General features: G+C 35.3%; 10 protein-coding genes, 1 long non-coding RNA gene and 1 pseudogene across 13 annotated transcripts; 5 read left to right on the top strand and 7 right to left on the bottom strand.

Moving 5' to 3' along the window:
• Positions 1-1090: 1090 nt before the first annotated feature.
• On the top strand, positions 1091-19275 carry LOC136810571 (GPALPP motifs-containing protein 1-like). Its single transcript, XM_067067132.1, has 8 exons — positions 1091-1478; positions 2221-2330; positions 2755-2826; positions 4830-4902; positions 5501-5595; positions 6457-6567; positions 18069-18122; positions 18358-19275. The coding sequence occupies exons 1-8, from the start codon at positions 1136-1138 to the stop codon at positions 18517-18519; spliced, it is 1020 nt and encodes a 339-aa protein (XP_066923233.1). The 5' UTR covers positions 1091-1135; the 3' UTR covers positions 18520-19275.
• Positions 19276-26119: 6844 nt separating this feature from the next.
• Positions 26120-30494, top strand: LOC136810572 (retinol dehydrogenase 8-like). Its single transcript, XM_067067133.1, has 4 exons — positions 26120-27543; positions 27726-27834; positions 28491-28803; positions 29640-30494. The coding sequence occupies exons 1-4, from the start codon at positions 27367-27369 to the stop codon at positions 30058-30060; spliced, it is 1020 nt and encodes a 339-aa protein (XP_066923234.1). The 5' UTR covers positions 26120-27366; the 3' UTR covers positions 30061-30494.
• A 1560-nt stretch (positions 30495-32054) lies between these two features.
• Positions 32055-52081, top strand: LOC136810573 (guanylate cyclase soluble subunit beta-1-like). The gene is made up of 14 exons (XM_067067134.1): positions 32055-32221; positions 34738-34811; positions 35224-35321; positions 36416-36676; positions 36992-37467; positions 38243-38405; positions 38688-38791; positions 39580-39777; positions 46262-46402; positions 47248-47402; positions 48240-48377; positions 49018-49205; positions 49784-49927; positions 50442-52081. Exons 1-14 carry the CDS (start codon positions 32219-32221, stop codon positions 50600-50602), a joined length of 2304 nt encoding a protein of 767 aa, XP_066923235.1. The 5' UTR covers positions 32055-32218; the 3' UTR covers positions 50603-52081.
• Positions 40400-41224, bottom strand: LOC136810574 (uncharacterized). The gene is made up of 2 exons (XR_010847131.1): positions 41152-41224; positions 40400-41017 (listed from the first exon to the last, which is right to left on the bottom strand). It is a non-coding gene; the product is annotated as an uncharacterized lncRNA (long non-coding RNA).
• On the bottom strand, positions 41868-44593 carry LOC136810588 (uncharacterized). Its single transcript, XM_067067148.1, has 6 exons — positions 44033-44593; positions 43617-43881; positions 43235-43472; positions 42802-43107; positions 42129-42674; positions 41868-41986 (listed from the first exon to the last, which is right to left on the bottom strand). The coding sequence occupies exons 1-6, from the start codon at positions 44212-44214 to the stop codon at positions 41868-41870; spliced, it is 1656 nt and encodes a 551-aa protein (XP_066923249.1). The 5' UTR covers positions 44215-44593.
• Positions 52082-54809: 2728 nt separating the features above from the next.
• Positions 54810-60042, bottom strand: LOC136810575 (uncharacterized). The gene is made up of 6 exons (XM_067067135.1): positions 59881-60042; positions 59085-59285; positions 58121-58315; positions 57067-57303; positions 56107-56220; positions 54810-55252 (listed from the first exon to the last, which is right to left on the bottom strand). Exons 1-6 carry the CDS (start codon positions 60020-60022, stop codon positions 54969-54971), a joined length of 1173 nt encoding a protein of 390 aa, XP_066923236.1. The 5' UTR covers positions 60023-60042; the 3' UTR covers positions 54810-54968.
• A 9774-nt stretch (positions 60043-69816) lies between these two features.
• Positions 69817-81645, top strand: LOC136810576 (uncharacterized). Of its 3 annotated transcripts, XM_067067136.1 has the most exons (9): positions 69817-69896; positions 70047-70409; positions 71859-72167; positions 72411-72722; positions 73379-73519; positions 73739-73807; positions 74106-74121; positions 74325-74358; positions 74687-75317. In XM_067067136.1, the coding sequence occupies exons 1-9, from the start codon at positions 69851-69853 to the stop codon at positions 74945-74947; spliced, it is 1551 nt and encodes a 516-aa protein (XP_066923237.1). In that variant the 5' UTR covers positions 69817-69850; the 3' UTR covers positions 74948-75317. The 3 variants fall into 3 exon arrangements, with proteins under 3 accessions (XP_066923237.1, XP_066923238.1, XP_066923239.1); XM_067067137.1 differs by lacking the exons at positions 73379-73519; positions 73739-73807; positions 74106-74121; positions 74325-74358; positions 74687-75317 and adding exons at positions 77570-77713; positions 77876-77909; positions 79067-79115; positions 79393-81645; XM_067067138.1 differs by lacking the exon at positions 73739-73807.
• Positions 81646-85588: 3943 nt separating this feature from the next.
• On the bottom strand, positions 85589-106629 carry LOC136810578 (uncharacterized). The gene is made up of 11 exons (XM_067067139.1): positions 106531-106629; positions 105029-105147; positions 102138-102252; positions 100797-101007; positions 99565-99928; positions 98150-98269; positions 97218-97262; positions 89807-89902; positions 88380-88454; positions 87557-87713; positions 85589-86892 (listed from the first exon to the last, which is right to left on the bottom strand). Exons 1-11 carry the CDS (start codon positions 106574-106576, stop codon positions 85991-85993), a joined length of 2250 nt encoding a protein of 749 aa, XP_066923240.1. The 5' UTR covers positions 106577-106629; the 3' UTR covers positions 85589-85990.
• Positions 92254-97103, top strand: LOC136810579 (excitatory amino acid transporter 3 pseudogene; annotated as a pseudogene).
• Positions 106630-107244: 615 nt separating the features above from the next.
• On the bottom strand, positions 107245-110567 carry LOC136810580 (uncharacterized). The gene is made up of 3 exons (XM_067067140.1): positions 110359-110567; positions 109832-109901; positions 107245-108616 (listed from the first exon to the last, which is right to left on the bottom strand). Exons 1-3 carry the CDS (start codon positions 110551-110553, stop codon positions 107451-107453), a joined length of 1431 nt encoding a protein of 476 aa, XP_066923241.1. The 5' UTR covers positions 110554-110567; the 3' UTR covers positions 107245-107450.
• A 374-nt stretch (positions 110568-110941) lies between these two features.
• On the bottom strand, positions 110942-112609 carry LOC136810581 (uncharacterized protein C9orf85 homolog). The gene has a single exon (XM_067067142.1). The coding sequence runs from the start codon at positions 112597-112599 to the stop codon at positions 112054-112056; it is 546 nt and encodes a 181-aa protein (XP_066923243.1). The 5' UTR covers positions 112600-112609; the 3' UTR covers positions 110942-112053.
• Positions 112610-113354: 745 nt separating this feature from the next.
• Positions 113355-113828, bottom strand: LOC136810583 (uncharacterized). Its single transcript, XM_067067144.1, has one exon. It carries the CDS (start codon positions 113826-113828, stop codon positions 113355-113357), a length of 474 nt encoding a protein of 157 aa, XP_066923245.1.
• Positions 113829-143761: the final 29933 nt, after the last annotated feature.

The raw sequence follows: 143761 nt of genomic DNA on the forward strand, positions 1-143761 counted from the left end.
AAACAGGGGTTTATTTTTGATTGGGATCACAGCTAAGTTCTACCATTTTGTGCAGTCAATCCGCCTGTCCAATCATTTTCTCAATGAGCAAAGAGTCTAGCTTTACGTTAGTGCATGCCGTGGATCATCAGTAGATAGTATTATCGTTTTCCCTTTATTTTCAATTCTGTAACTTTTGCAAAGCTGTCTTCTTGCTGAATAGACAGTCTTTTGTTAGGCGCATATTGTCATGTTGGATTTCGTTAAAAAAACTCCACTTTATGAATATTATATATAATTAGAATTGTGATAACTCCATGTTTCAATATATTTCAGGGAAACTTTAATTGTGTCGCAGTCTACAATATGATCTGTATTAATTTTAGCAGGTATTAAATGTGGCAGATTTGATTAAAATATATTAAAAATAGCCGCTAAAAAATCAGCCCCTAAAACCAACTATGAGAAATTATTTATTATTGGATTTTGCACCTTACAGATTTTCAAAAACTTGGGGGCAGAAAATTGCTCAAAATCAAAATTTTCAAAACCCCATATCTTGAGAACTGCTTGAGATATGAAGCTGAAATTTTTAGGATCTTCCTTTCTCATTAAAGAGATCATTTTGAGCAAAATTTCAGCAAAATCTGAGACATCAATAAATCACACCCTGAAGACTCTTAGAAAAATTTTTTCTACAAAAAGATTCAAGTAAGCTAAATTGAAAAAAGGATTTGTGAAAAAAAATCTGAGTTAGCTAACTCAAAAAGCTTTTTGTGAAAAAAAAATTCGAATTAATTCTAACTCAAAAATCTTTTTTTTGAAAATGAAAACTCAAGTTAGAGTGATTTCATAATTTGTACTTTTATGACATCATAATTCAGCTAACTAAAAAATTACTAACTCAAAGTTTTCTAACTCAAAGATTCTAGGCCTCTCAAAGTACCTAGTAATTTTTGATTAACAAGTGACTGAAATTTCCCCACATGCCAATTTTTTAATTGCCGGCTAAATTTTACAAATTCTGCCATCTGCCAAAACTCACACCAAAATTAATAAACTTATAAGGTACAAGATTATAAGACTATTTGCGGATTTTTATTTTGTATATAGTATTTTTTACAGATACAAAAAATTGAAGATCAAAATATATAAAATGGCTGGTATTGGTCCCCAATTACCTCCTCATCTAATGAAAAAGAATACTGAAAATGTTAAGGATGAAAAATCACAAAAAGAATACGTTGGGCCTGCTTTACCACCATATCTAAAAAAAAGTAAAGAAAGTTCAATAGGGCCGTCCCAACCAAGTTTTGTCAAGAATGATACACAATCTATTGGACCATTGCTTCCACCACATTTAAGAAAAAGTCAAGAAAGTAATGACGACGATGACGATTCTCCTCTTGGACCTGCAAGCTCATCCATGAACGTTCAATCAACATGTGAATCAAAATCCTATGGACCTGCTCTACCCCCTGGTATGGGGAAGAGACCTGGTATGTTGCATATAAGTTTGATAAATTCTGTTATTTTTGTGAAGTCGAAAATTACAATAAAAATTCAAAATTCGTCAAAGCTCTTATTGAAAGATTTTTTTGAAATCTGATTGCTTAGGGCTTGTAATATGTAGGATGCCTTTGGTAGAATGAGCTTCTCATGGAAGGTCAGAAAAGATTAAAAATGAATACTACAGTAGGAATTGGAAAGACTACATAGTGCGGAAAGGGGTCTGATCCACCCCCTTCTTAAATGATCCCCCCTTCTTGGCATCCCCCAACCTTTAAAAATGCCTATCCCCCAAGGGTTTCGGGCTAATTCTTTTATGGTAAAAAGGGAAGGGAAACAGTAAGGAAAAATTAGGTCTGGCAAATATAATACCACTTTTTAGTGAAAATAAAGAACTTCCTTTCATATGCAGACCAAATTTCATAACAGTGCTGGAAAATAATCTACAATATATGTAAGCTCCCCTTCTTAAACGATCCCCCTCCTTGCTATCCCCCCCCTTTTTAGTGAAAATTTCTGATCCCTCCCCATCTTCACTTTTTTGGAAGTTGTAATCCCCCCTTAAGAAAGGGGGGGGGGTCCAAACTATGGTCTCAGACAAAAGTATGATATTTCTAGTAAGCAATTAAGTATTCTTCAACAATTTTTTAAAAAGCTTTTTATTATGGTTTGATAACGTCCAATCTAAATCAAAATGAATGTATATCATTTCGAGTATATTTTTTTTAATAGATGCCAGTTTAAATGCAAACAACAAAAGCGAAATCAGTGAAGATGACGGATATGATGATGAGGATGATGATGAAATAGTTGGTCCTCTTCTCCCATCATTTGCTGAGGAGGTAAGTTGATTATATCGTCTGGATTTTTTTTCACTTTCTGGAAGGTAGCAAACTCCCACATTCAGGATGTCATTTTCATTTACATTCGACATTCTATTTACAAACTAAAGAATATCGTTTATATTGCCAAAAAAGTATGCTTAGTAATAAATTAGGTTTTAGATAAAAACCGTAAAAACATTTGCCAGGCCTCTCAAAAAAGTTTCAATATCCTAATTTCTTTCGAACTGATCACATGCGGTTGCGTGCCACGAAAGATTCTAAGGATTCTAAAGGTTTGCCCTCTACTGTACTATTAGTACAATACTCTCACTAGTAGAACAGAAATACTTAAGTAACTTAAGATTTATACTTTGTCTAGTTCTATTATTCAATCTCCACCAAACTCATTCTAAATATTTCTCTATATTTCATACAACTGCAGGCATCAGCTAAAAGCGTAGCAGAGGAATTCGAAGAACGAGCTTCAGCCATGAGGAACAAGTTGACTGGAAAAGTTAGTTGATGAAATTTTCTACTTTGACATACTGTAGCCATGTACTTATGTACACTCTATTATTTGTTTTACCCTAAGCAGTAGAATTGTTTTATAGCGTTCCGGGACAATGTCTCCGGGCTTTATAAGTGGTACATATACGGAAACTAGAAACTGGGTTTTTATTTTTTTGTATTATAATACATTTTTTTGGCATGCGGCTGTTCTAATGCAAACAAACATTCAATTTCGCAAGAAATTAGACCAAAAAATTCACAGAATGTTAAAAATGAGAATATTTTAAGAACATTCTTAGAACATATTATTAGGCTTGAAATTAAAGTAAAAAAGGTAAGAATACGTGAAGGAAAGTTTTCGTTCTTACTAGTTAAGGAAATATTCGAGTTAAAGAGGTTCGAATTAAAGAGACTCCATTCACCTTAATTCAAAAGGGACCGAAGTCAAGTGAGCCTTAATTCAAAAGGGGCCTAAGTCCTGTGAGCCTTAATTCAAAAGGGACCTAAGTCCATTTTGGTCTTTTTGAGAAAATTTCAATGAAAGCTTTTCCTTGATTCTGAAACCATATATATATATATAAGTTGCTTTTTCAATAAAAAGGCATTTTTTTGGAAAGTAGATATTTTTGTACATAACAGGTGCAACCATGAACATATACAGAGTGGACTTAGGCCTTTTTTGAATTAAACATAAATTTTGAAAAATGTGTGAGGGTTAATTTCTGCCTTTTAAAGTTCAAAACCTGCACATATGACACTCCAAAATTAAGCCACTTACACCTAGATTCAAGATAAAGAGAAAACACAATCTCAGTAAAAAAAAGAAAAACTCAATTAAACTTTTTTTAAGATGCATGGACTTAGGCCCATTTGCAATTCAATTGAACTTATGACTCTTTAAAACTTAACAAACTTATTTTGGTGGACTTAGGCCCTTTTATTGTGAAAAAATGATGGACTTAGGCCCTTTTATTGTGAAAAAATGATGGACTTAGGCCATTTTATTGTGAAAAAATGATGGACTTAGGCCCTTTTATTGTGAAAAAATGATGGACTTAGGCCCTTTATTATGGTGAAAAATGATGACTTAGGCCCTTTTATTGGATGGAAAAATGATGGACTTAGGCCCTTTATTATGGTGAAAAATGAGGACTTAGGTGCCCCTTTTATTGTGAAAAAATGATGGACTTAGGCCCTTTTATTGTAAAAAATGATGGACTTAGGCCCTTTTATTGTGAAAAAATGATGGACTTAGGCCCTTTTATTGTAAAAAAATGATGGCTTAGTAAAAAAAGGGACTTTTATTGTAAAAAAATGATGGACTTAGGCCCTTTATTGTAAAAAAATGATGGACTTAGGCCCTTTTATTGTAAAAAAATGATGGACTTAGGCCCTTTTATTGTAAAAAATGATGGACTTAGGCCCTTTATTGTAAAAAAAATGATGGACTTAGGCCCTTTTATTGTAAAAAATATGGACTTAGGCCCTTTTATTGTAAAAAAATGATGGACTTAGGCCCTTCTATTGTAAAAAATGATGGACTTAGGCCCTTTTATTGTAAAAAAATGATGGACTTAGGCCCTTTTATTGTAAAAAAATGATGGACTTAGGCCCTTTTATTGTAAAAAATGATGGACTTAGGCCCTTTTATTGTAAAAAAATGATGGACTTAGGCCCTTTTATTGTAAAAAAATGATGGACTTAGGCCCTTTATTGTAAAAAAATGATGGACTTAGGCCCTTTTATTGTAAAAAAATGATGGACTTAGGCCCTTTTATTGTAAAAAAATGATGGACTTAGGCCCTTTTTGACTTTAAAAACTACTTGTTATGTACATCAAAAGAGAGCAAATGAGCCAGAAATTGAGAAAAACAGATCTCAAATTTCATAAATTGGACTTAGGCCCCTTTTGAACTGGGGGGGGGGTACCTGGACTTCAGCCCTATTTGAATTAAGGTAGCGCATTGTATTTCCTGAGCATCGTAAACTTTTAATTTTTCTATACAGGCTGAAGGAGATGGACCCGCCCAACGCGAAAACTGGATGTTAGAACTACCTCCTGAATTCAGTAAAAATTTTGGTAAGTCTAAGGTGATATGAATACTCGTTTCAACTTCATTTATAAAGCCTTTTAATATGCCTTTTTGTAAGCTAAAAATAGCCTGGAAATCTTGCCGAATATTTATATATGTATCTTTACTTCTTGTTGAGTTGAACTCTCATTCATCAGAAGAGTGCTTGACCAATCGGAATCGGAAGCATATATATACTATTATCGAATGAAGTTAATGAGTTTTATTTCAAAACTAATAGTTTCACGCCGTGGAGACGATCATCAGTTGAAAAAATCAGTCTCCACGGCGTGAAACTATTAGTTTTGAAATAAAACTCATTAACTTCATTCGAAAATAGTATATAGTATATATGTATCTTTAAAAATGAGCTTTTACTCTAAAACTTTAGGAAGCCTAGTTCCAGTCTACAAGTATTATAAATATCTCAAACTTTGTGGGTTTTTCTTCCATTTTCTCTCAAAAATTTAGTTTTCAGTCACTTAAGAACGTAGTTCCGTCTTCATAGAAATCACTTTATTACTAAACCTTCTAAATCCCTGTTATTTTTAGAGATTGGTGAAAAACAACAAAATAATCTTAGCGTTTTTCCTCTTTTTTTTCAAGGCATGGGGCCACGTACGTTTCGCTCGAAAGCGGTCGATTGCGGTGATCGTTCGGTGTGGACGGATACACCTGCTGATAAAGAAAGGAAACGAATGGTAAGGAGGGCTTATACCAATTAGATTATAACCGAAATCTGTAAAAGTTGAATCTTCAAACTTACCCAGGCGGGAACAAGTGACGCCCTAAAACCTTTATTTCGCCACATTCTGTATGACGGAGAGCGAGCACCTCACTAAAACTGGGATTTCTCATCTCGTTTCTTAGTGAGTTCCACTTTGACGATTTTTGAAAAATAGAAGCCTTTCAAATGTTTTGACGTAAATTCGATTCTTTTGCTATTGCAGGAGCTTCGAAAGTTAAAAGTGACGTCAAAAAATCGAATGTTTAGAGCCCGAAAACCCGGGCTCAAGACATTCGAAAAAGTCGCAAAGTGGAATAGACGTTAATTGCGTAAAAAAAACGCGGGTGACGTCTATACGACGGAATGGATCCAGCGTTTTATCTATGTTTGCGTGGCATCTTCTTCGAATTCTAACTGTAGCCTTTATCCTTTTAGTAAAAATCATGCGATTCACGCAATTTTCGCAAAAATCATGACTTTCTCTTTTTCCAATTGTAAACCATAAGGTCAAAATTCATGACTTTCTCTTTATTGTTGCCATGTTTCTATTCCATGTCCAAGGCATTTGTTTGCATTTTAAAAACAAAATTTGTAATGATTTTAAACTCTTTTTAATGCTCCGATTGGCAAGAACTACTGATGTTATAATTCGTGATATTCACGAACACATATACAAGGAACCACCCAAAAAATACTGGGTACTAGGTGTTTGGCATTAGTTTTGAATTTAAACAATAGACAAGTGGCGAACGCATGGGCTATTTTCGATACTTAAATTTTACGACATAAATATCAGGAATTCTTTCCCTCTCTATTTCAATCTTTTATCTTTTAGGAAAGACAACAAGCTGCGATGGCGGGTGAAAAACGTAAGCAAGAGAAAGCACCAGCGAAAGTTCCTACCAAGGAAGAGTTGGAAATGCAATCTAGAGTGCAACAGTATAACGTAAGTAGACAAAAATAAAGAGAATTCTTTATGATGACGATGGCAATTTTAATCCTATAATAACCGTTTATGAGGACAATAATGCAGAATATTTGTCGATGTCAAAAATTAAATATTGTTCCCGCTTGTGATGATCATTTGTTTGACAGAGTTTAAAATGTAAGGTATTGACCGAATAAATATTAATACAGTTGATAGGAAAGTCTATTTCAAATTAGCTGGCAGTGTTTTTTCAAACCTCAATAACTTTTGATAGAATTTGAATTAGTTAGCGGTTTTGTGCTCGTTAAAAAGATAATCTGGAGTGGAATATTATCAAAAAAGAAAACAATTCAAAAAATGGAAAATCGAAGATGAAAAATGAAGAAGAAGAAAATCAACTTCTTGTAAAATAATGCTATGATCTTCATTTTTGAATCAGAAACTCTTCAATCTTAAAATGTCACAAATGTGAAAAAGATTTAAAAAAATATTCATTCAATCAAAAAATACAGCGTAAAACTTTGCCCTGGTTGACTTCATTTTTGAATCAGAAACTTTTCAATCTTTAAACGTCATAAATGTGAAAAAGATTTAAGAAATATTCATTCAATCAAAAAATACAGCCTAAAACTTTGCCCTGGTTGACTTAATAAAGGGCTCTTTTTTGTTGTTTTTTGATGATTTTTGAAGTCAATCATTGTTAAACTTTGGACTATATCTTTCGATGGAATAAATTTGTTTGAATTTTTTTTTTTCACATTAATGATGTTCTAAGATCAAAGAATCACTCGTGTGAAAATGATACTTACAGCACAATTATTGAAGAAGTTGATTTTCTTCTTCTTCATTTTCAATATTCATTTTCCGATCTTTTTTGATTTTTTTCTTTATGACAATCCTGTTTGTCTTTTCAATGAGCACAAAATCGCTACTTAATTCAAATTTATATCAAAGGTTATTGAGGTTTGAAAAAACACTGCCAGCTAATTTGAAAAAGACTTTCATACTCTAATCCGACAAACAAGAGGCAAATGTCTTGTCGAAATATTGAGCTAGCTGTTGAAGAAAATTATAATCGAAACTTTTTTAAGCATGAATCAGGACAAATTTACAAGAGTTTGTTGAAAAATTAGCTCGCCAGAAGAAACCTTTGATATTTGCCTGTTTTAAGAAAATAAATTTCGAAATACTTATTCGAGCGCAAAAACAAATTGTCATTTACAAAATATTCACCGTAAAGGCCTCTTTTACGCTTATCTGATATTCGGATGATGGGTTGGCGTCCGCCCACGCTAAAGCTCTAAAAGAGCGGGCCAATTTTCTCTCGTAAAGGAATGAGGGTTTGGGTTCAAGCTCCCCACTCAAATCATTGACGCGTTCTGGTGAAATCCCATAATCTAAATATTCCAAATGTTGAAGAATTACCCGACCTTCAGAGCTTTAGGGTGTCGGACGAAAAATTTTGTGCAGAGGATGCAAGATGGTCTTTACACACTAGATATATTTCAAGGAACAACTTCAAATTTCCATCGGGGGCTTATCGAATAATAGAATGTCGAATAGTAGACGATCCTATCGTCTACACAAGATCACTAAAAAAGGGAATAGTTTAGGAGAGGCGTGATAAATTCGGGTGGAGTAAGCAGTGGCGGAGATGTTTACAGTGTAGACGATACCAATTTGGCGCAAAAGCAAAAAAACTGAAAAAAGCCGTGGATTTGCCTTTGCGTATTATTGACGATTCGGTGCGGCCATTTTCAAAACATTCGAAAACGCACAGCATCAACTTTTACTTTTCTACACTGGCTGAAGGATTTTTTTGCATGAAATTCTTTTCTTTATGGGTTTATTTTGTAGCTCAAATTTAGAATGTTAGTTTGCAATTTATTTGCAACAAGTATTTAAATTTTAAGAGCCATGCTTCATATGTTTAACATACTTTTTGTCTTCCGAAACACAAAGACTAACAGGTTTGTTGTTAATATTTTTTACTTCCAACCTTCATTTTTCTTCTTTTTAACTACAGTAATTTAACTCAAAGACACCACACTTGCTGTACATTTAGTATCATTTTACACATTTCCCTTCTGATAAAAACAGCTTTTTACCTTCTTTTCAATACTCCCTATTTTTGTTTTGTTAGAAATTCTACAAGTTACTAATTTTTAACTTTTATATTTTTTATATTTGACATGTTCAGTAGTATAGAAGTATAATTATAGCCACAGGAAATCATTTTGAAGTTTTTAATTTTTGTTTGTCTGGAAGATGGTATCAATTTGAAGGTAGACTATGTGCTTCTGGCAGCTAGAGAAGAGTTTTATTCTGATACAAAAAATCATTACAGGATAGTTTGACAATTGAAGACAATTTGTTTACAATATTTTCCACCATATTCTATATTTAAAGATAATTATATTCTGGCCTTAGGTGGAAGTTGTAGACGTTCATGGTACAGCAAGATGCTGTTATTGCTACCATACAATGCTACTTGAAAGTCTTATCCAAATTCTAGCTGGAAAAAATGATTATTTAAAAAAAGATAAAATATTTTATTTTCTCAGACATATCGTACTACATATTCTACAAATGGCCTTTCAATTGCTTTTAATCAGCTGATTGGAGTAAAAAAACTGAGCTTTTTCAGGGTTTCGAGAAATTAAACCAAAAAATGCTAGAACAAATTCTCACCCTAATTAAAATCCCTGAAGTAATCTCTATAATTGAAAATTTGTTTTTTTTCTGATTTCCTATATAAATTTTAAAAAATAAGGATAAAATTTTAGTTTTAGTTCTGTTTTGCTAACTTCTTTATATAAACATTATACTGTCTGCTGTTGCGAAACCATATTTTATATTAACTTATGTAGCATTAAAATTACCATAAATCCTAGAGCACTCTTCAGATTGACTTCAGATCTGGTGTGTATACTCTCTGTACAGACTGGTAGAAATTTGCAAATAAAAAATGCCCAAAAGATACCCCAATCAAAATCTTGTTTTTTCAGCAAAGGGCGACAACAGTCAGACAGTTTCTTTTTTCAAACAGCCGAATTTCTTGTTAAAAAATTGCTAAAATTGGCATAATTCTGGAATTTTTTTACATGATATAAACATTCCTTTGCCACACAATTCACCAAATTTTGTTTGAGATATTCATTCAATCTGAAGTTATTTATAAAAAAATATATATAAGTCAAAAAATTATATATATGAAATATTTTAATTCCCGCAACCCAAGATTATGCTAAAAAATTTTGTCGCTGAATGTCTTGACCTGTAGTAGAATAGTAAAGGAATAACAATTGCTTCAGAATGTGTAAGTACAATTTTTACATTTTGGGGTAGCAACATGAGTATTTACAGCTTGCATTTGGCAGTACCATTTTTGATTGTTTTGACTGGTTTTATTCTTCATATAACGTACAGAACAATTTTCCAACCACGTTCTACTGGTTCAATTTCACAAATTACACAAAATAACACAGAATAATTTTATAAAAAGGTATATAAGCAGTAGGGAAACTTATTACCAAAACCTTTTTGGTGATTTCACAAAAACATTTTTGGTTAACTCTTGATATGCACCATCATTGTCGTCCACAGCTGATTGGTTGAAAGTGAAGTATTGACTTATTTTACGTCACTTACAACGAATCACCTATTGGGTATATACATGATGTAATGTCAGAAGACCTTGGAATGGCACATATCATGAATTTGCAGTGAATAGGTGCAATTCATGAAAAATTTCAACCTTTCACACCGTGAATTTGCCAAAAAATTATGATGACTTTTAAACGTTTTGTTTTTCATGTACTCGTACATCTGGAATTAACTGAATATAAACTACGTTCTGGTTCAATTAATTGCCCCTACCTAACCTAAGAACACCCTCTTTTTACTTTTCGAGAAAAATCTCAAAGAAGTTTGTCCATGTCCATTGAAGTGGCAATCTGAACACCCAATAAATAAGAAGAATTAGAATTTGTAACACCAGTTCTAAAAGGTTCTATTCCTAGAAACTTGGGAAAATAAAATACTAGATTAGAAACAAACATGAAAAAATATACATGAAGGAAAGTATTTTCAATCAAAAATCAAAAAGTAGTTTGAGGTATAAAGTAGTTGAGAATAGAGTGAGAGCTCGTGCACATAAACCACATAAAAGCACAAGCTGAAAATTTTAAGGAATGGAAAGAATGGAAAACATACCTGATTAAAATGGAATCTTGAGGGGAAAGTCAGTCAGGTTGTTGTTCATATTCAAAAAGATTTTTCCAAAAGCAAATCTTGAGGAATCTAATCCCTACTGACACACTAAAGACTTATATACTGTACACAAAAATTCATGCATAAAAAAGACTAATAAAAGTAGAAATAATTGTTCTCCACCATGAAAATAAATCTCATAAAAACAATCTGAGTGAAATTTCATCAGCCATCTTTCTCAAACGTTAAGCACTGTTTGCACTCAGTTCGAACAAAAAACGCAAACGGAAAATCTCGAAAACCCGCTGACCTCTCTCAGAGGTCAGTCAGGCAAAATCGTTTGAGTGAAGGTGCGCCAAATTGGTATCGTCCGTTTCTTCGAAACTCTCCCGCCGATTTTTTTCCGTATACCGCCATAACGCCATACCGCCATTTTTCCCGCCTTTATTATCACTGTAACGGACGATAACATCGTCTAGTCGAATAGTAGAGCGTTGCTTATTAGAATATTCAAGGAAGTTTGACGGTTTTTTTCAATTATGTAGAATACAATACAATACAATTATGTCGAATTAAAGAGCATTCAAATATATTCAATCTTACTTAAATTAGTTTTGTTATTATCTAGAAATTCTTAGGATTTTCTTAAAGATAGTGGCGAACTTCGTCAAGTGCAAGTCTTTAACTTTTTTTAAATTGAAGATTAACAATATTTTTACACAGAATATTTTTTACAGAACTAAAAGTTTCATGTTGATACAATCGTCGTCAGCTGTTTAAATAAAATTCATTATTTTGTTCGTGAAAATTTCCTTTCTCTGTACCAGAGTGTATCTGACATTTATCGCTTCGTAGTGCACTATGTGCGCATTATCTGTTTGACAAAAAATTCCCGTACGGAGACCTCTTCGATGAAGTAATGTATGATTTATAAATAGCAACACTTCTCTCATCGTCTCTCAACACTCCATCGCAGCGGTCGGTTTGAAAAATCTTAAATGAGAAAAGACAACAGACCCTCTACGGCAATGAATTTTGAAATTAGCTGTAGATACTGGGTCTGTGTACAGACAAGTAATTCCTTTGTAATGCACTTTGATTACTTGATAATTTGTTTTATCAGCCCATGAGAATCTTCGTTCAGGAGGATGGAAGGATGGCCTTTGTAGTTTGACATCGACACGCATTATAAATTTGATGTGTGTGCTTTCATAATTACTTTTATTTTTTAAATTTGTGCTTCTGTTCTTTCATTAGTGTCTTAAAAGAGTGTGTGTAAGCCATTAAAGAAAGGAACGTTAAATTATGCTATTTAAATCATACACGTTTTTTTTATAAGAACAAACTATATAAGAACCTACAGCTTCGATGGTCAAAATGTTAAGAACAAGTTAAGAACATCTAAAGGCTTTGTGGACTCAAAAATACCCGTTTTCTTAGGAAAATGGGTAAAAATTTTCACAAAATGGTGAAAATAAGAAAATTTTTAAGCTTGAAACCCAAAAAATTAAGAACATCCCAATAGGTTTCAAAAGTTTTTGATGTTCTTATAAAAGAAAACGTGTATTTTACTCAATCTTGCGGATAGCCATGGAAGCTTCTTTCAAACTGAAAGACTGGCCTAGCCAAGATCTAATCAAAATTCCACTATGGTTCGGAACGGATTCCCCATCGTGAGGGTATGGTCCAAAGAAATTCATTCTCATGCAATTCTGATGCCACCAAGGTCCTTTCGAAGTTGCGCAATTACCACTCGATCTCTCATCATTGTCAACATCTTTAGTGGTGAAGGGAAAATTATTGTTGTGACACCAATCTTTCTTTATATCCGCATCTCCGCTAACAAATTCTCCACAATGTAAACGATATTTGTTTGCTTCATTTTCGATATAGAATCCCTTGAAAACAGCATTCTTCTTTGTACCTGCGAAAGATGTCCCCTCTAGTTTGAGGAACACTTGGCGACCGCTTGTCATTTGATGTACAATTTCATTTCCAATATAATATTCGGTGTTTGGACTTCCAAAACCTTGTTTATAAGTTTCCCAATTTTTATCGAAGTCTAGTGAGCCATCTCTTCTTTGAAGAATAGTAGTCCAGCTTTCTCCATTACTTAACATCTCGCAGTAAACATGGAGCTTCATTCGGTTATGAAATACAAAGTAAACACCAGATTCGGTTATATCTTGATCTCTCCATGTTTGGCATTCCATATCTTGATGAACTGCACGGGCCAACATCTGGTCTTCTTCTGAGAAAAGGTATTGAGACACTTCGGAGATGATATCATAAAGTGAACATAAGAATCGTGTTGTACTTATCTCTTTATATTGTACGAATTCGCATTCAGTGAATTGTTTGAGACATATACGAAAACAAGCATCTTTTGAATTGACTTCAGAATGATACCAAGGTGTTATTCCTGAGATAGACATGTGTTTACCCATCGATTCGAACTTTAAAAAAGGCATTTGTTGTCCAAAAACACGAAGAATCAATATTGTAAAAATTGTGATTAAGATTTGACGTGCCATGCTTGAGACAATTTTATATCGATTAAAGAAAAATTTTTGTCTTAAGGAGGCCAAGATATTTTCGACAGACTTTTGAATAAAAATCAAAACAAAATTACCGCTGTATTTCAATGAAAAAGAAAAAAGTGGTAAAACCGCTTGAATAAGAATTAAATTTTAATGGAGGAAGATGAATGAAGTTACCAGAAAATACATTGATTAATATTTCTACTAATACTATGGCGGCAGGCAAAACAATATTAATTTAAAATAAAATCAAAACGTACAGCTTTTTTATAAGAACCAGTAAATTTTCCATGTACAAAAATGGAAGAAATATTGATGCCTATCTACTTGGTGCTCAGCAATTAACGGAAGGATTAAGGGTAAGTTGAGCAATCCAGGGAGAAAGAGTTGCACCCTCCTCTACATAAATAGTGGGTCGCCTACGATCGCCTACAGTTGTAGACCTACTTACTAGTTTCCCCCTAATTTGTTTAATTCATATTTTCCCGAGAATTGTTTTTATTGATCTTATATTTTGGTATTTTTGAACGTCATTGTTCTTATGAAATTGTTCTTATCAAGAGTGTGGATTGTTTGCTACTTTAATAGTAATAGTTGTCATAGCGTCGAGGCAAATTTCTTTTCCGTAGACGGGCGGAAATATCTTTAATGGTCGGATATATCATAGCGTAATGGTCGGAAATGTCTTTTGATGGTCGGAAATATCCAAAACTTTGAAAATTTGAAAAATTAATGGTCGGAAATATCCAAAACTCTAAAAATTTGAAAATTTAATGGTGGAATCCAGCGCTTTTAAAAATGCTTCATCAGCAAAAAAATGTAAACAAAGATGGTAGCAAAGGTGGTGTTGTTTGGCCATCCTGTTGTGTGTGCCAGACAAGCTTTTTAGGGAGAGAAAGTGGTATTTACCTTTTTATTCAAACACGGCTCTTTGTTCTTTCTTGTCTTTTTTATATCCTTTCCTCCTCTAGCCCCCACTCTAAGGGTGATTTTTGGCCAAATTATCTCTGCATGCACTGCCAGCTGGATGCACTGTAAGGGTTCGATTTTGGAAGGCAAATTTTCCGCCGAACGTATGGTCGTTTTCAGATCGAGTGCCCCCCCCCCCGGGGTAAGGTCTAGAATGGGAGGGTGTCCAGGTAGGGTTGGGACTAGCTTTAGGGTGATTTGAGAGTAGTGGGGGCTAGAGGGGGAAAGGATATAAAAAAGACAAGAAAGTAAGAAGAGTCGTGTTTGAATAAAAAGGTCAATACCACTTTCTCTCCCTAAAAAGCAGTCTACGTCTTGTGTAAAATCCCGGGGGGGGGGGTACTTAGGCAAATGGAGGGTACGGTATGCGCCGCCCTTAAGGGTACCTTTTTTTGACTCCCAAAGTCCCACTAAGGGTCGAAAAAATAGGAAAATTTCAACTTTTTACCCCCTGAAAAATCAAAATTTGTTCAAAATTGGTCAAATTAGTCCCGCTAAGGGTCGTGAAATTCCCAAAATTTTCCTTTGTTTTCTCCTTTTTAGTCCCACTAAGGGTCCAAAGTTCGAAAGTCGGGCGGCACCCCCCTGTCAGCTCGCAACTCGCAACCCTAGTAACCCCCCCCCCCCCCCCCCGGTTGTAAAATACTTTATAAAGAACTAAGAAAGTAGAACAGTTCTCAGATAGTGTCCCAAAATCTTAAAATAAAAAACTACTCTTGTCTGGCACACACAACAAGTTTTTTGATACTATCTTTGTTTACATTTTTTCGCTGATGAAGCAAATTTTTAGAGTTTTTGATATTTCCCACCATCAAAAGATATTTCCGACCATCAAATGATATTTCCGACCATTAAGCTATGATATTTCCGCCCGTCTACGGAAAATAAATTTGCGGCGTCGAGCCTGAATTTTTTGACCTACCTGGAGGTCCTATAAATTAACCTTTGTTCGTTTGTCCGTCCGTCTGTTACCATTAGTTTTGTCTGATTTTTGGCACAAAGATGCATAATGTCCAAAATGTGACGGAGCCCGATTTTCGAGAAAAACAATTTCCCAGTCGAAAATGCCGGAAATATGCCGGAGAAAACGTTTTTTTTGCATTATTTCGAGATTCATTCTTAGTTTTTTCTGATCTTTTGCGCAAAGAGGCGTATTAGCCATGCTTAAAACAGGGTCGAGTCCGACTTTTTAGAATTTTTTTTTTCCGGCCAAAAATGCCCGAAAAATGCCCGAAATCGCCGATTCAATTTTTGCACCCGGAATTTTCTAAAAATCACCTGAACAGATGTTTTTTTTGCTGGAAAAATGGTTTTTTTTTGTATCTTTCGAGCTGTAGTTTTTCGTGAAATTTTGCACACTGAAGCAAAATGGCAATACCTTAAATGTGATAGAGTCCGATTTTTAAAGAAATTTAATGCGTTATGCATTTTCGCTAACGCTATATTTTCTATGACTGATTGTTTTCATTTTTCTCCTTATTTCAAATCGCTCAGCTTAAATGTTTATAAGAGTGCTCAACCGAATGAGCGTTTCAGATTATCAAGAAAAAAAACAACTACTGCATTTTTTTCAGTACTCTGAGTTTCATGTTTTTACTTTACACAACATCAACATACTCTAGGGGCTGAGTTAGTTCTCGTATGCACATCGGCGTATAGTCATTTTTTCTTTTGATCATGAAAGTATAGTCCTTCAAGAGTTAGTCCTTCAAAAGGGCTAAAAAGGGTTGAAAATCTAAAATCCGCCATTATGGAAATTTGTACCTGATCCAAATAACCCCACACACGTTTTCTGACTCTTCAAGGACTATACTTTCATGATCAAAAGAAAAATGGCTATACGCCGATGCGCATACGAGACCTAACTCAGCCCCTAGAGTAACAGCTGCTCTTATTTAGCCATAGTTTGCACCCCCCCTTTTTAATAGGGGGGGATGCCAACTTTTCTGGGGGCCTTTGTAGGGGGGGTACCAAGATTTGCCAAAAAAACTGGGGGGGATGGGAATGTAGGGGGGGATCAAATAAAAAAGGGGGGGTTGGAAATTTTGGTCAATTTAATCATATACAAATGGTCACAGTCTGTTTTAAAGTAAAAACGCTAGTTTATTGTGAAATTGTTGGCTCGTGAATGTATATACTTTGTACTCTTTGATCATTTTGGTGGTGCATAGAGCAAGTTTCCTTCGAAACGGATTTTCTGTAAAAAAAGGGGGGATAAAATTTCGTTACAGAAGGGGGGGATGGGTATATAGGGGGGGATGAAATAAACCTAGGGGGTTCGGACCCCTCTGCAAACTATGTATTTCTATGTAACTTTCATCATTAGGTAGTTGCAATCAGTATCCAGCTTGTTTGGAATTTTATCCTCCGTTTAGTAGATTTTGAGTTTTAATATATCAAGTCATTACGTTATCAACTTAAATCGACCATTTTACAGTTATTCATTTTCTCGGTAATTGTAAGATGATAGAACTTACAGAAAATTTCCTTGCGTGATAAATTATTTTCGCCCATAAATATAAATCAATGCCTACGTTTACTTTGAAACATTCATTTACCCAATTAATATTTATTTTCAATTCAAAAAATTTTACCACTTTTTTCTGATTTTACTCCAAGAATAATATCTATTTTCCATTCAGACTCCAAAAATAAAATTTACTTTAATTCATGAAAACCTGCCATTCAAGATTTGGTCCGGCCTTCTTGTTGCCGACTCAACATTAAAGGGACATTACAGTAGTAAAATGTAAACATTGCGCAAACCATGTGTCATTAAAGAGAACAATTAAAATCACGTGTCCAAAACAAACTTGTAAAACAATTGAACAATCAAAATTAGCCATATTTGGTTTGATTTTTTATTTTGACATGTGATATTTGTTTTGATTTTGTATCTGCTGCATACAGTTTGTTTACAAATTTCGCAAGTACTGCTATGTCCCTTTAAAAACAAAAATCTTTCTTAATCGATACACGTTTTTTTTATAAGAACATCCAAACTTTTTTTAAATCTTAGAATGTTCTTAACATTTTGACTTTTAAGCCTAAAAATCTTCTTAACATTGTCCTTATTTTCGCTATTTTGTGAGTATTTTTTGTCCACCTTTCTAAGAAATCGGGTGTTTTAGAGCCTGTAAAACCTTAAAATGTTCTTAACTTGTTCTTAATATTTTAGTTTTATGTTCACATATAGTTTATCCTTAAAAAAAAAGTATAAAACTGTCAAGCACAGCGTAGGCGCGTTTGATTGCGCGAAAATAGCCATTTTTGCGAATGTATTTTGCGCTAAAATAAACGACACTTGAAAAGCAATGGCATTAAAGTAGTCTATTTTATTCCAAAGCAATCTGAAGGAACTAATATTAACCAAATTTACCGATCCAATAGATTGTTTTAGACAATTTAACGTCTGGTCTGTAAAATACTAACAAAGCAGGCGACTGAGTTGAAATGTAGAAAATATCAATTTTAAGATTTCAAGGTTGACCTCGACCCCTCCCCTTCCTTAAAATAAAAACAATTGATGAAAAAGGTCAAGGTTGGAGAAAAGGTCTCTGTAGTTTTTCTCACTTTACTCTGATAAGCGTTGAACGGCATTTCTTTATGTTTGACTTTGTTCGTGCTTTTGTTTTAAACTAAGCTTCCTATAAGATCAAATTTGAAGTTATCTGTAGCTATTTTGAGTCTCGTTAACTGTGCTACCTTCTTTAATTATTTACTTGTAGGAAACATTCTCCCCTCAACGCCATAGCTACGCAATGAAGTTATAGCATTATGTCTTCATTGTTCTTTTAGACTGCAACCCGCCCACAAAGCTTACTGGAAATGCACCAAACGAAAAAGAAAAAGGTATAACAATTAATCTATCCAATTTTTTTTCACTAGACCATAGTTTTGGCAAAGGTTGCCAATGGGCGATAACCTTTTTTCAATCCCTGTCCCCAAAGCTGTATGAATGGAAAACTGTATTTGAGAAACTGTTTCATACCCTCGTACGACGAAAATTAGTGCCCTTCGACTAATCATTTTACTTTACTCTAACCTCCGAGTTTTTAACGTTTCATGTTTCAATTTTTTTTTGCAGACTGACGAAGAAGCTGGAGATAAGGTTCGACGACCGTTCGATCGTGAACGTGATTTGAATCTTCGACAAAAAGACCCCAAGGCTACACAAAAATTCATCAAAGATGCTAAAGGTTTTGGCTCTAAATTCTCAACGGGCAGCTACGAGAATAAGTTTTTATGAAGGGTCTTCAGACTAGGGTCGTGCCGGCTGGTTCAATATCAATTCAAAGGTACGCGTTTAATTTCTTGTTGTTAAACGTTAAAAAAAGCAATACATCACAGCTTTTGCCAAGGGCATCTTGGGTGAAGTAAGGATAAAGGCGAATGACATAATCTATACATCAGAAATTTTACAAAATATTTCGAATGTAAAATTCTTTGATATTGAACGAGGAGGTAGGTGCTGGAGAAGAGAATGATTAAGCCTGCTATGATGTCCATACGGCCAACTCAAAAACGTCAACTACCTTCATAATGATAGACTTATTGGGGGAAAAAGCAGTCAGATGATGGGTCTCTCATTAATGACATCTCATCATCAAGGACTGGTACCGTAAAGCACTGGCTTAATTTCGATGGATTGTATACTGTTTGAAAGAACATAAATTTGAACTATGAACGCTTCATATTTTCATGAAAAGAGTTATAATAAAAATGAGGTATAATGAAATAATAAAGCAACGTAGCAACAGAGATTTGCACGCCTCTAAAGCTGTCTTTAAGCAAGAGGGTACGCGATGAAACAGTTAATGGGCCAGGACTTAAAACGATCATTTATTACGGAGTAATTATGGATTTATTGATTTATTTCCCCTGTAAGACCGTATAACACACAGATCTTGTTTGGGTCGATCCAAAAAATAAAGAGCAAAACAACTTTTTAATATGTATTCGATTTGTGTTTTATGATATGAAACATAATACCATTGCGAAGTCATGATGCTGACCTTTTTTGTTGCTTTACCTTTATTCGACCTACCTGGATAGGTCCTACAGATTAACCCTTGTTTGTTAGTTCGTTAGTTACCAGCCCTCCTCGTTATTAATACACTTTTTTGACTGTCGACCGGTCAGGCGCGTTCCACTTAATCATTTAATTATTCCCTAAACTCGATCCAATCTTTTTTCGACACCTTTTTTTATTGTCTATGGGTGCGAAAAAAGGTCTGAGACGGTTTTAGTGTGATAAAGCAGACAAAAAAATGCCCGCGCGACAATTGGCGGCTAAGGTTGAAAAAGTGTATTTATTTAATTTAATTTTTCAATGTGATGAATGTCTTGCTGGTCAAGCATGTTGAGCAGGAACTGAAGGTTATTTTAATGTTTCCTGTAAACAAAACAAGGTAGGTCCACATTTATGGCTACTAATATCATTTTACGATATGTTTGATTGATACTAATTACCTAAAATGTCAGTTGCTCCTTTGTGGTAACACGATACGGTCGAAAGATACAGTCTACTTTGACAATTTTAATGAAAAAAAAAGCTTTGGATCCACAGATGAAAAGAGACGATTTTTTGTTAGAATACCAAGGTGAACTGTTTACCAAAATGAATTTGACAAAACGTAATAATAGAATATACAGTTGTTGTGTAATAAAAGACTGATATTGTTCGATATAAACTGATCAGTCTATCAGTTAGCAGACGTTTGTGTGTACTCTTAGGTGCCAAATAAACGGGGGGGGGGGGGGGGTGGAAACATTTTTCGACCTTTAAAAAACCCTAAAAAGGGTCAGAATAGACTAAATTTAGGATTTTTAGAGTAAAACAAGGAACTTTCCTTTTGGTAGCTGGGAATTTAATAAAACGGGGGGGGGGGTCCTAATAAGGTCCGGGGGGTTGGAAAAAAATCGAAAAAATTTACAAGCGGGGGGGGGGGGCGTTTATTAGGCACCTAAGAGTACGCTAAAAAGAGAGAAATTTATTTTTCCTGATTTGAAGTTTTCTATGAAATAAAAGGTCGAGCCATATGTTGTAATAAATCCGCCAACCAGTCTAATTATTACAGTTTATTCGCTAACTTGTTATTAAGTCCTATCTTATTTGTATTTCAGTCAATCATAGAATATATAACAGAGTGCACTGTTTGACATTTGTTTTGTGTATGCCCACTCAAGCTGACATTTAAAGGTACATGTACATAAAAGAAATATCAGCCTTTTTGCTGAGGAAAACTCGTTTTAATCGTAAAAGCTAATCATAATTCGAGGTATTGCATAATGTATGGTTTTTAGAGTAAGATGATTGATGAAGTTACCTAGGAACATATTGGTCGCTCAAGGTTATTATAGTGAAGTCTCCATAACTCGAACACGTAAAGGGGAACAAAACTTTCGTACGAAAAAAGGAAAATTCGAGTTATGGAGTAAGGCTTGTATGACATTGTTAACTGGAGGGACTAGAGAATTTGTTCGAGTTAGGGAGACATTCGACGTTAGAAGTTCGAGTTAAAGAGGCTCTAATGTATTTCTGTACTTTTACTTTTCAGCCGGATGAGTCTAAAGCAATAAGTATAGATCTCATTTTTTGACCAATAAGTCTAAAGCAATAAAGTAGATCTCATTTTTTGACAAGCTTCTCAATCTTTGTACATAATGGAGTTTTTTACCAAAAAGGATCAGACAACTTGTTCGAGTTAAGGAGACATTTGATTTGTAGAGGATCGAATCGGGTTATGAAGACTGTACTCGGTTTCCGTTTCATTTTTCTTGGTCACATATTAATTAGGGTAGTAGTTTGGGTTGTATTTTGTTTCTCATACAAGCAGAGCAAAAACAACTATAATCAGATGTTCTTGAAAAATATTTTCATATTTTGATGACTAATGTTTTGTTTGGTGAGGACTCTTCTTAGGCAATCGAAACCAAAAATTCACCTAAATGATTCTGTGTTTTTTTCAAGGGCAAGTTTGAATGCATTGTAAAAAGTTTTTCGGTTGGTTTCAAAAATCTGTTGCGTTTAAATGAAGAGTACATTTAGGACACTGCGAGTCCAGAAATTCACCTAAATCGTTCTGTGTTTTTTCAAGGGCAAATTTGCTGGTTTCAGAAATTTAATGCGTTTTAATAAAGAATCCAGTGTAAAAGCTTTTGGTCTTCTATTTTTTTCTCTCATTTTCTAAGAACAATATGGAACAACAGATATTCATGGAAATATGTACGACTCCTAGATTTTAATAGAATCTTCTATCGTTAGAAGTTATTCTTGGTTTTTTAAGAACCACTAAAGATAATTATAATATACTAGCCATGGTAGCCATACTACATACTATACAATGTACTAAAGACTTTTTGGACCTACCTAAGGTAGTCCTTAAATAACCCTTGTCCGTTCGTTCGTCCGTTCGTTCGTCTGTTGCCAGCTTTTCTCAGGATTGGCTCATTAGTTTTTTTCTGATTTTTGGCACAATGATGCAAAATGGCAATGCCCAAAATGTGACGGAGCCCGATTTTGGAAAAAAAAATTTCTCCGGCGAAATGCCGGAAATATGCCGGAAAAACTGGTTTTTTGGCATTTTCTCGAGATTTTATCATTAGTTTTTTCTGATTTTTTGCTCCAAGATGCGTATTAACAATGCCCAAAACATGGCCGAGTCCGATTTTTGAGAAAAAATTTTTTCCGGCTTAAAATGCCGGAAATATGCCGGAAATCGCTGTTTTTGCAGATTTTCATTGGCCTTTTTCCTTAATTGATGTTTTTTCATTCAAAAACATTATTAATAGCAATGCCCCATCAAGCATGTTTTAAATTTTCAATAAATTGATTTTTGAAGCCGGACCTATTTAAAAAAATCGCCGGAACAACCTATTTTTCGCCGGAATCAGTATTTCTTGAATTTCTCGAGCTGTACTTGATATTTTTTATGAATTTTTGCACATTGATGCAAAATGACATACCTAAAATGTACGGAGCCTGATTTTCGAAAACATTTTTTCCGGCCGAAAATGCCGGAAATGCCGGAAAAAACCGTTTTTTTGGCAATTTCGAGATTTCCATAGTTTTTTCTGATTTTTTGCACATAGATGGTTAGCAATGCCCAAAACATGGTGGGTTCGATTTTTGAGAAAAGTTCTATTCTTGCCGAAAATGCCAGAAATATACCGGAAATCGCCGTTTTTTGCAATTTTATTGGACTTTTTCTATTTCATTGTTTTTTCACGCAAAATTTTTGAACATGCCAACCTCAGCTGGTTCAATGTCATAAAACTGATTTTGATGCCGGACTTTCAAAACGCCGAACGCCGGATAAGAAAAGATTTTTCTTTAATTTCCGAGCTGCACTCTATATTTTTCATGAAATTGGCAGACTGATGAAAATGGCAATCCTAAAATGTGACGGAGCCTGATTTTTTGAAGTAAAACAATTTCGGCCAAAATGCCTATAATATGCGTCAAACCTGTTTGTGCATTTTCTCGAGCTTTCATTAATCGTTTTTTCCTTTTTTGCATAAGATTGTCTCAGAATGCCCTAAGTGTGGCCGTTCGGATTTTGAGAATCTTGTCATGCCGGAAGTGGCCGGATAGTGCCGTTTTTGCAGATTGAATGGGCTTTTCCATAATTCTTTGTTTTTTCACTTAAAAAATTAATGATACAAGACACCATCACATGATTCATGTCAACAAAACTTTGCAAATTTGCACGGAACTTTCTATTCGCTTTCCCTAACCCTCCCCCTCCCCCCCCCCCCATCAAATATCAATGATAAAATTTAATGCATTTTCGCTAACTGCTATATTTTCTAAATGATTGTTTTTCTCCTTATTGCTATCTAAGTTTCATCATCAGGTAGGTCCATTCAGCATATTGCTTGTTAATCCTTGTTTTGAAAGCTCTTTTGGGTCTGATGCTTGTATACCGTTGGAAAGATAATTCATAGCACTCTAATTTTTGAGAAAAATAGTTTCAAAAATCACAGATAAATTTTTTAACAAAAAAGTATTGCGTCGAATTTAAAGCCTCTGAAAGCTGGCTCTTGACGTCAAAAAAAAACAAAACAGAAAAAACAGTGATTTTCTTCTCTGCCAACCTTGAGTGCTCAGGTCGAATAATTTATCCATGAAAATAATTTTGCTTGTTCTTTTTAAGCTGATAATTGGATGGATAGATTGATTGATTGAGGAAAGTCGAGCTGATTGATTAAATCCTATTTAAAATAGGAATGACTTCAGTGACATTTTCTTTATAAGAAAATGCATAAAATAATGAAGGTTGTCTAAACACGTTGGTGGTGTGCATTGTCAGTTAGAATATTGTTTTGTTCGCTCCTTGTTTGAAGACTATGGCAAAACATTGTTCGAGGAAAAATTCGGAAATACCAAGTTCCTCACTGGAAGAACGCACCTTATAAGTTTTGGTGCACCTATACCTCGGAAATTCCCCCAAAAAGACAAAAAAATGCTAAAAATTACCTGCACTCGAGGAAAAAATAGCTGTTATAAAACCGTCTGAACTTGCACCTGAAAACCTCAAATTTTGCACCTACACTCGAATTTTTCCGAGTTGTGCACTCGAGATCTCGAGCAAACGTGCCACACTCTGCAACCGTGCCAAACTCTGCAAACTGGGCTTGCACATGCAGAAAGACCTCGAAATAAATCCGAGTTTTTCCTAAGACTAATCAATTTTGGATGATGCGTAAAAATGAAAGGCTTTGTCTAAAGAGTACTGTAATCGTTTCGTATCTACAACGATTTTGCTAAATGGATGTTGAAGATTGTTAAAAGGATAAGTTTAATCGATGAAATGAGCCTTGGTGACCTTCGTAAGAACAACATGTAGAGGAAGCTCTTGTTCAAAATAAAAACGGAGCCTGGGTGTTGTTCTGTTTAAGTAATGTACCTGCTCAGAAACATATTGTGTTACCATTGATGAGCTGTTTGATGTAGTGGTCACAGAGGATAGCTTAAAACTCCTTCAAATTTGGAGCCCATTTTGATTATTTTCTTATAAACCACCAGTAATTATTTAAATCGTTTAAATGGGACATGCGATTATGGAAGCTGAGGGATTTGTTTGTTATGTGCCATAATGTCAAAGACATGTTTTTCATGACAAGTTGAAAAAAGATGAGAGATTTTTTGTGGTTTTGGAATGGCCTGGTTGGCTATCGTAATTACTCTGGGTTTGGTTTTGCGGTCTTTGTCTAGATCAATATTTTTGTACTTTATGGGGCTAAACAATATCTTATCTACAGTTAACCAGAGTGTTAGGCGTGATGTATATCCTCCGTTCAACAAGTTTTCGCTACACCTATACAAACGCCTGATCGCAAACGAATCTTCGTTGAGGCTCGTTTTATCGCACCCAATCAGATTGCCTAGTTATTGCCCTTTTAAACATGAAAAGTCTACTGCAAAGGCGATCATGTCTTTACCGAGTTTGTTTTCAACTAAGCTAATAATAGTATAATACATCTTTAAATACTATTTGCTTAGAACCTATTGGCTACACTTAAATGGAATTGACTTTAAATACAGAGTTAAAGCTGTACAGGAGTGCACGACGAGGCATTTTTTTGTTAAAGTTCTGTCTAGGATACATTTCTCTTCTTTTTGCGTCAATGTTGTATTGGTCTTCTCTTATATTCGTCATACCAACTCGTTAAATAATGTTTTGTCCCTAGCATGGTGTTAATTCAACGATAGTTTTTCTATTAAGATTTTTATTTAGATATGAGATGCATGCGAGTTTGTTTTGAACTGAAAAATTGGTTCTTGCCGTGTTAGTAAATTTGAGATGTTTGTTGACGAGATTTCTGTGTATTTCAAGAGATTTTTTGAAAGGTATGTCTTAATTGCGAGGTTATGTCATCGAGACCAACCCGTTCTCAACTTCAGTTTAGCTAGATTCTGATAGTCTGTCTGTTTGCGCCTGTTCGAAAACTACAATGATTTCTCGAAAATCCTTCTTTCAAAAAACGCGTACCAAAATGTAAAGTACTGATTGTACCAGACTGATGGTCAGTTAATTTCATGTTACTCATTTCTTGTGCAGTATTATGAAATCTTTAAACGTTTTGTCTGGTTTATTAAGCCAAATATTATGACACGTCATTTTGTCTTTCGTGTGTAGGATCAAAAGACTTAATTTGAAGTCGATCAATAAGATGCCTTTCTGTTTGTTATTTCATACAGCTCTTCTATTAAGAAGTCATTTGTGGGTTGTAGTATAATAAGGCTTTTATGACATCTTTAACGAATTTCTACTTCTTACTCTCGACCATGCTAGTCCAGGACCACAGTCTAAGACGAACCGAAGGCTCCTCTTTCGATAGCTGTCTACCTGAAGGTATGGAAGGGCGCGACTCTTTCTTGCTAGATTACTCCATTTACCCTTGATCCTTCTCTTCAATTGCTGAGCATCAAGCAGAGAGACATCAAGTACAATTTTGTACCAAGCTTTTGGTATGACCCGGCCAGGGTTAGAAGCAACGACCTTGCGCACCGTAACTAGATTCTCTATCTTCAAGCTACGGCCGCTTCATGCTAGCTGACGGATAGCCATACAGAATAGCTGAATACCCGGGTTATATACCATGTGTCAATGGGAGATTCTAATAGTGCCAAGTTTTTTGCTCTATGGCAACTTCCCTTAATTAATTCCCTTAATTCAAATAAACAACGTAAGGATGGACATAGACGATGTTATCGTCCGTTACAGTGATAGTAAAGGCAGGAAAATATGGTGGTACACGGAAAAAAAAATCGGCGCGACAGTTTCGAAGACTGGAAAACTCTGTTGACTGTAAACTCTTTTCGGCAAAAAAACCCGCTTGCGAATTTTCTTTGGCTTTGGGCTTTTTTTCTTAGAAAGTGATTTGTCTTAGACTATAGCATAGTCTAGACTGGACATTACTTTTAGACACTGTGTCCCTCAATTATATATACATAGCAACATAAAAACATTCTTACTGAAAAGGGTGTCTACTTAGCAATCTCCCTCGCACTTTACTGCTTTCAACGTATCGTCATTAAGTAAACAAAATTTTGTCGGAATCTTAAGATAACTTGACTTTGCAAATAATTGTAATAAACATTGTAAAAATATGTGGGATATCTGCTTTTCTGTGAGCGCCTACACATTAGAGTACGGTTTAGTTTAATAGTTGGTTTGGAGATCTTTAGAACAAGTATTCTTTTGGTTCAGATGAGACTTTCATAGTTGTTGTCTGTGTTGGTATGAAATCAGATTTTTTGTTGTTTTTTTCTGTCCATACTAAACCCTCTACACTCAACATTGCTTTCATAATCTACACTTCATTTCTTTCGATGGCTTTCATTGTCGCTAGATCTCCTTTACTAGGTTTCTTTGAAGGGTCGAGCTCAGCTAAGTTTACTCAGAGTAGTTAGTTTAAGGCAAAGTATTGTTGATAGATTGGCACAGTACATCGTTGTCATTATGCTTTTTAATAGAAAAAAGCCTTCACCAGTTGCATGTGCAATCGATATATAGTGAGTCTTTTTATAACTCGAACCTCTATAAATAGAATGTCTCCTTAACTTGAACAAATTTTCTCATCTCTTTAGTTAACAGCCTTACAGACTTTACTCTATATCTCGAAACTTCCTTAACTCGGACAAGTCGGTGTCCCCCTTGGTATGTGTCCGAATTTAGACTCCACTGAAAAATCTTACTTTATTCCTCAGCGCTAATATTGACATCAGCAAAAAAATATTTAGTATCGAGTTATGAAAATACTAATGTGATAAACGATACACGCTTTTTTTATTTATAAGAATACACTTTATAAGAATGTCCATGATGAAAATGGCCAAAAAATTAAGAATATGGTAAGAATATCACCATCATGGAATTTAACAACTGAACCTAAGAATGCCGTTTTTAATGCATTTCAACCTGTACATTGCCAATTTCGATCTAACCCTAAGAATGTTGTAAGAATATTTTTGGATGATTTTCGCCAAAAAGTTAAGAATATCCATGATGAAATGAAAAAACACCATTCTTATAAAAAAAAAAAAGCGTGTAACCGATAATAATTGACAGACCGAAGAAGAAGCACAATGTCGGAAAGAACCACCAACACTAAGGTGGTTCTGATAGCCATCGATTCCAGCAATACTTTATTGTTAAAATGTTGTATTGAAATGCTGAAGATGAGTAAATTAGGTGATTATCATTTCCATTTGACTACTGTAAGTCAGGATGAAGAAACGCTGTCAAACCTGGTTGTTTTGAAGGTATGTTCAATTCCCTTAATCACACAACTATGGATTTTATTTCCTTTCTCCATACTCTTGGTGTCTAATAAATTACAAGCCTCCCTGTTTGTTAATTTTTCGTTTGCTTCCCAACTCCCCCGGACCTTGTTAGGACCCCATTCAAACTCTTTTAAATACTAATATTTCTACCATTTTCTTAGGAATTGAACCATCGGTTATTTTTCCATCAAACAGATGTCCGAAGTGACGATTCTGTCCGACAAACCATTCACAATGTCCTACAAATCGAATCCCGTATAGACGTCCTTGGTACTAAGAAATGAAATATTACCTATCCATACCCATCATCTTATATCAATAACTAGGTAGTTCTCTCCCCGAGCACTTACCTATTTAAAGCCTTCCCTTCTTAACTTTTTAAGTTTTAAGCCTAAAAATGTGTTTAACGTGTTGTTATATTCACCATTTTTTGAGTAATTTTGAGCAATTTTCTAAGAAAGCAGTTGTTTTAAGTCCACAAAGCATTGAAATGTACTTACTTGCTCTTATTATTTATGCCTTCGAGCCTTCTGGTTTTAAAGTATGTTCTTCTAAAAAACGTGTGTCATTTTACAATAATGCCCTTTTTGGTTGAGGTCCCTAATTTTTTTAAACTATATATGCTATATTCTTTTCGATAAAATATTGACATAATATTTCACTTCAGGCCCAGTCCCCAGTTCTGACATAGCGTCAGCCCCCCTGCTAGTTGGGGAGGAGTTACACCCTCCAAAAAGCCAAAAAAGGCTAAAGATGTTTCAAAAATGTCATAAACTTTTGGGGGACTTAAAACTCAGGGGGGACCTTATTTTTGCTTGGGACCTAAACCCAGGCTGACGCTATGCCCGATAACCAAAAGATGAATTTGTATACGTATGGTATTATTCACCTAGTGTTTGATTATTCAATATTTTTTTTCATTGCAGTCTGCCACATTGAGAATCGAACGATAGTCGACGCATGCAGTACAAACTCAAATACTGTCAATCACGTATTGGAAGAAAACTTTTATCCAAATTTTCGTTTTATTACAAACATTATCGAACACATGAAATCATCGTCTAAGGGTGGTTTAGAAAATGATGAAAAGGGCGGTAATGATGGCGGGAAAATTATATTGTTGAATTCGTATGCTGGCATGCAAGGGATTTCACACTCGTCAGCTTTTTGTGCAACACGATTCGCATTGAATGGTTTGGTACAGTCTGCTGCTGCTGAAACTCTTTCAAGTAAAATTAGGTAAGAATACAAATATTTTTTATAAGAGCGTTTATATCTATCCGCAGACACGTGTTTCGTCCTTCCCAGGACTCATCAGTGCGGCTTGGGTAAGCGAGAATAGACTGCTGTTGTCACCAGAGTGCTCAAACAGTCGGGAACACTATATGGAAAAGGCAACTATTGCCTTATGGTTAACGGAAATTATTTCCCGAACGGGAAGGTGGAAAACTTCCCGAAATGGCTAGAATTTCCAAATTGGGAAGTTCATCAGTTTCCCGATCGGGAAAGTGGCCTCTGAGAACTCCGGAAATGCCTGTGGAAAGTTAAAAACTTAAAATAAATAATATTCACCAGGTATTTAAAAAATCTACTGGGTAATCGCTTCTTGATTCTACTTTCCCCATTCCCAATTAAAAACTTTCCCTATTTGGAAACTTTTGCTCGATCGGGAAACAAAAATTTGCTTTGTTTACAAAAATTCTATTTCTCGTTCGGGAACGATGAAAAGTGATGAAATTTTCAATCTGGAAACAGTTTCATTTTCGGGTCATTTCATTTTCACCTTCCCGTTAAGGCAATAGTTGCTTTTTTCATGTAGTGGTACCGACTGTCAAAACACTAAGTGTTGAGCTTTGCATAAGAACGTTTTTGCTTTGCTTATCAGTCGTTATTCTGCTTTGTGTACTTTGGGAAAGTTAGAAAAAGAGAAAATAAAAAATGTAACAGGCTTGTTTCGTAGATTCATCAGCCTGATCTAGATACTTCAAAGTATCTTTGTACCAAAAATAGTTTCCTAGCACTTAAGTGTTTTTCTTTCTTTTCCATCTTTATTTTTGCCTTGTTTTTTTTTTCAGGTTTTGCGTATTACAGACTGTATTACAAAAAATGCCTTGTGCTCTTCTATCGACCGAGGCAAATGAAACCGAACCACTATCGAATGAAGATCGAGAGCTTATCCAATCGATTGATGACGATTTAGAAAAACGAAAATTACTCGCAGAATACAGCATATCGGATACATCAAAGTCTTTAAAAACATTATTTACGACGGATTTCCCAGATTTACGACAATTTACGAACAAAGCTATAAAAAGCGAGGCTTACGATAAATTTATTGACCCTAAAGGCATGAAGACATTATCGGAGACAGTGCAATTTTATTTGAACCTTGACTTGGACGAGTTTCGCGAAGAAAGAAAGACAAAAATGAAATTCAATTTATTGAAGAAAACTTCGTCACATTTTAGATGCACCAGTTCAAATATCGTGATTTGATTTTGATTCTGCAAACAGAATCTTTCAGAATTTGAAATACTGAGTAAGCAGAGAACAGAAAAAGGATCCCTTTCATGATTTGAAATATCCCACTCAAGGCGGGTGTCGTTGTTTCAACATTCACATAACGTTCATATCGTCATAAATAACATGAGATGAACGTTGAAACATTGTGTGGCAGCTGGGGTAGAATGGAACTTTTATAAGATGTCAAACCTTATTTTGAAAGAGACTCTTAAATGAAATACGAAATGCAAAGTTGCAACGTTAAGAAGATATCCATTAAACGTCCACATCCTTCTATAAACGTTGAAACAACATAACTAATATTCTTTGTCACAGTTACTTACGAGAAATAAATCATATACGTTATAAATACAGTGAAGTCTCATTCGAATATCTCTTTAACTCGAACAAATCTTATTGTCTCTTCCTTATCTAAACCTTACTCCATAACTCGAAATTTCTTTAGCTCGAACAAATTTATGTTCCCCGTTCAGTGTTCGAGAAATGGAGGCTCTATTAATACCATTTACCTACACAACCTTGGAAATAGATGCTGTTTATTCTCTTCGTCGATCGATGACTTTAAATTACCTTTCCAACGAGATATTATTTGATATTTTACTTTTTTTTCATAAGCAATGCATCAAAATATAAAATGTTTATAATGTGGAACAGACTTTAATATATTGTTGTTCCATTTCTGGTGATATTCTGATAATGTTATTTTTTGTAATAGAAGAAAATGGCTTCTGATTTATTATTCTTCAAAACCCCTCCTGCTAGCCATAATTAATAAGGATTCTTTAAAAAAAAGGCATTCTTTAAATTGAGAATACTTTAGATTGAGAATTCTGAGTAGAAAGAATTCCTTTAGTCTTTGAGTAAAATTTTTTAAGTCTTTTGCTGATTGTTGCCTAAAAAAATCTCTTTTTTAATGTGACATAAAAGAACAATGGATTTAGTTAGTCCTTGGAAGCACCCTATATTATTCTATTCTTTTTTAGGATTTCATAAGGACTTATACGTACTTTAAGAAAGTAATTTGATCTGTTTTCACATCTTGTCTTGTGTGAAAAAATCACGGAATTTTGTTGTTTTTGAGTGGTGTTTTGTTAAATGATGACGAAGAATTAGTCCTTGATGACTTTGACCGATATTTATTAGCACATTTTTTTTGTAAGCAATAAAAGTTGACAATTTTTCTCCCTCAATAATGTTTGAGTTCTTTAGCTTCAGAGGTGCATTTTCTTGAAAGTTTTTGACCATTTTTATTCAAAATATGGTCAGATTAACCCAAATTTTGCACTCTTAGAGTGCACATTGGGAAGCTTGGAAAAGGGACCCTTAAGGGCTGCACGTACGGTGGGTCTTTTACCGAGTGCCGCTCAGGCTCTATGTTTATCTTTGAAAGAGTATGAACTGTATTTTTGTTAAAGGTAAAATTAGACCAATAATGAGCTTAAAAATTGTTCAGTCTTCAAGCGTCAGAGCAGGAAATCACATCAGGGCTAAAGCTTGTAACAATCAAATCAATATCCTTATAAAAAATACACTTTCAGGGTTATTTCTTTCGGATTGATTGACGAATTAAACTTGTATACAAGTTTGACACAGTGCCAATTTTGCGTGCCATGAATTTCTCCCTTTTACTCTTTTTTTGCAGATGATTTTGTTTTGATTGCGTCTACACGTTTTTTTTTTATATAAGGAACACGTTTATAAGGAACTCGATGCTGAAAATGGTCCAAAAAATAAGGAATTGTTTAGGAACTGCTCAGGCTGAGAATAGGAAAACAAGTTTTAAGGAACAGTAAGAGATGGCTATCCAAAATTAGCAGCTATGTAAATAAGGAACTCGATAAGGAACTTTGAGGCTTAAATTCTCTGTAAAAAAATAAGGAACTCCAGGCTCAGAGCAAAGTTAAGGTTCCTTATAAAAAAAAACGTGTATTCTATCTATCTTCAAAAGAAAAACAACAAATTTTTTTTCAAGTGCTAGTTTTTGTATTCTAAAAAAGGTAGCAAGTGACTAGATGTCTAATGCAGATAAAAAAAATTTTCTCGATCGCTGTTGCTATTATAGAGATCAATATTTTTTCACTCTTTCACGCTTTGATACTGAAATTTTAGAGATATTTTTGGATGCTGTAATATGGTAAGATTAGTTTTCTTTATTTTGTCTCGTTACATTCATGTTTGTTTATATACGATTTGTGATCCCTTTAATTTTCACCGAAATCTTGTATTTATGACAAGAATTGTACATTTTGAAGCAGACAAGTTTTTAATTTTGAGACCCTAATTAAAAAAAGGACTTTTCACATTGGGCCCTTCCAGAAAATGTTTTTATACATGGGGCGGAGGATATATTGGATATTTTACCCCGGGGGTAGTGAAAAATCTGCCTTGTTTTAGGAGTAAACTTGCTCTGATTAGGGGTGATTTTGAATATCAACAGATGCTTGTCCGGGGGGGGGGGGGGGGGTGAGATCCGTTATCTGGGGGTCAAAATTTACAATATCCGGGGGGTAAACTTTAAGTGTTATATCCTCTATCCCCCATATCCTTTAGAACCCATTTTTACAACTTTCGGTAGGAGATCATTCCAAAAGTTTGAAGACCTTTATAATGAAGAACAAAATATTATCTCTTATCAACCTCTTTGCCCCGCAGGGGCTTTTGTTGCTTCACGTAGCGGACCTGCTCGCCAGAAAAATATTCATATTCATGTTTCGTCCGATTCTGAGCGGGCCGCGCGCGGTTAAAAAATGTTCGCGCGCGATATCTCTTTTGCTGCTACTTGTATTGATTTCCTAGCTATGCACGGACAGAGAAGGTACTAGCTTCCCGTCTGCACTGCCAGTCCACACAGCTAAAAGCTTTCGCAAACAACAAACAGCGCACAAGATTTTATTTTTGCTTGGTTAATATCTTTTTAACGTATTTGCTCAACTGGATTTACTTGAGGGACATTGTTTGCTACTGAATGAATAACTATCAAACTACTGATATTAGATCAAACCTTATACAATTGTCAGAATGGACGATGGACATCTTCAATGACAGTTTGTTACACACACACACAGACAGAGTGTTATGCGCTGCTCTAACGAAACCCTGCTGATATTATAAAGGCATAGACAAAAGGGAAATTGACCGTTAATTCATATTGTTTACCTATATAGTGATTTCATTTTGAAGGAAATTAAATTGAAATTTTTGGTGCATGGTGGAAAGACAAAACCCAGAGTACCCTATAATTATATGGATATTGCGTGCTCCGAAAGTAATTTTTCAAAGAGTAAGCCTTGCGCCAAAACGTGCCAAAAACTGGTACCAACATCGAGTTTCTTACAAAAGGTTTAGTGAGTGAGACATGCCAATGAAAATATACTATGACTAACATGAACTGATTCATTCTCGTGGACATTTGAAGCACAGTGTTACAGCAAAAAAAAATGGTTGTGCATGGCATGGGAAGCAGCGAGCAGAAAAATGTAAACAGAAGCGGAAAAAAAGCCGAAAATGATGGATTATGGAGTATTTGATGCTATTTTGTGAATAATTCTTTACGCCAATATTGAAGCTTAAGCAAACTTTGAAAATGCTGTTTATGTCACTGTGTCAGAACGTACTTCGATATGTAATGTACGCCGAAGATTTTCAGCCTCATATTATGAACAGACTCGAACACTCTCTCTACTAATACCACCACGACACATTGTACCGTATTGATGTTGAACGCAGGAGTATACTTTGCTCAAATCAAAACTGAACAAACTTTTTGACTTTTTAGAACCAGACGTCCAATAAAATACAAACACAATCTTGTACCTACCTGTGAAGTGAAAAGTTTTTAACCATGTTGACGGTGGTTACAACAGGACACGGTATCTGAAAATTCCCCTGGCAATTTTGAGAGCAACTATCAAATTCATATCTTTAGTAACCATGAAGAAATTTTATTCTAACTGAAAACTTTTTGCAGAAACACGTATAAAGATTGTTAAAGTTTTTCAGATAATTTTCAGTAACCTTTGATACAAATAAATTATATCTACAGTATGCCACCAGTCCAAAGTTACTTACTTTTTAAATTTCAAATCAAATGACTGAAATTATATTCAATTTCATTTTCAAATTCACCTTTTAATCTGCATTATGTATATTCTTTATGAAAGGGAAGCACTTTCAGTTTCACAGTACACATTCTTATGTTTGGGTTTTCAAAAGGGATTTTTATTAGATTTTTATCTGGTGATTGAAGAAAATCAACTTTGATATCATTCTAGTTCTTAATATGTTGCGAAACCTGTAATGGTTTTAATTTAAGTCACTTTGCATCAGAAAGGGTAGATTAAACATGTTTTTTTTGGATTGACACTTTCGTTATGTATGGATCTTACTGAGAAAATTTTAACCGCATCGGCTCGTGCTTCTTAACTTTAAACAGCTCTAGTAACATTGAGCACTTTTTATGAAGACTCATTTCACCAATTTATAGTCTGATTATGATTCCCTTGCTCTCTTCATGACTAAGTTCCTCTGGGCTAATATCTGCTATCGGCGGGGCATTCATAGCGACAGCTACTTGCTAGTTTTAAATTAAGTAGATATACTGCTTTGCAAACTGAAAAATTAATATATATATATATTCTCTTCTTTCCACAGTACGGCTATTTCAATCATGCATTCGAAATGTTTATCACTCATAAATATGGTAAAACGGAATGGGCTATCATCAGGTACCAAAAACTTTTTTAGAATACGGATGTGTTTATAGTGTTCCAAACTCTGCCACCGCCGTCATTTCTTCCTGTCTACCGCTAATACACCTTTTCGACCATAGTGTCACATGGTCAGGTGCGTGCCACTTAATTATTTAATCATCCCCCTAAACTCGATCCAATCCTTTCTTGACACCTTTTTCTATTGTCTATAGAGTAGGACGGTTTTAGGGTTGTAAAGCGGACATAAAGGTTTCCGCACGGTAATTGGCGGCTACGGTCGAAAAGGTGTATTATGGCTGTAAACTCTTTTCTTCTGCTTTTACTATCCCTCTAACGGACGATAGCATTATGTCTTCGTGATAGCCCGAAACTGAAAAATCGCCATTTTGAGTGTCATATGAATTTCTTTTCTTTATATTTCGGACAGGGATATGGCAAGTGTATTTCACGATCATTTTGACGATGAGCTGAATTATGACGAGAATATGATCTATGAAATCATGGATGCTGCTTGTGATCACTTAGGTAAAAAGATAAGAGAGATTTGGGCTGGTTTCTTACCACCAAAGTCTAGTTTTAGCCTAAAGCTTTCTTACGATAGTCTATTTTCTTCTATCTGCCGAGAGTGCTCGATGATATCAGAGCGTTCGAATTAAAAGAAAGAGACTTTGATTTATTATTTAGAACTTTTAAGTTTCGTGCCGCCCGTCAATCATCAGCTAAAATCGATTTTAGCTGAAAGAATTTAGCTGATGATTGTCGTCCATACGGGCGGTACGAAACTTAAAAGTTCTAAATAATAAATCAAAGTCTCTTTCTTTTAATTTGAACAAAACTTTCCTTGTAATTAACTTTTATCAAGAAAAAGCACCTGCAGATAGTCCCATACACAACTCATAAAAAGTTACTTGGAGAAATAAACTCCGTAGACGCTTTTTGTTTCTCAACCGCATAGGTATAAGACCGATCGTATGAACAGTTTTAGAGGTTTGTGTGGTGTGTTTGGAGTATCAAAAGGCTGTCTCTTTTGGGATATTTCAGAGTGACTCTTATTTTGCTTGCGAATTGCAAATTGATGTGGAGTCTGGGGTGGAGTCTCTATCTATTGATTCCAATCTCGTACCCAGAGTCACTTTTTGATTTTACTGATGGACAAAAAACAGCCGTGAGCGCTATCAGAATCATAAAAAAACGAACTAAGGAACTGGGTTTGAGTTTGATGATTTAGATGTGCGATCGTATGATCTTAGAAGCGTTTTACGTGGTCTGTAGAGGTTGTTACAAAAAAAATGATCTAAAGAACTAGATTGGGCTTTTCTAGAAAAAACATTTTACCCCCACTGTTGAGGATATAGATTTTTCGTATCAAACCCCCTGGATATCCTACTTTATTAGTAAAGACCCCCTGGATATCCACTCTTAAAAATATGCTCAACCCCCTAAATACCCTCTCTTAAAAAGATGCTTACCCCTGGAAAAGACATTTTAGCCCCCCTGGATACCCGCTCCCTTATTACTATTTAACCCTAGATATCCGATATCCTCAACAGGAGGAGCACGGACTGTTTCTGGAAAAACCCATTTTTAGTTTGTATGATAATTCTTCTTTTATTTGTAAGATATCGATATACAAGATCTCCAAGAGGAGTTCGGTGAAATGTACTTCACGCATTGCTTACAATCAGAACATGGAAAGTTCTTGAAAAAACTCGGCGGAAACTTATTCGATTTCTTCTCCAATATTGATGGTTTACATGATTACCTGAATCGAAGCTATGCGGACGCCAAGATTCCCTCCTTTCGCGTGGAGCGGATTGGAGATTCGAAAATGACAGTGACTTATTTTAGTGATCGTGATGATTTGGAATCTATTATACCAGGTAAGGAGAACTTGGGAGAGTCTTTAAATTTCCTATTTCCCCTTGGAAAAAATTGACGTTTTTTGTTTGTTTTTTTACCCTTGGGGTATGACTGCAAAAATTCCAAAATTCGCGAATTGACCGTTGACAACATTATGGGTAAAGGGACCCAATGACCTTACAGTTTTGGGAAAGTCTTTTTAGAGGGTTCCAATTTGAAGGAAATTTAAACTAATTCGAATTATCAAAAGATTTCAGTGATAGTTAGAATAAGAGAGAAGAGACTGTGAAAGATATTTCTACTTTACTGCAAAGGATTTCTTTATTCATTTCCAGGTATCATTCGTAAAGCAGCTAAAATGCTTTTCAATCTGGACGTAGAAACCACCCGCGAGATGATGCCATATAAAACCATCATGGTTTACACTAGCTCACCAGAAACCGCTATTCTCATGTTCCCAAAAGAACCACTTTATCCAAGAACAATCATCCCAAAAGCAAACGAACCTAAAGTCTCACCAATAGAATTCGCTAAAATTTGCCCATTTCATATTGTGTTTGATGACCAAATGCGTTTTGTGGAGCTCGGCGCCGCACTTAGCCGCATTTTGAACGTCTACTCAAACAAAGGCGAACGAGTGACTAATTATTTCACAATCACTAGACCACAAGTGGAATTTGATTTCGATATGATTAAACTTCGATTGAACAATTCATTTGTTTTGACCACCATAACGAGGACGGATGAACCAAGAGCTAATAAACCACGATCGAATTTGAGACTCAAAGGACAAATGATTCTGCTTGAAAAGGTTTTTTCCCACACTGTGCTTTATATAAACCCTCTCAATTCCAGCTAAGCAAAAGTTTTTGATCGAAGTTTTTTTTTAAGCTGGCCTGATATAACCTTAATGGCCTAACTTTTTAGAGTAAAATAAGCTATGATCTTTTTAAAGCCCTGATTTTGGAAAATTTAAACCCCCATTTTTTAAATTTTGATTTAATTATTCTACCTTTGGAGAGACTTCGTCAAGTAATTCCTCAAGATTTAAATTTTTTATAAAAATCCTGAATTACTCAGGATGAGCTGGAGTTTTTACAAGATACTTCACTAATTGGTCATTTAAAGTGATAGAGATGACGCGTTCTTTAGAAAAAGTAATAAGATTCTTTTATTACATCTTTACGACCAACCAAATCAAATAGGAGTTTGTAAAAAGTCCAGCTTGTCCCAATTACTCGAGTGATTACTCTTTCATAATTTTTGTAACTGTAAGGAAACTTAAAATCCCTAACTGTCCATGTAAATAACCAGCACCCATGTTTCCGTTAGTCCTCCACTCTACAATCAGTGACTAAATATGTGGCAATTTCTTGAAAAATCCCTTCCCCCCCTAATATCAGTGTTGATGTGAGCTTTTTGTAAGCATGGTGGCAGCGTTTCTACCCATCCACGTTGATACTGGGGGGGGGGAGGGAGTTCTTGCCACAATATTTAATCACAGATTGTAGTGTCCTAAAAACTGACACGAAACCACAATATTTGATAATTAATATGAACCTCTATTTCTCTTGCTTTCCCTGTAGAAAAAAATGATGTTATTCTTATGTTCACCTAATGTGACCTGCATTGAGGATATGACCAATAAGGGTCTGTGTTTGAGTGACATCCCAATACATGATGCAACGCGAGATTTGGTTTTGTTGTCCGAAAACATACAAAAAGAATTGAAGTTGACTCAACAACTCGGTAAGGCTTCTGTTGATCATCTTTCACGCAAGATGACAGGCAGTATAAACCATCCCACATTGGGCTATTCCAGAAATAGTATGTACCCCCTATGTTAAGGAGGTGTGACGTCCAGGGCCAAAAATCCAGCGTGGTCTGTTTTTTGAATGATAAAATCCAAGGCGGTCAGTAAAATCGGGTTGAAAATCCAGAGTGGTCAGTATAACGAGGTCGAAAATCCAGGGTGTTATCAAATACAAAGAGAGGCCAGTCGTCAGTAAGAAAATTCTTGTTTTCCTTTAGGTATTGTTAGTGACCACTTGAAGAAAATTCATTCAGAATTACACGAAGAATCCGAACTTTACAACCGTTTATTGTACGCTGTACTTCCCAACTCAATCGCAAAGGTGCGTATATAGATATACGTCCATCTCACGCCGGGGGGGGGGAGGGGGGGACACTGACCTTGACAGCCAACGGGGACGTGCCGCTGAAGTTTGAAAAATGGACCCTGTCAGAAAGAAATTTCAAAAAATTTTCTACTACCCACCCTGAAAAGTGGATAAAATAAATTAAGTAGACGAAAAATTGAAAAAATTTCTAATTTCCATCCTGAAAATGATCAAAAATTACCAAAAGTCGACCCTGTCAGAAAATACATCTTGAAAATTAGTAGGTTTTGAACATTGTCAGATATCTTCAGAGCCTAAAAAAGGGAACCTAACCAGTGGCACACGTCCCCGTACCCAATGTTGCCTAAGTGCTCAATCTCACGCTCATAACATTCATGTACCGTTAGATGGATGGCAAAATAACGTTTTGTGCCAGGATGCGAGCCAGGATGCCAAGATTGGCCATTCCATTTTATATCCATACAGAGGGGTGGACGAAATTTTCAGAGGTAGCCCAAGAGGAATTTCCAGGAAGGGTCTAAACGAGTATTTTTTCATTTTTCCAGGGGTTAAAAATTAGAACTTTTTCCAAGGGCTTCTTTTGCAAATTTTGCCGTTTTCCAGGGAGTATCCATACATTTCTGAGAATTTTTTTTTTAACTTGAAAAGGTTCGTCACCATCCTGTATGTAAATTTAATTATCTTGCTTCCTTCCCCACTCACAATAAGAATACTTAATTCAAGACTTAAACTTTTCATTGCGGTTGCAAAGCTTACTTAATTTTCCATTCTATTTTTTTCAGAATCTTGGTGAAGGCAACTCAGTGCGTCCAGAGAAATTTGAATGCGTTACTCTGATGTTTAGTGGTATAGTCGACTTCTCTTCATTTTGTCAAAATTACGATGCTAAACTGATCGTGGACATGTTGAATGATTTGTACATTCGGTTTGATGATTTGATACGTATGATGAATTGTAACGGAGACGAGTGGGTTTATAAGGTACGTCATCCTCCATAATATAAGTGGAGTTTCCATAACTCGAACACGCTTTTTTGTTCGAGTTAGGAAGTAAGGTTTACAAGGCATCTGTAACTGAAGGGACTATAAAACTTGTTCAAGTTAAGGAGACATTTAGAGTTATAAGGTACGTCATTGTTCATAATATCCAAATAAAGTACAGCTGAGTCTCGCTAATTCGAACTCGAATTACAGAGAGATTCAAATTCAAAAAAGTATTTTAAGAGAGTTTCTCTTTTAGTAGAGGGCCAAACCTTAGGATCCGCGACAACTTTTTTAGGACGCAACCACATGAATTCCATTCGAAAGTTGGATGTATTTGAAGACATTTTCGCGAGGGGGGTCCGCTGCTAAAGCCTGGCAAAATTTTTCAGGGCCCGAATTGGGAAATTGGCCCCGTAAAAAATTGACGTTAAGGGCGATGTTCGAAAAACACGGCTTATGATATATCGTTAGAACGGGAATCTTTCGCTGATCAAGAATCAATTCACAACTATGGCCTGAAAATGAACGTATCTCGAGCTATGACTCTATTTGTGAGGATAGGTAAATTATCTGCTTGAAAAGAATTGACGTCAAAAATACTCTAAGAACTTTTCTCATCTTTAAACCAACCAATTATATTTTCTTCAATTATATTACTTCAAAGAAAAAAATAACAAAACTCGTTAGCAATTTATAAATTGAACTTGTAAATTTTAATTTTCAGCATCAGAATGGTCATCGCCCGACTCAGATTCATTTTCTTCGTCAAAATAATCATCCTCTTCTTCATCACTACTTTCTTGTTCTTCTTTTTCTTCGACCACTTTGCTTTCTTCCTTATTGCCTTCTTCTACAGACATTCTCAGCTTCGTTGGAAGAGCAGGCTCATGACTTGTTTTTGGACGGCATACGCCGTTTATTATAGTGTAGCCGTTATCCAGAGGGGTCCCCGTTTCTGAAGGGTTTGCAAATGATTCTAGGTTTTTTATTTGATACAAGACTCTTGTCGTTCGAAGGTCATTCGAGGACTTTTCAGGTCCGATTCTCGCAAGTGTTTTTTTGTTCTTAAGTTTTGTTTTCCTCCAAATGTTCTTTCTCATTTCCTTTAAAGTGTTGCTTTTCTTGTCATTGTATATAAACTTGATGACAAATTTTTCAAGTGAATCAGGTGTTGCTTTTTGCAAGTGGTTTATTGCTTCGATACATCCATCGACTCTTTTCCAAACTGCTTTTTTCCCTACAAAAAAATAAATTATTACAAAAATCGAAATTTCTATGCACTATTCAACCTATTACCTTTTACTCGCAATTTCGGCTTTGAAACTTATTTTGACCATGCCTATCATAAACGACAAAACATTCTATACTTACCTTTTCCGAAAAAGCTCGAAATTGAATCACAACCAGTCATCACATGAAATCGAATTATCACTTTTGACATTTCAGGAGTAGCTAAGCATTTTGCATCGAAGATTGCTTTCTTCCGTTTGATTCCAAGGGTACCTGGCAAGATGTTCGATACATAAGAGCTTGCAACAATAACGTCTGTGTCCTCTGCATCGATTACCACCGTTGTATCAGAAGAAGATTTGCGAATTTGAGAATAGATGAAAAACATTATAACATCCGCTTCCACGCGCGTACATTCGAAATCTGGAGTTCGTGTCTGTAAACCAAGAAAAATAAAAAACTTTCATTTTTAACTTTTTTAAACACACACACACGCTCTCTTTCTCCCTCTGTCTTTCCCTCTCTAACAATAATTTCTTAACTACACTTACCTCGCCATCTTTTGTAATTTCACAGCATTCGCTTCTTGTGCTGTAAAAGAACCTTTTTTCAGTATTGATCAGCTGCTCTTTGAATTGAGATTTGATAAATTGTCTTGTTCGCCTTGTTTTTGAAAAATTTCTGGAGCTCATTTTTCAGAGGAAGGTTCTTCGAAGCCGAGATGAAAACATTTGGTGCTTCTCCTCCTATGAAATTTTTCCTTTTATCATGCTCTCCATCTTTGGTATTGATGATATCTGAGCCATAATAATCGTTCACGCAAATTATTGTTCTGGCGTTCGGATGTCGCAAATTGATTAAGTTAAAGATTCTTTTCGCGTAGTCAGACCTAGAAAAAGAAACCTAAGGTGAAACTGGGTGAAACAGATTGCTTGGAAGGAGATTAAACGAGATTCCTGATTCAAGTTGACGTCACCTGAACATGCAAAAGATATTTAGAAGCATTAAAATCTGATTTTTAGGCAATGATCTAGAAAGACCACAATACTGAGACATCAATTTGATAAGGTTTTAGTTCATCCAAGTTTCTTCCGTTAATTGAAGGAGAATTAACATACCAACATTTTCCATAAAGGATTTTAGATTTTCCGGGAATTTGATTTCTTTGTCGATACCAAGATTGATCAAAATCCGAGCAAGTGATTCGTAGATTAATTTGTAGAGACGCTGTGCTCGGTTGTAGTGTTTTCCTTTCAATGCCTGCTCTGCTGATCCCTCTGCTATAAGTCCAGCATTGACAACCAAATCAGATATTTCCGATCCATTGATTCTCTTGAAAATTGCACTAATGAAGGACATTTGCGTGTGAAACGGGGCCAGAACAGGAATGACCTTTTCGAACATCTCACTGTTTTCGTATTTCAATTCCATCATGTGGGTGTAAACGGGTTGGTCGCCAACAAATTGAATGAACGGCATACGTTTATAAGAGGCCGCATCGGCAGCCTTCTTCATTAATGTGTAAACAACAGATTTAGAAGGTGACTTGGGTAGGCTAACATGGTAGTATGGTTTAGACTTGGTTTCAATCGGAGATATTGAGCTCATGAATCCTGTGAAGGCACCAATATCAGGCACTTCTTTTTCTGACTCGTCGATGCGCACTAAAAGGAAGAGCAAAAATAAGTCCGATATTTCAAAAAATCGAATCCGAATACTTATGGAATAGATTATTTTATTTCTCTCGGCATCAATGCTTTTGAAACGTGAAATATCAGCAATAGTACTTACAAGCAGCATGAATAAACATCTTTTTCCTTATTGAGTCAGAACTTGACAGCGCTGTGATGTCGACTGCGTTTATTGGCAATGGTGCCCCTCTAGAACTTGTAGAATATTTAAGGATTTTGTGTTGCTCTCTTGTGAAGTTTTTCAAACGTGTTACGTCATGAACGTGTACAGACTGTTCAGTATCTTTGCTGAGATTCGATTTGATATAAGATTCGGGCTGGATGAACATCATATTCGTGCGGTGTGATGTCTCTGCACCAGTAAGTCCATCGTCTTTAAAGTCATCGTTGTCTATGATTGCTGTACCTGTAAATAAAAAACCAAAATATGAGCTATTTCCGATGTTAATAAAGTTAATTTTGAAATCCAAACTTTGGATGTTGCGAGTCAATTAATATTAAATTTAAAAAAAAATCTAGAATTTTTAATTAACCTGCTTTTCCTTCCGCAAGTTCACTTGGGCAAACTGGATTGTTTTCGAGGTCTGAGGCAGCCCAACAGTCATGAAGTTTCATCACATCTTTGTAGGAGATCCCGATTCCAGCATCTGACATTAGTTCAATAATCTCTTTACTTCTAGTTAAACCATGGACGGTCACTGACATCATTATTGGGAGTCGAGTTCGGTTACCAGTTAAAATGAACTCAATGCACTCTTTTATGTACTCGACCTACAAATAAGTATAACATAAAAAGTGGGATTTTAGAACTTACGACCATAAGGTTTTGTTGAGCAGTTCTTTAGTTGAAGCACAACGTCCATATAACGTTAAAACAACTTTGTGTGCCAGCTGGGAAGGCATCAATTGTATTACCTTCGTGTCATTAACTCTTTCTTTGTTTCTAATGAGGATATCCAAAAACTGTTTTAAAGCGGTTTCATCGTTTTTCGTTTCTGTCAGCGTTTCCACTGTTGGTGGCCAAGTCCGTGAATTTGTTGAATCAAAGTCTTTATTGATCCTATCTGCAGTTGCTTTAAACAATTCAGCGTTTGAAATACCCCATAAATTTATCAACGACTCGACACAGATGCCAGAATTTTCCAAACTGAAAACTATCATGCTTTGATTGGATTTGTACCTACAAAATGAAAAGTGTTTTGAGACTTTTCTCTGATGTTCAGTATGAGTGTTGTACTTGTTGACTTGTTCACCCTATTCGTTCAGTGTAAAGTCATTTACTTGGATAAACTTGTGACCCCCCCCCCTCCTTATATAAGAAAAACTCGTACCTCTTTTGTATTACGACACGGTCTCCAAATTTACTAACCAAACAATCTTTCACAAAGGTTGTTCTTGTCTCTCCTAAGATACCAAATCCTTCCCTAATTTGCTCATATTCTTCTTTCAAACTTTTAAGAGTGCGCATTTCTCCTTCCTGGAACAGACTTCTCTCAACCGATTCTAAAAACATTTTCCTGGCAGCTGAATACGCTTCTTCTTCTTCGTCAACTTGAGAAACTGCCTCATAGGTTCGAGTATTTATGCGATAGCAAGTTGAATGATAGCGAATATTATTTGGTATTTCTTTCTCTGATCCTAGAGACTCTACAAGCCTTCTCAATCTTGCGCGCCTTGTCGTATCCTGAGAAAAAAAAATACTAAAGAAATACTGGATCAGAGATTATACTGATAATTAGGATTGGTCGGTATTTTTCCAAATCTTAAGTTTCATCACAGGGATGCTTGAGAATCTGTTGATCTATTATTACTATACTTAATTGCTGAATTGTAACAAGAACATTTCATAACTTTATCGTATGTAATAACCGCTTTTACCATCCAGTCCAATACAATTTTTAAATCGGTCCCACATTTCGGGCGTGTCCATCAGTTGTAAAACCCTTTTATGCTTGGGATCATGACCTGTAAACGAAAAATATTTTACAAAGTTTTTGCGAATCTCAACAAATATGCCTCCCTTACTTAAGATTCATAAGCCGGGAGATGTTTTAGAGTATTTATCCATCATAGTTCTCGTATAATAATGCAAAAACACTTACCTTTGCCACACCAAATACACACATCTGATCTATGGATTACGCCAATACTCTTTCTTGTGTCTCGTGGTTCACAGTTGTATTTCTTTATTCTTCTACGACTAACTGGTGGTGGCTCTTCATTTTGTTTATTTTGCAAGTTTTCTAGTCTGCGGCTTGCTTTTTCAAACGACTTTCTGTTCATCAAAGACAACTTGCAGTTTTTATGCCAAAACACACCTATCGCACCGCTTTCCCAATTTATTTTGTCGTGAACCTCGCTATACTCACTCTCAACATCTTGCCAGAGTTTTGCAGTCTCTTCAAAAGATTTCCACGTTTCTTCTGAAGGGTTTTTTTGTTTCTCAGTGCACAATTCATTGCATATTACACAAAGATGAACGTCAGCGTCTTTCGGAACACCGTCCATCTCATAGAAAATGATTTCACCAAATAAATGAGAGCTTTTGATCAGAAAACTTCTTGAGCTTTGAGAATCGATGCAGACGTTTAAAAGAAGCAATGCCATTGCAATACAATGCATGGGCTTCTTTTCTTTAGAAATCAAAAGCAATAGCAAGCTCTGTCTTTTGAGTAAAGCTACCTTATCTGGGCGAGAGACAATTAAGAATTTCTCTGTTTTGACGTCAATTCTTTTCAAGCAGATAATTTACCTATCCTCACAAATAGAGTCATAGCTCGAGATACGTTCATTTTCAGGCAATAGTTGTGAATTGATTCTTGATCAGCGAAAGATTCCCATTCCAACGATATATAATAAGCCGTGTTTTTCGAACATCGCCCTTAACGTCAATTTTTTACGGGGCCAATTTCCCAATTTGGGCCCTGAAAAATTTTGCCAGGCTTTAGCAGCGGACCCCCCTCGCGAAAATGTCTTCAAATACATCCAACTTTCGAATGGAATTCATGTGGTTGCGTCCTAAAAAAGTTGTCGCGGATCCTAAGGTTTGGCCCTCTACTATTTGGCGGAAACTTGAAACAAAGATTCGAACAATAGTCGATGTACGGCTCCATATTATCGTTGCTCGCCTAAACAGACGACGGTATTTTGGTGTTTTTACCGTCGTCGAGTAAAGTGGACGCTGATTTTGGCGACATATTAATTTTTTTTTATACCGTCTCTTTAGATTTTCTCGAATACATAAACTCGCTTTTATCAAATAATGGAGAGTATTGAATGGGCATTCCCAGAAAAATGTTTTACCCCACTGTTGAGGATATTGATTTTTTGAAATATCGAGCCCCCCTGGATATCCTTCTTTATTAGTAAAGATATCCACTCTTAAAAAGATTCTTACCCCTAGATATCGTTAATTTTAGTTGAAAAGACACTTTACCCCCTGGATATCCGCTCTCTTGTAGATATTAACCCCCTGGATATCCAATATCCTCAACAGGGGGCACGGACTATTTCTGGAAAACCCCAATTAGAGAGCGTTTAATGCACATCTTCAATTCCAGGTTGAAACAATCGGAGACAAATACATGACAGCAAGTGGTGTACCTGATCGTACCATCAACAATCCAACCATCATGTGTAGTTTAGCTTTGGATATGCATGATGCATCACAAGAGGTCACAATGGATGGTAAACCTGTTGAGGTAGGTGGCTCCCGGCTACACGTTTTTTTTATACGAACATCCAAAATGCCTTCTCATGCTCTGAATTTTTCGAGTTTTGAACCTAAAATTGTTCTTATTTTTACCATTTTGTGATTTTATCTATTTTTATAAGAAAACGGTCGTCCACAAAGACTTAAAAATGTTCTTAACTTGTTCTCAACATTTTGCCCATCGAAGCCTTTTGTTTTTATAAAAATGTGTTGGCCAGCATTTCTTTGACTTCACTTGTTTTGTGATGCGAATCGCTCTCGATTTAATGACAAAAGTTAAATGAAATATAGCGATCGCACTGTAAAAACAAATGTTCTGGGATGCGCGCAGTTTATTTCCTAACTGGTTTCAATCTTCACTATCTAAGATTATATGAACGTAAGATGGTCGTTAAAACAACGTTGTGTGTAAACTTGGTTCTCTGAATTTGTTTCTTGGGTGTGAATGTGAAAATGAAAATTTTGCCTTTTAGGTTGTTACTGAAGAAAGGAAGTTAATTAAAATGCGATAATTTATTTCTTGATTTGTCCAGAGAAATATTCAGAAAGACTTTAAATTTTTCCCTATCTGTGTGTAAAAGTTGGTCCAGGGTTTAGTTATTGGTCTAAATGTTCTTAACATGTTCTTATTTTGACCATTTTGAGAATATTCTTTACCATTTTTCTAAGAAGTAAGGTGTTTTTGAGTCCGAAGGCTATAGAATGTTCTTAACTTATACTTAACATTTTGGACAGCGAAGACTTATGTTCTTATATAATTGTTTTTATAAAAACGTCTAGTTTTTTAATCCGTGTGATTTTTAATTATTCGTATCGTTTTATTTTTACCATCAGGTGACGTTCGGTATACATTCTGGTGAAGTAGTTGCTGGAGTTATCGGTAAAAAGATGCCACGATATTGTCTGTTTGGTAATTCTGTCAACCTTGCAAGTCGTACTGAAACGACTGGCCTTCCTGGCAAAATCAACGTCACAGAATACACGTACAAGTTAGTGTTGTTCGATCTAAATATTTTTCTGTCACAGACTTTACAATTTCTTTTTGTCAATACAAAGTTCCGTGAATCTTTTTCATCATATAAAATCTAACTCCCTAATTAAAGTTCTTCCGTAAATGATTAAAGGGTAAAACAACAAATTGAAAGGATAAATAATAAGTAATTTCTATCTTCAATTCTACCGGGTGCACCAAAAAAAAGTATACAGATTTGTCGAGATATTGTGAGCTTCAGAATTTAAATTTTTTGTTTATTCTTTTTTTAATCGTATTGAGGATGCTCTAACTTGAATTTTGAGCAATATCTACCTTTTCCAACCTAATGTATGATTATTATCTGTTCGAGGTACAACATTTGGTAAAATAAATGGGTGAATCAACGATATTACAGTATGGTCTCCATAATTTGAAATCCCAAAGGCAACGCAAATCTGTTCGAGGAAATTCTCGAGTTATCGAGACTAGTTTGTAATAGCAGTGCCGTAGCAACTGGGGGGGGGGGCAAGGGGGGGGCTATGCCCCCTCAATAATTTTTTCAAAAATGGTTATTTTGCAAAATGCAAAGTTTTTCTTTTTTAATTTGTCATAATTGTCTTTTATGTGCATGTTTTGAGTGTATTTTTAAGCAATCTAGAGCTCAAATTTTCAAAATTTTACCCCTCGGGCCAAACCATGGTTGGCCCTCGCGGTGTCACTAAACTTCAGCCCCCCCAATATGAAAATGCTTCCTACGGCACTGAATAAGGCCTTGTTAACTGAAGGGACAAGCAAATTTGCTCGAGTTATAGGGACATTCGAGTTATGGGGAGTCGTATTCTGTTCTCAATAGGTTGATCAATTTTGAGGACAAGAACAACCCAGATTATGAAAAGATAAAGAATTTCTCTTTCAAAAAACGTGAGCCAATCAAAATGAAAGGCAAAACAGAACCGATGTTGACTTTCACACTAAGTAGACGAACACCGAGGTTAGTGAGACTTTTACTCTTTGGTTATAAAGGTACTTTACTTGCGATAAATTCTCTCCAATTTTGCGGATTCAGGTGGCAACCATGATATTGAGTCCCAATAGAAATTCGGAAAGGCCTTATCCACGAAATTTAGTTCCCGCGAAATTTTAAAGTTGAGCGAATGAGCTCAACCCATTTGAGAGATTCTAACTCTACTCTAACTGTTTATTAGGACAGTCGTCAAACTTGACCGGGAAAATAAGTTGTTCTGAGCTTGCGACATCATTAAACGAATCTCCTACCATTTTCTTACATAGCATTTTAAAACAAAAAAAGATCGCCCATTTTCCCTTCTGCGCCGCACAAACACAAATTTTGAGGAATCTTTTTGTTTGGTCTGCTTTGTCATTATAGAGGCGACCCTGCTCCTTTCTGTATCACAAAAACGAATATTTTCCATAGAAAGTAAACTGTACTTAAAATATGTGTTTCAGCAATGCACTGAGTCTCTTTGAATTCGGGTTGAATCACGCATCCATGATGGAAAATAAGTGACATCATCTTTTATCCAAAGAAACACTGTTAGCCCCTTGGAGACTCTAAATCCAATGTATCCACATCCATCAGATCTTTAATTTCGTACTTGAATCTTCCATAGAGCACATCATCATATGGGTACACGGAATGGATCGACTGACGTCTTATCTGCTTCACCACACAACAGTAATTTCTTCTCATTATATCGGAAACCTCAACACGCAAATCATGAATATCACGGTGGCTCACATCGTCACCACGGTCATTCGTCACGCAGAAAAAGAATTTTGGGAAAATTCTCTGCTTCTAGTAAGTTTTGACAGATTTATCTTTTTTATATATAATTTTATAAACTGCGTTTTGAAACCCTGGGGGTAATAGATTTTCCGGACGAATGGTTGGTATCCCCCTATTTTGGAAAATCGGAAGGTTTGGGGTCAAAACTCGGGGAAGAAGTCAAAAATTTGGGAATTTTCGGAACCTTATCTGGATAGGCAAAAGTAGGGATTTTTTCGGGCGGGATTTAAAGCACCGATGAAGGGTGAAAAAAAGGTTTAAGCAAAAATATGAAAATCAATAAGGTGAATTAAACTTTACATGGCCAAAACTAAATCTTTCCCAGCAACGCGAAGTTGCTCCGAGTTTCGTAAAATTGACTCAATTTTTTTCTCAAAAGATTACATTATAAGAAGACTAAATTTCTCTTAAAAAATCGTTCTCTATATTTTTCTACTTTTTCCTGAATTAAATAACAAAGTTATTCAATAAGCGAGTGGTTCTTTTTATTTTGCCAATATCATGACACTTGGATTTGTGAAGTCAACCATCTCAGCGACACATCCTTTCCCGTGCGTAGATTCTATATTCCATCTTTTATCATTACTTAGGTGGTAGTTTGATTGGATCAACAAATTCACGAAGTCGTTGTAGTTCATGGTATTCAAGCTTCACAGGTGGTCCAATGAGCTCGTTACAAGGGGGAAGTGTCAATAATGATGAAATGTCAATATGTGCTTCCCTCCGAAACACAGGTATTATTTAAAGTCCGCAAAGAATTTAAATGTTTTTAACTTCTTTTTGGTATTTTGGCCAATCGAAGCCTTATATGTTCTTATATAGTTGGTTCTTGTGAAAACGGCATAAGCTGTATAATTATAACGTATTTAAAGTATCAAATACACAGTGAGAAGTACCGTGTAATGGACCATATATAGGGGGTGGCCGAAAATTTCCAGGAGGTAATTCGAGTGGAATTTCCAGGGGTCGAAAGGAGTATTTTTTTATTTTTTCCAGGGTGTAAAAAATTATTCTAAAATTTCCAGGGGTAAAAGACTGATTTTAGTTCATCCATTGTCACTTTAAGGTATAAAAAGAAATCTTCCGAGGCTTTTTTTTGAAAAGTATGCCATTTCCCAGGGGTATTACGTCCAAACCCCCTCCCACATTGTATGGAAAATTAATGAAATGGCCCAATATGCTCTACTTTCAAAGTGCTTGTGGGATGTCAAAGGTAAGGCTCTATTTCATCATTATTTTAATTTTCAGATTTGTTTCGACTTCAAGAAAAAGACCAGCTTAAAGAAGATGACAATGAGACGGAGTATGATATCGACATCGAAAAAGATTCACGTAGAGAAAGCGTGGCCGAACAATTACTGAAAGTTCAGCGTGAAATCGATAATTCCTTACGTATACAACAACGTTAACGTAAGAATTCTCACGTAAAGTTTTATTTTTTATACAATAATATCTACATTGGAAAGATTCACGTAGAGAAAGTGTCGCCGAACAAATAAATCCTTACGTATTCAACAACGTTAACGTAAGAATTCCCACTTGAAGTTTTTATCTTTTTTACAATAATAACGACATCGAAAAGATTCACGTAGAGAAAGCGTGGCCGAACAATTACTCAAAGTTCAACGTGAATTGGATAACTCCTTACGTATACAACAACGTTGACGTAAGAATTTCCACGTAACATTTTTTTATCTTTTTTACAATAATAACGACATTGGAAAGATTCATGTAGAGAAAGTGTCGCCGAACAAATAAATCCTTACGTATCAAACAACGTTAACGTAAGAATTCCCACTTGAAGTTTTTATCTTTTTTACAATAATAACGACATCGAAAACATTCACGTAGAGAAAGCGTGGCCGAACAATTACTCAAAGTTCAACGTGAATTGGATAACTCCTTACGTGTACAACAACGTTAACGTAAGAATTCCCACTTGAAGTTTTTATCTTTCATACATATATAACATCGAAATTGGAAAATATTTACGTTGAGAGTGGTACCAAGTACTTACTAAAAGTTCAACAACGCTAACGTTAGAATTTCTACGTGAAAACTTTTTACAAGTATGACATTGGAAAGATTCACGTACAAAAAACGTATAGCTGAAACATAACTAAGCAAGTGAAGGGTACGAGTATGTGCCGCCACTGAGGGTACCTTTGTGGATCCTGGAAGTCTCTGTAAGGGTTTGGAAAATCAGATAGTTGAATCTCAGTAACTAAGGATTTGAAAAGAGGAAAATCTTTACCCTTAGAACAATCGAAATTTGATAAAATCAGTCCCATTAAGGGTCGTGAAGTTCACCAAAGCTTACAGCCTTAGTAACGCCTCCCGCCACCGTGCATTTTTTTGCAAACCTGAATGAATGAATGAAATGAAATGAAAAAAAATTAAATGTGCTCAAGCATCTATTAGGTGCAAACTGAACAAGAAGAATTAATTTATCACGTATGTGTGCAATAATTTGTGCGAACTTTACTTCATAAAACCCTTTTTTCTACGTGATAATTCTATCGACCTAATGCAAAGGTCTAAATAAATAAAGCGAAAGTTGCTAATGATTGTGACATTTATTCATCTAGTCAAAACTTGTTAACCGTGTTATTTTTGGACCTATCCGTTCGTCCGTCCGTCCGTCTGTTACCAGCTTTTCTTGAGATTGGCTCGTTAGTTTTTTCTGTCTTTTGGCACAATGATGCAAAATGGTAATGCCCAAAATGTGACGGAGCCCGATTTTCGAAAAAAAATCATTTCCGGCCGAAAATGCCGGAAATATGCCGGAAAAGCTGGTTTTTGGCATTTTCTAGAGATTTTATCATTAGTTTTTTCAGATTTTTGTTTAAAAATGCGTATTAACAATGCCCAAAACATGACCTAGTCCGATTTTTGAGAAAAAAAATTTTCCGGTGGAAAATGCCTGAAATATAGCCGTTTTTCTAGATTTTCATTGACTTTTTCCTTATAATTGGTTGTTTTTTCATTCAAAAACATTATTAATAGCAATGCCCACCATCAAGCATGTTTCAATTTTCAATAAAGTTGACTTTTGAAGCCGGAACTATTTCGAAAATCGCCGGAACAACCTATTTTCGCCGGAAAGACAGTATTTCTTGAATTTTTCGAGCTGTACTTTATATTCTATTATGAAATTTTGCACACTGATGCAAATGACAATACCTAAAATGTGACGGAGCCGATTTTCGAAAAACATTTTTTTCCGGCCGAAAATGCCGGAAATATCCCGGAAAAACTCTTTTTTTTGGCATTTTCTCGAGATTTTATGACTAGTTTTTTCTGATTTTTTGCTCAAAGATGCGTATTAACAATGCCCAAAACATGGTCGAGTCCGATTTTTGAGAACATTTTTTTCCCGGCGGAAAATGCCTGAAATATGCCGGAAATCGCCGTTTTTCTGGGTTTTCATTGGACTTTTTTCCTTATAATTGGTTGTTACCAGAACTTTCTATTTATTTTTTCCCTACAACCCTTCCTCTCCCCCCCCCCCCATCATCAATCAATGATGAATTTCTTGCATTATGCATTTTCGCTAAACGCTATGTTTTCTGACTGATTTTTTTCATTTTTCTCCTCGCATTGCTATCTAACTTTCATCAGGTAAGGTCCATTCAGCATCTAGCTTGTTTGGCTTACATTGGTTGTTTTGACTAAATGCTTTGGTGAATGTTAGCTTTATCATCATAACGTCTATTTTTAACGCCTAACGGTATCATGTTTACCATGATGTTTACTTAGCACCTTTACCGGTTCCAGAGATCGAGGCCATTGACCAAAATCTAGGCTTAACCTGGAAAGGAAATGGCACATTTCATGTGACTCGTGCATCTGTTACATGCTTTTAATCAATACACCTTTTCGACCGTTGTCACGCGGTCAGGCGTGTACCACTCGCCACATTATTTGATTACCCCCTAAACTCCAATCATGGTTGAAATATAATGAGAATTCCGGTTATCTTAACGTTTTTCAAGATTTAAAGTTCCGGCGAGAAAGTCGATTTTTATTCTTTAACTTAATCGAATATTTCAATTTGGGAGGGGTTGGCAGACTTCCAAGCTATATTCTGAGCCTTACTGGACTATTTTTTAATTTTTGGATCCTCGCATCCTAAGGTCGTAAGTCTTAAGTCTAGCGATAAAACTCAGAGTTAAAATTCTACCCTTCGAACCTACTTTAGAGCACTTACAAATCGATTGTGGTTTCAAAACTTCCCGGTGAATTTATTTTTTTCTCAAATATTACGACCATGATTTTCGATCCGATTTTTGATGAAAAATATCTGGTACTAAAAAAACGAAGCCTATGAAATGCACCTTATCGACCGTAGCCGCCAATTGCCGTGTGGGCATTTTTTGTCCATTTTACCACCCTTAAACCGTCCTAGTCTTTTTTTGCACCTATAGAAAACAGAAAAAGGATTGGATCGAGTATAGGGGGGATAATTAGATAATAAAGCGCCTTGCGCCTGACTGCGCGGCTACCGTCGAAAAGGTGTATAGTAAATAGGGTAAATTCTGAGTAGTTAAGTACGGGAAGATTCACTTATATTTTTTGATGTTATTTGTATATATGAAATTTATAAAAAAACAAATTGTTTTAAGGTTAAAATATACAAATAATATATAGGAATAAAAGTTTTTAAATTAACTGTCAGTACGGGACCTTTTTAAGCACGTACCTCAATCAAGGGATGGTATATTAACCACACCTGATCTGATTGAATCCCACTCTTATAGCTGGGTCTAGAATTTTCGTGTTTCAATTTTGATACACTTTTTAGTAAGTAATCAAAATTGACTGACGTAATTACTAAAACGTTTCTCGATCGATCAAGTGTCTGTCATTTGAGGGACGTCCCTTGAAGGAAGGAACCTGCATACAAAAGTGCCACACTGAATTCATCTTACATAAATTTGGATAAAATAAAACGTCAATATTTACATACATAATTTTATATTTTTATATTTTATTGTCAACATGTATAAATTCATTTTTTTCAGAATTTTTCCCTGTTGGTGTAAAGTCTTCCCCAATATTGATAGGAAATATTGGCGACTTTATATACAGTAAATACTATTTCACCGACAAGACGTTGGATAAAGAATAACGAGAGAAAGTTTAACCTTTCCTATCGTCAGAGCAACATTTTCCTCAAATTCAATACTAATATTTATTTCAGACTAGCAAACCATTAAATAATAATGTCAGAGGGTTTTGTGATTTCGCTAATATAGAAGGTGCGTAGGAGCTCAAAGAAATGTTAGTGAGAGGGTGCTAATTTTCATACTGCACTTACTATACCTAACTCCTACTCTCGCTTTTCCCGCATGATATCGCTTAAGCCCAAACCTAGCGTTCCAATCTATACCTAATTAAGTCTTAACACCCGGGGGGCACTCAAGGTAAATGACCTACCAGACGTTCGGCCCTTAAGGGTAGGTTTTTCATAGTTCAGCTAGTGCACTGTAAGGGTAGGAAATTGTGATAAAAGGCCAATTTTTTGGTAAAATTGGCCCAAAATTGGTCAATTTTGGTCGAAAAATTTTACATTTTCTTGGAAAATTGCAAAAAATTTCGCCCTTACGGGAAAGAAATTTTTAAAAAGTGCACTGTAAGGGTATGATTTTTCATGGCAATTCACTGCACTGTAAGGGTCCGATTTTAGAAGCCAAATTTTGGGCCAAACGTATGGTCGTTTTCAGTACGAGTGCCCCCCTTAACACAAATATTCAGCGGCAACTAAATTGTTTATTATTTGAATTTGATCGCTTTCGTTTTCTTCATAGCGTCTTGTATTAATTCAATGTCTTTGAAATTGTTCACTTCGTACAATGGATAAAACGCGTTTAAAATCAACTTTCCCGCGTATTTGGAGCCCGCCAGTATGTATCTCGTGTTGGGTGCGTTTGCAAAACAACTGCAAGATAATGGAGCGTTTATTTCAAGGTAGTGAAACATCGGAAATGTAGTATGCCCCACACCAAAGGATAATATTGTAGCGAAAATTCCTGATGGGTATTTTTGCACCAAGAAAGCTAGAAAGGATAAAAAAAGTAACTTTGAAAAGTCTTTAATAAAAATTGAAACTTTCATTTTTTCTTAATTCTACAGATTTAGCCCCTTCAATCAAAACCGAGATTTTTAGATTTCTGATTATTTTCTGATTAAGGTAATGAGAGTGTGATATCAAACTATATATTGTATCAAAAAAGGAACCATAGTTGTTGATAAAGTTAATGTAGTTAACCCTTTAAGTGCCGATGTCGTATATATACGACATGGGCTATATAGGAGGGCGAAGCCCTCCTGTAATGCCCAGTTTGAGTTAGAAATCGTTATTTTTGGTCGAACTCGTAGGAATTAGATTGTCCTTTATGGTCAAGCAAAAAAAAATTCAAAAATGAGTCTTTCCAGCGAGATTTTAAGCAAAAAAGTCAAAAAAATGCAAAAAATTGACAAAAATTCACTTTTTTGAGATTCTGACCGTTTTTTGACTATTTTTGGTCAACGAGTGATCCAAGAACCTCCAAATTTGGCCCTGTTTTACTTTATTCTGTCTTCTAGTGAATTGATTTGAAGTTTTAACACTGGGCACCTTTCCATCAGTTCAGTCAGGTCCGCGCAGCGGGCCTGGCTGCTTTAATTCCCCTAACGTACCCCCCCCTTGGCCGCCGCCCACCACGCCCTTCCTCAATCGGGCGGCGCCGAAGGCGCCCAAAAGAAAGAGGAGACTCTAAGCTATCCAACGAGCTATATACGAGCTTCTAATTCTTTCTAGATCAGGAGATATAAGCCCTTAAAGTTTGAACTAGCGATTTTTAAAAAAAAACTTAGAAAAAAAGACCCTGGCACTCAAAGGGTTAAGATTATAATGAAAAAAAATGCTTACCGAAATCGTAATTTAGTAGAACTGTCCGGAATTGTTTTCGTTTCAATTCTCTTTCAAACTGTCCGAAAAATAAACTGCTTCGAATATTGCAGAAAATACATGGACCATAATAATCTAAAGTTGAAAAAGAAAAAATCTAATTTAATTGAAATCACAATTTTTGACAAGATATTTTATGGCTTTTTAAGGATTTTAAAGTTAATTTAAATTCTTAAGAATCTGACATGTGACCACATGCTAAAAATGGAGCTCAAAAGCACAGGAAAGAAAACCAGAGTATTTCGCAGTGGCAATCGACAAAAGTTTTCACTTAACCCCTCAGAAGAATTTACTATTTCTTTTAAAAGCTTATAATCAGCCAACTGTAACCTTTTTTCCCAAAGCAAGTATGAATTGAAAAGTATTTCCCATCTGGCACACAACGTTGTTTCAACGTTGACGAGGCTCACCAGTCACCTTTCAAATCACGCAATAACGCAATAACGCAAACAAAATTTCCAAATCACGTTATCACGATTGTTCCTCCGATCACGCAATCACGCACTTTAAAATCTTAAATCTGCTGAGGGGCCTCATTATGTACTCTTGTCTCCCGAATAGACGGGAGGGGGGTCCAAATAAAGCAGGGGGGTAGGAAAATTTTCTAAATTCAAATAAGCGGGGGTGATGGAATAAGAGAGGGGGATAATTTGAAGACATAATTTTTTAACTGATATCAATTTCAACAACAAAAAAGCAACTTTAACAAATAAACACGTAAAATAAGAACCAATACTAACGGAGAGGAAAATATTGAATTACTCGACTTTAATTACTTTAATTAATAAGGGCGGGGGATGGATTTTTTTTGATTAACAATTAGCGGGGGGGTCTATTCGGGAAACAAGAGTACGTTGTGAATATTAAATAAACGTAAAAACGACGCTATGCGTCAGCTGGGAAAACATCAAACTTCCTTACGTAGTTCAATCCGTTTTTCGTTGTAGAAACTCAGTTTGGGTGGTTTAGTTGTTTTTGGGACGCTAGTGATGATAATATTTGACCATTCCAATGGGATGATTTTGTTGCTTGATGAAGATGAAGTTGTTATTGCAGTTGGTGAAATGGCAGTTGAATCTTCAATAAAGGTCTGGGGAGTAGTTTTTGGTTGTTTGTTTCCCGGCTTTTGATTGGACGAACCATCACCACTTCCAACTCCTTTTAAATAACGAAAAGATTGATAAGGAGATTTATGTGCCTTCATTAATGACCCAACTTTAGATCAAGCCAGGCGGAACAAGTGTTAAAGTGGGGAGACTGAAGGCTCGAAATGAGATAAAATTTTCTATAGGAATTAGGAATTCAAGAAAAAAATCTCAATTGCTCAAAAGTGGGAAGGCTGAAGTCTCCCCAATCTCCCCGCTTCCGCCAGGCCTGTAGATCTACTCTAATGATCGATTAGGTGATCAAGTTCTTACAGTTTTTAATTTCAACAGTTCTTATACCAAGAAGTTTTTGACGCGTTTGATTACCGCCCGCAGATACTATTAGTGAACTTTTAAGTCTACATTGAACTGTCTATCTATGCAAAGTAATTGTTTCGCTAGTATTCGCGGCTAGAACACAGATAACACAAATTTGCTTCTTGTCATGAAGAGATTGAGTAATGGGGAGTTCTTAGCTAAAGGTACAAGAATGCATCGAGTTTCAAGCCCGAAGGGCTAGAGGCGAAAATTTAATCCTTCTCAAGCAAGAGAAATTTGCCACTTATTTCCCATCCAAAACGCACATATAACGCAATGTAATCATGACGCCGGATTGTGTCTAGAAGTTAATTTGTTTTCGAGGACTACATTTTTTATATTCTGACGATATGTTTTAGTTTCAATCCGGCGTTTGTGTAAAAATTACGCACGGGCGTTCTGGATGGGAAATAAGTGGTTTAGGGCTTGAAACTCAATGACAAAAAAGTGCATTCGATTTCACTTCTAGTAAGTTGTAAATCCGAATGAATTTGGATAGAGGTTATCCTTACCTGAACTCTCAGCATCTTCATCATCAACAAGCGACGGATCAACCATCGCACCTTCGCCATCACCTGATGCAAAGCTCTCTTCTCTTTCCTCGACCGTATTTCGATCCAAAGATTTAGTAGTAATTGTACTGGCATTGATTATAATTTTATGTTTTGAACCACTTTTGAATGGAATAGTTTGCATCCATTCTGTACCTAATACAGAAATTGTTATTATGGACTTTGTGACTTACGCCTAGAAAACTTTAAGATTTAAAAACAAGAGAGTGATGAAAAAAAACGCTATCTTTAATACACCTTTTCGACCGTATTCCCCTAAACTCGATCCATTCAATCCTTTTGTGACACATTTTTCTACTGTCTATAGGTGCGGAAAAAAGACTGGAACGGTTTTAGGGTGGTAAAACGGACAAAAAAAATGCCCTCACGGTAATTGGCGGCTACGGTCGAAAAGGTGTATACCCTTCCAGGACAAAACGTGAAAACAAAATCATTTAGCGTTCAGAAATTGTTATCCAACATAATATTAGGTATTGATTACGGTGGTTGAGTCTCATCTTTGGACAACTGTGGTCAACTAGAATTACAATGATGAAATTATTGATTTATACTTAATCCATCGGGAGACGTACTCTTAGGTGCCAAATAAACGGGGGGACCTAATTACCGGGGGGTTGGAAAATAGACTTTTAAAAACCCTAAAAAGGGTCAAAATAGACTAAATTTAGGTTTTTTAGAGTGAAACAAGAAACTTTCCTTTAGGGAGCTGGAATTTTTTCAAAAATTAATAAACGGGGGGGTCCTAATAACGTCCGGGGGGTTGGAAAAAAATCGAAAAATTAACAAGCGGGGGGGGGGGCGTTTATTTGGCCCCTAAGAGTAATAGCCGACAAAATTTCGAGAGAAAAGTATTGCAAAAGCTTGGTGAAATAATTACGAAAAGTAATGATTGATGTCAGCTTACTATTCTTAGATAATAACACTTCAAAATTTTTATCAGCTTCTCGACTCATTTCAACTTTGGTAGGTATCCCGTGTTTATCTTGAAACATTTTTTTGATGACTGGTTCCACTTGGTCCGCAATTTCTTTCTCTTTTTTATTGGTTTTGTCAATTAGGTCTGGATTCATGATGGCTTTCCGTATAATGCTGCCTATATGTTCGTCTATAAACAAAGTCAAATGAAGGATTTTTTAAACCCAGATATCCTTTTCTTATTAACCATCAAAGAAAATGGCCCGTCAACGAGGGAGGAACATAGAGGTTTGGTTGGGCAGGGCAGCTCCCTCACTTATTTGCAGACGGATTTTTTTACGTCAAAGGCCTGTTTTATCAAATTAATGTAATTAAAAAGTAGGATCAGGTCGGGTTAGCGTGAGGCATGGCCACGAACTGAATTGATATTTTCACTGTTCAGTTGGTAGCCAGGAATCGAATATGATAAAAATACAGACCGAGAACTGCTCCTCCTACTTTCACTGTTCAGTTCCTGGCCAGAATTCCAGCCATGATCAGTTCACTTAGTAGCCACAACCCACCCGAAGATCAGTTCAGTTCGTAGCCATGCCTCACGCTAACCCGACCTGATCCAAAAAGTGTAAATTTCAAGCAATTTCGGGGTCAAATTAGTTAAGATTTGATATAACGCCTAAATTACCTTAATTGCACCCTATAGAAACATCATATAGAACACGATAAGAACAATTTGAGGCAAAGTAGCATCTTATGAAAAAAAGTGTAATTAAACTCATCAGTCTTACCTCTCTCTTCAGTCGTCATAATTTTCACATTCGCTCTTCGTTCTTCACCATTTTGACCAGCAGGCTGATTCAGTGATGATAAGGAAGAAAACAATGAAGCCAGTATAAAATATTTCAAATTGAGGTTCGATGAAAATTTCATAGTGTATTTATTTTAATTTTTAACCTGAACATGTTGGTCAAATATAGCAATCAAACATGGATTAGTCGATTTTAAAATGGACAGAATATGGTCAGAATTTCTAAACTTCTTTCTGCGTTTTTCCTACTTTTTAACCCATAGTATGCACTTCTCTCACTTCGACCCTTTACAGTGCACTCAAGGCAGCCTGAGAACACACCACCCGTTAAATTTCATCACTCTGTAGCTTTAACGTTGACATCTATCTATCATCCCTATCTAAGAAAAAAATGCCAATCTGGATATTGTTATTCAGACCGATTAAAGATCAGTGCGGCATAGTTTGCGACGCTCCTAGCTTCAAACCTACCGGTACAGGGACCAAAAATTGAGCAGTCTCATATAATGCCACTTAAATCTAAATGGGACGTACCTACTGTAGGTACATACTGTAAGCATACCTTATCGGGGAAAACTTCGTCGGGGAATATTTTCGTCGGGGAAAAATATTCGTTACTTGGTCAAAATTTCGTCACTTTTCCCCGACGATGTTTTCCCCGATAAGGTACCTTAAGTACCCTGCGCCCGGGCAATTATGAAGCTGATGCTTGTTAGTAAATAAACCCCAAATTTATTACCACACAAGATAATTGGCTAGCCTGCTTTTAAGAATCAAAAAATAATTGTAAGAAGCAAGCGATAATTTCCCACTTTTTTTTTACCAACAAAATCTTTACCCAAAGGATGCACCATTCCCAATCGATTTTAAAATTTTCAAAGTATCTTTCGATTACACATAACAACTATGTATGAAGCCTTTCTCTACTAAGCTGCGTGTATGTGTTTTCAGCTGTTGTAAGAGCAGCAATAATACACCTTTTCTACCATAGCCACCGATTGCCGCACGGGCATTTTTTTGTTCACTCTATCCCACTAAAACCGTCCAAGTCCTTTTTTCGCACCTATAGACAATAGAAAAATGCGTCAAAAAAGGATTGGGACGGTTTTAGTGGCATAAAGCGGACAAAAAAATGCCCGCGCGACTACGACTATTTAAAGCAGAGAGTTTGACATCCGGATTGTATCAAAATTACACAGTATAAGTTCAAAACATGTGATTGTTTAAAAAAATATTTGACCACACCTCACTCTTCATCTTTACAAGTCGAGATTATTTTTTTCTTTTCCTAATCTTTTTTCTCCATTTAAGTCTAATCAATAAGTACCCAAAACTTATAAGTACCTTAAAAGGGAAATAATCTTTGGCAAGAGCCAAATTGACAAATTTCTGGCCAGTACCATGCTCTGTTCTCTCGGTTGAGTTGAATCATGAAAATATGAACGACTGGACGACTATCTTCGATTACAACAATACTGTATCCGTCACAGAATTATTTCTTTAAATTACTTAGCTAAAAGGATTAATAGAACTTGAACATTCGAGACAGCAACAAAGCTAGGAGTGCTTTCTACAAAAATACAAAGGAGATGAATGTTCGCAGTCTGTATTAGTTTCATGGTTGATGCAAGTCCCCAACATATTTTAATAATCTTTTTACTTAAGGACCCTTAGTTTCAGACGCATGAAAAACAGATAAAATCAATCGCGAAAGACTTATTGGCAAATAGTCGGAAGCTACACTACTATATAAAATAGATAAAAAAATTGTCGTAGTAATCTTTTTCCAGAAGAATTATCCCAAACTTACTGAACGACTTGTTTTGCTCCCTTTTCTAATTTGGTAAGATTTTTCCAACATTTGAAGTTAAAAATACTTATTGGTATATTTCCACTTTTTGTTGGCCGGGTAGCTCAGCATTCGCCTTACAATCCAAGGGTTGTGGGTTCGATTCCCGGTTACCGCAAATTCAGTGATCTGATCTAGGCGGTAAGTTACTTGGAGCTGAGAGAAGGTGTATCGCTCCACCTCAGTATTCAATCTCCCAGGTCTACTGCATATAGGAAAGGGGAGAGACTCCCTCACTCCCAGCTCTGCCGACAGCTACCAGATGATTATACTTACTTACTTCACTTTTGTGGTTTTCATGGTACGAAACAGGTCATGTTTTGTATGGTACCAAACCAAAATAAAAGCCTGCAATTATGAGCTTTATGTAGAACTTTACTTTGACAAGATGTTTTATATGACACGCTCCATATAAATTGACTTGAATCAATAGTACAAAATTCTGGCTGCATATACTATAAAAACTCAAATTAGGCAAGGTACTGTAACCTGATCAAAATCAAAAATATATTTGTTTCGATTTTCATTTTCCGCTTTGCGGCTTTCAATGTGTTTCGTGGTCTGTAAATTATTCATTCTGTGTATATTGGGAAGAGATATTATTACAGAAAATATCATGTATATAAATTTTATTCATCTTTTGTGGGAAATCGAAAGTAGCAATATTGGTAATTCATAAAAAGTTTATAAATGAAGGGACCGCCAGTAAACACCACCAGAACCGGCAAGAATCAAGTATAGCTCGTAATTTTACAACCTCTGCGGAATGATGAAGGGCATTTGAACGAAAGTACACTTACACAGATTTTTTGAACTCATATATTTTAGTATCTTTAACTTCTTTAAGTTCAAAATTTCTACTGTTTTCGAAAATATTCTTGAACAACATAGTCTAGACAATATACAGCTTCAGGCTCGAAACGAAGCAAGATATGACGTAGCCTATCTAGAATATAGCTACATGCAAAAGCATCACCTTCTTGCACAAAGTTCCCTAAAGCTAAATGGTACCCCTCATCAAACCAGCGCGTTTTTCAATCTTCATTACACGGTCACGACTATCATCAAAATCTCAGGCCCGACGGAACAATCGTAAAAGTGGGGAGGCCATAGGCTCAAAATGAGATAAAATTCGCTAGGAATTCGAGAAAAAAATTTCATTTGCTCAAAAGTAGGCGGGGAGGCTGAAGTCTCCCCAGTCTCTTCGCTTCCGCCGGGCCTGGATCTCTGTTCAGAATTATGGACAGAAATACAAAATCGCGCAGTGCAAAATTACACTTTTTTATACGCTTAGAGCCTTAACTATTTTCTGCAAATACCCTTACTCATATGCCATTACTAAAACCGCTTCTCAAATTTATAACGACAAATCCAAAATAAAAGTGAGGCAGTTCCACTGACTTATAGCTTTGTCAAACGAGTAGCAAATTACGATGTAGATCAAAGGTTCTTGAAAAACTTCTACTGAAAACGTATCATCCCCATCGTCAATTCATTCCAGAGAAAAAGGTAACATTTTTACAAAGGCCTTCTTTTAAATACGAAAGTTTGTATGGACCCTTAATTCTTTTCTTCCTTTTTATTTACTTTGGGATCATAAAGTACTATTTACATGTTGACATTGAAGAACAAAGTATTGTTTACATGTGAAAGGTACCATTTTTAGAAACAAGGATCTTATAACTGGTCCATGAGAAGGCATTAGATGAAAAATTATCAGTTAGTTTTTTCTTCCTTAACTGAGGTCTCGTTGAAATGTATTATGGATGTTCAAATGTCGTCGTTTTGATCGAATTCTGAGTGCGGCTACACGTGTTTTTATTATTAGAACACCTAAAATTTGGCTGAGTTTGGATGTGCTTATTTTTTTAGCAATTTTCAGCCTAAAATGTTCTTAAATGCGTTCTTAATTTTCAGACTACTCTAAATCGAGCATATCATGCAAAATAAAGAGCACTTGAAATTGGTAAAATTTGGACAATATTTGACCTTGATTTGACTGTCGATTGTAGAAAACCCATCTCGGTTAAAACTGCTTGAAAAGAGTAAAAAATTGTAGTTTCTTGTCATTTTTTCGAAACTGAGGCTGGGCAAGTTCTTACGATGTTCTTAAGTTTTCAACGAATTTCAGCCTTTAAAAAACTGGGTTCTAATAAAAAACGACGTGTAGCACCACCTAGGGGGGGGGGAAGAAATCCAAATTCAAACCCAGCCCCCGGGAGGGGGGGGTACTAGGGCAAAATGTGTTACGGGGATGCTCCGCTGGTCAGGGTACCTTTTTTAACCTCCACGAGTCCCTGGTAGGGTCGCAAAAACACCAAAATAGAAAAATTAGTTCCTCGTAGGGTGCCTATTTTTGGAAAATTCGAGGAAAAAGTAGAAATTTTGAGAACATTTTGGAATTTCAGTCCCATTCAGGGTCCATTTTTCGAACCTCGGCGGAGCACCGCCGTCGGTCGACAAGGGTATTACCCCCCCCCCCGGGACCCAGCTCCATTCTTCTTTGCTCACGAATAAAGGTACCACGTCCATCAGTAAAATTAAAAAAGTGATGCAAGTGTCTCCGGGTACGAGTTTGGTTGTAATCTTTATGTGACTTTTGGTAGCAGATCAAGAGACGAAGAGGTGAAAAATGTTTTATGCTCAAGTAGTACTTCCAACTTTGTATTTGTTAAGGGGCAACCATTTATATTTCAAAAGAAGCGTATTGTGATGACGTTAATTTGAAATAAATATTTGGACCCAAAAAAAATTTGTTATTATTACCCAAAAAACATTGCTTTTGACGTCATAACGATGATGTACATTGGAATGCACCTCTTTTGATGGATATATGACACCACTGCACCAGTGCTATTGAATTGGGTTGTATTTAAAGTTGCACACAATAAAATCTAGGTGAGGAAATACTTTGGAAAATTTGTTTCCCTTCAGCAACATCAGTCCATATCGTTTGATCAAGCCAAGAAATAACTCGAAAATAACTTGAAACTCAGAAATATACGATTATAGAAGAAATGGAGAATAAATTTCCGAGGAGAATACCAAAAAAGTATTGCCATGTTTGTCTGTTTTGGAAGCAAATTTTACGCATTTGAAAATAAAGTTATCGATAATAAAAATCCGGGCTAATATTTCTGTTGTCAATTTTTTTTCGAATTGCGACGTCCGGCGACGTCTGATTTAAAAAAAATTAAGGCTGAGTTCGATTATTGGATTACCGTGAAAAAAAATTAGAAAAAAAAGCAACATTTTAAAAACGATTCTTTGGTTTTACAGGTATCCCGACAAAGAGTCCTGTGTCAGACCACTTTTATGAGTAGAAAAAAGAATTGTTTGTGTAGATCACCCGGTAAGAAGACAATCTTTAAAGGAATTTGTTCGGATTATTCCCCAATTGCAATTAGGTGTTTGCGTTTTGTGTCTCATTTGTTGCATTATTGTGAATTTTAGATAATGAAGTTTCAATTACCATCCCCTTTAAAAATGAAAGTGATCTTTAAAAGTGGTCTGACACAGGCATTTTGTTCGATTGCCAGTAGTCATTTTCATCCCGTTCATACCACACTTTTTTGGCTTTCTCTTAAAGTCAACCTGTGAGAACGGTCTGAATTAATTCCATCGCATGTCTCAAGTGTTATAGACCAACAGTAATGAGAGATGTTCGTCATATGATTATATTATAATAACATGAAAAGCTTTGCAGAGTAGCGCACGATATTTTTAGAATGATTTAAAGAACACATCCTACATTTTCTCCTGCTGTGAAAACATAACAAAAACACACAGCGGATTTACAAATTGCAGAAGTCTGTGATAAGACCTGGCACCTGCTGTCTGAGCAGTGGCGTTGTGGCAGGGTGGCCCCCAGCGGAGCTTTTTTGAAGGGGCGCCGAAGAGCAAGAGGCGCCAAAAGAAAATTTTTAAACGCCCCGATCTTTTAAATCATATTTTATGCGCCTTAAATTGCGCCCCAGGACCAATTTTAATGAAATAATTTTGAATTACTTGCAATTTCTTTCGCTTGCTTCGCCCGCCATAAAGTTAATTGGTAACTTCTTTGCAATCTAGCTAATTTACAAGTTTTTTTTATGTACCATATAGCATTATTAAATGAAAATCTAACTCTGCCCAAGACCAATTTGCTGACAACAATATTGAAATAATAAAATATCATAAATTTTTTCACTCACTTCGCTCGCATTACACATTGTTTCTTACTTTTTACTCTAGCAAGTGTCAAATTTGTCTATTTTTATTTAGTGATTTAGGGTATCTTGGCAGTAGATTTTCAAAAATTTTCTAGTCGGCCCCAACCATGGGTGGGGCCTGTTTCACCCTTTTCCATACATCAGAGATCAGAGATATATCTACTCTTATCAACTAAATATTTCCTTCCTCATTATGCCTAGGCAAAGGAATTAAGTGAATTAGTAATAGTTTAGACACTGGTGTGGGTGAGGCGCCACTTTGGAAAATTGGGGACGCCATTTAGAAAAAATTGACCAGAAAAATTTTCCCACAACGCCACTGTTGAGGTTGAAATGTCCCAAGCCCTTAAGAGTTGAAGGAAAAAATCTCAACATGTATAGGATTACTACGGTATTTCGCAACCGAAATATTTTCAGGCTGATGCCCATGGAGGGGCAATTGAACCGGATGCAAATGAGGGATAGTTATATATAATAGTTATATGTACGTGCACAACCGCGTCCCAATGTATCCCAGGCTTTACTTTACTCACGTTACTGGTGGACGCCAGAGAACTATTTGGTTCGCTATCATCAGTGAGCATAAGACAGCCTTTAAAAACACCCCTTATCTCGCTTTATCCTTTATTGTGCGCCCTCTGAGCCGCCTAATTTTCACTCGCGTTTTGGCGGCATGGCGGTTTATCTCCATAACATTTTCACCAAAAAACAGCAGATACGCGGGAAAAACGCGGGTGCGAGCTCTTCAAGGAGGCGAGTCAGAGAAGTAATCGAGGCCCCACTACAACTTTGATTTTCTAACTGTTGAAATTCATGTTGAAACTAACAAGAATGACAAACTGACAAAACACAAGGCCAATCTTGACTTAGATAGTTTTGGTATGATGGTGTGTAAGCTATCAGTTTATTTTCTTCTTGATGATTGCTAGAATTTATCTTCGGAGGAGGGGTGGAAGTTTCCCATACCTTTTCGATTGAAGGTTTGTAGCTACAGTAAGTGGTTTCAGGCAAAACTTTTCCTTGTAAACTCGAATTTCCCATGAACATTTGGGGAATCAGCAAAAATTAAAAAGTTGAAAAGATACTGGAAAATTAGGAGAAAATCTTGAGAAAGCTGGAGAAAAACTTTAAAAAGCAAGAGAAAGTCGGTGAAGGCTTCTTCGTAAAAGCGAAAGACATGTATCTATTTTTCGGATCCGGCATGCGGGAATAGTGTCAGGACCTGCAGGTGACCTGGTAGGGTTGGGTATGGATGTGGTTTGGGTGTGGTTACGTATCAGATTTGCTAGGAATTTGGTTATTATCCAGGCGGTGTCAACCGAACCCTATCGAACTGATTTTCGTTATCGAACCATCGAACAACTTTATCGATCAAAATCGAACGATAGCTGTTCGATTACCGAACCCAATCGAACAGCTATCGAACTTTACGAAAATTTCTTGATAAGTTCGATTTAGTTCGATGAGTTTTCTTTGTTCGATGAAGTTCGATTGATGTTCGATGAGTTCGATTTAAGTTCGATGTGGTTCGATGGTTGTGTCAGATTGATTCTACTTTTCTTTACCTTTCAGAAAATTACGAGGTTGTTTAATCAAAACACAGGCACCGAATGCTTCTTTCTTTAAAGAAAGTAATAAAGATTAAAATCTTTTTTTTTACAAATTAAACGACCAAAGAGCTTGTAAAAGCTCCAGCTTGTCCCATCCGATGGGATGGATACAGGATGGCCCGCGAGAATGGCCCGTGGGCGGCCACCAATACGCCCTCGGAATATAAATAAAAAATTGGGTGGCAAGGTATAAATCGATTTAATCGAACCAATCGAACTTCATCGATCTTAATCGAACTGATCGAACCTCAATCGTATTCATCGAACTGCGATCGAACTATAATCGTATAATCGAACAGTCATCGAACTTTACGAAAGTTTTCCCGGTTCGATAGGTGTTCGATTGGGTTCGGTAATCGAACAGCTATCGTTCGATAGGGTTCGATTAAGTTCGATTAGTTCGATAATCGAACAGTTCGATCGACACCGCCTGGTATTATCAGTTAGGGTTAGGGTTGGAGCTCGAAAAAAGCACTCTTTTGTGATTTTCTCTTAATACAGTCTGGTCTGCAGTTTGTACAATATGAATAGCCATCAGAAACGCTCTTTCGGCATGAATCATCCGTGGCGCAGTGGATAAGGCATTGGGTTTCTAAACATCGGAACTTTGCATTTAGTGGTTTGAATCCAACCGTGGGCGATCTGTCGGTAAGTCATTCAGTAAGTTAGAAAACATAGTAAATAACTCACACAGAACCAGAAAGTCAGAAAAACTGAGATCAAGAGACTGGAAAGTAAGAAATAAGTCCAGATCTGTCTTTCGTCTTTACGAAGAAGCCACGACCGAGAAAGTCTTTGAAATAGCGAGAAAATTTTGAAATTTTAGGCAAGAGAAAATTTTGAAAAAATGAGAGAAATCTTGTTAGAATGAAAATTCAGGAAAAATTATTCTTGAAAGCTACTGTACCGTGAGATTGGTGAGATACCATTTTTGTTTTGATTTAAACTTTGTATTTTAATGACCAGACAGGTCTTTCATTTGACGACCCATGTTCGGGCCTGCTGGTTTATCATCATCCATTGTTAAATATTTTCATTAGACAAATTCAAAGTTCCAAATACCAGTTTGACTCGCAATGTTGTATAACAGTACAAAAAACGATCCAGAAAAATTCTGCTTCGAATAGGAGAAGACCACAAGAAAAGGGAACGGGATATAGAATAAAAAGAAGACCATATTATGTAAGATTCAAAATCATTCTTTTTAATAATTTTCCTAACTTAATTGGAAAATAGATGATTAACTTTTATATTTGAACAATATATATTTGAATAAAGATGAATATTTTTAAATTTTTTTGCCAAAATAAGGAATTTAAAATATAAATATTGGGTCCTGAAATTACACGCGCGATCGTAGCAAGTTTTCGAACATCTGGCCCGAACATGGTCTGAAACTGCGCGGGCCACGCGCAGGCCATTTTTAAAAAGTATTAATCAAGAGGCCCGAACATATTTGGGCCATGCCGTGGGTCGTTTCATTTGAGGGCTATGCATGTTTGCCTCCACTGATGCAAGTTACCCAATCTCACGGTGAGTTGGTGTATTGTTGACATAACTCATCTAATTCTGACACCCTTCTTTAGAAATAGAGGAAGGTTGGAATTGCCGATATATATATTTTGCTTAGTCAATGGGTCAGAGGAGGAAAAAGCCTTCCTTTGACATTTTTATTATTTCTTTCTCTGAAACGAAGGGTGTGGAAATTTGATGTGGGATGTTGACATGGTTAATTTGGAGAACGGGTCAGTATTTTGAATAACTAATTCCTCGCATGACAACAGAAATTTTCTTTAAGGCGGCAATCACAAATATCTTCATTTCGCATGTCGGTCGGTTGGTCGGTCATTGAAATCTTTTTATTTATATACTTCAAGGGAGAAAATTTTTGCAGAACAAATTTCCTGGAAATTAAATTCTGTGAAACACAAATATTCTCAAAATTTAGGACATTATTTTAAACAAAAAATCCTCTCAACCGCAAAATTAAATTCCACAAAACTTCCGAAATTTGAACTGTGAACTGCAAAATTAAATTCCGCAAAACTTTCTTCCTTTAAGGTAGACAATGTAGGCAGAGTCTCGCAGCTATTTACAACACAGCAGTCACATCTTTAACTTAAAGGGATTATCAGCTCAACTCACATTGTTTGTGCCAAACACTCCTTGAGTTAAGTTTGTTCCTGATATATAACAGATTCATATTGTATTTTCATTTTGCATTTTGTTTACAATTCTTTTTTTAGAAAAAAAACAAAAATACAAAAAAGAAATTCAAGAATGATACTAGTAACTCTGCTATTGATAGGAAGCCTGTTTCATCAAGGTGAGCCTGATTTTGTGTTTTGATTTGTGCAGCTCATTAATTCTTCTAGTCTATTTTTCATAGTTATACTTTTCTATAAGAACCCACTTGCTATGGGGCAATTAGCTGAATGATTTGTAAAAAATCTTAACAATGTTTTTTACTCTCTAGCTCATTGTGTTAGTTCTGTAAAACCAGCGAATGAAGCAACATCAATTACAGTACAGAAAGGGGATGATGCTCTATTTCAATGGAACATTGTACTCGAAAATGGTGACCAAGATGTTGGTTTAAAACTTTTAAATGGAACAACAGAATTATGGACTCAGCAAACGGGTAAAGTCAGTGATGCAGGAAAAGAACTTTTGCAAGAAAGATTAAAAGTAGAAAAATCTGTAACAAATTTAAAAGCTACAATCAGAAACGTGGATTTCAATGATTCTTCAATTGAATTGAAACTAACAGGAGCCATTTCTGACAGCGGCTTCAATAAATTAAGTGATGTTGATTCTTCTATTGCATTGAATGTCCAAGGTAAGATGTTTTTTATGAGCCTAGAAATATTAAAAGATGTTTATTGTTTCTTGTTTCTGTGTTTTGCATGCCTGCTTCCAGAAATTAATCGAATGGGGGATAAAATCCAAAGAAAACTGCGAGCTATGACAGGAGGGTAAAGACCCACTCATGTCACTCAAGTGAGTTACGGCATGTCCGAAGTAAAAGTGAAGCAGTTCCACTCACTTTCAAAATGTCAAACATAGCTGAAAAGAAGCGCCTTATGATGTAGATCAACGCGATAGCTGTTAGAAAAATTTAAGTTAAGGCTATAAGAAGTTATATCCCAAAAACCTGTATTATGACGTCATAAACATTACGTAATATTACGTCATTAAACTAAAAATTTGAATATCTCGTGAACTAAAAGCCATATACACGTCAAATTTTAACCATAAATAGATATTGATGTAAGAAAAATTTTGAATTGAAAATTTTTTGAAAAAAATGATGACGTCATTTTTTAGAGCCAAAAATCGAAAATAGCTTAAAATCGCTGACGTCATCATTTTTCAGGAGATTTGAAAATTCTTACGTCTAGAGAATTACGATATATTTATTCTGTCAAAATTTCATATTGATATCATAAACAGTTTTTGAGTTATTCAATTTTTTAATTTAATGATGTAATGTTACGTAATGTTTATGACGTCATAATACAAGTTTTTTGGCTATAACTTCTTATAGCCTCAAGTTAAATTTTTCTAACAGCTATCACGTTGATCTACACCATAAGGCGCTTCTTTCCAGCTATAATTGACATTTTGAAAGTGAGTGGAACTGCTTCACTTTTACTTCGGACATGCCGTAACTCACTTGAGCATGCAATTCCCATTATAAGAGACAACCATCTCCTTTTCTTTGTATATTTTGATTTTCGATTTATTTTGAGAGTTGTTTGAGAGTAATTCAAAAGCCTGTTATCTTATTTTATTTTTCTACATTTTATGGCTTCTCCGTAAATATGGTACTGTAAAAATGTCTTATTAATGGTTATTTCAAAGTCATGAAAATTTGAAAAGCAAAGCATAGCTCTTTCCCAAATAGCTTTCATTATTGTAATTGTCAGCTTTTAAAGTTGATTATACCACAATTTTCTCGTATATTTTGAAAACGCACTCTTACCAAATTGGTAAAATATAAAATTGTACCTATAGTGTTATAATATAGATTTCCTGGGCTGTACCAAAATTTTGGTAATTGAATTTGGTTACGGATCTTTTCCTATTATAGCAGCAGCTAATTTGGCATGAATTCTTTGTAATTTTTTTAATTTTGATGTTAATCTTTTGCATCCAAAATCACTAAAAGCAACTTGCAAAAGGTAAGCATTATTCTTCTCAGTAAATTATACACGTTAATCAAATTATTGAGTTTTTAAAAATGACGGATGACACATTCTGTACTCATAACTTCTGTTTTTGTTAGGTGGACCAGTCTATTGTGGTGCACAGCTTAAATCTAGTTATAATATCGGACTCAATGCCAGACGAAAATATGAATTATGCATTGAAAGTAACCCAGCACCAGAAATAACTTACAAATTTCCGAGTGATGTAGAAGAGGGTGTCAAAGGAATTGTAACAGGACCAAGTTGGGACCACCAATACACAGCAAGCTTTGAGCTTCCATCTGTAACTGCAGAAAACTGTGGCAAGGAGATGTCATACACAGTTACAACACCCAATTTACAAGGAAGTACACCTTTAACAGGAAAAGCAACTTTAACATTGACAGGTATGTATGTGATTTTTATCTCAGATTTTTCAGAGAAACTTGTTAAATAAACTATTTTTTGTGGGACCAGCAGGAGTGGTTTCCTGAAAAAAAGGAATGCATAGAAAATTGAGAGAATTCATGCGCAAAAACGAGTTTGCCATCGCCATAAACTTGAGTTTGCCATAAACTTGAACTGCAAAATTTAGAATTACAGATACCCTTCTTATATAATACAACTAATTTTACAATTCTACTTTATAGACCTACCATTAGATGTCACCATTTCCACCTTTTCATACGAGTATGGGATCCCAACAGTAATGTGGAGAAAAATTGAAGCTGGATTATGCAGTGACAATATTGTTTATTATATGGAAGTCAGTAACCAAACAGCCATTATATCCAAAGGACCTTTGAATGGAACCTCTCAAGTAGTAGATGAGTTAGGTAATGAACCAAAAGAAGTTGTTATGTGGGCTGAATATGACGGTCCAACTGGAAAGAAGACTGGGCAACGAGTGACATTTGGATTTACCAAGACTACAACTACGACTACCACAACAACCACCACAGGTTAAGCATTGCTGATCTTAAACTTTCTAGCGCAATACACCTATCAACCTTGATGATTAGGGTTTGAGTTTAAGGAATGTCATCAAGATGTCTTTAAGGAAATCAATGCAATGACTTAAGACATTATGACGTTAATCCTACCTGGTAACTCTAACCTTACTCTTTTTTCCTGCTTTAATAAGGGAGACAGGTGAATTGAAAGTTTCTACTAATAATCTGTAATAGGCTGGATGATATGCATTATTACTAGCACCCTGTGTTTCAGTTTGTTTAGCCGTTTAGCCCTTATACAACCCTACTATTTAGAGGTTTCAGAAGATAAAATAGATTACCAAGCTTGTTTGCTTCTTTCCAGTTTCAAGTGTTTTATTACAGTGTTTATATATAAGTTTGACAGTAGTACAAGAATTGAGTCATCATTTTTTAATGGACAAGCTGGAAAGTACAGAGGTATGTAAATTTGCTAGTTTAGTTAGCCTTAATAAAGCCTCCAATCAGCTTATTTTGAATAAATTTGATAAGGAAGATACCAGTATGAGAAGTCCTTAATGATAGTTGAGATATTCCCTAATTCATTTTATATTTGGAAATATGCTTTTGTCGTTTTTTGTTATTCTTCATTGCCCCTTTTGAATGTGTGATGTTCATTCTTCTAGTGAAACCTGCTGTGCCAGTCGCCAATGATCCTGCCAAAGACGATGACAATTTGGGACTAATTGTTGGCGGTGCTGTTGGCGGTGTAATTGTTCTTGCAGTCATTATCATCATTGTTGTGATTCTAATGCGTAGAAAGAAAAGTAAGCATGCATGTCCTTTAATTTCCTTGAACATGAACACGCATGAACATGGCTTGGATATGTTTTACAAGAGTTGATTGAAACTTTTTTTTTAAATGTTTTTGGAGCAAGTAGCCCCTTTTGAATTTGGTGTGATATGTGAAAAAAAAATATGATAGTTTTACAAAAGAAAAGAGAAAGTTTGCTCTAGCCTTTGTTTTTTCTATTTGAATTTTCTAGCAGCAAAACACGACTCCATTGATAACTCTACTAATGTTAACGAAAATCCTAATGCTGAATTTAAACGCGGTAAGAGTTTTTACTGAACTTACTGCACACAGACAATGAAATACTAACCATACCAAATCTAACAATGCACCATTTTATGCATGTCGACAGATTATTTTTGCACCAAAGTTTTACTATTCCACTATCACACACATTTGGGGCTTCTTGTCCCAAAATTAACTTGCATGACAATCTTTTTTTTTAATTTTTATGGCATGGGTTTGCATGAGGTATTATACAAAATAACCTGGATGTTTAACACTAATTGTCCCCTTAGTATCACAGTTTTGTATTAATTTCTTCTCTTTTCTTTATTCAGGTGCACAAAAAGATGGGTAAGAAAGAATGAGACAAATCAAAACTTATTTCCAAATTGTTCTAAGTCATCTTTTGATTCAATTTCAATTTTGTTTTGTTTTGCACATTGTTAATTTTTATTATTACTTTTAAATGGAATCTTGATAAATATTCTGTATTAAAATTTCAAACTGAATGATCTAAGAAATAACAATTTAAAATATATTCCTTGCTTTTTCAGACATACTGAAATTCCTCTTAACCAATGGAGAGAGGTATGTTTATGTGTTGTTTTCTTTTCATAATGACACTTCAGTACTCTAAAGAAGGATATTAAGTTTAAGATTTCTGCAGGAAATTCTAACGCAGCCCCAAAAACATTATAAGCATTTCAAAGTGACAGGCACATCAGCCCAGCCCCATCCATAATTATGAACTGACTAGCTTGTAAATTTTAACTTAGCTGGATGTACATCCAGGTAGTTAAGCCTAGAAAAGATCACTTTTTTTTTCATATTCACAGCCTTTATGAACCAGAAATTATCAATCCTAAATTTATGTATTATCAACAGATAGACTAATCAAGTTGCTTCTCTTTTTCAGAATGATTATGAGCCAGTATCAAACAACTCAACTGCCAAACGACAAGGAGAGGATGATCCTAATCACGCCATTTATTCTGAATTGGGTCCTGGTGGCCGTGTTGGGCCCAAGCCGACACCGGCCTCATCAGATTACGCTGAAGTGAAGGTAGATGATTATGGTATGCCAATTACCGGTGAAACTAGGGAACCGGCTGAAACAACACTTTACGACCAAGTCAAGAGAAACTCTGATGATTTTGATGATGGAGTTATTGTCTAGTTGTGAAATGTTGTTTTGATATAAAAACTTGTACTAAGTTTTGTACTTGCATTATTGGTTGGCTTCCAAACTAATGGATGGTTGTTCGCACTTTTGCATTGTTCCGTGGTCATCTCCGGGGACAAATGTCAATGGTTTGAATGAAACATATGCACGACTTTGTGGGATCGGTTCATTGTTGTAAAAAGACTTACTGCTGTTGTTTTTCGCAGATTCTCACATCTTTCCATAAAAACATTATGAAACTTCCTTAGAAAGGTTATTCTGTTAGAAACAGCAATGTTGTGAAATGTTAGTATTAATTTTAGAGAAAAAAAGGATTTTAAGTTATTATTTTTTTTGTTCAATTAGTTTGATATGTGGACTAAAATATTTTATATGGATTTTATGAAAACTGATGTTTATAACCAAAGCATAATTTCAAGTGTTTGAGTTCAAGGACTGACTAAGGAATCCTTTTTAACTTTTTTCAAACTATTGATTTTTTTAATTAAAATGTATAAGACTTTTCTTAATGAACAAATTTGTGACCAACAGATGACTTTTAAATGCCTGATTTGCATTGACTTTGATTGTCAGTTTGTTGTTTTTGAATACAATATGTTTAGACACGCATTTATGGTGGCCCATGAGTATCAAATTTATTTTAGTGATACTGATGGGCCACCATATATAACATAAACTGGTTGATAATTATTTTTTATAACGGTGTTTGTACTAAAGTGCTTCTCTTTTTTCTACTATACATAGTTTGCACTATACTGTTTTATTTTTTAAATATTTAAAACTAAAGTTATTTTTTGTGGTACTTAGTTTTAGTTTTGAGGGAGTTGATTGTTATTCCTAAGTTTTCTTACAAAGTAACTTCTCTCGGGATTTTAAATCTCAGTCTTTCTGACATTTCGAGTTTTCTTAGAAGTTTTCCTCATCGCAAAATATTTAGTTTGAGCCTGAAATTAACTACTTATACATATATGTTAAATAAAACGTGTATCACTTGATCATGAATTTTTTAATCAATTATTTTTTATTATAAATGATGATTTTCATATTTTGTTGTACAGAATTAAATTTTGTTTTTTTTTGCTTCGCCAATTTATTTTCAACACTTTTAAAATATGTTATACTGTTTATGACCATGTTTGTAATTAATTTTGTTTTCTTCCAAAAAATGATGATTTTTTTCGTTTGTTTCTAATTCAAATATATATTTTATAATTTAACATTTAAAAATTATTTTTTCATCAATTTGATTTACCTGACCTTCATTACAGCTCCCAAAGGTAAAGAAGTAGCATTTCATACTTCGAGACACTTTTGCAATAGAGATTTTTTATCTGTCTTTTATCAGATCAAAAAAATTTATTCTTCAGCTTTTTTGCTATCATGGATCTGATTTCCTCAATTTTTCGTCTACCCTATTACTCTGTGAACCTTCACCTCTATTTATATATTTTCAGTAGGCTCTAGGTAAATTTTATGTTACATTACCAGTTTGATAAGGTATGAAAAAGTTTCATTTTTATGTGTAGCTGAATGAAATTCCAAGGTTGAATTTTCTAAAAAAAATCTATTCATGATATGCACCAATTGCAATGTCTTTCACGGACCCAAAAGCTTATTGGTTGAAAGTAACGTATCGACTGGTTTTACGTCACTTACAACCAATTAGCTGTTGGGTCCACGTGATGTAATATGAGAAGATGTAATGGTGCATTTCATAAATTCGAAATAATTATCACCATTTCAGTCTCAATGTTTTCTAGTACTCATGATATCCACCACTGCAATGACTTCACGAAATTATGCAATTTTTCTGTTTTTGTTCCACCCAATACGTCACTTTTTCTATTGTTTAAGTGACGTACTGGGTGGAAAATTTTAAAAGTTCTCAGAGGACACTCCAGTGGTGCATATCATGAATAGTCAGAAAACCTTAACCTTGGAATTTTCCTGTTTGTGTTGAAGCCAAACTTTCCATTAAATTTTTGTTGAAAAGTTTCGGCAAATTTAATTGATTGGGAATTAACTGCCCGCTTTTTAATATTCACTAATATTTTCCAAAGAAATAGCGCGTAGCTGCTTTTGATACAAGTTGAAAAACATTTGATGAAAACATTTGTTGAAAACAATTTAAATTTTGACAGGCTTCACATGTATAAACAGGGGACCAGTTATACCTATAATGAAACCTACTCAAGCCTTTATGTAGGTCTTAATACTATTTTAACTGTATTTTTACCAATGACGAGAACAAATTACTGAAACCTGTTTATAACGTGAAGTCTTTCTTTTTTGCTCTTCTCGAAAAATCTAATAAAATGAACGAACATTTTTTTAAGTTCTATTTCTATATTTTCCATAAAAATAGGATGATTTTAATCCAAAACTCTTTAAAACTCAAACTTTGAAGTTATAAAAATTATTTGAAAATCCTGAAATAATAAAACTTCAGTAAAGCAGCTGCGCGCTTTTTTTTTTCCGGGAAATCATTTTTGGCGAGACAAGGAAGTGACGTCAAGATTTTCCGTCTTGTAGAAATACCATTCTTTACTGTTATCTCGATAATCCAAATAAGTTTAACTCGTTGCTATGGTAACAATTCTCTTTGCATTATTTCAGTCGAAACACCAAGTCCACCACCATCGGGTGATGATCCAGAATCTGGTGGATCCAATGCTGGTGCAATAGCTGGAGGAGTTATTGGTGCTATCATAGTACTTGTCATCATTGTCGGAGTTGTTTATTATTGCAAGGCCCACAAAAGTAGGTACAAAGACTCCTATCTTAATAAAATCTTATTCAAATTTAACCTCGAATTAAGGCAAGAACATGTGAAAACAACTTGCTGGCAAAACTCCTCTCAGCTGAATAGTATTTCTGTACTTTTCAGCCACTGATTTGATTATCGATTCTCTCTCTTTACAGCATCCACCAGTCACCGATCCAGGAGTAATTACGGGTATGAATTATAACTAAGTTTTGTCAGTCATTTTGCTTATCATTTTCTCAGTTTAAAGAAGGTTTTGTGTTTTTTAACAATTGCTCTTTGGTCAGCTTCAGCAATTCCCTCAAGTTCTATCGCATAGGACTATATGAATGAGCTTAGGATTTGTTCAACCAAAGCAAAAAAAACCTGAATGGCGCGAAGCAACGAGTCGAAAGATAGGATCGGTACCGAATATTGGGAAATACACGTAGGCGGTTTTTGTATATTTTATTCTGGAACTTTTCACATAATACTTTGTTTGTTTTGTTTGTACATAGTACCCTCCCTCCATTCAGTAATAGTCACATGTGGTAAAAATATCTAAAAGTGGTTGCTGCTGATATGAGAATAAAATAATAGTCTTGTTGCATAAGGTTGGCTGCTCTTTATATATAATATAGAGAACATTTGTCCCTATCTAGTTCGATCTTTAAGGACTAAGAATTTTATTCGAATTATAAAAATATTCTTAACATGTTCTTATTTTCACCATTTTGTGAGCAATTTTGTCCATTATTTTGAGAAATTGGGTGCTTTAGATTCCCCAAAGCCTTAAAATGATCTTAACTCGTTCTTAACATTTCTGCTATCGATCCCTTATGTTCTTATATAGTTTGTTCTCGTAAAAAGGTGTACTATGCGGCAGGTGATCTAATGTCAACATATTTCTGTATTTAATTGCGGGTACGTCATTGGCACTGACGAAGCATTAACTTTATTTATAACAACCGATGAAAAAGCCACAAACAAAATGACGTTATGACAAGGAAATTAGAAAGAATTTTAATAATGAGTCCTTGATTGATTGCTTTTAATTAATTACTTCCGTGCACGGTGTGATTGATTAGTTAGCTGTTTTCTAATGAATGCTATTAGCTATTAGCCTGGATACTGCAGTTAATGATAGCCTCGTTAATAAGGTCTTTGAAAGGGAAATTTATCAAGGCAAATATCCATCAGGAATAAAAACAAGCTATTACGCTTTTAGGTCCCCGTAAAGAACACTCGTGGGCAGCTAATTGCATTTGTCGTAAGGCCCATACAGTATCGGCCTTGCAAGTTATGCGTATGAGAAAGTTCCCTGGGAAATGAGAAAGTTTATGTAATCTAATCCTTTTTCTTTTCTTCAGGGCCAACGGAGGAGAATTCGAGTACACTAAGAATGAAAGACAAGATGTTGTAAGTCCTTTAAAAATGCTTGATTCCTGGTCTAGTAAAGTTATTTATAATATCAATTCTTCAAATAGATTTACCTTCCCTGCATCTTAAGCTCGTGATAATTTGTCTACTTTTATGCCTATTTTTAGACTTTTTGAAAAATTTTAAAACTTTAAAAAACCCCATGATTCTTTTTTTTTGGATCTACTGATCTCTTTCTTAAATTAATTGGGGTCTTTTATCAGGGCGCCTAGTAGTGTTTCATGGTTTCACAGTATTTTTGTTTTCCTTTTTGCAGCCTCAGTATGAGAGACCAGAAAACGTAGTTCCGCCTTCCACCCAAACTGATGGCGGTGCACAACAGCAACCACAGCGTCAAAAATATGACGAATTAGGACCAGGCGGTCGCGTTGGACCGCGTGATCATGTTGTCCATTCGAAGTATGCGGAAGTGAAACAAGAAGAAGACTATGGAGAATCGGATCAACATGAAGATGAAGAAGGAAATTTGGTCAGCGATAGTGTTATCGTATGAGTAACACTTCATGTGAACTCTTTCCTTAATCTCTCTTTTTCTCCATCTCTTACTTGCCTCAAAACTTTGTTTCAGTCTTTCATCTAATGTCCGTTACGTTAAAGTGATGCCAGATGCTAGGTATTGGCTGAGACGACGTATTCTGCCTATTTTGCTACGGTAAATAATGGTAACCCTTTTCCTTGTTGGCCTTTCTCCTTCTATTGTAGCCTAGAATTTCTCTTTTGGTCCAACTGGTTCAAACACTAGCTTCCCCAGGTTCAATGAATAGTTTTGATTTGGTTCATAATATATCCGTATAATATAGTTTGTATCATATTTTTGTTTACATTATTACATGTACAAATTGTTTGTGTATGTATCAGTTTTCTAGTTCTTATTACTATCATTCTCTTTGTTTTCATGCTCATCATCGTATGACGTTCGAAAGGAAATATGTGAGACAGTCTGTACCGATGTGTATGAATATCACTTTCAAAAATAAAACCAATAGCTGCAATAGTGACACAAGATTTTTGAAATTTTCGCAAGAGAATTCAGCTGCAATTCATATCATCTGACCAACTTTGCTTTTTTTTAATAAAAGCAGAAAAAATGAGAACAATTAAGAACACTGATGAAGAATACTGAGCCTCGTATTCCTAAATTACAAGCATAATAGTAAAAGTAGTAAAAATGGAGTATAAAGGCTTAAAACGTAAATTTTGACCCAAAAATAAGAACAGGTTAGGAACAATTTGAGGCTCCAAGTATCAGTGTAAGAACTTTAACAAGTGTACATTAACTTTTCTGTGAACTTTATTTAAGGATTTTTTTTTTTGTTGGAAAAAACGATAATTTCACCCCTTGGTTAAAAATATTGTAGACCTTTATTAGAGAGGCGATGTGGATCTCCATTGTAGATAACGTAGTTCTTGAGGTTAAGAGATTTCGAATTTTTCTTTCTCCCATAGAATATTTTGTTTTAAATAATCTGCCATGTCTCTCAAAATTATGTTCCTTTAAGATTATTTTCATAATTTAACACCATTTTATTTTTAAATTCGCACGAAATGTTATACTTTGATATGTAAACTTCTTCAATATAACCCCCAACCTAGTCGCTTTAGAAGTTAAAGGTTACCATTTCAAGTACTAGTATTGTAGATGTTTTTAGCATCTGATCCTTATCTTAACAGGCCACCAACATCTGGAAACTTTAGTTTTTTTAAATCAGAGTTGGATTTTTATTTTAACTCATATTGTTCCATTTTTGGGTGTTTATATCCAGCTAAAATGATGCCCTTTTTAGATTTGAAAATACTCAAGTTTAAGAAACACAACTATTTAGTATCTTAAGGGAACTTATTTTGGCGGGAACTAATTTTGGCGAGTGAGCATGATATTTAATTTTGGCGGGAACTAATTTTGGCGAGCGGCGAAAATCTTAAAAAATTTTAATTTTGGTGGGAACCAATTTTGGCGAATGACAGCGTAAATCTGTTCTATTTTGTCTTATTTTGAGCAATTTTGATGAATTTCAGGGATTATTTAGGCAAGGAAACAAAAAAATTAATTTTGGCAGGAACTTATTTTGGCGAGTGAGCATAATATTTAATTTTGGCGGGAACTAATTTTGGCGAATTTTGTCTAAATTCGCCAAATCCGCCAAAATTAGTTCCCGCCAAAATAAGTTCCCTTAAGGTATAATCAAAATTCTAATAAGTAAGGGTTTCCAACAGTCTCGCTGAATAGTATACTGTATATTACATACTTTTTAAAGTTCATCAAATTAACATTTTCTCTACTAATAATGTAATCAATTTATTTGTGAACCAACTCATCAGTAAACTGTATAAAATCATAGTTAACAATATTAGTTAGGTTATATCTTTTAGAAGAATTTTCAAATATCAGCTTCACAAGCTTCAATACTTTGTAACTATAAATGATATCATTTATTTATCCTCTTGAAAGTGGGCGTGGTCATATTAAAGTATCAATTATGATGGGTTTATTGCCTCTTTTGCACTTGAACCTTTTTTCCCTCTCTTCAGATCCCGCCAAAGTAAATGCTTAATGGTCAATACTATACTCAGTAATTATGTATTGTCAATTTGCCATACATAAAATCTTAAATTATAGTCTTAAAAGTTAAAATACTTAGAAATCGTTGTGTTATTGTATTTTGTCTCTATATCGTTAAGCCTCTGTATGTATATACAGCTTAATGTTAGCAGGGAAATTTCCTTTTGCCATTTATTTAAAAAATGTATCATTTATAGGACTTAACTGTGACTTAACAAGATTAAGGAAGTCTTTGGTCTTGATCTTTAATTGGCTTTCATTCACATTGTTCGCTATGTTTAACTTTGTGATTTTGACGATTTTGAGATTTCCTTAAGACAAACAACTTATAGTATTGTGTTGGTCTGATGTTTACCGTAAAATGCTTTCCCTAAGAACATATGAGGATTGAGTCATTCCTCACATTCAATTTTTCCAGAGGGCATTTTTTCAAAGTGGAATAACCAAAAATGATCTGCTGGTCACTTGAAGGGACCTTTAAATTTAAACAACCCAAAAAATATTCCCTTAAAATGAATTATTTGGATTTTTAATTTGATTTCGTTCCTAAATCTTTTATTTTGAACTGACAAGCTTGAATTTTCTTGAACAAATTTGTTTTAGCACGGCGCTATATGTCAAAAGGAGATAGTACAAAAGTTCTTCGAAAGGTGATAATGGAAATTCAATTATTAAATTTCTAGTTTCTATTCTTTGCTTTTTTTTCTATATAAAAATTGTTATTTAAAATTTATGAATGAGAGTACGTGCGAAAAACAATCCTTTGAATGAAGGAAGGAAGCTAATTTAATTTTGATTTTGATTTTTCATACAATCCACGTTCACTCGACAAAATTTCTACAGCTCCTGATGAAATGTTTTCTTATTTTCTGACAGTTGAAGTCCGTTGCTATAGTGTTTACGTAACACGGCTTGTCACCAATTGTCTTTCAATTAGATATCAATCTTTATTTGAATCATTTTTCGTCATCAAAACTTGAGTGAATCACCTTTTGTTTATAAATGCCAAAAATATTTGAGTATCTCTTTCTGTAACAAGAGCCGTATTCATTTATTTTTTTTCTCTTCTCATTTAATTAATTCGGGGGTTGAGTAAACGAGACAAAACGCGGGATTTTATGGAAACGCGTTTACTATTACTCAAAACAAACAAACGACTTCGTCAATCCCTGGTCAGCGTATCAACTCTCGAGTATTATGGAGATAATCACATCACTTCCCTAGCAATCTTATTTGTGAAAAGCTGAATTTTTTTTAAAATACTTTTTTAATTTTATTTTTACAAATCATTGTTTTTCTGAAACACTTTTGAGATTCTTTTCTCGAATTTATTTCTGAGTTCTTTTTTTCTGAAAACTTTGTTGGAATTCTTTTTTCGAATTTATCTCTTTTTTTTCTGAAAATATTTTTTGAAATTCTTTTTCTCAAATCATTTCTGGATTTCTTTCTGAAAACTTTTTTGAGATTCTTTTTCGGATACATTTCTGAGTTTTTTTTACTGAAAACTTTTTTGAGGTTTTTTTTTCGAATTTATTTCTCACTCTCAGTTTTTTTTCTAAAAACTTCTTGAGATTCTTTTTTAGAATTTATTTCGAATTCTTTTTTCTGAAAACTTATTTGAATTTCTTTTTTTGAATTTATTTCAACTTTTTTTCTGAATTTTATTTTAAAATTCTTTTTCTCAAATCATTTCTGAGTTTGTTTTTTCTGAAAGGATTTTTGAAATTCTTTTTCTCAAATAATTGCTGAGATTTTTTTTTAGGAAAACTTTTTTGAGATTCTTTTTTCGAATTTACTTCTAATTTTCTTTTCTGAAAACTTTTTTGGAATTCTTTTATCGAATTGATGCGCTCACCAGATCTACTTTGACCAGAAAGTCTGGGTTTTAAATTTAGCCGACCTCGTGCGTGCATATAAAATACCTCATTCTCTAGTAACGGTTCTTTCGAACATCGTCAGTCTTGGTTCCCGCCCTGCCTCCAACACCTTTCCTTCATAACTTCATTATTTGCTAATATTGAAAATAAAATGGATGCAAGTTCCTGTTTGTTAGTCATTTTATTTATATTTGCATATTTTGAGTTTCATATAAACGAGGAGTTAATTTAGTTGATTTAATTAAAGTGTATGGTCTTCTATGTAAGTAGTAATTTAGGAGTTGGCTTCGCTACGCTACGCTTCTATTGAAATTTTTGAATCTTCTTAATGCCAGTGATGATGTAATCAATAAGATTATTTCCACCCGGTAACCAATCCGGTGAAATGATATGAGATTATTTCCACCCGGTAACCAATCCGGTGAATGTCATTACTGATTCCTGGCATCTATAGTGTTACTTATATGATTTTAGAAAAGCGTAAGCGGAGCCTTCCCCTATAATTTCCCCAAAAATAATTATCTTCAAATTGAAATTATTCACTTCTCAGTTCCTTCTCGATGCATCAATTAATTTGAATTTATTTCAACTTTCTTTCTTTTTCTCAAATCATTTCTGAGTTTTTCTTCAGTCCCGATTACCCATGATCCATTTCGACTGTGAAATGGCCTATGGGGATTTATCTTTCCGTTTATATACAAGAGAATCCATACACGCTTTTTTTTATAAGAATACACTTTATAAGAATGTCCATGGATGAAAATGGCCAAACAATTAAGAATAACGCTAAGAATTTCACCATCATGGAATTTGGGTACTCGTGTGCTAAGAATGTCATTTAGAGCGTTAAATTATAAATTGCCAATTACCCCCAAGTAAGGCTCGCTCCTTTCACAAAAATGCCATTTTTATGCTTGACATACGTCTCAAATGTTAAATCTAGTCTGAATTAGAATCCTAACCTAAGAATGCTGTAAGAATATTTTAGGATAATTTTCCCAAAAAAGTTAAGAATATCCGGGGGGGGGCACTGGGTTTGCGGACTGACGGTATGTGCGGGCCAAAAATTGGCTTTTAAAATTGCACCCTTACAGTGCAGCAAAAATCTGTGAAAATCATACCCTTAGAGTGCATTTTCCTCCAAATTTTCGATCCCTTTTGTGCAAAAAATGGTCAAAATTCTAGCATTTTTGGTCAAAAGATCTAGATTTTTCAAGAATTTTCTGAAATTTCTACCCTTACAGTGCATCTCTAGTTTTTCCGACCCTTACAGTGCATTTTAAACATATTGGAAAAGGTACCCTTAGGACCCGCACATACCCGTCGGTCCTTTTGCCCAGCTGCCCCCCCCCGTCCATGATGAAATGGATTTACACCATTCTTATAAAAAAAAGCGTGTATTGAAGAAACTGACCAGAGTTTATGTAGTTGGTTATTGGCATCTGCTAAAGATTCATTGTCAAATCCATCTCCTTAAAAATCAAGATTTATACTACCAACTATTGCACAGTGTTCAATTAGATTTCTAACTTGCTATTATGAATAAATTCGCTTTTTATGCTTATCATAAAGAATCAAACCAGCTTTGTGGTTGGCTTATGCAATGTCTATTGAATAAAGAACCTGGTCACGAAACGCAAGCAGAAAGGTTGAATTTTTGTTACGTGATCAAAGCGAATGGGCGATCCACAGTATTTTTGCTGAGTGACGTCACAATAGCCACTCCACTGCAGTGGCTTCCAAAAAATCTTAACCAGTTTCTAACGTCAACTTTGATCATGTGACCAAAACGACTGGGTAAAGAAAATCTCAACCTCGAAAAAAAGACAACCCGACTTCCAGGTTTTTATTCTCTCCTGGAGCGATCAAGAAAGCGTACACAAGAACGAAACATAGGCGCAATGGAATCTTCACAAGTTTTTTACAAAAAGCAATCAAAACTTGCATCGAAAATGATATGCCTTGTTATATTTATACTTACGAGGAAAAACATGAATTTGTTACGTACAACGATGTAGTGTATTGTCAAGATTTTTAAAACCTTTTTTTGTGTAAGAAGACTGTAAACTAAGTTTTACGATAAGATCTATGACTTTTTTTAATAATTTTTGTTGAGTAAGTGATCTTAAAATCTACAAAATAAATAGATGACGTATCTTGTAAAGCAGTCCTTTAGTTTAGCTACCTTAAGTGGATTAATTTTGGCGGCGATCAAATTTCGTGAGATTTGGCGAATTTTTGCAAAAGCCTCCAAATCCCCGCTAAAACTTTAAAAAAATTTATCAGTCGCTGATTCGTAGATCCACGCCGAAATTTATCCACTTAAGTTGATTTATAAAAAGTCTGTAAAGGTATTTTATGATTTCAAATTGTCTAAATGCGTCAACTCAAAACAGTCAACATTGAAAGTATGTATATTAAAACAATTCATCAAGTGAATTCCCATACGAAATCGGATCTTTAAAAACGGGTGACCGGGTTTCATCTTCCGTGCCCGGATGCAATAAGTCGTCTTCAAATTTTTGGCTAGGTGTTGAAATCGGGGAAACAAGTTTTTTATCGGAATGCTTCCTCTTTTTACCCGATTTTTTATTCGTTTTGGCTCGCTTACCCAAGGCGATAAACTCTTGTTTTTGAATATTTGGACTGAATAAGCAAGGTATGCCATCAACATTTCGTGGAATGTTCGTATCCAGGGGTAACCAAGCAGCTGAGACTTGATTAGTCATGATAAGTTCGTTCTTGTTGCTTAACAAATCTTTGTATTTCGTTTCAAATGTCGTAAACCCTTTCTCTTTTTCTTCAAATAAGAAGAAAAATGCATTTCCAGACGCATGTTCGAGTACGTAACGTCCGGGTTGGGCAGTGCACAAAATATCACATAAATAGTTTAACTGACTGTAAAAATAGTGTGGGTTGTATGGGCAACCTGGACCACACAACATGGCACGCGTGTAGTATTCTATCTTTCTCAGCATATCGTTACGTGGGTCAATTCGGCAACAAGCGATTTGTGAAGTGTTAGCCAATTTACTTGACCACCACATGTGACATAAATCCAAAATAGAAAAAGTTTCAAAACCAATACTTGGTTGAAGTTCAATTTTCGCATTCACTGAAAATGTCTGTTGGTAGTTTTCTTCTTCACTTGCATCCACTGAACTTTCGATTAAGATTCGATGAGAACCACACGAAAACATGTTCACGTTGTTCGTCTGAGAAGCTTTCAAGAAATTGTTTTGGTAAAATGTTCGATTGGCTTCACGTATCGCAATGTTCCGTCGTGGAAGTGGCTCCTCGATTCGAATTACGCTTCGACCTAAGTTAAGAATGAAGTGATGATAAAATGGGTTTTCACAAATTTTAAAATTAAAACTCACGACACAAACTCTATTGGAAATATTTTATAAACAACATTCTCCTCTGGGCAACACAATGGGATTGAATATCAAAAAGGGCTACAGAAATGTGCTTCTTTTTCAGGTCATTTTTATTCGCATGTTAAAGTCTATCATTAGATTTCCTTTTCGTCAACGGACGAATCCTTATTTTTAGCGGTCTTAATTGCGTGTCCGTAGAAGTTTTAGCCAATTTTTGATTCAGCAGAGTTTAAAAACACCGCGTGATGGTCAGAAGCTGGCTCGTAGAAAGGGATGTAAACAAAAAACACGGAAATAGAAAAACCAATTCCCTCACCATACTCTTTTTTGAAAAATTTCGGAAATGAGAAAAATTAGACTTGAGAAAAGTGAAATGAGAAAAATTAGACTTGAGAAAAATGTCAAGAAAAACTTTGGAGACTTAGATATTCGAGATCATTTTTTCTAAGCTTGTCAAATATTTTTCAAAGATTTCCCACTTTAGGTTCGTTTTTCAAACCTCAGCACCACAACCGCGTTAGTTTCCAAGAAAATCGTAAACCTTCTCCCAGGATGATATGTTTCAACAAACTAACATTTCTCTTTAACTTTAATCCTTCATACCAAGATTTTTATTGTAGTCAATGTGAACAGGGATAAGCCATTCTCGTGTCGGTATGGCCAAACTCTCCATGATAGCTAGAAGCGCATCTTGATGTGCAAACATGGGACATCGTTTCTCTTCACAAAGTTGTGTTGGATTAAACGGGCTTGGACTGAACTATTTAAAATATAGAAAAAAATTGTATTTATGATCTTAAAATTTCAAATTATGGAAAAGGATCGTAGCCATCTTTTAACAGAATTTTAATCTTATTGTTATATCCTAATTGAAGTTCTTTGCCTGCTCCATCTTATAGCCAAAAGCTAGTAAATTAAATTTGGCTTCTCAAATAAGAGGTTGAGAGTAAATTATCAGGAATTTATTCTAAGGTTTTTGCAAAAATTGAGCCATATAAAAATGTTCTTATAAAGAAGAGTGAAATGTATTTATCGAGATGAAGTTTGTCAGCAGCATGCATCGAAAACAACATTAAAGCAGACGTTTTGATGCACATCTGACAACAGTTATAAAAGAAATGGGATTTTCCAGAAAGAATTTGAATATAGGGGGTGATGAATATAATATAACCCTCCGGACAGCAGGTCTAACCCCCCCCCGGACAAGTATCAGTTGACCTCCTGGACACTCAAAATTCAAACAGAGCAAAATTACCCTCAAACAGAGCAAAATTTACTCCCAAACAGAGCAAGTTAACCCCCCAGACAAGGTTAACTTTGTAGATATTTCACTACCCTTGTACACTATATCCTTCACCCCCCATGTATAAACTTTTTCTGGAAGAGCCCAATCAAAATCCAATACAAGACTTCTGGAGACGACTACCTTTGGAGATTGCGGAATTCCATTTTCCATCAACGTTGTATGCAAAGCAGGTATATGCAATCTATTGATCTTGTCCTACATAAAAATACAAGAGTTATCTGAGGAAGAAAACTTTCATAAGAATCTAATTCGGGGGAAGGACTATGAACGAGTTCATACCAGGTGTCTTGGAAGAAAGTCCCCCTCTTTGAAGTGAATTTTCTCGAGTTCTATGAGCTTTTAAATAATCAATCTTTTTGCATTGGAAATAAGAAACAAACTTTGAGGGGTCATTTGTCAAATTTTGTCAACTAGATCAAAAGTATAAAACATTACTTTTCAGTCGAAGAGTCGAAAAATGACGAAAAATGAGGGTATTAAAGCATCATAAAGAAAGTACTTCTTCTATTACAAAACTTCAATCAGAAATGTTGCAGGCAATCTCTACTCTCAAATGATTCGAAACGATTTTGCATGAATAGACAATCGTTTGAATAACACTGCTTAAATTAAAATACATTTCGTGATGGATAAAAAAGTATTCGTGTCTTCGTCTTACAATAAATTTAATACCCTCATTTTTGGCCAATATTGGAAACATTTTTGAAAAGTAAGCACTTCCAAATGACCCCTCAAAATTTCAGTTTATATTTCCTCTATTCAATGCAAAAGAATTGATTTTTTAAAAGCTCATAGAACTCGAGAAAATTCACTTCAAAGAGGTAGACTTTTTTTCTGGGACACCCGGTAGGTATAGTCCGTCCATTTTCATTTGGATAACAAGAAACGATTTTCAAGTGAAAAACCTTTCAAAAATATAGACTGCTGTTATCACTAGAGCTTAAGTGCTGATCTTCCTTTTCACACATCGACCTATTTGCCGCATGTCGCATATGCCGACATGGGCAACAGGTAGCGATTTTTAATTCATTTTTTGAATAACATAAGAAGTATTAGCCAAGGACTATAACTTTGAGTTGAACATTGTAGAATATTTATGCTGATATGCATATCTTATTAAGCTTTACCTAATCTCTTGTGGTTATCGGGGGTAACAAAGTATCCTTTTCAACAGAGTAATAAATGCTCAAAGAACTAAAGTTCTGAGCGTTCTATCTATCCATAATTTGTTATTCAAAATCTTTTATGATCTTCATAAACTTTTTATTGGGATGGGTGAAAAAAGCGTTATCAACGCGAAAATTTTCGGGATGACGGAATGAAACTTCCAGAAGCGAAAGTAAACTCTCGGTTATCCGATTAACTTTTATTATACGAATCCTTTTTCTATAATTCGAACTTGTTTCAAGTCCCCGTCAAGGAGAAAGCCTTTCAAAACACTTTCTTTATTCCGAATCTCTCTGTAATTCGAACGACATAAATAAGATTCTCCATTCGAATTCAAATTAGTCGACTGTAATTTGGAGAAAAACTTTTTTATCACCTACTTGTTGTTTGGCACATTCTCCCAAAAAGTCGAATTTGATTTGAGGGTTGTTTTGAACTTGTTTCATATTGATCGTCTGTTTCAAAGAAAAACATCTCTAAAAAGAAACGAGCTACATGTTGAATAGACCTACTTGAAGGCTAATGTTGTAGAAAAATAAAAGTAAGAGAATCCAAACCTAAAAAAAATCTGAAAAAAATACCAAGCCAATCGAGATAAAGGCTCATTTTCCCTAGACTGGGAATTTCCCCAAATACTTAAAATCTGATTTTTTTAGGCACTTTTTGGCCCAAATTTGGTGAAACAATTATTTTTTCGAAAATTGGACTCAATCAGATTTTAAACGTTACCATTTTACATCATTGTGCAAAAAAATCAGAAATAAAATACCAAGCCAATCGCTAGAAATAATTAATTTTTACCCAGGACATTCTTATTACACCCCTCCCCCCGTTTATTGATTTTGGGGAAAATCTTTTTGAAAGTTCCCTCTTTTTCCCTAATTCTGCTGTATTAGCCTCCTTTTCAAAAATTTTCCATCCAGAACATTTTTATTAAGTTTTGAGATTTATTCCAACCCTTCTGCTTATTCCAAACCCCCCGGCTATTAGGTACCCGAGAGTAATGATCCAACTCCGAGAAAATCTTGTGACAGACGAACAAACTAACGATATGATATGAGTTAATTCAAAGGACCTTTGAGGTAAGTCCAAAAATGATAGGAACGTTCCGTCTCTCTTTAATATTGAACCCGACTTAATACTAACGTCAACTTGAAGAATGATTTGAATCATGTAGAGCCTTTGTCAGCTAAGGAGATCCTCTCTAGTCAGTAAAATTATATTTTTACCTTGTGACAAATAATTTTGCAGCTGAAATTTAGCAGCGAGGTTCGTCTTTGGTTTTAAAATCACTAGAAAAAACTTGGACTTTTTGTAATGAGCGACTTTCAAGGGGATTGTATTTCTTTACGTACGAGAGTTAGTAAAGTGCACTGTGACAACGTTAAATCATTGAACTGGTTCAACTTTTGTTTTGAAAAAAAAACAAAAAAACTACAATGCTCTGAATTGCATTGAAGATTGCGCCAGCATTAAGCACTGCGTAGTGATCGTATTTATTCGACTCTTAACTATACATTTACTCAAACGTGTGGCGCACAAACCACACAGATTGTCTTCCATGGAAAATCGAGCCTGTTCACGTTCTTTTCATGGGATCATATTTCGCAGGTTAAAATCAAGGTATAATCAATTATTTGTCAAGTATTATCGAGTAATTTGACTCTATTTGTACGCACAATGCGTGTTTCGTGCTTTTTAGGCCAGGTTAAGGAGCTGGAAAATGTCCTTAGTTATCTCAGATGTCAGAAGGTATGACGTTTTGTCTCGTTCCTGATTGTTGTTCTAGAGTTTAATGTAAACAAAAAAAACGTTGAAAATATTGAGTGTGTCTCAAGAGGAGATACTCGATAATGTATTTTCATAGAAAAACCACTATCTTTTGAACCTCAAAGACCAGGATTGTGTACAGGGATGTGGGGCTGGATTGGATCCCTTTTAACCCTATAAGCCCCAGAAGGGGGGTAGAATCTACCACGCTGGAGTTCTTTTGCGTATATCTCAGAGAAAAATTTTTTAAACGACTTGAAACTTTTATGACTTTATTGTGAAACATGACATAAAACCCAGCTAAAATCGCTTAAAACTCAAAATTTAAAGTGCTCATAACTTTTGAACTATTTATTCAATCATCTTCAAATTTTGACACGTGATAGGTATTGACAATATAAATTTCTTTAATTAAAAAAAAAATTCTAACAATGATGACGTCATCATTTATGACGTCATCAAGTTTTGAAAATTTTACTCATATTTAGCACAGATTTTAAGATAAAATCTTCATGGAATTTGCAAAACCGGCAATTATGTTAAAGAAGAACCTTTTATCTTTCAGAATTTTCAAACAGAATCTAAATATCATTATTGGTTAGACTGTAATAGACATTTTTGTAAACCATATATTTTGGCTTTTTGCCGACAGGTGGAAATTTTGGGATGACGTCATCGGTTTTTGAATGACGTCATCAAATTTTTTTTTGTTCCAGGAAATTTGTGTCATGATGGAGAACATCTGTACCAAATTTCATGACCGTAGCTCTCCTAGATCAAAAATAATCGAGGGTGGTAGATTCTACCCCCCCCCCCTGGGGATACAAAACTCAAAAAAGCTTGGGGCTAATAGGGTTCTGTTTGCAATGAGACTTTGAGACAACAGTCCATCAAAATTTAGCAGATCTACAAAAACGGCGGTCCCGCTATAAAAGGAACATGTTTCGCACTAAAACTATTTCCTTGTTCATTTGATTTTTCCCCAAGTTAACCAGTAATGGCATGCTTTAAGTGGCTGTGGTTTTTATTCTGTTGATTTATCCTACACCGCAACACTAGTGGTAGGTTGTCCTTGGATAAAAGGGTCATTTAGTTCGCATTTCGCAGTTTTATGACTTTATAAGTGTTCTAGGTAGTCAAATTAAAAATCTATTTTCGTTTGGTATTGGCCCTGTACGTTCAGTTTAGTTAAATTTTCTTGGAAAAACAAGTTTGTTAGTATCGGTGTGTTGTCTCGCTGACATTTTGAGTGATAAGGCGAATGTATGAGCAATAAGCAACATCTCTAGCAAGCAGTAACTTGGTAAGTAAGATTTGGAACTCTCTTTTTATTTGCTGGTATATGCCAAGTTTCTAATTTTGGTATTGTTTGCAGCTTTTACAGTTTTTTAGCAATTAATTGTATTCAAATTTTACGACATAAATTGGAAAACTTTTATTAAAGAGATTTTTTAAGCGGAAACATTTTCCAAACATTCTTGGCTGCGCCACAGGGGTGCAAGCATTCTCTCTAATATATTTTAATATAGGGGATGCGTATCGTGTATAAAGATTTTCGTCCAAGAGTTACCCCCGTCTTTGTGTTTTTTTTTTAGTTTTAGAAACTTAATTAGTTTGACTAGTAAGTTTTATATGAGAGGTCTTTAAATTTAATTGAATTTTAATTAAAAATTTGAATGGCAAGAGGATAATTGAATCATTGGATTTCTAAAACTTTTTTAAGAAAACTGAAACATGTTACCCCAAAATCGGGGGTAACTCTCGGACGGGAATTTTATACACGATACGCGTCCTCTATATCAAAATCAATTCTGGGCATGTGCATAGCCTACTGTGACAAGGAGTGCATGTTATGGTGAGCTCAAGTACACGTTTTTTTATGAGAACAAACTATTTAAGAACATAAGGCTTCGATGGCCAAAATATTATGAACAAATTAAGAGCATTTTAAGGCTTCATGGGCTCTAAAACACCCTATTTCTCAGGAAATTGGACAAAAATACTCACAAAAAATACATTTTTAGGCTTAAAACTCAAAAAGCTAAGAGCATTCGAAGCCTTTAAAAGTTTTTGATGTTCTTATAAAAGGAAAACGTGTACCGTATCAAGCACCTGGGTTATTGATTTTTGTTCACTGTGTTTATTTTAGATACCAACCTACTATTCTCACTCATATGCCCCCTGATTCAAAACTCTGGATTCCAGGTTGAAAAAATAAGGTAATGATGATATTTCAAACATAATCTAATTTTAAATGAGCCCCCCCAGCGGTTTTCGTGATGGCGTGATTGGCGTTTTTTCAAGATCGTGATTTCGTGATCGGAGGAACCAACGTAATCAACGCGATCTTGATAGAAATGAAATTAACTCATGATAGCGTGATTTGGAAATTTATTTTGCGTGATTTGAAAGGTGACTGGGGGGGGGGGGGCTCTCAAATGGTACATACCTACAATATGTTTTTATGACTTTGCAAAAATTGTTTCGCTTTTCATTGGCGATAACAATTGCTAATGCCTTCGGTAGAATGTAATTTTTTCATGATTCTATTCCTGATGTGTGCGTATTTCTTGTTATTGCTGAGAAAGAAATTCATGCTAACTTTCATTTTTGCTTCTGCAAAACATATAATGTATAATAGTTACATCCTTTTAAACCAAAATAGTCTACAATCAGTGGCAAAATATATGGCAATTTCTTGAACCCCCCCCCCAATATAAGTGTTCATGTGAGCTTTTTCTGAGCATGGCGGTAGCCTTTCCACCCATCAACATTGATTCTAGGGGGGGGGGAATCTTGCCACTGCTAGCCACAATATTTAGTCACAGATTACACTATGGTTTCGTTTTCGTTTGAGTTAGACTTACTTATGTTATGATGCGTTAAAATGACAATGGGTCATTCAATTTCATAACCATACAAGTACAGGGGGTGGATGAACTTTTCCAGGGGGTAGTCCGAGAAGAATTTCCAGGAGGTCTAAAGAAGTATTTTTTCATTTTTCCGGGGGGGGTAAAAAGATATTTATAGACTTCCAGGGGGTAAACAACTGATATTAGTTCGTCCAACCTCACTTTAAGACATGAAAATAATTTTTTCCAAGGTGTTTTAACAAATTTTGCAATTTTCCAGGGGGTATCTACACATTTCCAAGAAATTTGTTTCGACTTGAAAAGGTTCGTCCACCCCCTCTGTATGGAAATTTTTGGAACAGTCCACTCTGAATTATTTCATCATCTCTCATCACTATTCTTATTATGTCTATTAGGTAAAGACTCGTAACCATTACTGAGTATGTCTGCTGCAAGAGGACCAGACGAAAATACTACGGCTAACAGTCATTTGTTGGGAGGCCCGTCGTACGGAACATGCTTTCAACCAGAAAACGATCCACATGCTGGTACAATCAAGACGTGGATCAAATCCTTCTGGAAAGACAACAAATTATTGGTGTTCATTTTCCTGGCAGTTGCCTTTGGCTTCTTGGTTGGTCTCTTGATCAATGAACCAGTTCAAAAACTTGACCAACCAGCTAAAGGAAATGTTTTACTTTTTCTGGGTTTCCCCGGTGAAATTCTTATGCGCATGTTCAAAATGTTGATTCTACCCTTAATCATTACCAGCTTGATCATTGCATTCGCTGACCTTGATAAAAAATCCTCGTGGCGATTAACGAGAAGAGCTCTTGTGTATTATTTGTCAACAACTGGTTTTGCTATGGCGCTCGGTATCCTATTGGTCGTCACCATCAAACCTGGTAGTTATGCTGGCGATAAAGTCTTCCAACATAATGCAGACCATCGACCAAAAGCACGTGCAATCGACACAATCTTGGATCTCTTTCGCAATGTGTTCCCTGAGAACATCGTTCAAGCATGTATTGCACAAGCAGTCACCGGAGCTGACGAAATCGCCATCAGTACCACCAATACAACCAACACCTCCTCAAATAATGCAACATTGAAGACCTTCCTAATTGCTGGTGAAACTACTTATAAACCTGGTTCCAATATCCTTGGAATTGTCGTCTTTTCAATTGCTATCGGACTCCTTCTCGGTGCTATGGGAACGCAAGCTCATCTCCTAATTGAATTGACCAGAATTTTAAACTTCCTAACTATGAAGCTTGTCAAGTTCACCATGTGGTATGCACCCATTGGAATTTGGAGTTTGGTTACTAATAAGTTCGCTTCTATAAGTGATATCTCCGGCATCTTTCGAGGGCTGGCTTATTACATGGCTACTGTCATTTCCGGTTTGATTCTACACTCCTTGGTGGTTCTGCCGTTGACCTATTTTGCATGGACAAGACGGAATCCGTTCACCTTTATCAAAGGAACATTCAAAGCGCTCTTGACCGCGTTTGGAACGAGCTCCAGCTCAGCTACCATGCCTGTAACCTTTAAATGCCTTGAAGATAAGAACGGAATTGATAAAAGAGTTACCAGACTCGTTCTACCAATCGGAACCACGATCAATATGGATGGTACAGCGCTCTTTGAAGCTGTCGCTGCAATCTTCATCGCTCAATCAATAGGTAAGAGCTTAAGCGTTGGCCAATATATTGCTATTGGTTTAACAGCTACAATAGCCTCTATCAGTGCTTGTGCAGTACCACAATATGATTGGATACCCGTATTGATGGTTCTTCAAGCCGCTGATCTACCTGAAGAATCGTTAACTCTTATCATTCCAGTGGATTGGTTTTTGGATCGTCTCGTAACCGTAGTGAATGTGCTTGGTGATTGTATTGGTGCCGGCATCGTAGCTCATCTTTCTGAAGGCGAGCTTCCTCAAATCCATATTCCTCAAACCCATGCTCCTTTGGAATTATCTGAAAGAAGTTATGACAATGCATGCGATAATCAAATGGATTTGGATGGCTCGAAAACAAGAAACGATCATCGAATGGATCGAAATCGAAATCCAAGCACCACCAGCATCGCCAGTACCACCAGCGTTTAAAACCAGGAAACTTTTAACAACATGGGTTAAAATGCTTTTAAAACCACAGTGCCTACTAAATCAAATAATGGCTACGAGTATGATTCTAGACACTTTTTCTTCAGCGCTATTAGTTACCAAGATAAGAGCTAACCTTGAAGGAAAAGGTTTTGGCAAAATTCAATAATATAGGTGACAAAAAAGTCTTTCGGAATCTTTGGACAATGGGGCAGAGAGCTACATTCCTGGTCAATATCTCGGGGTAGATATGGAACAGTGCAATTTTACCTTTTGGTGTAGAATTTTTTATTTTTCTGACGTTAAGTCTTTGCTAATGACTTATTGATGGTTAAACAATCAGATCGATATGAAATCACTTGCAATGGGTGTACAAAGTTGCAATTTATCTTAGATTTTCTGAGAGGTTTTGGGAATTCTTTTAGGGGTTTTTGAGAGTTTTTGACATTTTATAAGATTTTTTTTAGGATTAAATTTTGAATTTTTTTTAAATCTTATGGGACAATTTTTATGGATTTTCTGAGAGATTTTGGGAATTCTTTTAGGGTTTTTTGAGAATTTTTGAGATTTTATATGATTTTTTTTTAGGATTAAATTTGGAATATTTTTTAGATTTTATGGGACAATTTTTTTTGGTTTTCTGAGAGGTTTTGGGAATTCTTTTAGGGGTTTTTGAGAATTTTTGAGATTTTATAAGATTTTTTTTTAGGATTAAATTTGGAATATTTTTTAGATTTTATGGGACAATTTTTTTGGGATTTTCTGAGAGGTTTTGGGAATTCTTTTAGGGGTTTTTGAGAATTTTTGAGATTTTATAGGTTTTTTTTTAGGATCAAATTTGGTATTTTTTTTAGATTTTATGGGACAATTTTTTTGGATTTTCAGAGAGGTTGTGGGAATTCTTTTAGGGATGTTTTTGAGAATTTTTGAGATTTTATAGGTTTTATAGGCATTATGATTTTAGAGAAAAATCATCTAAGAGTTTCTAAAATTTCATTGCTCTCAAATTCCTTGATTAAACTTCTTTCTATAGTGTAATGTGGTGAAAACTGTACAAACCTTTTTTTCGGCCAACAATCCTTTAATCCTCTCCATATTATTGTTCTAAAAAGAACCATGAAAGTCGATATCAGTAAGAAGTCTTACGTGTTTTGTTAAGTTACATAATTCCTGCCATTATGATAGGTAGTACTTCACAAAAAAACCAGGAATATTCATTCAGTATCACGATGAGTTACGCTTTGATGATTTTCTGAAAAAAGAAGTCTTTCACAAGAATTCTGACTCAAAATCGATATTTTCCCTACTACAAGAGGTTCAAAATTTTAAAAGTGACGTCAAAAAGTCGAATGTTTGGAGCACGAAAACAGGGCTCAAAACATTCGAAAAAGTCGCAAAGTGAAATAGACGTTACTGCGTAGAAAAAAAGCCGTGACGTCTAGTATACATAGGCTACCATTATAGAAGCAAACGTTCGAATCGGTGAGGTATTCCCTGACGTAAATTGAATTTTTGGTGTCTTGAAAATAGTTTAAAGCCTATAATCACGATTCTCGGTTAAAAAATTGGACAATACCATACATGTGCTACGTGTATGATGAATTAATACGGGTCCCGGATTTTTTATTACAATGCGTCGATAAACAAGAATCAAACATAATTTACTCATAAAAGTGGTTTTAAACTATTCAGGAGTAAAGAATAATTATCGATGATTTAAAGGTTCTATTTTCACACGCATATTTCATATCCGGACAGTGTCTGCCTATTGTTATATTGTGCTGATATAAGCAAAAAATTGTTTTTCCATCCCTTCTCTTTCTGACCAATATTGCTCCACGTCTGTGTCAATCCAATATCAAAAAGCTTGTAAATTAAAATAATGTAAACGATATCACTCTTATTTAAAAACAAAACCTTTAAAAATTCACTTATACTTTTATTACAGAAAAGTCAAAGCAAAAAATATAAATCAAAGAATGCAGACGTACTTTAATAAATTGCTTGACTTGTTGATTGATGAAGAAATATTCTGCGGGATTTGCCATGAAACATTGGTAAAGATGAGTGGTATATTCGCTTTGTTCCTGACGCACTATCCTTGACATTTCCTACAACAGAAAAATCGAAGCAAAATTTAACACGTGAATGGTATACCGATAATATCCGATCGAAGTTATCTTTTCACAACGAATGTAAAGAATTAAGACTTCATCAGAACAGAAAAATGATCTAAGAAAATCTAAAACACCCCCTTCTCACAGACCAACTTGGGACCCCTTTCCACTGGAAAAGTTGGCCAAAATTTAGTCCCCAGTGGGAAATTATACTTTAATTTTTGTCCCCATTGAAAAAAATCAAATAAACAAATCTTCACTTCACAATATTATGCTATTTTCCAATCCCCACTGAACTTTCTGACTTGAAAACAGTTTCAGGCTGTTATTGCTACCCCCACTGGCTGAAAAAATCATACCGGGTCTGTGAGAAGGGGGTGTTTTAAAAGAGCCCGTTTACGCGAATCATAATTATATTTACAGAAATAAAGCGAGCCGGCCTGCCCGTAGACGTCGTAATGACAATCGAAAGAGTCTCTAAATACCGGGAAGGCTGCGTAAAATATTTAATTCTAAATAATTCTCTTTTTGCTTTGACTAGTCTACCTTTGGCCTATATAAGCCATTTGACGGTCGAAAGAAATCGTTTCGCACGACCGCGCTCTGAAAATGATTTTCTGATAGTCTAAAATTTTAGAGATTTTTGCATCTTGACAAGCGCGAAGCTGGCGAAGCATTCACGAGAGCGCAATCAGTCCTGATTTTACACATGTAATCATTTCGAACGTGAAATGTACTTCAAATGCTTAAACAATTAGGGAAGTGAGGTACTCACTGTATTTAAGCAAAAAAACCTTTATTATACATTTTATGCTGGTTGCACTATACATATTTTTTAGATACGGTCACTTCGGTAATAGTAATCTCTAATATGATTTTTGAGAATCCCCTTTTTCAAAAAAAGGCTTATTGATTTCTAAAGAATTGTATCAGGAAACATATACCTTAAGAGAAGAAATTTTGATGGGAGTTTAATTTGGCGGGTACAGTACTTAACCGAAAAAGATTTTTCAGAGAGAATTTAATTTGGCGAATGGCTTAAATTATTAAATTTAGCTGTAACTTGATTTGTGGGATGAAAGATCTTTTTGTCCGAAAAACGCTGTTAGATAAGAAAAAATTAACGCCTGAAACAGCACACCTTTGGGAGAATGAATACAATGGTTTAAGTTTGGCGGGAATTTAATTTGGCGGGAATTTAAATTGGTGGATGGCGGGGAGATTAAATTAAGAAGGAACTTAATTAAAGAATAAATTTTGGATTACGAAAATAAGAACAAAATGTATACCTTAAAACGATCCTCGTGTTGTCGCAAAAATTTATCATTATTTTTCTTAGTAACATGTTCCATATACTTCATATAGAAATAGCGATCACCAGGTGAAATACGAGAAGGTTTAGGCTCCATCAACGTCAAATGATACTTTGTCTTCAATTTGAATGTGTTCTCAATTAACGATTTCTTTTCGGTCTTTTGATTGTTTTGATCGTCAGCGTTCTTAGATTTCTGTTTTGATTGAGAAAATCGCTGTTCCTTAAGGATCTGTTCGCAGATATTGATTTTTTGTATGTTTAGTCTTTGTGGACTGCAGAATTGATTGAACATGGCTTCAGTGAAAAGGTGAGGTTTCGGTATCACGGCTGTTTGTTGCCTATAGAGTAACAAATAGGGGAATAACAGCAAATTGCATTGCCTTTGATATACTGGGGAACGAAAAGTTAAATTGAATTATTAGCAAGCCCAGTGTATTGATTAAAAAATAGGGGAATAACAGCAAATTGCATTGCCTTTGATATACTGGGGAACGAAAAGTTAAATTGAATTCTTAGCAAGCCCAGTGTATTGATTAACAAATAGGGGAATAACAGCAAATTGCATTGCCTTTGATATACTGGGGAACGAAAAGTTAAATTGAATTCTTAGCAAGCCCAGTGTATTGATTAGCGTGAATATGTACTCGAGGGGGCGAACCGAGTTTTTGAAGGCTGGCGAGTTTTAATTTTCTTCGTGCCTTGGTCTGGCAGAATTCACCGTTTTCTGGGCCTAAATAACGGCCCTGTTTAGGTTAAAACCAGACGTCTCAATCTTTCAGCAATTAAATTTCTTAATATCACGAGTGAAGCTCCTTGTAATAAATACGGACAACTTGACGAAAAAAACTCATGGCTTATCTACAAAGCAGACGTCATGCTAAACGTGGTATTGATTATTTTTTAATCTTTTTACTCAAACAATGCATTTGGTCAGGGCACTGGATTTGTAGAGGAGCGGCCGTAACATGAAAATAAAGCATCCAGCTATGATGCGCAAGGTTGTGGGTTCTATCCCAACTGGGTCATACAAAAGATTGGTACTTGATGCCTCTGTTTGATGATCAGAAACTAAAGATCCTGGGATGGAGAGGCCCTACTTATGGATAGATAACTAAAGAAGAGAGTCTTCGGGTCGTCCTCGATTGCGGCCGCAAATTTACTAAATTATTGCTTAGGGGAGCATGCTCAATAAACAAAGAAAGTTACCAATCAATTTTACAAGCATCATCATCGTCATCAATATTATCTTCAATCTCGTCACCTTCATCCAAAACCATAATAGTTGTTCTTTCACTATTTTCATTCTCATTGTCGGTGCTGACATCTTTTATTGTACTTATTTGTTTGGAGAAATTAATTTTCTTCGATTCTTTTTCACTAAGCGTCTTCAAGTCGTCACTTTTCCCATCACCAGCACCTGTTTATTAAGAATTAAAATAATATGTATTGGAAAACGTGATATGCACCACTGCAATGAATTCACGAAATTAAAACATTCTGGCTTTTCTTGTTTTTCATGTTACTTCGAAAGTTTTGCTTTGTTTTTGATAATGAATTTTTTATTGTTCTTTTGGCGCTTCATAGGCATGTGATGTTAGACTTTAAAAAGGGCGGCAATTCACAGGTTGTTAGATTATTTACGTTTTTGAATGAAAAATTAACTCCGACGAATTTTAAGATTCTAGGCCGACAATTTCTTAGCAAACCCAGAGTATTGATTAGCGTGAATATGTATTTGAGGCGGCGAACCGAGTTATAATAGAAAGAAGTTGCAGGTCTCGTATGAAGAAAGATTGTGTGACAACCAGTTCAAAAATAAGCTTTTTCACTGAAGTCAAAACTAATGCTGGGTTTTAATAGCCAAAGAGAGCTATTGACCAGAGAAAACAAAAGGAAGTCAGGGTGAGTTAATAAAGCCGTATAGACCATATAAACCAACTCACTCCAGTGGAGTTTCCATAACTCGAACCCACGGGAAAAACAATTTTTGTGTCAAAAAAAGTTTTTCAATGCGATATTCCTGTTATAGAGGTTCGAGTCTGTAAAAGTCAATAAAAGATAAAGCGACGTGACGCAGGCCTTTCTACGGAATTTGTCTTTTAGTGCTAGGAAACAAAGCTGCAAGTGCCATTTTTGTGTTATTTTTTGGTTTTTGAAAGCTCTCAAATCAACCTCTGTTGGAAAGGTAAATTTCCGTTTAATAAAAAAGAAGGTGGGTCATGAAATGTAGTTTTATTTTTTCCAAATCTGTCATAAATAACCGGAAGCTGCGAGGATAATCTTAAATATATAATTCCAGAGGGGCTTTCATCTACTGTACCTAGGTATCACAAAAGGTTTTCCAGGTGAACATTTTTCTCTGGAAAAAGCACGTTACCGTCCACACCAGTGTTTTAAACGCAGTGGAATTTCCATAATTTGAACACGCAAGGGGAACACAAGGCATTGTTGACTGAAGAGATCATGAAAATTGTTCGAGTTAAGGAGACTGGAGTAATAGAGGTTCGAGTTAAAGAGTTAGCTCTATTGAAATTTTTTAAATATTACCGTCGTTTTTTGATAGTTTGTGGTGGATGGCCATCATTTCACTATCAACACTTTCTTCATCTTGATGTTGAAGAATTTCATTGACCATCTCCCCTTCTGCTTCTGTATCTTCTGTCTGTGATGAGAAGGAACAAAATCATCATGAATCCCGAGCAGCCATTTGGAGTGACGAGGCTAATATTTTACTCTTTTCTCCCGAATAGACGTCCACCCCCGCTAATTGTTAAGAGAAAAAAAGTCAATCCCCCGCTCTTATTAAGACCCCCCCCCCGCTAATTAAATTCGAATAATTCTATATTTTATTACAGTGTATATAGACCTTAAACTTGTTAAAATTTTCTTTTTTGTTAGTATTGGTTCTTATTGCTCCGGCCTAGGAGCCTTTAATTCTCTCTTCCGACGGTCAAGACATTTTTGTTTGTTTATCTAATCCGATGATCTATTCCGATTTAACAAAAACGGATCACTGATTCCGATAATACTGTGATTTGATTGACCGAAAGTATTTAGAAAAAGATGGCTGCCGAAAGTGGACTAGCTGACTGTGAAACAAATACTGGCGAATCTCAGTGAAAAATTGATCATTTTCATCATTATTCATGATGTTTTGGACATGATTTATGAGAAGTTTGATGCATACTGGCTCTCTAACAATGTGGAAAGACTTTGGAGAAATTTTGACCATGAATCTTCAGCTGATCGAGTGTTTATAATGCATATAACTATGGCTAAACTTCTCTTCTAGATGCACAAAACCAAAAAAACTCTGTTTTTTCAAGATTTGATGGAAACTTTTTGAGAGCAAACTATTAATATATTTGAATTCAGTTTATTACTTGTGTGTAAATTTGAGTAAGATTGGTGCATTTCTCATGATTTTATGCTGTAAAAATGATCATATTTTGGACTTCGTCATTATTCATGATGATATAATTGGTGGTCGTCCCTTTTGGATTTTCAAACTTGACAATGAAACTTTCAAACACACAGCCATTGAAATTCAAAAGAGAATACTAAATTACAATTACAGTGTAAATTTGAAAACGATCTGAGTAGTTTTTGTGGTGTTATATATGGCTGAAAATAACCTGTTTTGGACTTCGTTATTGTCGTATTCATCATCGGCTGGTGATTTTTCAAACCCGACACGGATTCTTTCCAAACATACCACTGTAGGAATTCAATAAAGGATACGAAAAAACAATTCCTGTGTAAATTTGAACAAGATCGGAGAAATTTTCACAGTATTGTGGCTGAAAATGATCATTTTTTGGACTTTGTCGTAACTTCAAAGGTTTGGGCGTTGGGCTGTTGAAGATTTTTTAAACCGGACACAGACTGACAGATTTTTTCCAAACATATTACTATCACATACACACTATCGTACCATTTTATTTGATTTATCCTAGTCTCCTCCAAGTACAATCCCAAGAGAATAATGCTTACCGTCAACTGCTCTAACTTGGGACGATTGGTCGAAACATGGGACTGTTGCATATCTGTATATCAGTCTGTATTTTCACTTACTGTTAAATCTCTTTGACAACAAATTTTTTTTTGTGTATTTATTAATAAGCCGTTCCTTAATTCAAATCAAATGACCTTGGAGGTTCGGCGGTGAAATAGTGGCCGAATTGCCGTCCCATGTTTTGTCAGATAGTCCCAAATTAGAGCAGTTGACGGTAGCTAAAAGCCGTGGCCTCTAATTTAGGCTATTTTTCTCCCGGTCAGGACAATCAAATCAACGGGCGCATCATGGCTTGGCTATTGGCTAGTTTAGAATAATATAAATTTATAAGAACTTGGAAATATTGACTTCTAAATGTTTATCTCCTTTAGATACAATTTTGTACTTTTTAGTCGGTGGATGAGTGGGGAGGGGGTTGGGTTGGCACTTTAGGCAAGAAATTGCATGTGTAATCACTTAGAAGAGCTAAACTTCCAGCTGGTTGATTTATTCATTAAGATTATTTCCCATACTCGCTCTACAATAAATTTATTACTTTGCTTTCTGATTATTAGTTTGTGGGCAACGTTCTAACACAACTCAACAAACTCATTTTTCACATCTTTTAATCTCTTAAGCCGGAGCTTCCAGCGCAGCTGGTTTATTTTACGTGTTTATGCTAAAGTCTCTTTTTTGTTGTTAAAATTGATATCAGTTTAAAAAATTCTGTCTTCAAATCCCCCCCCTCTTATTAGAATTTAGAAAATTTTCATACCCCCCTGCTTATTCGGACCCCCCCCCCCGTCTATTCGGGAGACAAGAGTAGAGAAAAAAATGTCGGCCACCATGGTTTGGTGACGATAAATTTTACACTTCACCCTAAAAAAACCCTGAAATGTTATCTAATTGGGGAGAAAAACAGTTTTATGATGTTTTTTATGATGTCTGTTTAAAGTTGTGCTAATGTACATAAGTATGGTTTGCAAAAGTAGCGGGCCATGATAATAAGAGAAAACCTTTTAACAATTGATATGATAAACTTCTTCAAAGCATAAAATGCTTCTACCAATTCGACGTTTTTTATAAGAACCAACAATATAAGAACAAGAGGCTTCCATGGCCAAAATATTAATCTTTTCTTTTCCTCTTTCTGACCAATCTTGCTCCACATCCGTGTCAATCCAATGTGAATCAAAATTGACGAGTAAGCAGACAATATCACTCTTATTTAAAAACAAAACCTTCAAGAACATTCTAAAGCCACACAGATTTCAAAACACTAAATTTCTCAGAAAAAGTGTACGATCATAATTAGAAAATGGTAGAAATAAAAACATTTTCGTGCTTATTTTAAAACTCAAATTGTTGAGAGCATCCGCCAGCTTCAAAAACTTTAGAATGTTCTTACTAAAAAAAAGTGTATTTCGAGGATAGGAAAAGAGACCTCAGTATTGATGACAAATCTGTCTTCTTCAGTATCACTATCTCCATCATCGACGTTGACATCACTATCTCCATCATCGATGTTGACATCACCAGCACCTCCATCGTAATTTAGTTCATCTGAAGAAATATAAAAAACGATTCATGATAATATCACAGACCCATGGAATACCATGCCCTTTTTATTTTTGAGAATACATTTTTGAGAATACAAAATTTAAAAGTGAGAAGTGAACATTTTGTATATATAAAAATTCTTAAAAAGACCGGACTTGACCATCAATATTAAACAATAAACTGCCAACAATTGAATACAAAAGCTAAAATTCTACGTTGATAGCCCACATATTTTATAGTGTCTAATCAAACTTACGGTCCAGTGTCAGTATATTTACAAGAATCCAAGACTCGAGCGGAATATTCTTAAAAAGACCGGACTTGACCATCAATATTAAACAATAAACTGCCAACAATTGAATACAAAAGCTAAAATTCTACGTTGATAGCCCACATATTTTATAGTGTCTTATCAAACTTACGGTCCAGTGTCAGTATATTTACAAGAATCCAAGACTCGAGCGGAATATTCTTTCAGAAAGATGGGTTTCGGTCTTTCTCAACAGATCTGTATGTATTTATGCTATGCACCATTGCAATGTCTTCACAGACCCAATAGCTGATTGATTGTAAGTGACGCAAAATCACTCAGTCAATACGTCACTTTTAACTAATCAGGTGTTGGGTCCGTGGAAGACATTGCAATGGTGCATATCATGAATTGGTTGAAAGTGACGTATTGACTGATTTTACGTCACTTACAACCAATCAGCTTTTGGGTCCGTGAAGACATTGCAATGGTGCATAGCATAAATACATACAGATCTGTTGAGAAAGACCGAAACCCATCTTTCTGAAAGAAAATGTTTAACAGCCAAAAACTAAATAAAAACTAATGAAAACGATCCAAAGAAAAATTTTATACGACCAAAATCAAGGGTAAATAGTTCAAAACAGATGTTCAAATATTACCACTACCCAAGCCAAGTGTAAACACTGCAACACACACACAAACACAATGTCATTTCCTAAGAGTCTATTTTAAGAATTCAAATGATCTCGAGGAAAAAAAAGTGGTTTTTAGTAGTGTTGATAGGTCATGGACAAAATCATTTGTTTGAATATCATAGAGTTTCCAAACATATTCGCCAGAATATCTTTGAACAAAGAGTGAATATTTAAAATCATGGCTACACTGACTGATTTTCTCAAAATTTTCCACTTTTTATCCAAACTCTCCCAAAAAGGTACCCTGCAAGGAACTGATTTTTCTATTGTGTCATTTTTGCGACCCTACCTGCCTTGTGAGTCATGGGGGTTAAAAAGGTAGCCTGACCAGCGGCACATCCCTGTACCACTCCCAACTACAGAGGTTAACCAGAGGAGATAGACAAACGTATCGTCAATGATTGTAGATAAGCGACAACAATGTAAAAGATTTCATACCATCTTTGAGTTCACCTTCTTCCGAGCCATCATCTTCGACGTTCATGATATGGATGGTTGAAAAAGTATTGTTTTTATTCCCTGTTTTGTTTTATCACTGAAAAAGAAAACAAGCAAACATTAAAACATTAAAACAAGAAACCAACAGAGAAAGGCAGAGTCAGCTGAGAAAATGTTATGCCTTTTACTCCGTCCCGGGGGGGGGAGGGGTACTACCCATGCATACACAATACAGCCGCTTGAAGTTCAAAAACATACCGACGTCAGTACGATCAAGACAAGATTTGACGTCAAATCACACAGTAGAATAATAAAATAAGCGGCTGTAATTCTTTGTGTGTTTTAGTCAGAGAGTTGTTGTAATACAATTTTTTTGCTCAGAATTCCATACTCTATCAGATGGTACCGATCATTTTCGTTTATTTTGACTTTTTAAAATCAGCTATTTCTCTACCCCTTATTGTCCCTTGCAGTTTTGCCTACGGCGTCACTATTTTGGACATAAAAAGTTTTCCCGGGCCTAATCCGCGTCTTCCCTCTCAAAAATATCTTGTAATATACTGTTCTTTGCAATAGACTAAAAATGACCAGGTCGTAGAAAAGATGTCACGGAACCCCAGGCTTGGCCCCCTACTATAAAGAGTTCAAAATAATGATCATCAACTTTGCGTCTTATACAAAAAGGCAATGAAGAATGTAGTAAAAGCTTCATAAGGTAAATAAAAGTTTGGTTTTATAATTTTCATAAAAAAGATAATATCATAACAATAAGAAAATAATTAGAAAATATCAATTATGTATAAGGTATCAAAGTAAATAAAAAAAGTTCTGGAAAAAATGAGTTAAAAAATCGAGCTACACGTAGGCTATTATAATCCTTTTAAATCAATGAGCATTGAAAAATGATTGATGTTCAACAACTATGAATGAAGTTTCACAACATTTCGGTGTTTATCAAAATTGCTCATCAAACTTCTACCATTCCATGAATTCAATAAATAATACCACCACATCAAGTCCTCGATTTCTTTTTCATCCAATTTAACTAAAAAATGTAACTTATCAACTGAATATGCTTTCTTTGTTAATCGAATCATAAAAGGCTTGCCAACGACCACTGCTTGACAACAATAGTATAAAGAACCAATCAGAGATAATAATGAGCGTTTTGTACCAGACTTTTTCTGAACCCATTGATCTAAAAGTTGTCGGATTTTATCCAATTTTTCTTCTGGAATTCGCATCTCCATCTTTTCAGTATCAATCTCCATGCCAAGAAAGACGAGTCTGGTTGTTGGGTATATTGTTTTTCGATGCTCAATAGGAACACCTAGTTCTTGGCAAAGTCGTAAAGAGTTCTCCAAACCTTTTTGGCAATCATTAGACTGTGATAGTCCTAGTACAAGAAAATCATCTAAAGAGTGTTGCATATGTTTGACAGGTCCTTTCTGCAGGAATATCCATTCTAAAACATCGGAGAATCTAGTAAATATTCTTGGTGCACTCCTAGCTCCGAATGGTAATGCTAGATCAACAAAGTAATAATCTTTCCATTTGATGACAACTAAATTACGTTCATCCTCTTGTAATGGAATCATCCTATATGCTCGTTGAATATCGAATTTTGCCAACAAACATCCTTTACCGAGAGCTAGAATCTTTTTAACTGCGGCAGTAAGTCCAGTATAGGAAACAGTCGAATTTTCTTTAGATATTCCATCGTTAACACTTTCGCCAAGGGGAAAAGACAGATCAGTGATCATTCGGAATTTACCATCTGATTTCGGTATCACACCAAACCGGTTAATTTGACACTGATCATAAGGGGGATCTTTATATGGTCCCAACATGGTTCCTTGTTTCAATTCCATCTCCAGGTAGTCATCAATGATACCAGGTTGGATATGAGCTGATAGTAAGTTCTTGCTGGCACTTGACAACGGTGTAGAATCAAAATCTAAAGAGAATCCATTTTGAATGCCGTCTAGTACCCAGTCTCTATCTTGCATTGGACAGTCTTCAAGATAGTGTTTCCATACTGGTAGATTTAGTGAAGTGACATCAATTGGTTTCGGTTGCTGAGTACCTAGAATATAAAAGCTATCATAATTTTTTTTCTTATGTTAATTATTAAAAAGTTCTTCCTGTGCTAGCTGTGTTATCAGTTGACAATCTTAGCAATTTTAAATTCTCTTCAAAGCACCAAACAGTCGGGACCACTACATGGAAAAGGCAACTATTGCCTTAACAGGAAATATTTCCCGAACGGGAAGGTGGAAAACTTCCCGAAATGAATAGACTTTCCAAATCGGGAAGTTCACCAGTTTCCCTATCGGGAAAGTGGCCTCTGAGCACTCCGGAAATTCCTGTGGAAAGTTTTAAACTTATCCTTCTTGTAAAGGAGGGAAAATAAATAATATTCACCAGGTAGTTAAGAAATCCACCAGGTTATCGCTTCTTTAATTCTAATTTCCAGATTCCCAATTAAAAACTTCCCTATTTGGAAACTTTTTCTCGATCGGGAAACAAAATCTGCTTTGTTTACAAAATTATATTTCCCGTTCGGGGACGATGAAAAGTTCTTGACCAAAACGGGAAACAGAAAAGTAATGAAATTTTCAATCTGGAAACAGTTTCCTTTTCGGGTTATTTTTACCTTCCCGTTCGGTTAATATTTCCCGTTAAGGCAATAGTAACTTTTCATGTAGTGGTTCCGACTGCCAAAACTCTACCTCAGCAACTAGTTTTGATGGGAGGTTGTAGCATTCAAGAACTGACCATGGAATTACTACATGTAGTGTAAATTACGTAAATTTTGATACTATTTTAAGTCAAGTTGAACGAATTCTAAAAGTTCCAAAAAAAGGCCTTCGAAACCTACAACCAAATACATTTTCTGAGATTAACTTAGAATTATAATATTATGAGAAATCAACTGGTTATTCAACTAGTACTGATAGCAATAATAGTAATATGAGTTTGTTGCATCAAAATGAAATACCTTAAGACAAGAATTTATGGTGGAAAGAAAATTTGGCAGAATTGGCTAAAATCCATCAAATTTATTTTTCCCGCAAGTAGTTATTGTATTTATTCTCGAAGTGTGTGCTATTTCAAGCTTTAAAACAGGTTTTTTTCTAATTTAACAGAATTTTTTGGTAAAAAATATCTTTCATCAATTCCCATCAAACTTAATTTTTCAAGCCATCTGCCAAATTAAATTCTCTCCGAAAATTTTTTCGGCCATCCGCTAAATTAAATCTAGCCAAAATTTTGTCCTTTAAGGTAGATCAAAGTATACCATCTGTAAGAGTATGAGGAAACGAAAGTGTATTCTTTTTTTCGTTTGCTTTCCTTCTATAGATCCAACGCTAGAAATAAACAAAAAAAACTAAAACATTTATATTCGAAACTAAGGTATAATTTTCAAAAACTTTGAGTATAAAGATTATTGGAATTGGATTATGGAAGAAGGTTTATAGTAGGAGGAAAACCCTTCAGATCCGTAGTATCTTTCGTCGTGAGACACATCTGTCCAAGTTATTGTAGTATATCTTTTTGCTCAGCATCACACGCAGTTGCGTCCCAAGAAACATGCTGCAGATCCTAAAAGTTGGCCCCCTACTAGTACTGGCAGAAAAGAAAACGTGATTTTCTGCTGCAATAAGAAGAACATTTTCAAGTAACATAACTTTTGCCAAGTTAAGTTCAATATGCACGATATAAGAGCCCAATTTTAGACCATCCTATTAAATTATTAAATTGAGTTATGAAGTTTCTCAACAAGGCCTACTTTGTATATATTATGGCTAGCAATATTTTGTCTACCTTTATTTGGTCTTCACTACTGAACACATGATCATTTTCAACCATCAGATTTTTTATCAATTGTTTATTTTGTGGATTGGAATAATTGGTCAAACCATTTTGATAATGTTCCTCCAAAATATCACCCATCTTCAGCATCCTTCTGAATGCACTGTGGTTTGAGAAAAATCTTTTACCTACTGATAAAAATTTCATTTTTTTCAAGCTTTTATTCTACAAATGAAAAAAAAATTTGCATTTGAAATTTTACTTCTATCACATTGAATTTTTTCAAGAATAACTACCTTCATTCCCTTATAATTGTGCCTCTTACATTTTTGCGCCCTTCAGTTTTTGCCAATTTTCCAACCATAGATCTTAAAAATATTTTAATTTTTGAGTATTTCTCAACTACCAGATTAAACATTGTAATTTTCCTTCATTCTAGTGCATTCAAAATAGGCTTCTTTCTTTGCAAAAATAAAAGGAATTAAAAAATTAAAAGAAATAATGCATTCGAAATTGTGATTAAGCCTAGGTGTAGTTGAGACGCCAGTTCAATCAGGAAACAAAAAAAGGAATTAAATTTGACAACACCTAAAAATTTAAAGACAAGATATCAATTATGAAGTGGACTAAATAATGGACTAAATACAATACTTTGACATAAAAATATATAAAATTATTGTCTCTCTTAGTAACCCAAGATATAATTTAAAATATACTTTTATTTTATAAGGGACCATTCAAGAAGTGGGAGAAGAAGGACATAGCTGTCAACTCTCTTGCATTGAGCGGGAGAGTGTTGCATGTCAACAATTTCTCCCGCATGAAGAAAATTCAGCCAAATCTTTGGCATTATCAGGATTTTATCCCGCATCTCCCAATTTCCAAATATTTTCTGATTTTTTTTGAAAAAAATATCCTGATTTTGGAAAATTGGGATGAAAAACTTCCAGAATTGTTTGATTTCGGACCAAAAAAATTTCCGATATAATCGGATTTTGCCGGAGAGATTGCCCATGATTTCCTGAAAAAAAAACTGGATTATAGAGGAGAATTTTCCAACTTGGAACTCTCCTGCATTTTGGTGAGGTGAAGTTGACAGCTATGAGTAGGGGGGTCCTTTGAAAAGTGTCCAAAAGCGTACGTGGGGGAGAAAGGGGGGATTCAATCAAGAAACACTTTACAAATTTTCGCAGCCTGTTTTTTTTTCGGATTTTCCGAATCTTCTTTTCGAAAATGAAAACCTTATACACCCTGTAAACCCATCTTACTTGGCATATCCATCAACAATATAATCTGCATCAATTGTGTACTTATATATCTTGAAATAATTATTATCAAAATCAAAACCGAACGTCAATTTCTGCTATAAATTCAACATTAATTAATTATTAATCAATTCTTAGCTTTCTGAAATAAAATTGATAGGCTCTTCTTATATGCATGATGTTTTAATAAGCATACTGAGGCTCAAAAAATAAGCATTTTAATGTTCAACAAAAAAAGCAATCATCATAATTGTAAGAAACAAAACTCATGATCATGAAATAAAAATGAATTTGTCATTTGGGAATGGTAGTGCTCTGATTTTTTAACCCTATAAAGTCTACCCTTAAAAATATTTCATTGATACATGGTACAGCAAATTGAATTTGAAAATACTTTTAATAAAAGGTTCAAAGTCTTAAAAACATTGAAATCAAAAATTGATTATTCCTCTGGTTCAATTTCATCTTCTTCTCCACTTTCATTCTCATCATCTTCATCATCTTCTTCATCTTCTTCATCCTTATTTTCATTCATGTCCACCTTCACCTTTTCCCCTTTCTCTAATTGTCTCATAAGGGTACGTTTCTCCCGGAGTCTCATAAATTTCAATTCTTCTCTCAACAATGATTCCTCCCTTTGCTTCTCAGATGTACTTTTTTCAACTTCCCCTACTACTTCTTTTTCCATACTGCATTTTGCACAGATTTTCAAACTGACTGCACATTCTGAACAAACAATATGGTACGCATATTTGACTTTCTTCAGATCACACTTTTTACATTTGGCAGGAACAGTCAACGGCTTATACTTCTTGTACTTGATTTTCCATTCAATACAATCTTTGCATCTCTGACACACATTTGAAACTACCAATTGATTTATTTGCTTCATCTTTCCAGTGGTGTCATATTTGTCATTTATGAATTTTGTGATGTTTTTGTGCTTTTGTGCTCTCTTTTTTGTAGTATTTCCTCTTTGAGTACTCATTTTAACTTATCTAAAAGAGAGAGAAAACAGTTGGGAAACGTGATCAATATATTGATTTTGGATCTGAAAAAGCAATAGTTGAGAATTTTATTAACTGACAAAACAAAACATTCAAACCCAGACCTATGCAGAACTTTGATGGTATTTTCATGAATGAAAGCTTTTTTGTCAGATCTGGCAGTAAAATATATTTTTGCATTGTTTTCAATAAATAGGTATTTTAATCTATTCTATAGTATATTATGCAGTATCGTGATTTTGTCTTATCCAGACAGTTTGAACACTTGTTTGACTAGTTCTATCTACAACTAAGTAAGTATATGTATTGGCAGTAAAAACTGATGTGGATGTGTTTCTGTCATAGCTAATACTTTTCATAAATATTATGATGTGTGGAATATCTGTAAAAAAAATTAGATATACAAAATATAAAAAAGATTATTTAAAATCAAATTCCTAAAGCAAAATTAACACTAAAATTCTACTAAAAAAAATTGTTTGTTGTTTTATATTTTCAGAAAAATGGAACTATGAAAGTATAATTCTAATGAATAAGATTTTTTTAAATCACAGGTATATGCATGTATATGACGTACTCATCGTCTGAAGGCCTGAATTTATATGTGAAATATGGTAGGTGATGTAATGTAATTACAAGTAATGTTTTATTTTGATGTATTATTAAAAAAAGTAATGAATGCAACACAGATAGAACGGTAGTTATCCATGAGTGTAGGTTTAATGGAATAGGACAATCAATTGCCAGCATCTCCATCTATTTCAAGTAAATATTGTGCGTGATATCCTTTGTATAATGTTTTTATGTCCTGAGGTAAATCCTTCCAGCCAGTTATTACCCCTCTGCATTGAAGAGCGCTACACTTGCATGGTGGCATATGATCGACTTTGTAGTTTCCCATTGCATAATCTCCAACTATTTCATCACCAGGATGAATATCTTTGAAAGCAAAATAGTCCATTCCACCAACTGAATTGTCTCTGTAACCCACATTAGGATCACATGAATGATTGACTTTTTGTGCAAGTTCTTCTCTTAATATCCATCTGTTAACCCCTACTTGAGTTGTATGGCTTGTATTATGAGGCATTTCTTTCAGCACTTTTCCCTCCATAACAAGAGATCCTTTACAAAAATATTTTGTGGCAAAGATACCTTCACCCTTTTCAGGAGTTTTTCTCAGTTCATAACCAAGTGATGTTTTGTCCATTTTGTCTTGTCTACTTGAAATACTTTTGGTGATATCCCAAATGATAAACCAAGTGTCCCAGAAATAAGTTATGATGTCCTCTTTTAATGTTAAATTACTCAAGATTACTATCAGTTTCAAAAAAAGTTTCATAGCCACTAATAAAAAAACCTCCACAACCTACACCCCACCCCCTTAGGGATCTTCTCAAAAATAAATTCGCTTAAATAATCGAATTTAAGCGAAAAATTCGCTTAAATAATCGAAGTACTTCGATTATTTCACAATCGAAATTCGATTATTTAGTCACCTCAGTTCGATTATTTAGTCCCCTCAGTTCGATTATTTAGTCCCCTCGGTTCGACTATTTAATCTTATGATTCGATTAATTAATCCTTTTGATTCCAAAATATAATCGAATTTTTTCCAAAAGATAGTCGAATATCGGTTATTTTTTCTTACGTAGATCGAAAACAGCGCAAACAAGCCTTTGTCTACTGTGGATTTGAAAGAGAGAAGAAAAAATATTTTCAAAAAGCCGTAGTCAAATCAACCAATGACTGCATAATTCTTCTTACCTTTAAGGATTTTTGATCTACCAAGGGGCATCATAAATTATGAAATGATAGAATAATCCTTTTGTGAATCACATTATCGCATCATCTTTAAGTTTCTTAATGTTTGGATAACAATTCCACGATCTCTCCACGATAAAGTACTTCTATCTTTTTCTATCTTTTTAATTTCCACACACTTTCCTCTGTGATCAACCTCTCAACACAGTTGCTTCTTATGTCTTTGTTATTGTTTTTCGATTCGAAAATAGCACTCCATCGCTGTGTTCATGTTCAAATCAAAAAGGGCAAAACAAAAAAAAAGATAAAAGGATAAAAGGGAGAGCACTCACAAGATCAAGAATACGTCATTACGTCATATAAAAGCAGGAAGAAAACAATCTTTTGCTCTATTGTTCTGTTCGCAAACGTCAATCATGGCATTTTGATTGGTCAATGCAACATTTTTTTCTTACAAGATACGTCATAAAATAAAGTCATGCTCTATTATTCGGCATACTGGAGAAGTGGGACGTGGGACGGTGGGACGCTCAGGTGGGACGCTCGAGTGGGACGCTCAGGTGGGACGCTCAAGTGGGACGGTAGTGGGACGCTAAGGTGGGACGGTAGTGGGACGCTAAAGTGGGACGGTAGTGGGACGCTAAGGTGGGACGGTAGTGGGACGCTAAGGTGGGACGGTAGTGGGACACTCAAGTGGGACGGTAGTGGGACGCTCAAGTGGGACGGTAGTGGGACGCTAAGGTGGGACGGTAGTGGGACGCTAAAGTGGGACGGTAGTGGGACGGTAGTGGGACGCTAAGGTGGGACGGTAGTGGGACGCTAAGGTGGGACGGTAGTGGGACGCTCTTTTATATGTATTTTGTCTTTTTCTTTTTATAATACAGTGAAGAGGGACAGGTCAAGTACTTATAAACAATACACAGATCGATCGAAATGTTTTTGACTCTTTTCATAGTGAATGGATTATAAAATAATAACATAATCAATTTGATCGAAGCTACAAAGACCTAGCCCATGAGGTCCAAGGTCAGTTCACCCGTATATGCAGTAGTGTTTTTTATAAGGATTTTTGAATTGCTTAGTATCGTATCGGCTCGATAGTACATTGCTAGCGTGCCGGACTCAGAATCATCGACAAGAGACTTTGGTAGTTCGAGCCCAGGGTCAAATTTTCAGTTTTGAAAAAAAATTCTAAGTCGCAAGGCGTTCTAATCATTTAGCTACATTTCACTCTTGGTGTTTTCAAGTTAGTCTTTAATTATTGGAAATATGAATTAAAAAGGAAAACACTTTCATTTGTCTTTTTTTCTACGCTCAATGTCAATTTTCAGGATAGGACTCCAGGTTTGCTTACATCAGAGGAAACCCCGTTCTATTTAATTGTTAAAAAAATTCCATGACACAGCATTCGAAAAAGTAGAATAATTGGGCTTTCCACAAGTATATTACTTTTTGATAAATATATCAAAAATCAATTTTCACGTATTCTCCAAGGAAAATCACAGCACTTTATTGATTTTCTTTTGAAAGAAAAGGTATTTCCCTTGCAAAAAATACAAAATAACTGAAATTCCTTGAGCAATCATTAGTTGAATTTTTCTTTTTGAAAAAGAAGATTATTATTCCCTTGAGAAACCACAGAAAATCAATTTCCTATGCGAAAATTCATAGCCTGTCTTATTTAATTGGAAATACAGATTTTATTTATTTTTCTCTTGGAAAACTGCTCAGAATGATGATTTCACAAACTGGGGGGAGGAGTCTTCAAAAGTCATGCATCCGACATCATCTAGTCCAACAGCTAAAAAGTCCGATAAGGCAATCGAAGGTTGCTCCAGTTTTTCCGAACCGATTTTGTCCGGCAAAAAGTGTCAAAAGAATATTTGTTTCAGAAAAAACGTTATTAGCCTGTCTGACTAGCCAACCAATTTTTAACACTTCAAAGTAGGCGGAGGACCGTGTCCGTCTAGTACAGACTTTTAAACTAAATTTAGGGAAAAAATCTCTCAAAGGGTCCCAAAATCATCAAAATTTTGTCTCTCAAAGGGGCGATTTTCGATTTTTGCCTCGGACATACCTGTCACCTCGCAAACCTAGTACCCCCCCCCGGAGCATCCGTACCCCTTTTTGCCAATATCCCCCCCCATGTATATCTCGAGGAAAGTGTATTGGAACTTTGTATGATTCAAAGACAGATTTTGGATGAAAATTGTATCAAAAGTATCAAAAGATTAAAGGACAACAACAAGATCTGCTATTTAAAAAGATAAATTTCTCGTCCTCCGTGCTTGAAAAATCAATATTTTTGATTAGGTCTGAAATATTTTTGATCAGGTCTGAAATATTTTTGATCCCTGTGGATAGATTAGTTTAGAAAAGAAAAAGAAATACGTGTGAGGGAATCGAACCCTGGACCACCTGACCTTGAATCTGATGCTCTACCGGCTGAGCTAGTTAGTCGTGTTTCTTTAGTGAGAGCAAATGTTTTTATATTGCCATAAAAAGTAATAAAAAATGACGTAATGTAATTGCGTAAAACATTTTCATTCGCGCATACAAACAATAGGCAGGATTTTCATTGTTATTTTGTCGATACTGGCGTAATCATTTGAGAGTATTCCGATCAGAATAACAACTAATACTGAAAGTATTCATTTACTCATATTGAGTTCTTTTTTACTCGTACATAATTATCAGAGAAGCAAAAATACAAAAGCCTTACGAGAGAGCGTCCCACTACCGTCCCACCTTAGCGTCCCACTACAGTCCCACCTGAGCGTCCCACTACCGTCCCACCTTAGCGTCCCACTACCGTCCCACCTTAGCGTCTCACTACCGTCCCACTTTAGCGTCCCACTACCGTCCCACTACCGTCCCACCTTAGCGTCCCACTACCGTCCCACCTTAGCGTCCCACCTTAGCGTCCCACTTTAGCGTCCCACTACCGTCCCACCTTAGCGTCCCACTACCGTCCCACCTTAGCGTCCCACTACCGTCCCACCTTAGCGTCCCACTACCGTCCCACCTTAGCGTCCCACTACCGTCCCACCTTAGCGTCCCACTACCGTCCCACTTTAGCGTCCCACTACCGTCCCACCTTAGCGTCCCACTACCGTCCCACCTTAGCGTCCCACTACCGTCCCACCTGAGCGTCCCACTCGAGCGTCCCACCTGAGCGTCCCACCGTCCCACGTCCCACTTCTCCAGTATGCCCTATTATTCTGTTTGCAAAAATGGATTCGAATTTTACATCCAGGTTTTTTTTAATGGCTAGATAAGAGATCGAATCATCGCGCAGAATTATTGATGTTGTTGCACTTTTTCTCATCTAAAAAATGAAGTCGTTGCATTGTTTTTCGCGCGAGTTCTATTTTTTGCCAATCAAATTGCGTCACGCATTCGAAAGATTCGAAAATGTTGCAATCAAAACATTGAATTCACTTGTGAGTTTGGTTTTGAGAAGAAAACATTTTCTAAAAATTAAACCTAAAATATTGTGATTTTATTCATATTTTGAAAAGACTTTGAAAACAGAAAGTTTTAAAATTTATTACATTGAGATATGGTTGTAAGAGGTATGTATGTATGGAAATGGAATGCTTTGTTTGCTTCAGTTTTCACTACAGACTTTCCTCCCTTCGAAATTCAGTTTTCGATGGGAGCCTTTATTTATCTATACTTTGTTTTTATTAATGGTGATTCATTTTTGGATATCAAATACTCCCAAGGATAACCAGTAAGTTTTATTTATTTTGGAGCTTAAAAATGCTAAAGAGAATGAGTATATATGTGTCGGTGATTTGTAAAATAAAGGGATTTCTTTTTCGAAATTGCGCTTCCATTGAAACGTGAAGTTAAAATTGACGTTACAGCATTTGAAAAAAGATATAACTTCAAGACAAAAATATCGATGAAAATTGGGTTACAACCTGTACTTTTTTATATATCATTTTTTAGCATTTTTTATCCTCTTTCACTTGCGATGGGTGGGAAAATTGTCCAAAACAAACAGCCGAGTTTAACCGAAAACCATTTTACCGAAATTCGGTATTTTTGAGAGGATCCCTAAGATATAAGCAAAAAAGGATTAATTAATCGAATACAAGGATTAAATAATCGAATAAAGGAGATTAAATAATCGAATATAGGAGATTAAATAGTCGAACCTATTCGACTAAACGACGGCAGCTATTCGATTAAATAGTCGAATCATTAATCGAACTTAATAATCGAAAATCGATTATATTTTTGAGAAGATCCCTTAACCACCACTCAATGTTTTCTGTGCCAAGTTTGAGTTTAGAAGACTCTCCCCTTGAAAAAAAATTAATCTTGTACGGTTGTCCTAAGCATGTGGAACGGAGGTAATCAAATTTTTCAAATTTGTCAAGAAAACAAATCAAAACTGGCCAAGAACCAACAAGTCATCTTTGTACAAGCTATATTTTTAGATTTTTATTTTTGTTATATGCTTGATTTCGACAGACGATTCAAATAAAAATGTTCAATAGTTCGATGACTATCGTTTGATTTTATTTTTTAGGCATCATTTACACTAGAAGAACTAAGAGGAAAGAAAAGAGTGTTGCGTGGGGGCGGCGGGTTGCGCTGCCGTGCTTTTTTTGTTCTCCATCAAAATGGATGAATTGGAGAATAATAGAGTGCCAGCCCCAAAACCACCCACTGCCCCCATATAATGAACAAATTACAAGCGTGTAATTTGCCGCGCGGGTGACTTCATGGGCTCCATCGTAATGCTGCAAATTTCTTCTTCATCATTTGGAGGAAAGCAAGTTTGGAGAAAGTTGAAATTGGTACCAATATTTAGCTTATGAAAGTCTCCATTCATATTTATATACAAACTTTGAAAGCCCCACAACTTGCTATCAATGGTAATTCAAAAGTTAAGGGTTAATTTCTTTGATATTTGACAATTTTCTTTTGTTCCAAAAGGTAGTTTTTTACAAAATATTGAGCTCAAAATCACACAGTAAGCTAGCGCTTGAAGTTGTTAAAAACACTTATATAATAATGCTAAAAAAAGTATTCCTTCCAGGAGTTATGTAAGTTTGAAGGTTATTTTTTCAAAAATCTTGTTTTTGTTACTCTGCAGGCGGGAGCTTCAACCTCACTAACAAAGGCAGAAAGGGAGACCTCAACATGAACATTCATTGGGCTGTTTTATTTGGTCTTTAAAACAACAAAGTGATAAAAAAGAAAGATGGAAAAGTAACATTTGGCATAGAATGAATTTCTCTAAAATTGGTAACAAATAAACATCAAGTGCGTATTACTTATGGGTAATGAATCAACGGATCCTGCACTAATGTACTTCCCAGTTTTCTCAAAGGTAACGAATCGAGTGGGGATTGAACCCACGACCTCTTGCTTGCCGGGCGATTGCTCTCCCAATTGTGCTATCGGTTCGTTGCTATTACACTAGTTCGTAGTAGACGAGGGGAGCGACGTGCTCAATGTTCACCATCCGGTACCTGAATTCTACGAATCAATGGAATTGCCACAAACTGAGACACAGCTAGTGTCCAATCTCCAAACAACCCGCTAACTTTGAGGGAACTGTTAAGCTATGTACATTGGGGAGAGAAATAAACATCGATAATCTACATCCCATCCAGCCAAATGTACTAAACAGCCAACTGTACTAAACAGCCAACTGTACTAAACAGCCAACTGTACTAAACCGTCAACCCGCCCTTAGCCTGGGAATCCTTAAGCCCATAATCTTAGAAAAAATAACAAAATACCTCATCTCACAAAGTTAAGATTATAGAGCTTGGTGCAGGTAGATTAGTCTGACACAGAATGTTATAAACAGTCTGCGTGTGAACCCTTGTTGACAGACTTTCTGAACTTTGGAAACCCAGGCAGTTAGGAACATTTGGCGAGTTCCTGTACCAGTGGATACCCCTTAACCCTATTAGCCCCAGGGGGGGTAGAAAATTTTTGAAAATGGGTAAAATTTTCAAAATTTGATAGCATAGATTTTAAGAAAAAATCTTCATGGAAATTGCAAAACCGGCAATTATGTTAAAGAACAGTCTTTTACCTTTCAGAATCTTCAAACAGAATCGAAATATCTTTATTGATTCGACTGTAATAGACATTTTTGTAAACCATATATTTGGGTTTTTTTCCGACAGGTGGAAATTTTGTGATGACGTCATCAGTTTTTGAATGACGTCATTAATTTTTTTTTCTTCCTGGAAAATTTTATCATGATGGAGAACATCTGTACCAAATTTCATGGCCATAGCTCTTCTAGATCGAAAATAATCGAGGGTGGTAGATTCTACCCCCCCTGGGGATACAAAAGTCAAAAAAGCTTGGGGCTAATAGGGTTAAAACCACATTATGTGTCGCTGCAAGCGATTTAGAGCACATTCAAGATCGGCCAGGATCGGCCAAGTAATTCTACGGCCAAAATCAGCCTAGTTCGACCAGGTCCGGTTCGGATCGGCCAAGTCCGGTCTGGATCGGCCAATAACGGCCAGGTCCGGTTTTGTTAAGTTACAAACCTGATAAAACAAAAACAGTGATGTTCGGCCAATGTAAGACCGGTCTAGGCCAAGATGGTCCGGTCCAGGCCGATACAAACCTGTCCAGAACGTTTTACGGTAGCCGAAATACTGAATATAAGCATTAACATACTGAAAGCCGAAATACTGAATATAAGCAAAATTGTTTTCAAACAGTTTTTTCGTCGTAAATGACATACTCCCCTGTATTTCATAACCTTGACTCACTCGCTCTTATGAATCCATTTAGAAAAGATTATTAGAAATCCTCCTTAGAATAGAATTGCACTGTGTCCCTTCGTTAGTTTATTTAGACATTCCTGTTTCATTTACATATATCTCCCCTGTTATAACTTGCATGTCAATATTTTTCTTGGTATTTCATACACAGCTAGTAAAGTAACACCAAAACCAAATTGAAAAATTGGTTGTTTCAACCTTTTAACTAACGACAGCTTAATCTCTCAAAAATAAACTGTTACTTGCCTTTTCCTTTGCTGATATTCCAATAATTTATAATCTTAATTTTTAGCTCATGAAAAATTATTCTCGTGACGGTTTTCACTCTAGTGAAAACATAAAAATAAAAATACGTCCACCTTCTTGCTTCTGTTGTGGTACTTTTCCTTTTGCTTTTGTTTAAGAGTCAGAGACTTTTCAAAACATTTGAACGTTCTCTGGAGTTCATTCGAACACTTAACAAAAAGATTCGAAAGGCACTCGAAATTGTAAACAAAAAAATACCGGCATACGAAAAAGATTTGCTTGTTTGTTTTCAGACCGGACTTGGCCGAATTTGGCCGATTTGGACCGGTCTAGATCGGCCTTTGTTTAAAGAAAAGATTAAGAAACATGGCTCAGCTAAGATTAGCCTAGATTGGCCCAGATCGGTCAACATCGGCCAAATTCGGCCAGGAACGGTCCAGACCGGTCCATATCGGCCAAAAGTTCGGCTTTTTAAGGATCGGCCCATTTTCAATGTGCTCCAAATCGCGTGCAGGGACACATATACCTTAAAACCTACAAAGTTGGGTTTTGGGCTCTCTTAACCACCAAACTTAATTTAATATTGTATAATTCACTTTTTTACAATCTATAATATCAGTACAGTTGACGCTCTCTAATTCGACGTTCTACTATTCGAGAGTCTCCTTAATTTGATGAAATTTAAAGTCCCCGTCAACAAGAAACTCTTATAAACGACGCTCCCTTATTCGATAAGCTTCCTTATTCGATGTGCATACCAAAATGTCACAAATTTTATGGAGATTTAGAAAAATATTAGTAACAATGTAGATTGTAAAGTTGTAAAGTTTTGCGGTGCATTTTTTTGCTTGAGAGTCAAGTAAACAATATAGCGCTTTCGCAGCATTAATCTTTGATACGCATTTTGGCGGGACGCTAGTCACAAGTGTTTCAACTGGTATTCCAACGAAGCCATATTTTGGTCTGTACAGAAATTTCGCCCGCTCAAATCAAAACAACAAAATGGTCAAACTCACTAAAGCAAAACATTGCCGCCACGGCATTTCCCTGGATAAAAATTCTGGTCACGTGACCATCCGTGATTTTAGACCAATGAAAACGCTTCATTTCCGCGGATTAAAGTTGTGTCTACACTAACACGCTGGAACTAGCTAGAAAAAGAGAGAAAAACCGGGGGTCAAATTTAATTTTTCTCCCTTCTTACGGCAAACATAAAAGACTTTAAGAGCCCAATTTTTGAGAAAGGGGTGTTATATCATAAATAAATTATGTAAGTGAGTGATATTTTAAGTAATAAGTTCATTAACAATTTTAATTTGAAGTTTGTTTTTAAAAACAAAACCCCCGTGCTAGATGATAATTTCATTTTCTTAACTTATGGACCCATTTGGAAATATTTGTAATACAGATCATTTGGCAGTGTAATTGCAGCCTATACAAGAATTGGAATCTAAAGTCTGAAATCGTAACTCCTTGCCAGTGACCCCGCAGAGAAAGTTTTAGTTGGCAGACACTGACTTTAGGTTGGTTTGGAAATTGTTTTATTTTGAAATGTAATTATCACTTTACAGGGTGGCCACGCTTATTTTAGATGAAAAATCCAGCTCTTTTGGTCAATAACATCCTTTTTTCCATGTATTTTGAGCTGAAAAATGTACCTTTTTCCAGCCTTCACCAAAAAATCTGTACTTTTTTCCAGCTATAAGCGAGTGCAAAATTATTACCATTGGATACCCCTTTAAAACCTACAAAAAATAGAGATACCCTCTATCTGAAAATTTAGGTAGGAATTTAGGCTGAAACTTTTCGTGTTGAAAGTACGCTGTCTATGGTTCCTACAAAATGGTTTTTCTCCAATAGCTTTTTATATAATAGTCCTTTTGGTCTCAAATTTTGAACAGTGATTCACTGCAAAGTAACTAATGTTGCAATTAGATCATTGGGACCTAAATATTTTCAAGACTGTATGTTAGAATCAAAATACACCTTAAAACCTAAATTAGAACTTTGAGGGCCTTAAGATTTCTCTGGGGTCTAACCATGAAAAAGAAAATGATTTTTTTCATACCTGCCATAAATGTAGGTACCAAAAAAGTATAGGTTTTATGACCCTATTAATACAATTGTGTAATCTCTAGATCCGAGAAACTAAAAATTTCGATAACTTCGAATTTTATAACACTTTGCGATAAGTGAAATTCTCAAAATTAGTTTTTTTTATGATTATGATAAAGTACATTTAAGAGGTTGTAAAAAAGTGAACTGAACATTATTAAATTAAGTTTGGTGGCTAAGAGAGCCCGAAGTGCAACTTTGTAGGTTTTAAGGGGTATCCACTGGTACTTCTAGATTTTTAATAGACATTTCTTTCAAATCGATTAAACAGATCTAAGCCACAGGGTCCTACCGCCAAAAAGTTTAGGTACCCCCAAAATTTTTAGAATTCTTAGAATTCTAAAGTAGTCCCCCAACTTTGAGTTACTCCCTTGGTCAGCGAAATATATATATTCTTCTCCTGGCTTGCTCTCCTTCACTGTGATTTAAAGTACAGTGTACAAGAAGCAAACTGGGTGAAGAGGGAAAGGCAGAAAAAGTTATGAAGTCTTCTGAATGAAAAGATTCGATTCAAAATTGGAAAATTGGGTTAGTCAAGTAAAACTATCAAAAACTTAAACTATCAAAAAAACTTTTCCAGTTTTTCCAGCTTTCCTCTTTGGAAAATGTACCTATTTCCAGTTTTTCCAGCTAATTTTCTGAAAAAGGCCATTTTCCCAGTTTTTCCAGGTTTTCCAGTTTGAATACTTTTATTTATTTGGATTCATGAAACGTTCAAGGTTTGTTTATTTTTTATTTCAAATTATTTCATTGATTTATTGAGCTGCAATAGGTGATTGAAAAACTTTTTGATTTTGTGGGCTTGACCGCCATTTTAAATTTCGATTTTTTTTCTCCTGTACTCAGCAATTTAGAGGTTGTTCGTAATACGCGATTTGGCTTACGAGTAACACTTGTGTAGTGTGACTAACTGTCTGACTCAAAGTTAGTGAAACACTTTTTCTCAAAAATTTAGAGTCGGTCAGAGGACAGTCAAGAACAAGTGCAAATTAGGATACCTTCGGCAATCTCTCCTACTTAGGAGGGTATCTTAAATTGGATACAAGAAAGTCTCCAAAATAGCAATCAACATCCACTACTAGGTCAAAAAACATTGATTAGGTCCATGTTCAATGTTTTTCATTGACTGTTAGCAAGTTTTATTAACTGTCGAATGCAAATTATTGACAACAAATATTTTACATTGACTGTCAATCAATTTTCTTGAAAACTAATAGAATATATTGACCGTCAATATTAACAGTCAATACAAAACATTGACTTTGAAAAAGGGAAATATTGACAGTCAATAAAACTTGCTGAAAGCCAATGAAAAACATTGAACATGGACCTAATCAATGTTTTATGGCCTGGTAGTGATCCTAATTAGGACACTAAAAAACAAAAAACCTGCATTTGTATATGTATCATTTCTCATAGTATATTAAACTCATTTTCAGTTGTTTTAGAGCTACAGCACTTCCGAACCTTGATTTTGCCATTTTTCAAGCTAAAAAGCCTTGAAATTAAAAAATTAAAAAACAGCCACAGCCATATCACAAAAAATACAATGAATGCTGCAGTTTTAGTTATTTAAAATCCAACATAGGCCAACAATTGATCAAGAAAACTCGCTTGCAGCATGTTTCGCCTTCCCTGGATTGAACGGTTGAGGATTTTATTTTCTAAAAATCTTGGTTATGGAATGACGGAAAAATTAAAAATGCTGTAAAGTTTTAAGGAAACCTTTTCAGAGTAAAATATTTGGCAAGTTTTTACCTCTTGAGTACTTTCAAACCAGGCATAAATTAATTGCCGTTGGGGGAAGACTGGTTTTTATTAATTGAGAAATCATTTTTGGTCACGGAATGACGGAAAATTATCTTACTTTACTGAAATAAAAATTATGAAATTTTCACTTAACCATATCACCTCAAACATCTTTTAAGCTGATAAAGTAACTTTGTATCAAAATCTAAGCATATGATCCACCTTGAAAACCTTTCCATTAACCCTATATAGGGTTCTAAAGTTGAATAAGATTTTTACAGCCGATTCTGTTTCATATCATGTGTACCGCATTTATGATAAATTTAAAAAATTGGTTGCGTGTTACCAAAAATCTTTTTGATTTTCTCAAAACAAAGTGTTATCGTTGCTATGGCTAAAAACCATGACTTTGATAGCATATCAGTCAGTGTCAATATATTAACCACTTTAACAATGCAAATTTTTGGGTGACACTCCGTTTCATGGAAGAAATTGGCAGTTTTTAAGCTTTAAAATGCCATAACTTTAGTTTCGCTTGTGCTACAGACTTGTATGAGCTCTCATTCTTCAGCATTTTTATTGTGCATACTCTGAAATTAAAATCATTCAATGACAATCTCTACTTTATGCACAATATCCTCTTGAAATCAAGGTTGTCTCTGGTTCCCTTTAAAATAATTTTGCCCCCGTAGCGGGCCGTTCCGTAAAAAGAAAAACAAATCTTTATCTCGTGTTCCCAAAAATTTTAGGCTCTGAACGGCAGATTATTAAGGATGTTAATTTTCGAGGAACCCGCCAGAGAAATTACTTGAAGGTTTGCATAGATTTCAAAAACGGATCGAAGCAGTATAACCTCAAAAATTCAGGTCAAAGTGTCTGCTCTCCTATTTAGGATACCTAAATCTCCAAATTAGGATACAACTCTCCTAAGTAGGAGAGATTGCCGACAGGTATCCTAATTTGCACTTGCTCCTGACTGGAGGACACAAACCAAACTATCAATTGGGCATGGCCTTATCATTCCGCAACTCCGTCCACCAGGAAGTAGTAAATGTTTTTGATTGTTTTTTATGGAAAATGGTAAGAAACTTTTCGTTTGCTTAATTTCCCTATCTCACTTTGATGACCTAGATTTTAAAATTTCATTTATTTTTTAGATACAGTACATGTATAGCTTTTAAATTTTATATTGCACATGCGTAGGTTTTTATGACTCATAGGTTACATTAGGTTAGCTCAAGTCTAGTTCTAATTAACTCATAAGCTTATCAAGCTTTTACTTTTTTTCTCTGGTTAACTATCCTTCAGAAATCTCTGCACTAATAATTCTTTAATCTCTATTTACAGCATATACATAATTTTAATACATTTTAACTATTTTTCATTTGTAATATAGTCCTTAGTTGCAGGTCCACATCAGCTTAGTCTGCGTTTTTTAACCTGCTTTTTCAAATAAATAAAATAAAAAAATAAATAAAAAAAGTTTACAAGTAAGTGTCATTTAGTTTTTGCTAACCTGAGATCAAAAGAAACACCATAACTCCAAATTAGAGTCAAAGTTCTTCTTATAGAATCAAAACCTAAAATAAAGGGTGTGGTGGTAAGCCTACACTAAAGAGAGGTCCACCCACCCAAGAAGAACAAAAATCACATTCACAATGACGATGGAGTGTTGATCGTGTTGGAGTGGTTTGCCATCGGAGATCAATTGTCAGCATTGGACCGATCCTTTCCACAACTGATGATGGTGGACCTTGAAGCTCCGGATGTGGACGTGTCGCGAACGGCCACATTGACACACACACGAAAAGCGTTAAAAAGGAACATTGTGCAAATTCTATCTCAAAACACTCTTGGTCTCAAATCGGATGATCGTATCAACGAGATTACTCTAATGCTACATAAAAGGAACATTTTTATTTGTTGTATACAAGAAACTTGGAGAACAGGACCAGAGAATCTTGACGGTAATTATGGATATAAACTTTTGTTATCTGGCAAAGAAATTCAAACAAACAATAGAGGTTCGCTAGGAGTCGGTATTATCCTCAGCCCAAATGCTCATAATGCCTGGAAAGCGGCAGGATGTGAGATTCATCGCTTTAGTGCTCGAATAATAGCAGTGCGTTTAACGATGGTCGACATTGATAATAGAGACATAGGACTGTTCGTAGTCTCTGCTTATGCACCAGTCGGAGTTGCTCCTGAAACCGAATGGGATAATTTCTTTAACGATCTAGATGCATGTATCTCAAAAAAGCTTCCAAATGATATTCTTATAATTGGAAGTGACACAAATTCGAGCATTGGTTGTCTCAACAAAACTATTGACTATTATAATAACTCTTGTGTGGGACAATTTGGGTTATCGTATGCTAACGATGCCGGACATCGTTTCGCCTCCCACTTATCATTAAACGAACTACTTGCAGTGACGACTTGTTTTCGAAAATAATTACGCAACATGGATCACCCTAGATCTAAATTAAAACACCAAATCGATCATTTTATCGTAAAAAAGGAACATTTCAAATATGTGATGGACGCTGGAGTCTCTCAAAACGTGATCGACTCAGACCATTCAGCCATAGTATGTAAACTTCGAATGATTTCACGCCTCAAAAAAACTTCTCTACGAGATCGCCTGATACGTCTTGATTATAGTGGACTGAAAAGTGATGTAACCAGTCAAAATTTCTGTGCTTCCGTTATGGAGAATTACAATATTCAACCCCCTTCAAACAGTCCATATACACGTTTATCTGACTCTGTCAAAGCGACATCTAGTACGCTTCCACAAAAGAAAAAGCCTTCACCAGGTTGGTTCACTGCAGCAGAGGATAGTTTAATTCCATTAATTGAAAGAAGAAACATTGCAATGTTGAAATATTTGTCAAGACCGCTTCGTTCTACCGCCGAGAAGCTGAAACAGGCTAGGAAAGCCCTAAAGCGTACAGTAGGGAAAGCTAAAAATGAATGGATTTTTTCGAAATGTAGTGAACTGAATAACGCCTCAAAACACAGGGACTAAAGTGTTTTGGGAAATATCAAACAACTCAGTGCTGGTCTGTGTAAAACAAAAGCTAGTGCTGTACCATCAATGAAAAAACCGGATGGTTCCATTTGTAAAACTCCGGAAGAAAACGCGCTCGTTTTTCAAGATCACTTCAAAGCTTTGTATGGTCGTCAACCTATCTATGATGACTCAGTTCTCTCCTTACTTCACCCAAAGAAGCCGTTACCGGTCTTGATACTTCCCCACTGATGAGGAGATAGTAAAGGCTATTGTAAGCTAAAGGAGAAAGCTCCAGGTGTTCCGGAATTCCCCACAAGCGTGGAAATCGATCATTCAAAATGATCTATTACGAAATTTTCAAATCCGTGATTTTAGACTTTTGGGAGAATGAAAACCACCCCTAGAATGGGGAAAGGATTGCTAAAGGTCTTCCAAAGAAAGGAGACCTTAGTATGCCCGGGACTATCGTGGCATTATGCTACTTGAAACGTGTTATAAAATTGTAGCTATAAATTGCATGACAGGCTCCGCCCTGTTGCCGAATCCCTAGACAACGAAGCGCAATGTGGTTTCGATCAGGGAGAGGATGTGCGGATGAGTTTTTTTAAAATTTACCGTCAAAATGGCTATAAAGAAGAAAAGTGCACGCCTTGAATCTTGGGTCCTATTTTTGGATCTAGTTAGGCATTCGATCGTGTCCCTCGTGAACTGTTGTGGCAGGTCTTAGAATTTTTGGCATCCTGCTAAATTGATTCGCCTTTTAAAATCGCTACATGCTCGTGTCGAGGTGAAATTTGTTATTAATGATGTCACAAAGTCAATTGAAAGTATTATTGGAGTCAAACAGGGGGATATTTTGGGTCCTCTGTTGTTCATATTTTATCTTGCAGCCGTAATGATATCATGCGTAATCGTATGATAGACCAGTCTGTATTTTCCATACGAAGTTCGATGATGTATTAACTGGTCGTACAACACAAAGAGAAATATCGAGGAATTCTCTTTACAGATTCGGAATATGCTGATGACAAGCTGTTTTATTCACACGCGTGAATCGACTGAAACGTACGTACCCCTCCTCTTCAATCATTTTTAATAGATACGGTCTCGAAATACATGCTGGCACCGACGAAAAACACTCCAAATCAGAAATCCTTTTCGTTGCAGCACCAAAACGCATCTATGCAAATCCTTCTACTACGATGGCTGCAATCTGTCAAATATTGTTCTACCAGGTGGCGCACATTTACCAATAGTGGATCGCTTTTGTTATCTGGGCTCTTTTCTGACGAGAGATTGTAATGAATAATGTTGATGTTGATGCCCGAATCAATTCGGCAAGTCGGCATTTGGTAATTGAGAAATTGTTTATTTCGTCAACCAGTATTTCATACAAAGCTAAGAAATTTGTATACGAATGCATTATCTTGGCTATTCTCTTACACGGTGCGACACTGGTGTTTGTTAACCAAAAATCTTTTCCGAAAATTACGTTTATATTCCATGCTAGATGTGTACGGCAATGTGTCGTGTGAACCGGCTCCACACCCTGTGTAGAGAATCAGAACGTCTTTGATGCCCGAATCAATTCGGCAAGTCGGGCATTTGGTAATTGAGAAATTGTTTATTTTCGTCAACCAGTATTTCATACAAAGCTAAGAAATTTGTATACGAATGCATTATCTTGGCTATTCTCTTACACGGTGCTGAACACTGGTGTTTAACCGAAAATCTTTTCCGAAAATTACGTTTATTCCATGCTAGATGTGTACGTGCAATGTGTCGTGTGAACCGGCTCCACACCCGTGTGTATAGAATCAGAACGTCTGATCTGTTAAATCGTTTATCTCTGAAATCCGTTGATTCGTACGTGAATCGCCGTCAACTTCGTTGGCTTGGTCATGTCGCTCGTATGGATCAACAGCGACTACCCAGAAAAATGCTAACTTCGTGGGTGCCATCGAAACGCCCTCGTGGAGCACCAAACTTCACATATGGAAGAGGAATTTATAAGTGCTTGAAAAAGGTTGGTTTGTCAAAAAATGACTGGTATCAAAAAGCTTTGAATCGTCTGGATTGGCGTAAAATTATTATTTCCAAGTAGCATATTTTTTGATAGTTTTATCTAGTTACTTATTTGCATAATTTTTCCTTTTTTCGCTTTTTATTTTATCTACCTAGCGCTGTGATCTCTATCTTAGGATAGGGCCTATTCCCTGTGCTAAGGGAAGGTTTATCTATCTATCTACTTAGTCGTCGTGTGATTTTGGAAAACCCACGCGTGTGTTTATCCAAACCGAAATTCCCAAATGTGAAATACGTATATCCCAAGACCTCAAAGCTTTAAAAAAAATCACAAACTAAAAATTTTAAAAATCACACGCCGACAAAAAATTTCTGTGCAGTAATGTTGGTTTTCACACGCGTGTGATTTGATGATTTTTTCCTGTATATATTGAAACGCGAGGAAGCTAAGATACGCAGTTTTTTACGATAACAAAGTCTTAATGTGACCGTTACAAGTGAACAATGGAAAATCCAAAAGAACTCGAAAAACTGTCACATTTGTGAGAAGAAGTTCAAACACGAGGAAAAGAGGGTCAGGGATCACAACCATATTACAGGTATGTACCCTTTTCTTTTAATTGTTATTATTATCATACACCTATTGATTAAATCTATCCCAATTCTAGAGCTATTTCTTCTCTATGACAACAACTTCTTAATAATATTTTATTAATCTTTTCTTTCTTTTTTGTTGCTCATTTTAGGCGAGTACCGTGGACCAGCACATAACTGCTGCAACCTTCTATATCGAATGAATCCTGAAAAGATTCGAATCCCATGTATTTTTCACAATCTTAAAAACTATGACAGTCATCTCATCATGTCAGCAGTTAAACCATATCATGGAAAAATTGAATGCATCCCAACCACTGATGAGAAATACATTTCATTTAAAATTGGAGGTGTCGTTTTCCTTAACAGTCTTCAGTTCATGCCATCCTCCCTAGATAAGCTTGCATTAAACCCTAAATTCTACGCGGAAACAGAAAAATATATTAAAGATAGAATTTTTAAAGAAGATACTCAAATGAACGAACTCGCTGAATTGTTGCTTAACTTACCTGCTGATGATGAGAATGAGGATAGTGTCGATTTCGAAATCGACACTATCCTCACACTTTATACAGCTCCAGGTCTGAGTCGGCAAGCCGCTCTCAAAATGTCAAACATATATTTAAAACTTATAACAGATATCGATCAATATCAACAAATAGAGGGAGGTATTAGAGGTGGCGTTTACAACAAGGAAATAGGAATTACAACACCACATGCATCCTCTAATAATCCGAATGAACCCGATTTTGATCCCACCAGACCAGATGAACATCTGGTGTACTGGGACGCGAATAATCTTTATGTTTATGCGATGTCCCAGTATCTTCCAACAGGTGGTTTTACATGGTTAACAGCTGGAGAAATCAAATCATTTGATGCGATGGAGATAAAAGACGATGATGATGTTGGTTATATATTGGAAGTGGATTTAGGTAAGAATTTGTACGACTTTGTTTGAGTATGGTATGTCATAATTGTCAAATCTTCATATTTTACCACCTTTTTTACTTTTGCTTTTCATAAAATTATGTAGGTTTCTATTGTTTTACCTGAAACTATTTACTTATGCTTAATATTATATTTTCTCCCCACAGATTATCCAAAGGGTTTCCATAATGACCATAAAACGATTACCCTCTAGCACCGGAACGAATTGCAGTTAAACCATCAATGCTGTCACCGATTCAAAAAATGTTACATCCGAACCATGAAATTATCAAATATTCCCTACCAAAATTGATCCTAAATCTTAATGACAAACGAAACTAGGCGATCCACTATCGTAATTTGAGGCAATTTATCCAGCTAGGTGTCATTTGAACTGTGATTCTGAACATGTTGTCTACCTAGTGACATGCAAATCATGTCAAAAACAATATGTAGGCAGCACCGTAAAATTTAGAAACAGGTTTAACAACTATAAATCTTGTTTCCGGAAATGCAGTTCAGGTGAAACAGCGCCTCAAATGTCATTTCACTCTCATTTTTGTCAGGAGGGTCATGATGGTATGGAGGCTTGGGATTTTACACTAATTGATCAATCCCAGAATGAACAGAGTCTTCGGGTACGCGAAGATTTCTGGATTAACAAACTCCAGACCTTTGAGCCTCAGGGCTTGAATGAGAGGGAAGTGATGATCGATTATGGCTAGGTTTTTACCCTTTTTTGTTTAGTTCTTTTTGTCGTCTTGTCAGGCGGGAATTTAACTTTTGAGAAAAAACTTCTTTACCTTATCATATTTTATTACCCTATTTATTCTCCCGAGCTTAATTTATTTTCGTTAATTACAATTGTATATTAAACCGTCATTTTAACGCCTTTTTAACTTTTATTCTCCGATGAACTTTTTAATTGTCAATAGACCTATAATTTTTTCCCTTGTGTATATAGAATTAGTATATAAACCTTGTCAAATAAATCCATTTTTATGTTGAAAAAGGCCAGTTGGCCGAAATATTCATTTGAAAGATGATGTGTTTTTTCTGACTACGTTATCCAGCTAGGTATGCCCTTAATAAAAATTCATAAAATTCTGAAATTTGATCAAGCTCCATCCATGGCTTGCAAGTTACATAGAATTCAACACTAAACAACGTTCATTAGCTTCAAATGATTTTGAGAAGGATTTCTCTAATCTAATGAACAATAGTGTTTTGGTAAGACCATGGAGAACCTCAGGAACTGTAGAAAAGTCGATCTGGTGACCGATCCATCAAAATTTTAAAAACATACAGCCCAGCCAACATTCAATAATTTCAAAATATTCCACGAACATCTAGCTGCAGTTGAAAGAAGTGTAACCGAATTAACCTTAAACAGACCAATCTATGTTGGATTTTCGATCCTCGAAATTTCTAAAACCCTAATGTACGATTGGCATTATAATTATATAAAGAAGATGTATCATGGGGACCAATCCAAACTCCTGTTTACAGAGGGGGGGGCAGCCCGGGGAGGGCAGCCAGGCAAATTGACCGACGGGTATGTGCGGCGGCTAAGGGTCTATTTTTCAAGATAGCAGAAATGCACTGTAAGGGTAGACTTTTTGTTAAATGCACTGTAAGGGTGGAAATTTTAGTAAATCAAGGAAAAATTAAGATTTTTTGCCCAAAAAGTCAGATTTTTTTGCTCTAAAAGGGTTGAAAATTTGAAGAGATGCACTCTAAGGGTATGAATTTGACGGAATTTCGCCGATTTTTTGCTGCCCTGTAAGGGTGCGATTTTAAAAGCCAATTCTTTCGCCGCACATACCGTAAGATGGCAAACCCAGTGCCCCCCCCGGAACACTGACTCCCTGGTATATTCGATCAAAACGCACGACCTATACGCAGACATAAAGAAACCAAGACTTATTTGACTTAGTGGATACCCCAAAAGTTATCCCTGTTTCTCCATCAAAAATAAGAAAGTGATTGGTAAAGTGAAAGACGAACTTAATGGAGGAATAATGAAAGAATTCATTGGGTTGCGTGCAAAAACATACAGCGTAAAATATGCGCAGCTTGAGAAGGTCAAAGAAGAAAAGGAGGATAACGACAAAGAAAGTGATGATATCGATAAAGAAATGGAGATTGAAGAAAAACATGTGGAGGATTAAGAGAAGGAAGCAAAATGGAAAGTTGTTAATCATGAAATGAAGAAAGCAAAAGGTATATGAAAAAAGCAAAAGCTATATGAAAAAAGCAAAAGGTATATGAAAAAATGTGTCATTAAAAATCAGATCACCCATCAAAATTATTTTGAGGTTCTTCAAGAATCAAAAACATTGAATCTTTCGATCACAAACTTTACACAATAGAGGAGAACAAAATTTCACTCTCTTCATTTGACGACAAACGATACGTTTTAAAGGACAATATTGATACCTTGGCACATGATCATTTCAAAATTAAAGAATTACAAGAAGAAACTTTTTAGATTTATAGGTTTTCATATTGGTTATAAAATCTTAAACTTATATATTGATTTAATTGCTTTATAAAAATGCATATGATCATCATATTCAAGTTCTTTATAATCTTTTTCGAATCGATTCATCACGAGACCTTTTATCATCCATACCCATAATTCATCGGCTAATAATTATTTTTTCGTACAATATGGCTTCTCATTGAACTCATCATTTTCTGCAATGTTCCAAGCAATATCATTTATAGCCTGGAGATCCATGCTATGATTTCTTATTTTATATACTGATGGCGAAATATATAGTATGGATAGTATGGGCTGAGAGTTTGAATTTCCCAGATCCTAATAACGGTTGAAAACATAGCCAATCAAATTCTTTCATTTCTTGACATATACTCAAGTCACAGGGGGTACCAATCACAGGGGATACCTACTAACGTCTGTTGTTTGGGGGGTACCTAAACGCTTGGTCCATGCCATGCAACATAAATTCAGAAATTCAAATCATTGAGTCTTCAAAGTAAGAAGTGCAAGAAAAACGATCCCCCCTCCTTGCTATCCCCCCGCCCTTTGTCATGAAAATTTCTAATCCCCTTTTTCACCTTTTGAGAAGGTGTCATCCCCCTCCCTTAAGAAAGGGGGGCTCGAACTATGAGATTCTTCTAGTTCTACTGAAGCGGGGAAGGCAAAAATATACATCTAAAATCTCTGAAGAACCTTTGATGTGCCTTTGTGATTCTTATTTTCAAACCGAAATTTTAGTAGTTTCTGAAACTTTCTTTATTCAAAAACAGGAACGTCAATTAGAAGATGATAAAATTGAATATTTGGTTGAAAAACTTTATCATGGTTTCTATGCTTTTGAGGCATTAACAGATAGGAGCTTAGATGATTCAATATGTGGCGGGGTGCATGTCACTAGTCCGACATTTTCTAGTCCGACAGTAAAATAGTCCGAATCTATAAAATAAATTTAAAATTTGGAAGTCTTTTTTTCCGACGTCTCTTTTGTCCGAAAACGAAAGATTTTGAGTGTCAAATGTTGAGATAATATATCACTGAGATAATATTAATAAAAGTTGATTTTGGCGGAATTTTGACATAATTAGAAATAAAGGAACAATCAGAGTTGCAAATCACTAAAGAAGAGTCGTAAAAACAGCTAAATCCAATTTCTTGACTCTTGAAAGCCTAATCCTAACAAGCTTCCAAAATTTAAGAAAAGTCAGGTTTTGGGGCCTAACCTCAAAATCGGAACTTTGGATTTTTAGAAAAAAATGTGCCTCCTCTTCCGCGATTCATATTACGTTTTTTATATGTTTTTTTTTACTCGTTGTCGGACGAAATTGTTGTCGGAATACTGACGCATTCGTCAAACCCAACGTCGGACATTTATACTGTCGGACTAGAAAGTGTCGGACTACTGACGACCTCCCATGTGGCGTTTGTGGAATCATTGGCATAGTCTATTATGGGGATGGAAATGAAAAGAATTGTTGTACAAATAAGGAGGTATATAACTCAAAAATGGCTAAAATGAACTTTTTTTGGTAAATCAGCTATACAACGTTTCTAAATGGGTCAAGACCCCTTCAGGTAAGAAGACCCCATCTCCCCTTAATTCATTTGAAATTTCAGTCCCCCTTAAGAAAATGGTATTATTGAAATGATTGTATAAGAGTTGTAGTTATGTTGGTTGTGTCAGAATAAATATCAATCAATAAAGGGAATTTGCCTTTGGTCATCAATTTCTATTTCTATTTGGTTGAGTTGCAAGAAGCTCATTTTCGCAACTTTAGACATTGATGACTAGTGTCCTGTCAGCACCTTATTCCCCTCACATGACATGGGTTAACCCGGGTGATTGAAGGTTCATTCCCTTACCAAGTGAACCGTCGCAAGTGGGAATTGAACTTTGGTCTCCAGTACAGAATCAAGGACGAGAACCACTGTACCACAGCGCCTTAGATCTAAATCAGAGGCTTCTAAGCGTAGGAGGTAGAAGCTTTGGGCTAATGAATTACCTTTCAAACTTATTATATTTCAATTAGTGTAATTGGCTTTTCTATATCTAAAACAGAAGAACTCCAGTAAAAATTATTTTATTCCAGATAAATCTTCTATCACATGACGATAAATGTGTTAACAAAGATGCTCAAGTTTGCAATGAAGTCAACCTTGAAGAAACCCTTCATTCAATGAAAAATCAATTGATACGTAAGATACTGTTTCCAAATGCAGCTGAGCAAAACAGATCTGAGATTGATTTAGACAAGATCCCACCTATCATTCCATCAAAACAAAGGAATCATCAATATTCTACTGAGATGGCTAAAAAAAGTGGATACTCGAAAAATTCTGATACTATCATTTTCTAATTCCAATGTTAATTTTCTTTACTCTGCTCTGACGATTTTTGTTCATAACAATATTAAACAAAGCCACAAAGTACTGTTTTTCTTTGCCATCTTGTACCTGTAACACAGACATTTTAAATAATGCTAATTAGCTGGCTAAATTCACAGTAATTTATTTTGCATTGATTTATTCTTGCATTAATTTATTTCCTTAAGGCTGGACTTGTTAGTTTGACATCACCAACCCTAGATTTTGGAGGTGGGCCGGTCAGAAAAAAAAGTAATTTTGAAATGAAAACGGAAGAGCTAGAAGGGAATTCAAATTCACAATCTTAAGCTTAAGATAGAGCAAAACAGAAAAAATATGAAAAAGAAATTCTTTTCTTCAAAATCTTTTTTAAGTTCAGCCTAAGGTAATGTTTCAACTTTTTTGAACAAAAGATAATTTTCCAAAGTTACTACCTGTTTGGTATCTAATTTTACAGGAGATGCAACGAAATTTTCTCGACTTATCACTGATGAGAAACTGGCTATTAAAGATTTCAATACAATGGAACTTAAAGAACTTCGCCGTATTGCATCTGAGTGTGATATCAAGACATCTAACAAATCCAAAGTAATTAAATCTGTGCTTCAGGGATGAAAATATATGAAACATTTCATTGGAATTTAGATCACGTGGATAGTTTCAATGCGTTGTTTTCTAATCTTTTTCAATTGATTTTTTGTCTCAAAAAACTAAAAGTTTATTCAATGAATGATGATTATTGTCTTTTATTTCAAGGGTTTGTTACAGGTTCAGTTGCAACAATTGTATGCGAGTATCATTGTTGGAAGATCAGCTTGCCATAAATCAGCTGGACACACAGGTGTTTTCTTCCACTTTGTGTGCCCCCATGGGGTTTGTATAAACTTTAAATTGTTGCTGGACTTTTTTTTGTGGTTGAATAAAATTGCATTCTGTGGGAGTTTAGCCTTTGAATTTCTTTTCATTTTCCTGGCTGAAAAATCATTTTCAAATTAGGTCCTTTAAATTATATATATTTGATGTTGAAGGTTTTTAATAAGAAAACAATAAAATTGATATTGCCAACACTACTAGTGATTTAAATTTTTTTTAAAGCATTCAATTTGTATGTATACTTTAATTATACAACTTTTATGGTGTTCTGGGTGTTATTGTCGTTATGATTTTAAGTATTACTTATAAGAAACACCTGGATCTTATTCCAGGTGTTCCGCCTTACAATTTATTCTCGCATTAATTTATTCCCTTAAGGTAGCCATGCAAATTGTTTCTTTATGTTAGAAAAATTTTGTGAACAGGTAATTTAGATAATTCTTTAAGTCGATGTAAACAATTTTAAACATTGCAAGTATCAAATCATGTACATCAAAAGTGAAAAATCTTTTCAGCATCAGAAGCGTAAGGGTTTTTAACTCTGCCTGTAGCCATCACTTAAGTTGAGCTTGCAGTGCAGGCAACGGGTGCTAAAATCTTTTTTTAGGGATCTGAAACTTTTAAGGTTGTTAAGGTGTCAATTTTAAGAGCATGTGAATGTTCAACTAAATTGTTAACAAATAGTCTCGAGTCTTATCGTTTTATTGGAGAAATATGGATACCTGTTTTATTGTTTTAATGTTCTTTTTTTACATAATTTTTAACTAACATAGTTTTTAAAGTTTACGGGTTCTCTAATTTGTGTTTTATCGGGATAGTTTTTATTGACATTATTAAAAGTATTGAGTTTTCACCTGTGTACTATTTTTCACAGTTTTCTTTTTCTCAAAAAGGCTCCTTTTTTAAGGTAGCCTTTTTAAAAGATATATAGAAGACCTGTTTTTATTGTTTTGATTTCAGATCTAATTACCTCAAGGTTATTTGGTATTGTAGTGCTCAACACTAAAAGCCTCAATCTCTTGTTGTGGTTTCTATTTTTTTGTGTTGGGAAATTTCAAACAAAAAGTAATTCTTTCAGATTTTTAATAGAGACCATCTTCTGGGTGATCTTATAAGGTTGATTTAAATACTTAGGGGGTATAAAGAGATTTGCTGAAACGGTGAGTTCGAATCTCGGGACCTCGGGACCTTTGGGACTTTCGGGACTTATGGGGGGTATATAGAAATTTGCTGAAATTGTGAGTTCAAATCTCGGGACCTTTGGGACTTTCGCGACTTAGGGGGGTATAAAGAGATTTGTTGAAATGGTGAGTTTAAATCTCGGGACCTCGGGACCTTTGGGACTAAGGGGGTATAAAGAGATTTGTTGACATGGTGAGTTAAAATCTTGAACTTTGGGACCTTTGGGGCTTTCGGGACTTGGGGGGGGGGGTATAAAGAGATTTGCTGAAACGGTGAGTTCGAATCTCGGGACCTCGGGACCTTCGGGACTTAGGGGGTATATAGAAATTTGCTGAAATTGCGAGTTCAAATCTCGGGAGCTTTGGGGCTTTCGGGACTTAGGAGGGTATAAAGAGATTTGCTAAAATGGTGAGTTTAAATCTCGGGACCTTGGGACCTTTGGGACTTTCGGGACTTAAGAGGGTATAAAGAGATTTGCTAAAATGGTGAGTTTAAATCTCGGGACCTCGGGACCTTTGGGACTTAAGAGGGTATAAAGAGATTTGCTAAAATGGCGAGTTTAAATCTCGGGACCTTTAGGACTTAGGGGGGTATAAAGAGATTTGCTGAAATAGTGTTTGAGGCAAATATATACAATCGGGTTTGTAGGAAATGTTTAACTTTAATTATTCCTGTTCTGCAAATTCATTCATTTCTCTGCCTTGTAAAAACCCCAGCTTGACCCAAAAAAAGGTAAATTTAGGCTAAAATCAGGCTATTTTGAGCAAAAAATGGACCTTCTCTTTGACAACTGAAAATATTCTTTATTTGGAACTAAGAGTACATTGTCGTTGTTAAAGAAACCCAGTTTATAAGAACATTGAGGCGGAAATTTGTCGAAAAATCAAGAACATCATAAAAACATACCTAGCCTCAGTTTGGAAAGAAATCACAAGAAACTACAATTTGTTCCTATTTTCAAGCAGTTTTATTCGAACTTAGGGATGGATTTTCTAAAATCGAGAGTCAAATATTGTCCAAATTTTACCAATTCTAAGTGCTCTTTATTTTGCATGATGTTGTCGATTTCATTAGTCTGAAAAATTAAGAACGTATTTAAGAACATTTTAGGCTGTAAATTGGATACCCTAAAAGTTATCCCTGTTTCTCCATCAAAAATAAGAAAGTGATTGGTAAAATTAAAGTCGAACTTAAAGGAGGAATAATAAAAAAATTCATTGGGTTGCGTGCAAAAACATACAGCGTAAAATATGTGCAGCTTGAGAAGGTCAAAGAAGAAAAGGAGGATAACGACAAAGAAAGTGATGATAGCGATGAAGAAATGGACATTGAAGAAAAACATGAGGAAGATTGAGAGAAGGAAGAAAAATTGGAAGTTGTTAATCATGAAATGAAGAAAGCAAAAGGTATATGAAAAAAGCAAAAGCTATATGAAAAACGCAAAAGGTATATGAAAAAATGTGTCATTAAAAATCAGATCACCCATCAAAATTATTTTGAGGTTCTTCAAGAATCATAAACATTGAATCTTTCGATCGCAAACTTTACACAATAGAGCAGAACAAAATTTCACTCTCCTCATTTGACGACAAACGATACGTTTTAAATGACAATATTGATACCTTGGCACATGGTCATTTCAAAATTAAAGAATTACAAGAAGAAACTTTTTAGATTTATAGGTTTACTTTCTTCTTTTATATTGATTATCAAATTTTAAATTTATACATTGATTTAATTGCTTTATAAAAATGCATATGATCATCATATTCAAGTTCTTTATAATCTTTTTCGAATCGATTCATCACGAGACCTTTTATCATCCTTACCCATAATTCATCGGCTAATAATTCTTTTTTCGTACAATATGGCTTCTCATTGAACTCATCATGTTCCAAGCAATATCATTTATAGTCTGGAGACCCATGCTCTGATTTCTTATTTTATATACTGATGGCGAAATATATAGCATGGTATGGGCTGAGAATTTGAATTTCCCAGATCCTAATAACGGTTGAAAACATAGCCAATCAAATTTTTTCATTTCTTGAAATATACTCAAGTCACAGGGGGTACCAATCACAGGGGGTACCTACTAACGTCTGTTGTTTGGGGGAACCTAAAATTCAGGGGGTACCTATTTTCTTAGGGGGTACCTAAACCCATAAACATAAATTGAGAAATTCAAATCATTGAGTCTTCAAAGTAAGAAGAGCAAGAAAAACTTAGCTACTTGTTCGAAGAAATGATTAATTCTTTAACTATATTTTTTCAGGGTGAGCATTTAGCTCACCTCATTTATTGGTCAATAGTAAACAATTGCTATTCCATATTGATGTTACATTTAAGGAATTTCAATTCCTACAAGGACAGATTCGCAACTAAACAAGACCACGATGAGAACATTATAGGAAGAAGATTGTGCTTCATCGAGCTCGGGAAAAAAGAACAACAACAAGGTGGCGTAAGACAATGGGCAGAGGACAAGCTGTTGTACAATACGTGTCGCTGCAAAATATGTATCAGGTAAGATTTCTTTTGAGGAACTATCAGAAATTTTCTTCCTATAAACTACAAGAAAAAAAATATTGTTTAAGGTTGTTTTGTTTTTTTTTAACTATCATTGTTATTCAAATTTTATTAAATGCAACTATTTTTCCACTTGTTTAATTAATACTAAAGTCTATTAACGATAAGTGTGCACTCTTTTTTCTTTTACCTATAACTTTTGAAGGAATTCTTTAATCTTTATAAATTTGGTATCATTGGAAAGATATTAGTGAGTGAAACCATTTGAAATAAAAAAATATTTAGAAAAATTCTAAAAATGAAGATGAAAAACTTTATATCATAACTTTATATTGATTAAATATTTTAATGAAATTTCTTCACAGTGAAAATGAAAGTTATAGCACTTTTCTACAAGATCTTCATTTTTTTCTTCTTCATTTTCATCTTCATTTTTAGAATTTTTTTGAAGATTTTTTTATTTCAAATTGTTCCACTTACTAATATCTCTCCAATGATACCAAATGTTTCTTTTCGTGATTCAGGGGAATGAGGAATCGAGAACAAGACCAACAACCCTGCCAATCGACAGAACATGACCCATGCGTTGTTTGCATAGACCACAAACGGGACGTGGTTTTTGCGTGCAACTGTTTCTCTGTATGCTATTGCTGCGCGTAGCAACTAAAGACGAACGTTAACAGGTGCCTGACCTGTCGAAGACGCTTCACTGACATTGGACGTCTTTATATCCAATAAAGGTATATAATTAATTGGAAGTCTCCTTTTCTCTCTTTTCAGAAATACCTCTTTCAAATAATTGAATTATCATTTCAACATTTTGAGTTAGATAACTAAGTTTTTGTTATTTTTGCTTTTGTTTACTCGTGTATCTTAAGTCTACATAGGATTTGAAAATTTCTACATCATGTTTCACTTGATTTTAAAAACTTGTAAGTCATTAATATTCAAATTTTAATTTCTTGTTAAGTTCTGAACTGTGTCGAAAGTTGCGAGAACATCGAAGTCAAGCTCAAGTCAAGCCATCATGTCAAATTTTAACATGGTTTGATAACAATTTCATTCATTTTTTTTTTATCCTAATCTATTAATTTATAACATCATTATAACTATAACAATGAAACAGTGAAACAGAAATTGAATTCTTCTTAAATATTTTCTAAGTATTACTTATTGTTTATTTAGTATAATTAATATCAATTTAATTGTTGTATCTTCAAGTAGATAATTTTTAAAAGAAAACCGAACCTATATAGGACAACATTTCTTTTTTTCATGCTGTAAATACTATAAATTACTTAAGTTTTGATTTAAAATCATATCATATCTTGTAAGACTCAAGAGTCAGCAACAAATATCATATCTTCATCATGGATCAACAAATTATCGAACAACAAAATGACGGTGGAAACGATGACAGCGACATCCATAACAGGAGACTAGAATTTGATCATCGGTGGAGACAGGTTATTCAATTAGTTGGGTTACACCTCGTGCTGCCCCACTTTATTATTATAACAATACGAGAAAAAAGCTAACGTCATTTGTGAGATTTTCTAGAAAACCATCAATATAATTTTGAGAGCGGTTGCTTATATTTACAGGCTAGTTTAAAAAAACTTAAAACGCTAGAAAATTATATAGGTGCCAAGTTATGGACATTGAGGAAGATTCTTGCAAGAGATTGTATCTACAGTCACAATGGTTTTCACTTCGCAGATATTGTCTTTGCTATTTACTCTTTTGTAAAGTTGCAACAATACTACCCCACTTAGTGGTGTGGGCGTTCAAAAACAAAAAGTATCGAGAGTTGAGAAACTTTTTGGAAATAAATTCCTACTGATCATTAAGGGAGGAAACGCAGCAGAAAACAATGATGATGTTCTTAGAGTTGAGTCAGCAAGAAGGAGAAGTAGGTGGTGTGCGTCGGTGGGCTAAGAGAATCTTATTAGACTTTAATTTTCATGCTAAGTTTTGAATAATTTTATTTACCTCAGACTGGCTTGTTCTTCACTTTTAACATTTGAAGACTTTAATCTACTTTGTTTATTTGCATTATTTAGGAGTTCAGATGATGTTTGATATCAGCAATGTCTTCTAAATTGTTTTTAGGAATTCAGGCTTTGAAATGCATTTAACTTAAAACATTCTCACTATTTTTTATTTCCCAGGCTCAGAGACGAGGATGGATAGACGGATCCCACAAAGTGCTTGATATGCACGACGAACGAACGAAACGCTGTCCTGAGTGGGTGTGGATGTGTGGGGATTTGTCATGGATGTGCAAGTATGCTGTTGACGTGGACAAAAAGTGCCCAACTTGTAGAACCCCATTTACATCCATTAAGAAATTGTTTTATCAATAAAATAAACAATTTACATACATAAAATTGGTTTGATTTTGTCTTTTTCTTTCTTTCCTTTCAATTACTGTAAATATTTTATAAGATATTTCAAACATCTACATCCGGATTTGA

Source organism: Clytia hemisphaerica, unplaced genomic scaffold, assembly GCF_902728285.1.
Source record: "Clytia hemisphaerica strain Z4C2 unplaced genomic scaffold, Clytia hemisphaerica genome assembly, whole genome shotgun sequence".
In the NCBI taxonomy this organism is placed as follows: Eukaryota; Metazoa; Cnidaria; class Hydrozoa; order Leptothecata; family Clytiidae; genus Clytia; species Clytia hemisphaerica.

Coding starts and splice junctions, on each gene's coding strand:
- LOC136810571 (XM_067067132.1), top strand. CDS start 1,136: ATGGCTGGTATTGGTCCCCAATTACCTCCTCATCTAATGAAAAAGAAT. Junction 1,479..2,220: donor TGGTATGGGGAAGAGACCTG/GTATGTTGCATA, acceptor TTTTTTTAATAG/ATGCCAGTTTAAATGCAAAC. Junction 2,827..4,829: donor GGAACAAGTTGACTGGAAAA/GTTAGTTGATGA, acceptor TTTTCTATACAG/GCTGAAGGAGATGGACCCGC.
- LOC136810572 (XM_067067133.1), top strand. CDS start 27,367: ATGTCGGAAAGAACCACCAACACTAAGGTGGTTCTGATAGCCATCGAT. Junction 27,835..28,490: donor ATCCCGTATAGACGTCCTTG/GTACTAAGAAAT, acceptor TTTTCATTGCAG/TCTGCCACATTGAGAATCGA. Junction 28,804..29,639: donor ACTCTTTCAAGTAAAATTAG/GTAAGAATACAA, acceptor TTTTTTTTTCAG/GTTTTGCGTATTACAGACTG.
- LOC136810573 (XM_067067134.1), top strand. Junction 38,792..39,579: donor TTCCCAACTCAATCGCAAAG/GTGCGTATATAG, acceptor TATTTTTTTCAG/AATCTTGGTGAAGGCAACTC. Junction 49,928..50,441: donor TGCTTCCCTCCGAAACACAG/GTATTATTTAAA, acceptor TTTAATTTTCAG/ATTTGTTTCGACTTCAAGAA.
- LOC136810588 (XM_067067148.1), bottom strand. CDS start 44,214: ATGTTTTTAGAATCGGTTGAGAGAAGTCTGTTCCAGGAAGGAGAAATG. Junction 43,882..44,032: donor CGTGTCGTAATACAAAAGAG/GTACGAGTTTTT, acceptor TTCATTTTGTAG/GTACAAATCCAATCAAAGCA. Junction 41,987..42,128: donor ATCCTTTATGGAAAATGTTG/GTATGTTAATTC, acceptor TTGCATGTTCAG/GTGACGTCAACTTGAATCAG.
- LOC136810575 (XM_067067135.1), bottom strand. CDS start 60,022: ATGAAATTTTCATCGAACCTCAATTTGAAATATTTTATACTGGCTTCA. Junction 58,316..59,084: donor AGTGTTATTATCTAAGAATA/GTAAGCTGACAT, acceptor TTTCTGTATTAG/GTACAGAATGGATGCAAACT. Junction 55,253..56,106: donor TCTACTAAATTACGATTTCG/GTAAGCATTTTT, acceptor TATCCTTTCTAG/CTTTCTTGGTGCAAAAATAC.
- LOC136810576 (XM_067067136.1), top strand. CDS start 69,851: ATGATACTAGTAACTCTGCTATTGATAGGAAGCCTGTTTCATCAAG. Junction 69,897..70,046: donor AGGAAGCCTGTTTCATCAAG/GTGAGCCTGATT, acceptor TTTACTCTCTAG/CTCATTGTGTTAGTTCTGTA. Junction 72,168..72,410: donor AGCAACTTTAACATTGACAG/GTATGTATGTGA, acceptor TCTACTTTATAG/ACCTACCATTAGATGTCACC.
- LOC136810578 (XM_067067139.1), bottom strand. CDS start 106,576: ATGAACGTCGAAGATGATGGCTCGGAAGAAGGTGAACTCAAAGATG. Junction 89,903..97,217: donor GATTGTTGGCCGAAAAAAAG/GTTTGTACAGTT, acceptor GTTTCTTTTTAG/AGATGTTTTTCTTTGAAACA. Junction 86,893..87,556: donor TGACTACAATAAAAATCTTG/GTATGAAGGATT, acceptor TTCTTAACTTAG/GTCGAAGCGTAATTCGAATC.
- LOC136810580 (XM_067067140.1), bottom strand. CDS start 110,553: ATGAAATTTTTATCAGTAGGTAAAAGATTTTTCTCAAACCACAGTGCA. Junction 109,902..110,358: donor GTAGTGAAGACCAAATAAAG/GTAGACAAAATA, acceptor GTTTATTTCTAG/CGTTGGATCTATAGAAGGAA. Junction 108,617..109,831: donor TCCTCATACTCTTACAGATG/GTATACTTTGAT, acceptor TTTATATTCTAG/GTACTCAGCAACCGAAACCA.
- LOC136810581 (XM_067067142.1), bottom strand. CDS start 112,599: ATGAGTACTCAAAGAGGAAATACTACAAAAAAGAGAGCACAAAAGCAC.
- LOC136810583 (XM_067067144.1), bottom strand. CDS start 113,828: ATGGACAAAACATCACTTGGTTATGAACTGAGAAAAACTCCTGAAAAG.